Below are 107,437 nucleotides of genomic sequence, written 5' to 3' on the forward strand. Positions count from 1 at the left end.
GAAAATTAAAGAATATTTAGGCAGAGTAAGCCCGCCAGGTCGAACGCATGTTGCAATTGATCAGATAAGGAAGTGCGCGGAATTAGCACTATATCGGGCCGCGATTTTAACTGATCAACTCACACAAATGCAGGGCAGCGTAGAATGCCAAAAAAGAAAGCGCCAAACTACTAGATCATTTATTGCTTCGAATAATATTTTGACCGGAGCAGAATGGCAACGACGTACACCGCAAAATGAAGAAGTGGTCCAACGGGAAGACAACATGAGGGCAGCCGTAGAAGAAACACGTACTATCAGACGGTGTAGCCGTTGCAACCAGAGCGGACATACCTCACATACATGTAAAGGTAATGCAGAAAATGTTATATAACGTTAATATGGTTTGCTATAAGTATAAATAAAGCTGCTGTTGACTTTTGCGATCGGTTCGCTTGTCGATCACGTTAACGAGTGCAGCTTTCCATCTAGATAATATTCGAGGATATGATAGAACCTCATATATTGGATCAAGCACAACGCCGAACAGCGAATACAAATTCATTCAAAATTCCTGCTATACACTTATCGTATCGTACACCTTCTGTAATATCCTACAAATATGTTTTAAATTGAAATAACAAATGCTAACCCAAACTTCCTGCTTGCTTGAATTTTCTCTTTTCGTACCACAAGTCGCTCCGACTTGATCCCAGATTGATGATCTTGGGACACCCATCCCTGTCCTTTTCCAACCTCGTGCACGCGAAGCAGTAGAATGCGTCCGAGATACCTTGGCCGCCACAAATGATGCATTTTCCAGCGAAATTACCAAACGAGCATTCGTCGCATATGCGAACTAATGTCGTCGGCCGAACTATGGAAAAACAAACCGTCAGATCTCCGATCCAGCTGGGAGGGGGACAATAAAAACTTACCGTAGCTGTCACACACAGGACACTTGCCATCGCATTTGTCGCATAGCCGGCCAACGCTAATACCGGCCGTCTTTCGACACATTACGAGATCGGGATGATGGCGGGACATTGTCGATAAGTTGGAGTAATGACTGTCCTGTCGAATATTCAGACCCGAATAAAAACTTGTCAACTCTTTGGTCTACAGATTCTCGTCGAGCACTTCCTTTAAAACGAGTCCCTTCAAAGACAACTACTCAATAGTTGTACGTCGTGGCAAGGATTAGAGAACTCGGATGGTTGATGATGAATCAAAATATTTGACCTTGCCCTATCGGCGAAGCCAAATTTAGCTAATCATTAGGGTTTCAGCAAGCCCAGGAAACTTCTAGGTCTTTACCTCAGGTGCGATGAGCTTGTACGTATAAAATGGAACTCAAAATTAGGCGACATCGACTATCGAATGATGACTGAAGATACTCAACATATTATGCCAGACCGCACTCGCGTTTAATTACCGATACTGCAATGATCAGATCGTATGCGTGGAGAGGTGTACGGCTGTGGGGCCATGAAGCTAAATTCGGATTAACATTTCCTACGCTTAGCAGATTAGGCCAACCCGTCACAGTGTCCGTCAGGCAGTCAACATATCACAACATAAGATACCTACATACTCCTGGATGGTCTGTACGTCGTGGTCTATTTGCCACGTCACGGACACGAGTTTCACCGGTATTCTCAGCTTCTCGCGGAAATGTAAGGTCATACGCCGCTTACCGGTACTTCGAAGGCGCTCGACCGTTTGTGTCTACTGACCACCGAACACTGTTCAAGGGCGTTGCTGTCGTCGGCACTATAGGCGGTCTGTTTTATGTTACACACTTAGATATGTACTCCCGTCTACAGTTATTACTTCCTAATACCCCACGATGTTGACGGTCTATTATACAGGAGACACCTGTCAGCGGTCGAAGACGGTTCATGATCGTAAGCGAGAGTCTCGAGGAAAGGCTCGGCGGTTACCAGTATCTGCAACTACTCCGACAGTACCGGCATAGTATCTTGCCGGATAACCACCCTGCCGTGCTTCGGGTCCGGAGAGTGATGAAGCGAATAATACAAGTGTCGGGTCTGCCGGACGTCAACTGGGAGATCCACGTCGTGAATGATCCTCGGGAACCGCCCAACGCGTTTGTCCTTCCTGGTGGGAAAGTGTTTGTGTTTTCAAGCATACTGCCAATCTGCCAAGATGATGACGGCCTGGCAACCGTTCTCTCTCACGAGACGGCCCATCAGATTGCCCGTCACATCGGCGAGAAGCTGTCGCAAATGCCGTTTTATCTTTTCGGGTCACTGCTCTTGCAGCTTTTGCTTGGCTCCAGTATGGACTTCTCCTCGCTCGTAGCCTTACTGCTGGAGATGCCGGCGAGCAGGCAGATGGAAAGCGAGGCGGATTACATCGGACTGCTGATGATGAGCAAGGCGTGCTTTGATCCTCGCAAAGCCGTAGCTTTCTGGGGCAGAATGCAGAGGGTCGAGAGCGTCCAGCCTATGGAATTCTTGTCTACACATCCGTCGAGCTCGACTAGAATACAGCAAATCACCGAGTGGCTGCCAAAGGTAAGATAGATTTTGCTCTGACATTTGGGGATACCCTGGACTAACACGAACGGTCTAAGGCTATGGAAACTAGAGAAATGTCAGACTGCTATACGACGACAGGCAATTTTATGGACGCATTTAGTTTTATGCGATAGTTAGCTTGTATTGTCAGGCAACCATATTTAATCCAACTTGCGTTCCTCCCCAAGCAGTGAAAGCCATCTCTTACCGTGAAACCTAACAAAAAAAAACCCATACGTTATTGAATGCAGGCAAGCGTGGCTTATACTGGGTACAATCCTGCTGTAATTGTAAACCTAATTTTCACAACTAGGAAAGACAGAACAGACCCAAAATTAATATTGCCGGATTAGGGTAAAGCAGAGCGCGAAGAATGAAGCGGTGCATTCGCAATTAATTTCCCTCAAAACCCCATCGCACCGAGTCCATCACCCGCTTGCGTATCGCCACAGAACTAACGTCAGGAACGAGCCAGACAGTGCAGTGACGCTCTTTTTTTTTTTGTAGGCATGGCCTTTCACGATACGTTAGTTTATATCAACTCGACAGTCGAGTCGATTTCCGCTCAGTTCATCAGAATTCCGGGTTCCGCAATTGTCCTGCGCTATGTGCGCTCGTCTTACCAAAATGACCCTATGCGGTCGTTCCTCGAGTTGTGCTTGTTCTTGTTTGCTGTGCGATACTTTCTAGCATCGAAATATTCGTTCGCAAAGAAGGACTTTATTAAGCTTAGCACCAAGGTGAGCATAATACGACGGTGTTGTTACGCGTTTGGTTTTGGCGGCAGCTGACAACCAGATAGGAGGTTGACGATTTGGTTCACGAGTGGACGCCCGAACCTCTCGTTGCTCCGTTGGACGAGGCCGACCAGGCTGAAGTTGATAAGATCCCAGTTATTGTCGGGTAATAATTTATTCGTTGCGAGAATTTAAGCGTTTCTTTTTGCTGATTTTGTTTATCAGCATCTCTGGGCCGAAGGTCAAGTTGAGCACCGGCAAGTCGGTCATGAATCTGGCGTCGTTCAACATGTTGAATCTCCTTGGAAACGATCAGATTAGGGAGCGAGCTATCAAGACAGTTCGGGGGTATGGTGTCGGTGCTTGCGGTCCGTCTGGGTTTTACGGTACCCAGGACGTGCATATTCAGACCGAGAAGGATATCTCGAACTTCCTGCGCGTTCCTGCTTCTATCATCTATGCACAGGCCCTTAATACCATCACTTCGACGATTCCGGCATTCGCTAAGCGCGGAGATATCATAGTTGCGTAAGTAGAAGTGCATAGTCTGACGAAGGCCCCGCTTGGACTAACCGGCATAGTGACTCGGCTATTGGTCTCGCGATTCAGAAGGGCATTTTGATCTCACGGTCTACCATTCGCTGGTTTCAGCACAACGACATGGACGATCTCGAACGCGTCCTCCAGCAGGTTCATAATGATTTCAAGGGCCAGCCACTCACACGTCGCTTCATCGTAACCGAGGGCTTGTTTGAGAATTGCGGCGACATCGCCGATCTGCCCAAGATCATTGAACTTAAATACAAGTACAAGTATCGTCTCATCCTTGATGAGAGTTGCTCGATTGGTGTTCTTGGCAAGACGGGTCGCGGTCTGACAGAATACTATAACATTCCGGCGACCGAGGTCGACATGATTGTTGGTTCACTGGCCACCACCATGTGTGCCGGCGGCGGCTTCTGCGCCGGATCAGAGTACGTCGTCAGCCACCAGCGCATTTCGGGTAATGGATACGTCTTCTCTGCTGCGTTGCCTGGCTATCTCGCGGCGACCGCATCCGAATCCATCTCAATAATGCAATCAAGTCCGGAGATTTTCGCCCAGCTACTGGCAAATACTCGCGCGTTCCGTGCGATTATTGACAAAATGAACTACATGTACTCTCCGTCCGACCCCGACAGTCCGCTGATTCACCTGCAACTCAACCCTGAAGTGCTTGAGTCTCGCAAGATCGATGATGAGGATAAATTTTTACAAGATGTTGTCGACGAATGCATCGCCAACGGCGTCTTGATCAGTCGCAACAAGGTCGTCCCCAGTCAGGAAGTCTTCCCCGTCGAGAGCACATTGAAGATTATGATCACGACGGGCCTGACGAAGCGTGAGACAGAGAAGGCTGCGGCTGTTGTCAAGGCTGCGGTTTCCAAAGTCATGTCGAAGGTCCCGAAGGTCAAGCATTAGTTAACCGTGCATATGGGGTGGGGTTGCATATGGCGAGTGTAAATAGAATAATAGACATGCATATCCATGAGGGTTAGTAGTGCTGTGTACTATGTTAGCGTGCCTATCTTTTCTTTATTCGCCACCGAATTTGCAGAGGTATTTATGTATAGTATTGCACGGGATATATATTTACGTTGGTAGTTTTACTAACTTGTTTTTTTAATGGCAATGAATTTGGTACATTGGGAGTATTACAGGTTGAGATGTTGTTACTTTAGATAAATCCTCAATAATAGTTATAATTTAACAGTTTCAGAAAGTGATTTCCTGACTAGTGACCAATAAGCAACCCTTCCGTGCCACATGCAAAATTTATCAGTCGTTGTCAGGGAAATTGTCAATGCAGGTTCTGGTTAATTGAATTTTTATAATGCCGCTCAGCGGATATTTGTAAATTGTAAATTTACCAACAGTGGTTATATAAATCTTGACTATGGGCTGTAAACAATTGTTTGTTAGTTAAAGGCGGCTCGGATTTAGCCAAATCTCTATATGGGGTTAGGGCTATATTGTTGCAACAGTGAAGCAGGGCGGTCGGTCGTAACTCACAGAAACTGTCATGTACGGGGAGTGCAACCAACGGCTGGAACCAAGAGTTGCTAAGCATCTATTCTCGGGTCCACGCACTCGATTCCTGAGCCAATGGCTTCGGATTCTCGAAATGTCGCTGCCGACGACCAGCTGGCCACTCCGACGTCGTCTCGAACAGAGTCAATTGAGCTCCAGTCAATTGAACTTGAGCGTCATGACCGGACTTCGCCCGCGGCAGCTGCGATGGGCTACGTTGACGATACGAGCAGCAACCCATGGACGGATGGAAACGGCTATTCAAGGTATGTAATCGAGATTTTCCTTGACTGCTTTGATACTGATGCAAATCTGGCGTTCAGTAATACTCGGCAATCTGGGCTTCAGCGTAGCATTAGTGCGTCGACGTCAGTATTTTCCATCACCAAACGTGTTGCCAGTATCTTCTCTACGTCTTCGGAAAATACATCACTGCCAAGCGCTCCGGAGGTTGTAAACGAAGCAGCAGCATTGTCACGTAGTGGTGATTCGACGCCGTTCTCGCCTGAGAGGACAGGTAGATACAGTCTCGACAGCACTTCGACAACTGAAGGCTTGACAGACTGGACTGTACAGGGCAGTGGCAGACGCGTCGGCTACGAAGATTTATCTGCCATAGATTGGATTCATGAGTACCAAAAGGAGCGGCAGCGCGAACAGGTTTACCAACAGCAGCAAGGAGTTTGGGGAAAGCTCAAGTTGATTGGCGATTCGAGTCAGGTTTGGCTGATACTGATTGCTACCGGATTTGCTGTCGGCGTTATTGCAGCAGGTATCGATATTGTGTCTAATTGGCTGGGAGATATAAAGTTGGGTTATTGCAAGTCGTCATTCTATCTAAGTCAAGCGTTCTGCTGTTGGGGCGAGGATGGTATAAGCTCCTTTTTCCCGTCGTATGGACAACTTGCCGAGGCTAACTGAGAACAGAAAACGACGTTTGCGCCAATTGGGTCTCCTGGGGGGATGTATTACATGCTACGGGTGGTTGGAGTTACATCGTGTCATATCTATTTTACATTATCTTTGGTGTAAGTGACGGATTTTGATGCATTACATGGCGTTGTTCTTAACCCCCCGACTAGGTTCTTTTTGGAGGCTCTGCATCCCTCTTAGTTTTACAATATGCACCTTATGCCAGCCAGAGCGGTATCCCCGAAATAAAAACGGTTCTCAATGGTTTTATTATTCGAGGCTTCATGGGGTCTTGGACATTGTTGACAAAAACGTTGGGTCTGTGTCTCGCCTCGGGTTCTGGATTGTGGTTAGGAAAGGAGGGTCCTCTTGTTCATGTTGCTTGCTGTTGTGCAAATCTGGCAACGCGGTTGTCTTCAACGTTGAGGCACAACGAGGCGCGGAAGCGAGAAATCTTTTCTGCCGCGGCAGCTGCTGGAATCACAGTCGCGTTCGGAGCGCCGATTGGAGGAGTTGTATTCAGTTTGGAGGTTAGCACACGGTTGATTCAAAAATACGTCGACTAAACTAATCGCATGAGCTATAGCAAGTCTCTTATTACTTTCCTGACAAAACGATGTGGCAAAGCTTTGTTTGCGCTATGGTTGCGTCGGTATCCATCCAGCTACTGAATCCTTTTCGTACAGGAAAGCTAGTTTTGTTTCAGGTCATTTACAGCCGTCCATTCCACAAATTTGAGCTAGTGCCCTTTGTTCTCTTGGGGATCATGGGTGTAAGTGGTAGCTACAGGACCTTGGCGATAGACTTTGCTAACTGTCGAGAACAGGGAGTATTCGGCGGCTTATTTATTAAACTGAACATGCGAATAGCCCGGTGGCGAACGAGAAGTCGTATTCTTGGCTATCCTCTAATCGAGGTCGTGCTCCTGAGCGTCGCGACTTCCATTATCAACTTTCCAGACCCTTTCTCACGGCTTCAAAACAATATTCTAGTATTCCGACTATTTCAAGAATGTAATGGGAACCCCACAGTCCTATGCAATCCTGATTACTTTGGAAGTACTGTTCTGCTGTTGATGTTAGTGTGCATCATTGGATTCTTCTTTACGGCATATACTTTTGGAACGAGTATACCTTCGGGAATATTGATGCCGTGCATGGCTATCGGAGCTTGCTACGGCAGAATCGTTGGCATTGCTATGGAGGTTTGGCAGAAACACCATCCTGAGTTCTTCCTATTCGATACATGTCTACCAGATTTGCCGTGTATTACACCTGGAGTATATGCTATTGTCGGTGCTGCCTCCGCTCTTGGTGGTGCGACGCGTCTTACAGTCTCACTGGTAGTCATCATGTTTGAATTAACGGGCGCGCTAACGTATGTTTTGCCAATTATGATCGCGGTCATGGTGTCGAAGTGGGTCGGCGATGCGTTCGAAAGAAAGGGAATTTACGAGAGCTGGATTCAATTCCACGATTATCCCTATCTCGACAACAGAGAGGAGCCCATTGCCGATATTACCGTGGCAGAAATTATGACACGGCTAGACGAGCTCGTGGTGCTCACCGCGTCAGGACACATTGTCGATAGCCTTGAGCAGATATTAGCTACTCAAAACTTTAAGGGTTTTCCTGTCGTTGCAGATGGTCGCGAAGCTATCCTTATTGGATACATATCTCGATCAGAGCTACGATATGCATTGCAACAAGCGCGGGCAATTGGATTAGGCGGCGATACGCGGTGCTTTCTAGGTGGAAGTTTGCCATCTGGCGACGAAACGGCTCATTGTGTCGATTTGCGACAGTGGGTCGATCAGACCCCTATCACATTATCACATCGAAGTAGCCTTCAGTTGGCTGTTAGCATGTTCCAAAAATTAGTAAGTGCCGTGGGTATGCGTTATAGTGAAGTAGTTCTAAAAAATTTTTTGTCTAGGGTTTGAGATATGTGCTATTGACTATGCGCGGCCGACTTCAGGGTCTAATAACAAAGAAGGATATTTGCGCAAAGTATACGCTTCAATAGTCAGTCTAGTCATATTGATGTACATATTGAGTGGCAAATGTTGTCGCGATGTATATTATTGGGTCAATTGTTGTTTTTACGGACGATAGACTTTGGGTTCATTTCATGTTAGTGTCAGAGATACTACCCTTTGCTTTGATGATACATTCTATACAATATTTTAAATACAGAAGTAATGCTTGTATATACAAAGCGCACTGAGCGCAGGCCAATCTTTTACTGTTTACTTAGTGCATTAGCCATACTGGCCCAATATCTTCAAAAAATATTAGCTTGTTCGATATGATCAATTATGAACCGCGTTCTAGCTTACCCTTTGTGAACATAGTCTGGAATTTCATCTTTTGTCAGCCAAGCATAATCGATAATGCCAGATTCCTTCTGCGGGACAAAAGTGCCGGCAAATATTCTTGATTTAAGATAAAAGATCTATAGCCCCGCATTAGCGCCTGCCCAAGAGAGATAATATATCAAAACCACTTTACCTTTGCACCGTCATATGCCTCATTATCTTCAGGCTTATAGGGGTAATGATGATAGGCCGCAGGAGTGTTCGACACTAACCAAGTGTTCATGTTTGGGCCACCGGTATGGAGAAGTAGTCGCTTCGCTGCACCGGTTAATGATTCGCCGTTCAAAACCTCAGCCGCAGGAAATTTCCACTCGTTTGCCTGACGATCCTTCTTTACTAAAAGGTACAGTGTCCGATCCAATTTTCTCTCTAAACTGCGAAAGTCAATTGTTTTGTCCGCTTCAGTTATCCTCGACCGTGGCTCAATTTTAGCATAAATTTTTGCTGACTCTTCTGTTTCTCGCTCGACATCTCGCTCGGGAAACACTACTTCCTGCTTTGACCTCCTGTCACGATTGAAAACAATATCCGGCTTTTCAAACTCTGTCCGGTCGCTTCCATCCACCGTAGGCTGAACAGACGAGAATTGCCGCTCAGCCAATGTACCCTCGGGATAGTAGAACCACTTTGGAAATGTCCACATTAATCGCTTTTGTAATTCAGACTGATAGTTGTAATAGGCACTTTCAAATGGCGTCAGTTCCGGCGTAACAATCGGTTGTCGACACAGTATTAATCCAGACATAATCTTAAAGGCCACCGATGCTGGACTCTCGGCGACGGACGATGTGGTTGATGATAACAAACTTGACTCTGCCTCAGTCGTGATTTCTTTCGCTGCAGCAGTCCCTATTGACCGGCCGCCTTGTCTACGGGCCGGTCGCACGAATTGCTCTGCAAAACAATTAGTATCCATATCATTGCCAAAACCTTCAAGCAATTGAGCACCTACCGACCAGCCCAACAGTGTGCGGCCGCAGTGGTCCTGGCACATGCCGTAGAGTCATTTCTATCTCTTCAAGACTTAACAGCGAAAGCTTGAAGCGATAATTTTCGGTGGTGTGCGTTTCTTTTGGGAATATTGAAAAAAATTCGAGACTCAAAGCTCGGAAGAACGACGAACTGCAGGGTCACACTAAGATGAAACGGAGTGACTATTGGTGCCCATACCAAACCCTTAGATTACGGTAGAAATATGAAGCAATCTTTAAGTGGACACACAATTGCAGTATTGTATCCCGCAGTATTGCAATATCATCCACTGGAATCTTGTGAATCTCTGTGTTTGGGTGTATATTCTTGACTGGCGTTAGTATTTTAGTTATGTCTACCGACAATTTGGCCGCAATAGCGCTCAGACCGGGTTCAGCCTCTAACTGCAACTTCACAGCAGTGTCATTTTTAAACTGACAACCTGAGTATGACTATCATTATGTGAAGATCTGGGAGAGAGTCGGCTAAGTAGAGTAGCTAGGTCTATTCAGCCTCTTTCCATATTGGTGGTGTTTCCAGTTTTTTAGTGATACCATATGTTGGATCTCTCACTCCTCCACTAGCAGCTGATGAAACCCGGAGTAAATTTCCCACCCTATCTTCAGGGATCTATATAATCATCCTTGGACTCACAACTGGTTCATTTTTCTATCCGATGCAAAGAGGACCTTGATCTGGTACTTCTTATGACTGTTAGACACTACTGTGCCCTCTACGTATTTCTGCTTATGATGTCTTGAATATGGACAAACAGGATTGACTCGTACTACATCGATGACGTATGTGATATAAATGCTCGTTCATTGGCACAATCCTACTACTTGTTCCTGGTCTATTATCGTGCAAGCCCGCGTTTTTCTCAAATTCTTCTTTGCTCTTTGTATGCTGAATACTCGACTGTTCTATGTTTCTGACAATTCGTGAGATTTTCAGGAAAAAGGTACTTATTCTGGATTGTTTTGATGATGCTTATTCTGACACTTTTCGCTTAATTAGATCAAAGTTATCGACGGCGAAGAACGTTTTCCCCTTCTGTCATCATCTGCAAGCACGACCAAAGCAGATGTGGAAGATGATTTGTGTGTGTTGACTGTTGACGAGAGTCTCACTCTAGCACGCGCGTATCACCGCGTCCCACTTGCACTGGACCGTAAGACATGCAGAGCAAAGACAGAATTTGCGGGATCTTTTTCTTCTATACGTCCGCCTATTACCAAGCGTCTTAGGTACAGACTACTGCCACTGACCGGCCGCGCGGCGAAGAAGGCGTCTACGGTCTGCTCCACAACTGCATCGGCCGCGATGTCCAGCCGCAGCGTGTCAGACGCGAATTCGCAGGGGCCGTGGATTATTCGTGAATGTACTGTGATGACCTTTGAGTATCCTAACTCGCGCGCAACTTTTCGGGCATTTGATGCTGATCCTGGGTCGTCTAGGCCCGTTTACGTCGAGAAATCGGATGAACTCTACGTTGGCGGCGCAGATCTTGAGGCCCGCCTATGCTCACCGCCGCGAAGTCCATGGCATGAGATTGTCCGTCGTGAACTTGACAGGCCATACAAAGGCATTGACTCGCTGTCGATCAAAGAAAATCACTTGAACAAGATTGAGCAGATATTTGACGGTGCCGAAGAGCGCTGGCTGGTGCGGTATAATAGTCGGAAGGAGAGGGAGCGCAAGAATATACGCAGCTGGTGCTATGATCCTGTTTACGTTGAGTTCGTAAAGCCGTCGGATCGCGAGGAGTGGGAGCAGTTCAGAAGCTATATGCATGAGTATTGCGATGTGTGTGACTATTGCTATGAACAGAGTGCCATGTTGGCAGACTACGCCGAGGCCGACAATGCCAAGAGAGCGTACATTGAGTCGCATGTGGGATGTGCGATCGAACAAAGAGAGATTATAGAACACGAAGCAGAGCAAATATTTTACGCGATACTCGAGGAACGAGCAACAAAGCGACAACAAGGTCGAATCGAAGATTGCTTGAATGACTACGCGAAGAATAGACCTCCCTCTCCAGATCAATACCAGCTCTCGACCCTTACGCGCACGTGGAGTGAAGACCGCATTCAAAACCATTGGCAACAATACAAGAGGCGAAGGCAAAATCGCGTCGATAGGGCGATGCTAATGCAGCGTGTGTGTAATTTCATAGATAAAAACTTGTGGAAACGTAAAGTCAAATACTATCGGCAATGTTTTCGGCCCGGGTATTACGCTTGCGCGCTCTGCCGCGGATGACTAGTCTTGATACTGGCGCACGTACTTGCTCATGGGGGAGTAATTCTTGAATGATTATTAGGATTCAGAAGGCGTACAACGGCGTTGATGGTTGCTTTTATAACTGGCGATTACATGGACTTAATTCGGAAAAAGATCTATTCTTATATACAATCTGTCACAAGACATCTCTTGCCAAACAAAGTGTGGCATTAGTGCCACCAAAACCGGAACTGTTTGATAGTGCGTACTTCAAGTCATAATCTTGAGCCTCATTCGGTACGTAATTGCATGTAAACTCTGAGTTGGGTTCGAGGTTTTCGATATTGATCGTAGGTGGAAGCTTTCCATACTTCATTGCCAGTACGGTGAATATTGTTTCAACTGCACCGGCTGCACCCAACAAGTGACCAGTAGCGCCTTTTGTACTAGAAATGTTGATTTCATGTGCATAATTCTTCTTCAAACCATTCCACTCCGAGTCAACGCCACTGTCTACGCCATCAAGCATCAGCCTTTTGGCCGCTCTGTTCTCTGCTGCATCACCTTGCGGCGTGGAGGTTGCATGCGCATTGATATATCCGATATCTTTTGGTGAAATTCCAGCTTGGCGAATAGCACTCTTCATGGACAACAAAATACCGTCGCCAGAAGCAGGAGGAGCAGTAATATGATGAGCATCCCCTGACAAACCGTATCCTACAACCTCTGCGTAAATATTTGCGCCCCGTTTATAGGCATGATTCAACTCTTCCAGAACCACAGCGCCCGCTCCTTCACCCATCACAAAACCATTTCTATCTCTGTCGAAGGGACGACAGGCTGTCGCTGGATTGTCGTTAAAGTCAATAGCAAGACTCTTGGCGCGGGCAAATCCAGCGAGTGAGTATGGCGATATACAAGCCTCAGAACCACCGGCAACCATGACATCGGCGTCCCCAAATTTAATAAATCGAGTTGCGTCGCCGATAGAGTGTAGTCCTGTTGTGCATGCTGTTGTCACCGAGTGGTTGGGACCTTTGAATCCGTACTTCATGGAAACGAAGCCGACTGCCATGTTGAGGAGCATGCGGGGGACCATTAATGGTGAGACCTTTCGATATCCCTAAAGACTATAAGTATCTTCTAGTCTACAAAATGATCATCCATTACATTTGTCTCGAAAGTCAAAATACTCTCATATATATCATCGATATTCCCAATTCCGGTTCCGATACAAATACCCTTAGAATTATTTAGAACTGGAAAGTGTTTATATAATTATCATCTCAACATACTGTCCGCTCCTTCTGCAATTCTGTTTCCGCAATATATCCCGCGTCTTTCAGAGCCTGCGCGGCTACCGACATGGCGAATTGTGTATATCTACCCATCCGACGATCATCCTAGAAGTAATTAATCTTAGATGAGGTAATCGGTGAACGACACCATTTGGCAAAACATGCTTACTCCTGGCTCAATCCATTCGCTTGCAAGCCACTCCCCGTTTTTGTACCCGCCGGATCCTTCTGGAACGAAACCGGCAACTTTGCTTGGAATCGTGTTATACGCGTCATCGCCACGATTCAGAGTCGACACTATTCCAGATTTCCCCTGTAATAGCCTTTCCCAACTAGTTTTAACGCCTATAGCTCCAATGAGACACGACTCGTATTAATGACACACAATGTGCCTGTTCATCGCGTGAAGCAGACAGCTCCGTACTTACCAACACCCAGGGGGGTAATGAGCCCGAGACCAGTAATGACTACGCGTCTTGCCATCGAGAATGTTTGCGGGATCACCTCTCATTCACCCTCATACATACCATCAATCTATGTCGAGCCGTGATCTTTCACCAATGGATTTTTGAACACTTAATAATCCTGCAAGTATCTCGCCAGCCACATGGTCAGAATTACGGGTTGATGAATAAACCCCACAATTCGTAAGCGTCAGAATTGAGGGAGCATCTATCATTATTAAGTTTTGGGCATGTAATCCAGAGCTTAAATCGAAGCGTCAAGTTGACGTCTCAGTTTGTGGTCTCAAAAAGCTCTAGAAGTCGGTTTTACGTGGCAGCATTTGTTATCCGATTTCCGAAGTCATATTGTTATATCCTTTACATATATCAGCGTAATATACAGGAAACAGTTCGTAATCCACGAATTTGTTGAACAGCCCTTGAAAGTTTAAATAATAATACGCTCCGCGGCTCCTGACGACGTCATCCTTTTATGTAAGAGACACTACGGAGGAAGATTTGCGTATCTAATACATAGAGTAATTACTGCAAATTGGAAGACATTACAGAGATACTGAGGCAGCTAGACAAGTGTGGATGCAGATCTAATGGTGGTTAGTCGAGCCACAGCCTAGCCACAGCCGCGCCACAACACCATCGCGATGCTTTTGGAACCTTCGCGCGTCTTCTCGAACGCAATAAGTTTTCTAAGTCCGCCGTGCAGCCACGCGTCGTGATCGCGCTGACAAACGATGTGTCCCATTCACCACTCAACGCAGACAATTTAGCTCCTGATCGGCTCCGTGCTTACGTGTCATTTGTACCCGACCTCTAGAACAGACTAGAATAGTCGATGAGTGTTCGGAGTCATGTTTCCCCGGTCCCGCGACGTGGCCCAGGACGTCCTCCTCGCGTCTATAAAAACAGGTGCTGGTCCCCTCATCGTCCATTCCATCAACGCACTTTTCACATATCAGCTTCCCATTACTAGTTGACTACTTTCATTAACAAACGGAATTTATCATTTCATCGACTTAATTGATCAACAACATGCCAGCAATCATCGAGTATCCTCCATTCTTCGACGTTCTCCAGTCTCTCGGTGAAGAGCTATCTCGAAATTATGGTCCAACTACTTGTGGTCCCAGTAATTGTCCTGCATTTCGCCCGGCTTCGGATGCCTCCCGCTCGAAGAAGGACGTGATCTTTGCCCCCTCCGTTGATGTCTTCGACACCGACCGCGCCTTTGTCGTCCACGCGTCTCTACCTGGGGCATCTTCCAATGCAATATCGGTCGACTTCGAGCCTAAGACCAACGAGCTTATCTTGACCGGTGAGATCAAGAGGCCCGGGTCGTTCGCTGACGATACGTCTATCAAGTCGCTCCGTATTAGCGAGAGGCGTGTCGGCAAATTCGAGCGGCGACTACGACTATCACCTACGACGAAGATCGTCCACGACAACATCACCGCTAGGTTTGTCAATGGTGTGCTGGAGGTCGTCGTTCCAAAGGTTGAGGAGCAGCCAAAGCGAAAGATCACTATAGAGACTGTCGGTAATCCGGCAGACGACTGGGTCGATGCGGCTAGTTACAATGAACAAAATTCAGGTTCGGACACCATTGGTACGGAGAAGCTGGATTGAGTAGTTACTTTTTTTGTAGTGGTTTTGTAATTGGTCGTCGTATGCTTGGAGTACTGGGTACTTCATGGTTCATGGCGCTATGGTTGTATTTGAAATCCGCTTTGGAAATCTTTTAGCGAGTTTGCTTGTAATTTGTTTGTTTTCTTGTTAACGTCACTATTCTTGGTTTTTATTTCTTAATTAATAACGTATAACATAATGCATTAATTACATCCGCTCCTGGTACCATATTAGAAATAAGCTATTCAATAGCTCGGGTCAGATAATTAGAATATTGGTACAATACCCCTTAAAATTGCAAGCAAGCCTGTTGCTCAACGCCATTGAAAAATGATTCATGATCGCGAACGCGAGACTGATGTCGCATGCTTTTTTGCAATAACTATGTCTAGATATACATACTTGGTCACTGGTGCTAACCGCGGAATTGGTATTTGGTGCCCTGGCGTGCTTACTTATAGTTATTGACGTCATATATTAATGCTCCTAGTACAGGCTTCGAGATCGCACGACAGTTGTTAGCCGAAGGAAATTATGACGTTATAGCCGTTGTTCGATCAATTGCAACAGCCGGTCCGATAAAGGCACTTGTGGATGAGAACAAGAACTCGAAAATTGTAGAGTTTGACGTTACCGACAGGCTCTCGATCAAGGGGTAAATCATGTTTCCTTAATTCATTTCCCTGCCATACTAATCGTCCTCTAATATAGTGCGGTGAAAGCTCTCAAAGCAAAAGGTGTTTCCAAGGTTGACATTCTTATTAACAATGCTGGTGTCATGCATGAGCAGCTACCTATGGAAGCACTTGAGGATAGTGAATTTGAGCGTCTCCTGAGAACCAATGTCGTCGGCTCAAGCGCTGTGATATCGGAATTTTTACCATTGCTGCAGCAGGGCACGCGCAAAGTTGTCGTGAATATATCAAGTGAATTGGGCAGCATTTCTATGAATTCAGGCTATCCTTCTGGAGGTAAGAGTTAGGTCCATGCGAACACACTGAATATCTTCTGACATCTGTTAGGATACAATGTTAGCAAGGCTGCACTGAACATGCTTACAAAACAATATGCCGTGGAGAAGGCAAGCAGCGGATTCACGTTCATTGCTTTGGATCCCGGTTGGGTCCAGACCGGTAAGATTCGTTGACATATTAACGTTATATATGAATGCGACTGACGGTGACACCTGCGCAGATATGGGTGGAAAGGGAGCACCGTTGTTAGTGAATGAGAGTGTCAGTGCGATTGTGGCGACATTATCAAAGTTAACTACGAAAGACAATGGTAAATATATGAACGTAAGTTCTCGTCCGTTTTGTGCCGTTGCTACATGCTTATTTACATATTTATAGCGGTTCGGTGAAACTCTCCCCTTCTAGTCAGATATATTATACTTGTGTGTCGCTAAATAAAGATTTTGGAAACTGTTCAGTCAGATGACAATCTAAGACGCCTTTGCCAAAATAAACATTGACCCCAAGCACATGAATATGACACAAGAATAAAATACATCATTTCCGGTTATGCAAACGCCCTTTCATAAAATAGTAACAAATAAGCAATAAGCTGATACAAAGTTCATGTCAGAAGTATAAGGCCAATTGTGCATAATATAAATAGTCGGAGGTGAATGATCTAATTGAAATGATATATGTTGTTGAAAGGATTACTGGGTCCTCTCACTTGTCTAATTTTTCTCATAGAAAATGAATCAAAAGACACTGACTTCCTGATAGCTTTCCCGCTTTGACGCGGTATCGAATGCATGTGAATCCTGAACCGGACGCGCCGGAGCATCCTTCTCCGGAACAGGTGGTGGGCTAACGAAGCTCTCGCTAGACATCCTTGCTCCTGGATTATAGTCTGCAGTAAAAATCTGGCTTGAGTAAGTAATCATAGTCCGCAGCATCGTCTGTATTGATCCTAAATCAGATGACATGGAGAAGGGATTGGTGCCGGGTAGAAGACTCATAGAGAACACAATTGCAAGATTAACGGCATGCATCTTGTTAATACTGCCGTGGCTTGAAATTCTACAAAGTCGATTAGCACGAGATTAGAATGTTGACGCTTTATAACTCGACATACTTAGCAAGGTGCTCAATAATTCTTTTAAGCAAATAGTAGTTGTAAGGTGGCAGACTTTCAACGACACGGGCGAACTGCGAAATCTGATTACTTTCGTCTGCCAGCTCTGAAAATAACATCAGCTATAACTCTCGGACTTGAGTAATTAGGGAAACATACTCGCTATCTGCGTAAATTCTGGGAACAGCTCGTCAGTCAACAATGGCTCCGGTAGCTCTCTCAAATAGAGTTTCAGGCACCCGGCAACAGTATTGATGTCGAACCAGCGCTCATCATCCATGTTTACTGCAGAGCCTGAATCGAAAGCTTTCTTCAATTCGTTCACGTTCGCCAACGATCCAGGAACTCGATAAATCCCAACCTCCTCCACTCCTGTATGGTACTTTAGAATTATGCTAATGACTAAACTAAAATAATAAGTATACCTCTAGCTTCAATCTCTGTCAATAACAGTTGGACTACTGTGGGGATTGATTGATTTTCTCGCTTACAGACCGCCTCTATGGGAACTCCAAAGACTAAGCGCAGTCGTTAGTTGAGAGCACTGTAGGGTACAGCACTTCACGAAGCATACCCTTGAATGATATATCCACCGGTTCCAGCACGTCCTTTGTCACTCGAGACTTCTCGATAGCTGAAGCTCGAACCGCTGAGCAATGTTTGACCCATTCGTCGAGATCGTTGTCGTTGGTCGCCTGGAACAGGAAATCCGCACCATCATCACAGACAACTTTGAAAACGCCCATCCCTAGCATGTCCGATGGTATAATCGTGATGGCCGAAGCCAGATTTATTGAAACGGTAGGCTTATTTCGAGATTCAATTGAGGAGATTTCAGGCAAGTCCAGTGGGGACACCGAGCGATCCGGCAACGGCGGTGACCAATTATTGGAGAATGCCATTGACAGAGGGCGAACTGCCCTGAGTAGTCCACCAAACCTAGAAGACTTCGAAAATTTTTTATCCGCAATTTGCATTGCTCCGCGACTTCTATTGTACGGAGTTTTCATCTGGTCCCGCAGTTGCCGATCCAGAACCTCTTTCTGTCTAGCATCACGACGAAGCTTCTCTTGCTCTTGCGCGACGAGACCTCCAAAAGCTCTAATTGTTTTGCTCCCCTTATGGCTCAACTCCCTCATCTCTCGTGCAGCTGCCTCCTTCACTTGACGTTTGTCGTATCTATTGGTCATATCTAATTTGAAGAGCATCGCCGCTGGTTCTTCGGAGTCAGATACAATGCTCCTTCTCAATGGCTTGGTATCCAGGACATTGCTGAGATAGTTGTAAATATAGCGTTGTTTGTCGAAATTTACCATCAGTGGATTCGCGACGGCCATATTCGGAACGTAGCACACAATCTCGAGGATACGCTCGAAGATCCATCCCATACACGGTGTCAAGGGCTCCCACATTTCAGTCTGCTCTATTGCATTATCGTCGCTCTCATATTGCGGAATAATATCCTCTAATAAATTCACCTGCTGAACATCTCTGCCAACATCCCTGGCAGCCTCAGCCCAGGCGACTGCATATTGGCGACTTTCAGGCCGAACAATTGCTGACGCAATGGCACTCTCAACCAGCGAGGGAATTTTCATCTGCACGTCGTCCTCCATCGGCTTCTGATCGGTAGAGTTGAGTTGAGATCCGAACTCGATAACGCTCATTCGTTTGCGGCATATCCCGATGGCGTGTAACAAAACCACCATACGCTTCACTCTGGTTGACTTCTTAAGAGACGGATCTGCGATATGCATGGCCACCCACAATACCAAATTCATCCGGAAAGCATACAATTTCTTAATAGCCTTGGGAAAGAGGGAAACCATAAGCTCATCAGACTTAAAACAATGAAGCGACGCACAGAATCCGAAAACATCCTGGATAACAAGGTCATCATCAGTATTCACGTTGGGATTTCTGTTGCTGAACAGCTTGTGTGGATCCACAGTTTGCATTTCGAAAAGCTCATAAACAGCAAGCCAATCTTTCATCTTAATTTGCCTGAAAATAATGGCAACGATCCTGTCAAGAGAGTCGCAGAATTTCTCAATACTCTCGATATTGAACTCCGGAAACTTCAAAGGCATTGACGGTGGTGATGGAACCACTGGCCACGGCGAAAGATCAATAGGCCTGTAGGATTTTCGTGCAAATGATTTTCGCAGTTTTCTTGATTGAGTCTCAATAGTGTCCGCGAATGCGGTTAAATTCTCGTCTGCAATCTTTCTCTCCTTCCATATGCCTGCCTCCTTATCAATAATGTGCAAAAATTCTAGAAAGGACTCGCGCAACTGAAGCTCATTCAAGAGGTCGGAGTAATGTTCTGAGACCCATAGATTGCATGCTTCTAATATACCAATATGAACCTTGGCGACGAAAACCCAATCTATGCCACTTTCAGTCTCATCAATATAGCCATTCCAATCCGGAAATTCTCGGGATGCTTCGTTCGTTGCATGGAGGGAAGTAGCCGCAGCTCGCGCACAGAGGAATCGTCTCCGCAGCGCCTCTAATAGGCAACTAGGAGAGACGAAATTCCGATACGTAGCCAAAAAAGTTGAAGTGAAAACGTCCATATTCATACGAAATGATGCCTGGCCGAATTTTTGCAAATAGAAAATATCTTCACTGTTAACCCATGAACTGAAATCCTCAACACCAATCACCAGGACATCAACAAGTCGATCAAACGTTCCTGCCTTGGCAACAACAGTAACACTCTGAGGTTGGGATGATCGATAGTCCGCAATCTGAGATTCAACAGCGGCTGGTTGAAATTGTGCGGACAATCTCCTTGAACCATTACTCATTCGTTTAGAGGGATTCTCAAAGATCACACTCGACAATCTGGATGCTCTCGCGCCGTCGTCTTTAAACGATTTCAACACAAGCTCATTTCTGACATGATATAAGTTCACGCCCATGTTCAACACATCACGCACACTCTTGACCAAAAAGTGCCTGTTTGGAAATCCAGCAACTCTATTGCGGCTCGTTGTATCCAACTCAGAATATCCAGTTATAGTAATATTAGCCCTTGATGGCGGAAATGAACTTGCCCGTCGCAACTGCTTGGATCCAATATCCAATCGTCGATTCCCTTGAGGAACAATGGGATCCGCAGACGTTTTGGATTTCAATGACGAACTAGACTTTTTGTATAGCAGTCCCCCAGCTTCCAGTAAATCTCTCTGCGCAAAAAGTTTGTATGAAGGCAGAATCTCAGTAAACAATATCGCAGAGTAAGATCCTGTCGATAGCGGTGATCGCTGGGAGGTATAATATTGTGCATACTGACCCGTGACTGGCGGCTCGTAGACAAGAGACATCTCCATAATGGCTAAAGGAGAAATCGGTGTTGCAGATATGTGAGTCTCATAAAGCGAGTATAGGCATTCTTGGAGAGTAGAAACAGGTGCCTCTAAGGTCGGCAAATTGTCTGCATTCTCAACTGACGTTATATAAATAGTCCATCTTTCCAGCGCCTTGTGAATGCGCTCTAATTCATTCCGAGAAGAAGTAACGTCAATTGTGGCCTGTAACAAATTAGATTTCTGTACTATTTCAGTCCGAATGCTATGTACCTTATTTATTTCTGACATTCTCTCAAACAGATGAATGCTGATGTCGCCAAAATATGGCACAACCCAGTCTTTGCTGTATGTCATTCCAATTCCATCCGGCGCAAGAATATGAGAACTTTCCCGCCTAGTTGAAAGCTCACTAAGAATAATCCGTCTATCCACATCGAATATGACAGGAGCCCAGTCTCGGTTGACAATGTCAATAATATCTGCAGAAACCAGAACCCAAATCTCTTTTAATCGACAGATTGCGGGAGAACACACAATGCTTGCAATGGCCAGCCAGCCAACCATGTCGCCTCTCTGTTTCAAAATATTTCCGAGCAATATCCACCTAGATAACAATTTGCCCATCAGTGTCTGTGAATTTTGACCCGCGCTTCCAGTGATGAACAATTGCCTGATCATAGTGGTACCAAGAAAATGCGGCAACATAATCGTTGACACCAATGGGTTCTTCCTTGCGAACTTATACTTCAGTCCGTAAAGCAACGAGAAGTCAGCGACAGGATTCCACGTACGAAATATCCGTAGGTCGAAGATGTGAATCTGCGCTGCGAAAATTTCAATGTCAATATCGAGAAAAGTGTCGACGGAGAGATCTTTAACGTCGCTGTAAAGTTTAGTGTATTTTACGTCTACGTCTAAAGTCAGAAGGTCGTCGTATGCAAACCGCTTGAAGGGAATTAACATACCGGTGCTTGATGCTGTATAATTCAGCAAGGCCAGGAGCTGAGATTTCTTGTCTGCCATTCGACGTTCGATGGAGATTCTGTCATTCATCGCTAACTGACCGCTGAGTGACTTAAGAACACCATACACAGCATCATCCAAAAGTGCAGCGCTCATCCGATCGACGATTGTGTTCAGGATGAAAGTAATCCTTTCAGTGGCATCACCTAAAATCGACAATTTCGCAACCGTCTCCATGGCATTGACAAAGTCCGTCCAAACAGGAAGTAGCAAAATTGTATCATAAGCAAAGGCCTGATCCTTGCCATACAACAGTTCATGACATATAGCCTCAATTGAACCGGAAACAATATTGCCGTCTTCGTCCACTATCAAACTAGGATGACGCGTTAATGACTGGTGCGAAATCTCGGCAGCAACTAAACATGTTAGGAATAATCATTTGCACCACAGAAAGACATTCATACCTGAATCAGAGATGCTTAGCTTGTTGAACGAAGAGGAGAAATCGAAGTACTTCACTCCCATATCTGACGGCGGCTTATACAGATAGAGAAAGTTATCCTTCAAGACCGCCCTCTGCAACTTCCAAACTGGCAGTCGGTTGGCCTTCTTGGGATCAATTTCAGAGCGATTAAGCCAGCCTTGTTTATATCCTGGAATGTCCGAGGGATGCCTCGGCCTCTTGGTTTCCGCAATGGGGCCAATTCCACCAAAACTAGAATACCCAGGAGTCTGCCTCCAATCCTCTCTGCCACTGTAGTCGTATTCTCCTTGAAGCTCCCTTGTTGATGGAGAAGAGCCCGCAAAAGCTTCAATGTCGTTCATCGATCTCGACATACTCATATGCTGGACAAAATTGTCATCTTTCGATCTATGTGCATGAAACATCGGAGATGGTGGATTTGTCGGTGATGGAGGAATCGAAGTCACCACACTAAGATTCTGGTGGTCGTCGGATTCGCTGTCCTTTCGGTGTTTGAACAGACGAAGAGGGCGTCCAGGTCGGGCCGCATTTTCATCCTCTCCCCTCGAGTGAGAATTACGGGTCACCGTCAGAGGCAAGTAAGAGGATGATGCAAGCAGATAATTCTGAGAAGTTGTTGCACCATGATGACTTGCAATCTCACCATACGGACGCGTCTGCCCGCTCGAAGATGGTGTCTGCTGCTTTGAGGAGCCGCCCCACTTCATGACTCTATAGGACTAGGACCAAGGCTACAGAGTGCAATAACTAAAAGGTGAATGATCTGCTAGAGCTGGATCTCACTGTCAAATATCATGGCACTACCAGCATGTATGGCGTCAGTCTATTGTCTTCGAAATTGCTTTGTGCACGATTTGGGGTCCCCGTTACAGAGACGCGCCAGGGGCTAGTTATTTTAGCCTTACCTAAATTGCTGCTTTGGAACTGACAATAATGCAATCCAGATTCTACTAGAGAATCCTGGTCGTCGCTTTTCTCGATATCTCACGCAGAGTAAGTTGAAATCAAGGTAAAAGACGAAAAGAACGTAGTTGTGAGGCGATGGGCTGTGCGAACGACCGCGTATTATTATGATTCTCCTGAATTCCCGATAAATTATTATGGACGTTGGTGCCTGGTTTCCTCGTGGCGCGTTTCAAACTTTATTATTATATCAACCAATTCAGGGTTTCAGGGTCGAAGAAATGCTGGCAGTACTATTGGGTATAAGAATTTCCAACTTCATTCGTAGATACATATCCTATCAATATCCCATATCCCATTACGGTTTAGACCATGAAAGATAGCCTGTAAAATGGCCTCTGCGCTATAACTTCCAAACCATCGGGTTGATTTAAAACCAACGGCTTAGATCAAATTATGACCTTAAGAACCTCTTTATAGACTACAGCGAGGATATTTAGCTAATGCCAACAGTTCCGGTTATCAACTTAGGGGATCCAAATTGTAGCTTGCAAATGATACGGCCATCAACACATATTGTTTATACAATCCATACTCCAAACCCAGTGGTAATATACATAATATTCAGACAAACCGACATCACATGAATAAGATTTGTCCGCTATTCCAATAAATTGTGATGCATGGCCTTGGGCCTTTAAAATCCATATTTAGCTCCCGATTCTCGTTTATTTCGCCTGCCACTTGCAAAAGCTTCTTCAAGGCCTTCTCGTTGCTGTGTCGCAGCTATAAGGAAAATAATGTTAGGGAACGCTTGCAAGATGCCAAAAGAATCAGACGTACAGCTTATCAGTCCACGCAGCTGATGCTTTCCAGATCCAATTGATCGCAACGGTTGCACCTAAGATACATTTGTTAATGGTTACGCTGACGAATTTCGAATGTCTACTAACTGTTTGTGCAGCTCCGGACGCTATCAACGACTGGTTGTAGCTGTATTGTTCATCAACACTATAATCCACGATTCGAATAGGCTGATCTGATTTCCTGTGTCGTCCCTCCAGTATCTGTAACTACAGGAACATGTAAGCAAAACTATACGCATATATGTCATGTCAACAAGATGTCAAGAGAAGCTAAAGCTTACATTGGAATCACTCAAGCCGATTTCTTTTGCTATAGTCTTTAAATTTTGTGCGGGGTCATTGGATGCAATTTCCACTGGCCAACTGCTAGTATCCGCGACCTGACCATTAAATGCCTGCTCAGCTTCTATGACAGTTTCTGCGTCGAGTTCCGAGAGATCCGGAAGCATGAGAGGTTTATAAGGACCGCTGAAGTTCGCAACTGATGACTTGTCTGGCTTCGAGTCGCTTTCATCCACTAAACCAAGGTCTTTTCTGTGTTAGTACAACAGCGCATAATTATCGCATTTATGACGGTGTGAATCCTCACCTAACGACATTCCTGCTAACCGTGATTTGCGCTTCTTCATTGGGATCGTATCTGCTGGGTCATTTTCAGTGGCGTCGTCTGTGTTGCTTCGCTTCTCCCAGCGTTTTAAATCGGTATTCGCATCAATTAAAAGTGATTTATCCTTTGAATGAGATGTACTTGGCTCATTTTGGTTTCTGCTATCGCTATCGGATATCCGGCCTGACTTACTTGCGGTCTTCGCTCTCTGCTTAACGGCGAAAAAAGGCTGGATCGCAGTACGTTTGACGGTGCCGTTACTGGATATTGGCTTATCAGGCTTAACTGGCGAGGACATTGACAAAGAAGTTATCAATCTGCCACTATATATTCGTGATATCCAATGGCACAGGGGCAAAGTATGATACGAGTAGAATCTGGCATTTAGAGATCTGGTCCAGTCATGCGGCGTTGAAAGCTTCAGGTTTGGGCATCTTACTTCGGAATCGACAGCGAGTACAAACTTCGCCTACATTTCATCATAATGACTCATAAAAACTAGTAAATTAGATTATCTAAGTGCTCGTATGGAATCCAGCGGTTGGGTCATGCGAATACGGTATCTCCCGCAACTAAAAATATATGAAACTATCCAATTCATTGACACTTAGAGTGATATTACAATTCCATAACTGATACGACATGAAATTTATATACAGTCAATCCCAAAAAATAATTGCAGCACCTACGATTCCAACGTGGTCTCCCACCGCAGTACTAAGCAGGCCCAAAGAAGCTTAACTGATGTTGATCGGACGGGGAACTGTGTTTTCTTCTTGGTATGGCCGCAACTGTTCCGAATTGCACTGGGGTCTCCTATCTAGCATGAGCAGCAAAAGTTCGATTGTATTTTATATAAATATATCTTTGCTTTGCTTACAATAATTTAGTATCTTGTATAATAAGTAGTAAACCATGCATGTAATGATCTGATGCATACAAAAATTCCAATACCGTGTATATATTCTCGACCGCACCAAAATTGCAGCTTGCATATCGCACCTGCCCAAGCAGTAAGCCTTTAAAAAATCTTTAACATTGCTTAATTGGACAATTAATTAAGGCGGCCAACGGAAACGTGAAGGATTAGCCAGCTATCCGCAGTGCTTGACCTGGAAACATTGATTAATAACAATCACAGCGAAGAACGAGAAATGAAATCAATAAAATAACTTATCCATAATCTAATCACACGTCAAAGCTAGCAAATTTACACAGTCAAGCATGTTGCTAACTCATATTAAGTAGCTGAATCGATGACTTAAAATTTAAGGAAGAAAAAGCTATGCCGGTCATATATACCGCTGCCATCATTAACGGCGGATTACGGACGTCGGAACGAACAACCGGGGTCCCCACAATAGCTGCATTTTAAGATGTAAATACAGCATATATACAATATACACACGTCGCCGCAACATTATCATAGAGTAAAAAGTGAACTCCAACTTGGCCAATGTTACAGCACCAAACGCGCGAGTAATTGCGCATAAATTCTAAACCAAAGCAAAATTACAACCAGTACTAAAACTCCGACAATGGAAACATAAACCATTGATGCGAATGCCAACTTAATAATCAGTACTCCGAACTCCGTGCCCGTTCAAGTTCTAGTCGAACATTTGTCGTCGCAATATCCACCCAACGATCTTTCATAGTCTCCACAACTGAGCATGTCTCATTGGAATGAATCTCTCGGATTGCCAGATCATACAGAACATGGCTGACTTTTTTATTGATGTCAGTATATTGGTCCTTAGATATCTCACCGGACCTATAGAGCGGACGAAGCACGTCCCGAACTATTTCTTGAATCTGAGTTTTCTCTTCTAAACTCAACAGCAATTTCTGCGGTGAACTTGAAGCAGTCGAAGTTGGCGACAATGTCTGAGGACGAACAGGAGACATCGATGACAGAATTGGAGACATAGGATCACCAGTCGGGGACGGTAAAGACCTTGGCGATGGCATCAGTACAGGCGATCCAGAAGGCGATCGAAAAAAGGCATGGGACGGTGCTGGACTAGCCACAAGTGGTGGTGACATAGGCGTCGGTGTTGGTAGGGGGATACCAATTCCATGTGAATGTAGATCTGTTGAAGGTGAAGACGGTCGTCTAATATCTTGAAGAAGAGATTTCATTAAGGACGGCCCCTCGGATGCTGACTTTGTGCCATTCTCAGCCGGGCTATTGCTAATAGATTGACGCCTGTGTGACTTCGGTCTTTTTAGCTTTCGTGACGATTCAGGGCTTAACTCAGACTCGGCAGACACCGAGTTTGGCCTCTTGGAATGCCAATCAGCAAAGCAGTGTGACGGCTTTGGGCGAGAACTTCCGCTTTCTGAAGTAGAACTTGCACCTTCCTCTATCTCAAGAGCTTGCTCTAGCATATTCCACGAATCCACCATTTCCGGAGTCTCCCCAGGTTGCCGTTGTGGATTCAGGAACAAAGATGCCGTGCTTCTAAAAAAGGATGACCCGCCTGTGGCCTCTGCCACTCTTAAACGCATGCGCCATACACGCCTTTCGTCAGCATCCCTCTGTCTAGCAGAATCGTCCCTCCTTGTGCTCTCATACTGACTGTTGCCGTCGTCCTCGCTAACATTATCCAAGTCATCGTTCAACCTATCCCAAACAGCTTGCCACGCACGATCCCACAGGCGAGTTTGCCTCCGCCTCGACCGAGTCGTACGACGTGGCGGCCTCGTCCTAGTACCTCTAGCACGGGCATTCGCAACGCGCATGATCGATTCCGTAACCATGTGGTTGTCCACACACGACGGACAATACCACGCCTCGACGGGCACACCATCCATACCCAAGCAACTGGCATGATAAGGCGCGTCGCAAGAATCACATAATAGGAGCTCATCCTCTCTGTTTCCGAGATCACATACGAGGCAAGTGCAGACATCCTCCTCCTCATCGAATTGGTCCAGATCAAGTAGATTTTCGTCCAACTCTGCTACCTGGACCTTTGTCTCCACATTGTATGATGATACGGGATCCCCTAAGCACGATGCCCATGTTAGTAGTCTCTCTCATGGCTGATATGCTCAGAATACAATACCTTTCACAGTATGCAGGATATCCACAGTATTGAAGTTGGTTCGACAAGTAGGACAACCTGTAACACAATCATGTTATTAACTGTATAACAATTCAAGCCCCTGTTACAAGTTAAATAGAACTTAACCTACTTGTTGCTTGTTCTATCCACATTTGAATACAACTATTGTGCAGCTTGTGCCCACAAGGTACCAAACGCGCGATCTTGTTGGTACCATCATATACGTCTGAAGCACCTGCGTCCTCTGAGACCTCCGCTGCAACTAAATTTCTTTGCAGGACATTATTAGCGTCACCCTTCTGACTCTCCGAATGGTCCGGAGCCTCCAAAGGGCCAATCGTGGGGAGACCTTGGAGACATATGATGCATGGGTACTCCTCCATCAATATAACTAATACTACTTCGAACGGTGACAATCAGACTCTGAATCGGGAATACGCCACCAGCGCACTCTCTGGCATTACCACCAGACAGAATAAAGTATCCTAGGTATACTTGGTATAATACCAAGGTATTCTTGATAGAAATATTTATTGAAGTGTTGCGAATAGTGCATGTTGGTAGGGAGGGCCGGAGCTGGTGCGTGGTCATCATCTTTTATAGGGTCGCGCCGTTGTTCCTGGGAATTTATGCACTAAGCGTCTTATCTCATCGTTCTGGCAACGTTGGACCGCAACTCGATCTCCATAATTATTTTCGGAACTCTACGTTAACCCTTCGTCTCAGCAGTCTCAGATGTAAACCGCAGTATTCGGTATGCCAGCATCCACGAAAGTATTTAAGATTCTAGGAGACGATAGCAATCTAGTGATATAACGCCTCCTTACTGCGCCAGCTAATTATTGCACAAGGTTGCATCTGCTGTAATTCATGAATTTGTGATGATACATTGTATTACCCTTTCGCAGCCCCACCATTTTTACTATATAACACAAAACAACCGAGTCCAAGTTATGAAAACATATTCTATTTATGCTTCAGCCAACTCTCTCAGACGGCGTATAGTAGATCGGACGGTCGCGGCGTTAGTAGTACTTTTAGAATAATATTAGCCATGTTGCTATCCACCAATATTACATAACTGAAACCGTAACATACGAGAGAGTGTAGGCACCACCAGCGACGGTCTTAGCGCATGATCGGCACTTCCAGATGCCGGTTGCAGTTCTCTTGACCGAGTTCTTGCCGCAGAAAGAGCAAAGGTAGCGAGCGTGTTGCTGGATCTCAAGCTTCTTCGATTGTCTTCGGAGAGACGAACCCTGATTATGTCGGTTATTATCACATCTACCATATATTGAAGAATATTTCCCAACGGTAACTTACGTATCTGACACCGTACTTTCCTGTGATTCCGACCTTTTTCGTGCGTTTCGTCCTGGAATCAATCAGCATCTTCGACCACTTAACGACATCAAGAAATAATATTCAATTCCAAATTCCACGAACATTTTGTATATCTATTTAAGTCTATGTTAGAAAACTGCATGATATTACCGACCACACGTAGTGACTAATTGTAGCTTACCCTTTTTCCTGGTGATGAATTTGGATAAGAGAATAAACAATCAAAGGCTCAATCAACAACGAGTCATGCTCTTTGGGATAAACCAAGCATAGAATTGCAGGGCAGCGTCAACGTGAACGTGAACGTGAACGTGACTGTCGTTTGGTCCATGAGAGCAAAGGAGCCATCCATGCAGGGTTAAGCCCTATACAATTGGTGCGGCGCACAATGCGATCACAATACCTTCGGAAAGCGCAAGTTGTCACGTGCACCCGCGAAGGGCATCAAATCTCAATAAGAGACTGTTGGTTGTGAATGACCTAGATATTCCGGAAATTGACAGCAAATACTATGACTAGTTTCACACCTGAAACTTTACTTGAAAGTTCTCAGGCAAGGACCGCACTCAATGATGACTATGAAATCCGTTCGTGTGGAAGTACGCCCACGATTCGGGGTCACAACGAGCCAAATAACTCATGCGTTAATGAGCATGCGACAGCCGGTGAAGCGAATGATCCCCCGCTATTAGTTACCCCACTGCGATACGGGACTGTTCAGCCGAAGCTTTATAGAGGACTGTATCCACGAAAGATTAATCTTCCGTTTCTGCGACGACTGAAGCTCAATACGATTCTCTCGCTTACACCCGAACCATTAGAGGATGACATACAGAAATTCTGTATTGACGAAGGTATCAAAATGACACACATAAAAACATCAAAGTCGGGAAAGAAGGGGCTTCCGATAACTTACAAGGAAGTTACACAGGCAATTGAGGTAAAGTTGATCGCGTTATGCCATGACGGCTTTATTCTGATTAAATTGCGTTTAGATCATAATTAGCCAGCAGCATGCTCCGTTATACGTTCATTGCTTAAATGGTAGTCAAGCAACGAGCTTGGTTATTGCCTGTCTGCGAAAACTGTCTTTTTGGCGTACGTCATCCATATTCTCGGAGTTCATGTATTATTCGGAGGTGTCGGCAGCAGATCACAAATTTGTCGAAGAGTATAAAGCCGAAATTCAACTCCCGCAGGAAACCGTCCCATGGATATGGATGGGTTTGTCGAGGAAAGGTATTGTCGAGAATCATCCTACCGTGAAGATCAAAAACGCCGACAATTCCACAGCGAGAGACGAAATAGCTGAGGACGAGTGAATGTGAAGGATGTATGTACTATGCCGAAATTCAATCGACTCTATTTTGAACTGGTGTGGGAGAGGCGGTTAAGTGGTGGCGTTATGGCAATTGGGCATTTGGGTATTAGGTGTTATTTGTGGGGGGCTAGGCTAGGCGCGGGAATGGATATGCATCCAATGACTTATTCGTCTTAGACTTTAGCAATAAAAATGTACAGTACCAATTAGAATAAAACTACATATACAATACAATGGAGAAATTTGAGACAGGTCATAAAATGATCCAAAAATCCTTTTTCTATTCATATCCAAATTGTCGAGTAGCGCTAACTACTTCCGATGCAATGTTTTCATCTCTCCAAACCGTCCACGTCCCTGGCTTGTATCATAAGCCCGGATAATACGTGACTGACCCTCGTCAGCTTGAGAAAACGCAAACCCACGCTGTTTCCGCATCCGCTGCACTTGCCGCACTTTGCGAATGGCTTTCTGGAATTGCTCCATCCTAGAACGAATTAGTATAGTTTTTAGCGGCAACAGAATACATCAAACTTACCGTGGCCGATAGTCCGCAATATTGTACTTCTGAATTTCCTGAACATGATGGTATGATTTCGGAAAGTACATGCGCTTTGCATATTTCCATGTAAAATCGCGAATCAAACAAAGCATGGGAAGAATAACGCACATAGCCCAAAAGGGCAGCTCCGAATACAAATGCGGCATTATGCCATAGTATTCCTCAGAGACGCCTACCATTGGTGCGACGGTACCATAAACGGGGAAGAAAATGAGCCAAAATAAGAAAGATCCGGGAATGGATATAACCGCGTACTTTGTCCACAGATTCGTAATCAGGGCCGCTTTCCCAAGAACCGTAAGAATGCAAGCAGTGTACAGAGCGGTACCCCACACCCAATGCCCGGCAATGAGACCATCTGTCTCCTTTAAACTGTTTCGATAGGTAAATTCAGCACCCACGTAAAGGATAATAGAATGATAAAATCCATTTAAAATCCATGCCCAGAAGCTTCGAACATTGAACTATGCTGCGTAAATATTCATCTCAATAAGAAAACATAGGCTTACTTACAAAAGTGCCTTTTTGTCCCAGCTGATATAACTGCGGATATCTATCCAGCAGGCGAGCGTTGATAAATTGATCAAACACGCCGAGAACGAACGGGGGTGCGACAGTAAAGAAAACGTTATAGAACGTGATACTCCATGATTCATAGATCACCTGTCCAGAGAATGCATTTTGAAAGACATACTAGAAGACGATTAGTGACAGCCGTAAGCACAATACGTAATTGCAACAAACCCAGAATTGTGTCATATAGAGGGTGATATTTTTGTAGAACGAATAGAGGATCACTTTACTTAGTCGCTGATAGCTCCACGCTCCATGAACTAGCAACAGCTTTCGCAAGTACTTAAACTGGCCAATAGAGACATCCGCACTTCGAGCAGCTTGCATGCCCTCCATGCCGCTTATACCGACACCAACATGAGCAGCCTGTATCATACTAACGTCATTTGCACCATCACCGATTGCCAATAAGATAGCATTCAGATGCCTCTTCACAAGCTTAACCACTAATGCTTTCTGAAGTGGAGAAACCCGGCAACAAATGACTGCCTTGCACATAATAGCGAGATCCAAAAAGTCTTTCTCCAAATCCTTCTCCAGTGCAAACCCAAGAGATTTTCCATCAATAACCAGAGCGAGAGTCTGGAAAAAGTGTCAGCTATATTTCCTCCGTGATTGACACCGTTTGGTACACTTACATCAAGTAATTGCGTCTCAGCACTTTGACCCTTAATAGCAGATAACTTGCTTTTGATATTACTTTGCGCATCTTCTTTTGATTCCTCGTTGACAACCAACAAACTCATATCCTCACTAAGTAACTTACAAGACATTCCAATATTAATGGCAGTTTCCTGGCGGTCACCAGTCAAGACCCTATATATGTTAGCTAAGGTCGTCGAATGCGAACGATAAAGGACTAACCATATTTTTATCCCCGCTGTCTGGAGAGTATGAATCGTATCCGGTACACCATCTTGCAGTTTGTCTTCAATAGCAGTCGCACCGAGAAGGAACATGTCCTTCTCTATCAGGTCAGCAGCTTTGTCAAGTTCTTCTGATCTATTCGTTAATGTAGTAGCCGCCCGATCGAATATTGCGCTCCATTCTGCATATTCTGCATCGGAAATGGCACGCATTGCAAGGCAAAGAGTACGGAGACCATCAGCGGCGTATTCCTCAAGGTGCTGCATCGTAGCCTCCACATATGGATTGCCAGGAGAGAGCCGCTCTAGAATGACAGTATCTGCACCCTTGCAGTACAAGCGAATTCGGCCATCAGGACACCTGAAAATTGCAGACATTCTCTTTCTGGTTGAATTGAATTCGCAAATATTAAGAAGCTCGTACTCGGCGTTCGTGCCCAGTTCGTTAATAGTGACAGATTTCGGTCGTCTGGTCGTGAAACGATATCCAAGCTTAGCCGCTCCTTCAACTAATGCTCCTTCATCTGGCGACGCCGCCTGATACTTGATCTGATCATCGTCAGGCTTTCGTTCTGGTATGACAGTGTGACAGGTGGCAATCAACGTGAGGAACTCATGGATGACTTCCTTCGTAGGGTGCGAATCCAGGTTATCATTCAACGTTTTAAAATCGAAAATGCCGACCATCTGGCCATCGATTTCAGTTGCACGTTTATCTTCCGGAATCTCGTCACCGTAGCAGATACCGGCAATGGAACACTGTTTAAACTCCATAACGTTGCGGGTCAATGTCCCAGTTTTATCGGAAAAGATGTACTCAATCTGACCAAGCTCCTCGACTAAGCTAGAAGTGCGGCAAATAGTTGGTGTGTCTGTGTGCTTGTAGTACATGTCAAGATCTGATGAAATCAAAAAAGCCTGGTAATACTTGACGATCTCGACAGTAACGAACAAACTAATGGGGACTAAATTTGAAAAAAGAACCCAATTTGTAAGAAGGTCGGAGAAGAAGAGGCCAAACTTGTTTGTGCCCGCCAGATACAAATATGACAACGTCGGACCTGCCACCGCTGTTTTGATAACATTGCCTGCGGCCGAAATAACGGAAAGGATTATAAGAATCGCAAACAAAAAGATAATCTGCAGATTAACCATATGTTCGACTGCAGTTCGCTTGATTGGAGCAGCTGTTGCATTTCTCATTAGCTTTGTCTCGTGGCCGGTGAAAACGACGACGCCATGAACCCAAGGAGTGTTTCTAAGAGTGGCGCCACGCAAAAGAAGCTGGTCAGGATTCAACGGAACCTCCTTTTCGTTGCCAAATGTCTCCATCATGATAGTCGCCTCATAAGTGTACAGGCTGCTGTTAGGCTGTTCGGATTTGATCCTGCCTTTTAATCGACTCAGCTCCGTGGGACTAACAAGGGTCGCAGTCTCGTCCAAAGCCTGCTTGATCTTCAAATTTGTCTCGCCATCAAGATTAGCGGTCTCAATATAGCAAAGGCCTTCTGGTTCTGACGAAGCCAACAGGACCATGTCCGCCGGAATAGACTCTTCAGATTCCACACGGACAATGTCGCCAACAGACACGTTAACCCATTTCCTCGTCTCAAAAATTCCATTATTCAGCACCAAAATGGGCGCGTTGTTCAAATCTTTGTCAGCATTGCGTCGTTTGAAATCCTCAATCAGTTCTTTTACGGCCGATACCAGCAATACGATACCAAGAGTGATAATAGTTGTCCATCTGTTCGTTGGCGAGACATTCGGAACTTGCTGAATAATGCATGTGAAAAGGAAGAACAAGTTGGAATATTTGGAGAATTGCTCGAAAAGGAACTTTGGCAAGAAAGTCGCGATGTTGTACTTCGTGGTACTGATGTGGTTGTCGAGATAGCCATTACGACCGTTACTCGCCGAGTCGTTCAGATGTATGATACGAGGACCCAGTGTAGATGGATCAACAGGCTTTCGTCGCAATATCTTGTTGAAGATCTGGCGAATATCAAATTCCGTAGACGGCTCTGTATCGAGGTAGGAGTCATCTTGATAGGTGGCACCAACACCAAGGCCATCGATTGTACCCAATGGCGCTTGCGCCCGTGCGTCTGTCAATGGAAGATCCATTTCCGAGTATTTAGGACCGACCCCCAGTCTCTGCTTCATCCTGCCGTAGAATCTGCCAACTCCGGATTGTGGGGGCAGCTTTGACCGGCGACGACCGGTGCCTGATAGATCAGCCATATCGTAAGTTGTGTCGTCCGTAAACGGCCCATCGCTTGATGGATCGTAGTATGGCTGATAATTATCAAGACCGGTAGTCGAAGTACTATAAGCCTTGTAAGTGGACAATCCTGTGCTATCCGAATTGGTGTTCGGCTGCACTGAAGCAATATTCGTGGCGTTAGGCGAGGAAATGGCGTAAGGATCTGAATCCGGAGCCGAACTCGAGTATGCACTTATACTGGCATTATCTTCTGTTGCTGCATAGGGAGAGGAGATAAACGGATCATCGTTGGCGTCGATCGCATCTAACTGATCCAGGAATGGATTCCTACGACCCAAGGGAGGGCCAGAGCCATATTTGGAGGTGCCGTAACTGTTGAAATCGTCCATGATCTGCGGCAATACAGTTTAAAGGGGCAGCCAAAATGCTGCAATGCTGTATCTGCTCCCAATAGAATTTAAGGAATATAATGAAGATAGGGCCAGATCTAAAACTGTACAGCAGCAAATTGTCGACGGTGGGGTTGGGTTGGCTGTGCAAAAGTTGAAGATTGACGCGTATCCCCGGAGGAACCTTAACATTATTACCAGAATATAGCAAACGTAACGGCCACCATTCCAGCCACACGCTAAACAAAAGAAGACTAGTTACTTCGCCAGCAAATCAATGTTCAGAGTTCCATTTGTATTTCTGGCAAACGCATAGTTAGTGGCTAGTTTTACTCCCGTTCATATGTAAATTATCAGTCCGATTTTTTTCAACTCTACGCAAAGACAATTAGGCCGAGTTCGCATCACGAGCGGTGCCTTTTTTTTTTCCAGCGGCTGTGTCTCAGCGACAGCGACCTAGTAGTCTGCTGTTCGAGATTAGTGTAGCTGGGGATTCTGGACAAATGCATTGAGTTCAATATGTATAAGCGGTATATTACTGATTTATGTACCGAACAACAGTTCAACGATGACATGACATATCATTATAATATATATGGTTAGACGCCCAAGATATACCAATGCAAAAATACCGAACCAAAAGTTACTAAAGCGCCTTACTCCAGACCTTGGATGTCCGCAAAACACATCAAATTCCAAACAAACCTCTATAGTCCGATAATAAACCCAACCCAATTAACTAATCAATGTTCCCATTATCTAGGATCTATAATGTTGCGCAATCGTCCAACCAGCGAAAATCACGATTTCTGGATCTCGTTGAAATAAAATAATCTTTTCAGACTGCCTTCCTTTGGTTGGGCATCAGGTTGCCGGTTCAAATCGGTTTTCTTTTCGACCACCAAAGGCATGACATACGAATGTTCCATTAAGCTGCTAGGAGAATATTGGGTTCTCCCCAGATCTGAAGCTGGCGGTGATCGCACGAGTGGTGACACAAGGTCAATCGAGCGTGGGGACGACGAATATACGCTGTTCGGATGTCGTTGACGAGATCCCTTGGCAATCATCATCGCAGATGCTGATGAATACGAAGCCGGTAGGTCAATATTAGATCCGTTATTTCGTAATGGAGGTGTCGACGGTAGTGCAGTCGTCGACAAAGAATGTACGGAAATGTCGTCAGAGTACTGAGACACGCCAGAAGAAGCCTGCAAGCTTGGACTAGACGGATATGATCCTGTGGATGCGAGAGTTGTTGACGACCAGGAAGGAGTAGTGCTGAATCCTCCTGAGCTCACATTGCGCGCAGCGCGAGCATCTTTCCGGCGACACCTGATGCAGAAGTTCGTTAGCAAAGTATACACTGTCTTAACGATGACCAAGAGCCACTTACTTTTCCGAGCAGTACAAAATGTTATTGTTTGGTGCTGACAACTGCTTGTCGCAGACAGTACTGGATCAAAGAAGTTAGCAAACTCTTTTTTCTTTCTTATCGGTGGCCGTAGCCGAATCCATTATCAAAATGTGCATTGAAAGTTGGTCGGATGACTCACCAATAGGGAAGGAAGGACATAGAAAGGGCCGACGATTCGCAAAAACAGATAGATGTATCAGCCTAGAAACTACTTATGGTTCTGCCAAACAGGTATTCAATAAGAAGTTGCTGTAAGCCGAGAAAACAAAATGACAGCTCAAGAGTTGGGCGGCCCTTAAAAGGATTCCGGGTCTGATTTGCAGCCGTGGGTGGATAGAGAGCGTGACTCTCCTCTCCTGACATGGCCAAAATAATCGTCGGGAAGTTGAATGACACGAGCGCGCCGCTGTGGCTGTGTATATGGCTGTGGCTGTAGCTGCGGCTGTGGAGGCTCGTGCCACCATTTGCGTACCAACAGAATGTTTCCCAGCTCATCATAAATCTAAGAGTGAAGGCACACAGATAACTGCATCATTGCCAACAATATATCCGCCATAACCTGCCGTCTTCTATTATCTTTGCTAATTATTTTGCCCTAGCCATCCGAAGCTCTTATTTTGGTTCATAGCTTCCACTTTTACCTGCGACCGCTTTTAAAAGTTGCAAATCAATTTTTCCAGCAGACTGTCCATAATGCGCGGCTGTCACTGATCTGGCCATATACGTCAACAATCTTGAGTACAAAGCGAACAAATTCCTGATGTTCCATGACGCTTCAACGTCTCATATGCCAATCCGATTAGAACTTGGAGTGAGTTTGCCTGGTTTTTTGTGCTTGTGCAGGAACGGCAAAAATTTACACCACTTCGATCTCGCCGACGACCTTTTTTGCTTTCATCCTGCTCTAATGGTCTCAGTTCACGGATCTGTGTTTATATGGCACTCTTCTATTCAGTGTCTCACAGTGTTCTTGAACATAAGAGCGCGTTTCTGCTCCATACCTTCCGCCCATATCGAAACACTTAAACTAACTAGAATTTAAATAGCGCAGAATAGTGCGTAATATCCTGTAGCAATTACATCGTTAGGAACTCTGAACAAACCATTATGACAAATCGGTTCGACTTCAGTTTTATTATTAGTCCATATAACATAACGCGAAGCAATGTTAGATGCGGCGAACAAAATGGAATATGACGCGTCCGCGCGACTGAATGCACGTGAAAGTGGTTAGGGTTACTTGTCTAAGGATCCCACACTGAAAGTTAAGAATAGGCGGCCATATGCAAAAACGCGTTTAGTTCCTGAGGATTGTTTCTGGCTACAACCAATTCAAGGACGACGAAATACGGTCACACTCGTTCTAAAAAATAATCAGGTAAGTGTTATTCTTCTCTAAGCATGGAAGAAGACGACGGTGAATTTCTTGTCGCGAAGGGCCGCGAAATCAAAATTGGGCTGTCACAAGTTTGTTTTTGTCGCTCGGCGAAGTCGCAGCTACCCCTTTTTGGGCGTCCCCCCCTTGTCCGTCCTCTTCGCGACGCCAATGAGAGACTTCTTGTCTCTGCCACAATTATCTGCAATTATCAATTCGTCATCTTTCTCAGATCTATTTTCATCTGTGCCTGCTTGTAATCTGACTTCATATGCCCACTTCAGCTCCGTCTTCGGATCAGGCGCAACAGCCATCCAACTCAAACCTGTCGTCCCTCTCATCTGCGCCCTCCACCTCGCCCGCTACTCAACCTTCGATCGTCCCAATTAGCTCCATCAGCATGGCAACCCCATCTGAATCTTCCGACTCGCCCAGTAATCAAATGCCTGAATCAAGAGACGCGTCTATTCTCATCGACACTGTGGATGTTCTCCAGAATGGGAGTGGGACGAACGTCGTACGGCGGAAGCTCACAGGCTTTGTCGGCTTCTCGAACTTGCCTATCCAGTGGCACCGCAAAAGTATCCAAAATGGATTCAACTTCAACGTTATGGTTGTGGGTATGTCATCCTGGTATTATGTTCGCATGGTGGGCAGTGAAAGTTAACAATCGCGTTTCTCTTGTGGCAGGTGAAAGTGGTCTCGGCAAGTCAACGCTAGTCAGCACTCTTTTCAATATGCCACTGTATCCACCACGGTCAGAAAAGCGGCCGTCGGCTGAGATTCCCAAGACAGTTGCCATTCAATCTATTTCTGCGGATCTGGAAGAACGCGGCGTGAAGTTGCGGTTGACTGTTGTGGACACGCCTGGCTTTGGCGACTTCGTCAACAACGAGGACGCGTGGCGTCCCATAGTAGAGAACATCGAACAGCGCTTTGATGCGTTCCTTGAGGCTGAGAATAAAGCCAATCGCGCCAATATTGTTGATAATCGTATTCATGCTGTTATCTACTTCATTGCGCCTACCGGGCATTCATTGAAGCCCCTGGATATCGAAGTTATGACGAAGCTACACAATAAAGTCAATTTGATTCCAGTAATCGCTAAGTCAGACATCCTCACGGATGAAGAGATTGTTGCTTTTAAGGCTAGGGTAAGATAAGTGGAAGTCTTTGGCAGAAGCATGCTAACCAACATCCTAAACTTAGATACGGGCTGACCTCGATTACCACAAGATCAACCTTTTCGAAACTCCTCGATATGAGGTCGACAGCGACGATACAATGGAGGAGAAAACTGCTATTGTGTCAAAGATTCCATTTGCCATTGTGGGCGCTACGTCTGAAGTCACTACTTCTGACGGACGCGTTGTTAGGGGCAGAAAGTACCCATGGGGCGTGGTTGAAGTTGACAATGAGGACCACTGTGACTTCCTCAAGCTTCGCGCTATGCTCGTTAAAAACTATATGGAGGAACTTAAGGAGTACACTAATGAGGTTTTGTACGAGAATTATCGATCTGCCAAGCTCATGGCGATGGGTGTTTCACAGGACCAGTCCGTTTTTAAGGAAGTTAATCCAGTTGTAAAGCAGGAGGAAGAGCGTGCACTACACCAAGCTAAACTCCTCAAGATGGAGGCCGAGATGAGGATGGTCTTTCAACAGAAGGTCGCTGAAAAGGAACAGAGACTAAAACAGTCAGAGGATGAGCTCTTTGCCCGTCATCGAGAGATGAAGGAATCTCTGGACAAGCAACGACGTGATCTGGAAGCCAAGAAGGCTCAGATTGAATCTGGCAGAATTTATATGTCTACAGAAGAGAAGAGTAGGAAGAAAGGATTTTCCTTGCGATCTTAGGATCCTTTCCGTGAATACAGTTGATATGTCCCCGAAAAACAGCGTGGGTCGGAAAGAGGATAGAAAGTGTGATAATAAATATTTTTACATTTTTTTTGTGGTCGCGTTGTTAGTGTAGACTGTGATTTGCTTTGGTATTGTTAATCTGGCGCAAATTATTGCATGATGACATGATGATGGATGATGGAGAGATGAGCTTGATGAAAATAATTCTCTTGCAAATAATCAGCAATGGCGTAGGACAGGGACGAGTTATATGTGCACCTTGTATTGCGGCCTTGTAAAACGGTTGCCAGCTTTCTGATATGTTCAGTATGTCTTACATCTTTGTACTCCTGTATTATTTGATGGTCACTCGTTTAGTCATACAACTTCCAGTCGCTCTAGTCGTCGTCATCGTCAAAATGAAGTCATACCCACCAAAATTTATGATTATTCATTCCCAGATGGTCCCATATACTGTACAAGTGAGTGTATCAGGTATATATTAACAGAGAATTCCAAAATCGACCGGACCGTTACCTAATCAAGCTGCTTGATCCCCGCTCCCACACTTTGACCGGCAACATTCCACCATCGAGGCAAGCATGAATACCCATCATCGTCAAAGTGGTCTCTTCGTGAACAAAAGCATCTGCCTGATCGGTGAGACTCCACATCCTGTGGACAACGTGAATATGGCGGATGTCTATACCCTATGTCGCCAAAATGATGTATCTTGGTCTTTGGAAGGAACAGCCCAACGGCAAGAGAATGAATCGGCGCATCTCCCCATCGCTGCGTAGTTGGTTAGCGTACCAATTTTTTAACCACGGCCATTGTCACGGACCACAAATGTCGTACCTCATAGAAAAATCCTCCTACGGAATCCAGATGACTGAAGTAATCTTGATAAGCCTGTGACCGCCAAAAATCCAAACTGGCAATTTCAAAATTACTCCAAAAGTGGCATAGATTGTAATCTCCAGTAATTTCTTTTTCACCAGATCTGGTAGGAGGATGGTTGTCAACAAAGAAATCTAATGAATTGTCACTGGCGAGATATTGAGGATGCTTCCTTATAAATTCCTTGGTGGAGTTCCAAAGAGTCTCGATGGTGACAAGGTATTCGTACATTGCCATGACAAACCCGTACACTTTGTCGTGTACACGCATGTACTCGAAAACGTCACTATCGCAGGTTAAAGAAAACGACATGCTAGTTTATGGCGCGGACCAGTACTCACTAGTCAATATCGCAGAAGTATTCAACGCCTGGCTCGACCCTCCAGTACCACTGAAAATTGGCCAAGAGCGGGTGCCGATAAAAGAAGCCAGAGTTGTATCGACACATGTGACGATAGCTCATACTACCAGCATAGATAACATTTTTGGCTACCATAGTCTCCATATTTGCCTTAACTTTGTTATGATCGATATGATGAGGTATACTCCATTGATCTTTCTTAATTAAGCCATAGTATGTTCTTCCTGAGGCCATTCCGGTCGTGTAATTGATGAACTGAGACTTGTTAGGACGAGTTGGACAGATACCGTGCGAGGCTTACATCTTGGGTAAATGGCTCATCATTCAAAAACGTCCACGGATATCGGAATTTGCGATTGAATCTGTCTTCCATAGCTCTCATTGACTTGAGAGCATCATTTATCTCGCGATTCCTAAATCAATTGATCCGGTCAGGATATTTCGTACATTCCGAATCATCACGGCGTACCTAACGAGCATTATCAGTGTGGCCTTTTCTTTGCCAATCTGCTCCGGAGCTGGAACAAGTTTGGACAGATCATCTTGTGAAATGCCATATGCATTCATAAAATCCTTCGCTGTATATATCTTACTGCTATCGTATGCGCCATTTTTCAAGACCTTCTTTGTTGTCTTTGGTGTGTCGGCGCCGAACCCGCTGAATCCATAAATGAAGCAGATAACGAACGCTACTACCAGAACGAGCTGCAATATCCGTGACCACCTTGGATGTCTGCGATACTGCCAATACAAAGTGTTCGTGGTAGGATTCATCCGTGGCAGGGTCTTATCCTTATAAGAGGATGCCATGGCCCAAGGATACTGGAGCCGAACGCTGCCGATTGCGAGTGGAAAGGCCTCCCGATTGCTCTCGCTGTCACACTGCGCTTTGCGTTTAAACCAGTTATTTACCAGTTATGCTTCTAGTGAAGTTGCATAAGCTAAAAAAAAAAAAAAAAAAAAAATCCGAAGGCCCGCTCAAGATGATAACCCAATAGACTTAGGACCCGGGGGTGATGTGCTTCGGAGGCACATGCAGTCTACGTCACCGTTCTCGACAATTGGCGCCAACCGTCCGTTGTCGTGACAACGGACAGTCAGCAAAAAGCATGCCCGCTGATCGGGCTCCAATGTCGCACAGTTTTCGTCAATATGTCTGTGCCTATAAAGGCCCGGCAATTGCCATTCAGAGTTTAATGGGTTAGGGCAAGATGTGAACGCCATCGAGGCCCAAGCTTGCGTCAGTTCACAAACTCACAAACTTCATCAGCCAAAAACTCCCAACTCACAGCCTCCGATCACGGGGGCATGTAAAAAAAAAATCTTAAAAGTCAAAACTCTGAGGTTCTCGAACGCGTTATTTCCTGCCATCGTTTCCCTTTCCGCTCTTTGATCTATCTCATTCCGCCCCACCACGCTCCTTTTTGTCGACAGCATCGTGATACTTCGCTCCTAATTATCCTAGCTTTACTATTATACTTGCGTAAGCAATGAAGCGCTCCGAGTACTTCACCGTCTTGTTGCCGGCTCTCGGGGTTCTCCACGTTTTGCTCCTCCTTCCCCTCTTACTACCGAAGCATGGCGCGACTGTCACATTTGTCGACGTTCTAGAATCGGTCGCTCTAGGTCTGACAGGATTCGGCGTCTTACTAGTACTGCGACTGTTCCTTTCATTATTCCCCCTTAGCAGTGTGTACACCACGTCTCTACTTCTTTTTCTTGTCGGCGTGATTGAAGAGGTTGTTCACTACATTCTCCTTCGGCCAGTTCCCAAGGATACATGGCATTTGTCATATGTCCTTGGCTTTGCGTGGTCAGTAGCCGAATGCGCTGTTTCCCTTTACCAGCTTGTACCTCCTCGGCAGTACAGATATTCTCGGCTCAATGGCGAAGATGACTCGGACGAGGAGTCGACCGTGCCTGCTCTGAGTGCGAACATCGATCACCCTCGGGACAACGTTTCCGAAATCGACATGTCATTGGATCCCGAAGAGAATGACCTGCTGTCGCCTGAGGAACACGGAGATCATCCACATCCGGCTGCTACGTTCTCCGCTGCGGCTGCCATCAGCCAGCGTCAGCGAGAGGATCCAATCGCACCACTCATCGGTACTTCGTTGCTCGATCTACCCACGTACTTCCCATTCCTTTGGCGGACATCTGCTCTGTTGCATCATCTCGGCTTCTCTCTTCTTCTTAGTCTCCAGGACGTTGGAAAGGCTGGCATTATTACCGCGGTAGTTGTTGTTTGCTTGTACCGAGGTATCTTAAGATCCATCTGGGGTATCGGCATCATGAGGTATGTAGTAAGCTGTGTGCTGATATATATTATTTTTGATACTAACTTTTGCAGGTTTGGTGTCGTTACGGTTACATTCCTAACACTAGTCGGTGGATTGTTAAGTTTGGTCGTGGGTCTGTCGTTGTGGGGAGCAATTTAAAGCGCCCGCGTCTAAATTTTCTTGGTTAAATGGGATTTTTATTCGTTGTGTAGATAGGGGTCATTTGTCACTATGTAATTGGCTAATATGGAGGTACTTAAAAGTTGTTTGATTGGCTTACGCCACAGTTTCTTTGGTCAACGGGAATAATGCAAAAAGTTTATAGCTCTGGAAGGCCAGCTCTATTATTGATGAATAAATTATAAATGGATAAGTTAGTCGTTAGCCATAATTACTTAATACCCCTTAAACTAACTCAGGGGTTATACTCGATATGTCTCGCCTCGGCCTAGTCGAAGAGGTTAGACATTATTTACGTGCTGAAGAACAGTGCAGTGCCAAAAATTAATCATAAATCGTACTGTTTCCATACAGCGCTCCTACCTTAAAGATTGATCAAGCCTTTAAGATGGGTCATTGTAATGCTCATGTCAGGATCGTCGCTGGCCCCGCCTGGCTTTTCGGTTGCGGCCTCCGCCAACCATATTGAGCTGTGGAAAGTAGCTATATCCAGCGCAGTAAGAAGCATTCGTAGCATACACGAAACCCAGCTTGTCAAGATGTAGATATGAATTTCTAGGATATACAAATTGCGGTCGACAATGGGCTAGGGTAATGATCTCTGACGTGGCAGGGTTGGCGATGCTCTCCAAAGTCCCAAGTCCCAACTGCGCTTTTGTAACAATAAATAATTTTCAAAGCAAAAATTCGTGGCCCGTGTGAGAGCTCATCTATCAGCAAGCATATACGATTCAATGTGCACAAATTTAGGGTCTTCCTGCTGATTTCCTTCAGTTGTAGTGGGAGTCTATAATACTGGGCAATCACCTCCCTGCAACTATACGAAAGGTGTGGGCCAGGTCTTCGGGGTGGCATACGACAAATGATTCTTCGACGGCGGGCGCCGCCGCTACGCATGCTAGTCAGATCATTCCGGTGTTCTGGGACCAACGTCAATGAATTACTCGGTTCGGCATCCAGGCGACTGTCGTCGTTACACTCGTTAGAAAGATTTACGAGTGTTAAGACTGCTAAGACAACGTCAGAGACAAAGTGGCTAGGAAACCCATCTGGAGTGCGGTGGATTAATTCTACAATTGGGCCCCAAGTAGAGGAGTCCTGGCTCGCTCAATCAGACCAAGAGCAGTTGCAGAGAACGCGAGAAGGACAGCATTGGGAGCAACACCGATTGACAGAATTGAATACGGCAGAGCAGAGGAATAGTAGTCTACCTTCTAACTCTGACAGCCGTGAGAAAGAGGAATTTTTTAATGTGAATGAGGACGTCCAGATGAGCGACAGTACCGATGACATTATTATTATTGACCAAGGAAAATTCATTAAAAAGCGTACCCTTGTCACACCGACAGTGCAGTTAATAGAACCTGAAATTATTGACTCGAGCGCTATGCAATTGCTGGTACAGGAAGCGCCAGGCTCAGAAACGTTGGTTGAGTCGATTAATGAGTTGCAGCCCAAGGCCAAAGATATGTCTGAAGAGCGGTATGTGCAGACAAAGCAGATACTGAATGGGGCATTCAATCGTGAACAGCTTGTCAAATACGCACGGTTGCATGGTGGTCGGACATCGTCAAAGGCAGCGGCTATCAAATTCATTATGAATAATGTGTGGCAGCTGCAGATCTCTGGAACTGTTCGACGCGATCTCTTGACTGAACGTGTGCACTACTTTACGGAGCGGCGAGAACTTGTTTTGCTACTTTCAAGGGATGCGAAATTACCACGAGAGTGGTCGAAGCTTGGAGCCGAAGTGGTCATTAATCCGAGCAACCTCACTCTTGTTGTCCGTGCAACCGAGGAAATTGCCCACATAATTATAAGCAAACTTGAGCACGTCTTGAAGAACATCATTGATGTTAGGATTGACCTTTCATGTTTGTCGCATGCGCCGAGTGCTACTATCGACGATATTCGGCTTGGGATGATTTCGCGATTGACAAGCAGTGCGGTAGATGTGATTGACCGAACAACACTTCGAATCTCATCATTGACGATGTCGCGGATTGACGTCGCGAGACGGCTTGTCATTTTGTCACTGAACCTGTACGGACATGAGAGGCAAACTCTTCTTTATCATGCTGGATCTCTGGTTTTAGGCGACACCACGTTCTACCGGGTACATGAGGACGAAAGTTTGCCTTGGCAGTTTAGGAGTAGTCAATGGACGCGATGGCGCTCTGTGAAACGCCGTCCATATATTGATAATTCAGCTACGGTCTCGGAGTTCATGTTGGAGTATCCGATGATTATTTCGAGAGAAAATGCGAAGATGATGTATGACGCTTATAAGCTTATCGATCCGAAAGAGGACCGCAGTTATGCCCAGCAGCTGATTGGTTTCGATCCAACAAAAAATGCGGACAAGGTGGTCAGCGACACAGTCCGCTCGCTGATCAGAGGAATTGCTGAAGAGGAGGAAGGGCGGAGTCGACAAGCGGACGCTGATAATGCGGTAGTGGAGTCAGAGCAAAAGGAATTGTCCGACGATGAACTTTACTTTTCTGGCGTTTTCAGTAAATTGAACGAGTTAACGAAGGACGATGTGTTGCCAAATCGTGATGGTTATCTCCTCGATAGACCGGAATACACTGCTACGTGCGTAATCATTTGTTTTCTCCGAGTTGTCTTTGCTAATTGCAAATATCAGATTCGGTTACGCGCTCCACGAGGAATCCAAAATTGGACACGCCGCGGACGCAATACGAAAATCCAAATTACACGGTGGAGAAAAATACACATTTTTGGAGAATTCCCCGATATTTACCCGCTTCATTGACAAGTTCGCTACTGCAAATACTTTAATTCAAGAACAATCCGGTTCGGTCCGCGAATCTGTTGATGGGGGTCCGCTGGACTTGTTAGAGCTTATGCCCCATAGTGGCCGGTCCACAATCAATACCTATGTCCTTCTCAGGTTCGTGCCGTCGCCTTATGCGCACCCATCTGATTTTACAGATTACCCGCCTATTGAGATGACGATTCCTACGACACATAAGTGGATTATAGAAAACAACAGGGCTTCTGTGCTGGCGCATGAGAGTGATGCGGTTACAGACTTGTGCTTGCAGGAGCAAGAATTGGACGTGCGATTCCGGCGACGGGTGGCGGGGCATGTATCCACCGATCAGGCGGGTATTAAGAACTTTTTGGACAAACTGGACATCGATCTTTTGGACCGGAAAGTCGTCAAGATTCCACCGACCGTAGACATTGTAGTCCACAGTGACCGGAGTTGGACACAGTCGGAAACTTTGTCGGAGGATGTAATGATGAATGAGTCGAAGCCGCCAGACGGGATGATTCGGTACTTATTCAAGTCATTTGAGCAGCGGACAGAGTTGAAGTATCGCCACAAGAGTTATACTCTGAAGTATTGCATTGTGGAAGGTGGTGTCCTTGACGGTCGGCGAATCGAAACAAGACTAGAGTTCGATCCAGAGATGCAAATTGAGCATACTGAGACGGAACTCCAGAGGTTTGCGACAACGGCCGTTGATTTAGCTGTCGGCGCCACGATGTTGAGCAGGAGGTAATTTGTACTATAGAACGTATGACTTAGAGAATGTAAAATAAGTGAATTCATTACACGCATCTAGTGACACAAACAACTCCAATGGCAGCACTCATCAAAACTCCTAATGGCTGTAAATGTTTTTACAAGACTATGTGCTTTATCTAAACTCAGCTCAAGGCTGTCCCTCGACACGAACCCATGCAGGTCAATAAATCCCTGGCAGGCAGCACAACGGCCGCGTTGCCATGGTCGCCGACTCCCAGACTCATAATCACATTCTCGTTGAGGTACCCTTCGTACCGGTTCATATTCTTCTCCCATGCAACGCTGACTGTGTACAGAAACTTACCTTCGACGTTAAATTTTTGTTCCCACTCGTCTTCGTTGTCGAATCGGATATGTTTGGACCCGAAACCAATCATTTCGAAAGGGGCGGTTGCTTTCCAGACGGCGACGTAGCGCTTGTACTGCACCTTGAATGTCTCGGGCATTTCTTTCTTGTGTAGAAATGCGAGAAACACTGTATTTTCTGGTTCAGGTTCGCAGTCGCCGTAGTCGCACATGACAATCTTGATGGCATTTGTGGCCTGGTGCCAGGTTGCGTCTTCGTTGATGCACGTACCCTCCAACGGGCTCGTCATGTTTGACGTAGTCAGGCCGTTTCCTACTAGTCGCGCAAAATGTCGGGAACCGTGTCTGAGCTCGTATTGCACGTAGCCGGAGCCGGTGTCGGCGTCGTAGAACATGAGGTAATTTTTCTCGATGGGGTTGCGGCCGTCAATTCGGGTTAACTCCATGACGGTAGGATACTGGTTCAGCAAGCCGCGAGTGACTCTGTAACGTAGAGATGGATAAACTGAGCGCAAATCAATTATCCAAAGACCGAAACAGCCGTAGCGAGATTGCTGGTTGAACATCATCAACGGCGCTCCGGTATTTGACCAGAATATACGTGGATCATGAAAGCCGGGGACATCGGACATGTAGTCAATACCGGTGCAGTCGCGAGCAGGTGTCTGGGGAACTGTGAGAACACGAGGATTTGTGGCGCAGGCAATTATCCTGTTCATGACTTCGAATCCGTACGCGTTCAGGAACGGCTCATCGATGTACTTTCCCTCGCATATCAATGACTCTTGGAAAAACCCACCACCACGGACGCGTGCCACTATTAGAAACGGATAGTGCGAGGACGGGGGGAGCGCGATAATTGAAGGATTGTACGTCATTGGATAGCGTTCTGACTCGACCCTGACTTCGAAAATCCTGTGCTTCAACGAGAGAAATGTGTCGAAAACCTCAGCCGCAGGAGGCTCGCCAGTTCGGCATCTCCATAGAAAATCTGTGTATTTATCTTCTGGATATCTTGAAGACAGTAGTGACTTTGACACCAGCTTGCCTGACTTTTTGACCTTCTGGGATTGGCGTGATCCATGTTCGGCCTCAGGATTCTTGTCAAATAGAGCTAGAGACTCGGCATGGTCGATGCCGGCATCTTCTGCAGATTGCAAATAAGGCGGTAGTTGAAACTTGGTGTGTCTCCCCAGATCTGGAAGTGTTAATATCGTTGTTGTAAGACGTTTTGGCTGGACGAGACGCTTGAGAATGTAGAGCGAATAAAGCAGAGCAACAAAGATAATAAACTGCGCCCTGCGCTGTTGCAAGCGTGCCATATATCTTAAAGTGCGTGGAAGAACGGCAATAGGAAGTGTTGTGTTAGACGCGTCGGTGAGAACTTGCGATGTCGACGACTGAGCTGGCCCCGTCCACTCTCACAAGTCAAATATACAGTCAAAAATTTGTACAGAGTATCCGACGCATTAACCGCAAAGAATATGCAAACCGGCTGCTTTATTTGCGAGATGGTGGTAGTTGGAGAGTCGGCGAGGGACAAGGGCGACAGTGTAGGAAGTAGCAAGTAAGTCCCAGCTATGCGTCGAAACCTTTAGTATCTCCAAGTTGGGTCGAACGACAACGCGAAATCCCAGTCGAAGAACAGCGCACGACTTAATTATGCTATGGCCCACATATATAGTAATAATACACAGAATAATAGAATACTACATCTGACGTATTTATATTTTAATCGCTCGTACTGCGGATTTCTACTATATTTCGAAACCCTAAACGATGTTGTGACATTGCTGCCCCCTGGAAGTTTAAATTTGTTAATTTGCAGCACTTGCTGAGCCGCTGAAGATATGGCAGCATCTGCGACCAGATTTACAATACATAATAAAGAAAGTAGTTCAAAGTACAATTGCCAGATGAATACATTTTGATCATGTGATGGCCCGGGCCCCGTGTTTTTGAGCTGACTGTGCCCTTGTCAAATGTGTAAAGCACAAGGTTTTTACAGCCTTTAAGATAGGGCTAGGGCTGCTTCTTCGTAAGTTGAGTAGAGTCGTCTCGTCGTCTTGCAACTCTTCTTTAAACTGCCCAGTCTACAGCCCGAATCATCAAATACATGTACGGAGAGGACGAAGACGCGCCGCTTCTCGACCAATACGGCGGTCCGATTTCGAGTCCGTCCGGATCTGCTGCCGGATCACGACCGCCGACCGCGAATTTCACCAGCACGGCCGTCCAGTCCGGATCGGAACCAAGACGGACTTCCTTCGCAGACCGCAGACCTCCCACAGTTATTCCTCCTAGTCTCGGGCCGCCCAAGCAAGGACCACAGAGGACATCGAAGATAGTTCAAAAACTGAAATTGCTGCCAGAAGATCCAGCGCCCCACGCGGATCAGGCGCATTCAGAGAGACCACTTTTTCAAGGCCCCGATGACTTTTACCGCGATCCAGAGCGCCTTGGCAAGGTAGATCGGAGGACGCTCCCACGAGTTACAGCATACTGCACCGCCTCATCTTATAGGCTGAAAGAGTTTGCACGGTATCTTCAAAATAGAAACGCCAATAAGGCTGTGCCGAAAATATTTGACGAGTGTCTCTATTCAGTCTACTCTTACCGACACGACGAGCCCCTTCCAGCAGTCGCAAAATCGCCTGACGATGGAGATAGCAGTTCAGACGAATCACCCACAGACGGCCTGCAAAGGAAGCCTGAGGAACAGGACCTAGTACGGTTAGACTCAGAAGGCGCCGAGATTCGAATTGGGATTGCACAGTTTTCTGAGATCTTTGTGTTTGAATACGGAGTCGTTGTTTTGTGGGGATTCACAGTGCAGGAGGAGCAAAGATTTTTGCGCGAGATCCCTCGATTTGAGCTGGAAAAGCTAGCCCCACAGGACGTGCAGATTGAGGAGTTCAACTACTACATAACAAAGTCGTATCAGCCGAGGGTATGTAATATGTAGTACACCTTAACAATGATGACATATCTGACAGAGATAGATTTATAACGATTTTATTGCTCTGCGGGACGCATCTAATTACATGACAAAGCTCTCAATTTCGCATGCAATCGCGCAGTCGGTCAAGATCTCGTTGTTCGAAGAGCTTGTTGATCATACGATCAAGACTACACAAGACATACCGATAGGCATCGCGAGAACGGGCAAGGTTCAGATGTCTCGCAAGAAGATCATGATGCAGATTGGAGATTTGTTTATTCTGCGGATCAACATTAACCTCCACGGTTCGATTATCGATTCGCCGGAGCTGATGTGGTCGGAGCCGCAACTAGAGCCGTTGTACCAGGCGACGAAGAGCTATCTCGAGATTAACCAGCGCGTATCTGTTCTGAACCAGCGGCTAGAGGTCATTTCAGACTTGCTACAGATGCTAAAGGAGCAGCTCGGACACACGCATGAGGAGTATTTGGAGTTTGTGGTTATTATTTTGATTGCGGCGGAGATTATGGTGGCGATGATAAATATTGCTGTGGACATGGTTGCGGAGGCGAGATGACGTAGTCTAGCATTGCTTAATTTACCGGCGTAATTATTGTGCGGCGTCTAGTATGGCATGATTTGTCTTGTACATATACTGGTAATCGATATTAAATTATTAATGACAACTTGACAAGAGCTGTATAATGATTGGGCTTTTGCTCGACAAGTAGACTTGGACTTGCTTCCGTGTCGATAAAGCATGTTGACTTCCTTGATGCTGCCAATCGTCGACGCATCTGCAACGAGGCAGGTGGCGCAGATGGCCAACACATGGCGCAGGCAAAATTTGAGAAATAGAACATATTCCTGTTCTTCTATTAATCTTCTAGTAATAGTAATAATATAATAAAGTAATGTAGCATGGCAGCGGAAACCCAACCGCCTAAATCAGCTGAGGTGTGACTTAACGAGTTAAGTTGTAGTTAACTAGTTAATTACCAATAATAATTAATATTGTGTGGCTCTACGGCACGAAGGCACTATCGCCGTTCGCTGGTCAGCACTCCACAATCGCAACTTTTCTTTCACATCCTCCCCCCCCGCTCCCTTTTTTCTCCTTCTCCGCCATCTCACACTCAACAACTAAACAATACATGCCTTCTATCTGCTAATCCACAGTCTCAATGTCCGCAATGCACGGCTCCGGCCGGCTGTCGTCGTCCTCAGCCACAGCCTCGCGGCCGGTCCCCGTCCCGGTTTCTCTACCTAATCACTCCCCAGCTTCCCACTCGGCCGCCTTTCCTGAGCCACCGACTCCTGCACCTTCGCCCGGCCCGTTTGGCGGCGGATTTTTGTATGCGCAACCATCACAGTCTCCCGCGCCGGTCGAAGACCCATATTCCACTTCACTCGCCTATCTCGCACGCGATTTCTGCGCCCTCGCAAGTTCCCAGCGTGAAGCACTGCTGTCAGCCCTGCTCGACGCCTGCGACACGTCGACGCTCTCCTTTGTACTTGCGTATGTTTCGCCTCTCCTCAAAAAGGACCCCTTCAAGATCCTTCCGAACGAGATCTGTCTACGCATCCTCTCACACGTCGATGACGCCAGGACTCTTGCACGTGCCGCCCAGGTCTCAAGACGCTGGGCCTCTGTCGTCTCTGACGACATAATTTGGAAAGGCCTTTGCGGTATGCTTTCATTCTGTGCTTCTGTGATTACTGGCATTAATGACTATCAGAGAGACTGCACTACAAGCGGCCGCTGTCAGATCGAGAGTATCTCTCGACGCCGTTTGTACACACTCCTGCATATGGCGACCCAGCTGCGTTTTCGCTCCCACAAAATTTCCCGAGCCTTACCACTATGATATCCGTTTCGTCTCCGCCAACTTCTAACACGCCCCTGACTGCCATCCCCATCTCGGTCACTTCGACCACTACACATAATGGCGAGCTCTCCATGATGGAATCGACCTACCTCCCGGTCGCCGCCAGTAACATCCCACCATGGTCCTATCAAACTCTGTTTAAACAGAGGTACATGGTCGACTCTGCTTGGCTCAATGGAGGTGTGGTCACAGCGCGTCACGTCACAACCGACCAGGGGGTCGTGACCTGCCTCCATTTGACAAAAAAGTATGTCGTGGTTGCACTGGACAACTCAAGGATCCATGTCTTTACGTCCGAGGGCCGGCTAATACACACACTCACCGGCCATGTCATGGGTGTTTGGGCGATCATGCCGTGGGATGACACCCTCGTGTCCGGTGGCTGCGATCGCGATGTGAGGGTATGGGATCTCAAGACAGGCCGATGCAAGATGGTTTTACACGGCCACACGTCCACCGTACGATGCGTTAAGATGAGCGACAGTCGCACCGCGATTTCCGGGTCTCGCGATGCAAGCTTGCGAGTGTGGGACATTGAGACAGGCACGTGCAAGCATGTGCTGCTCGGCCATCAAGCCAGTGTCCGCTGTCTCGAGGTCTTTGGCGACATTTGTGTTAGCGGCAGCTATGATACTACAGCAAAGGTCTGGAGTATCTCGCGCGGTGTCCTTTTGCACACTCTTGCTGGCCACTTCTCGCAGATTTATGCGTTGGCCTTTGATGGAGTCAAAATCGCGACTGGTTCTCTCGACACATCTGTCCGCATCTGGAGCGCAGAGTCTGGCCAATGCTTTGCTGTTCTCCAGGGACACACGTCGCTTGTTGGACAATTACAGATGCTAGGCGACACTCTGGTTACCGGAAGCTCAGACGGGTCGACGCGAGTGTGGGACTTGAAGGGTATGACGTGCATCCACAGACTCGCAGCTCACGACAATTCGGTCACGACGCTCCAGTTTGACGAGCAACGAATTGTTACTGGAGGCAGTGATGGCCGCGTTAAGGTCTGGGACATCAAGACCGGTCATCATATCCGAGATCTTCCATGCACTTACGAAGCCGTCTGGAGAATCGCGTTTGAGGACGAGAAAGTCGTCGTTCTTGCGTCCCGCCATAATAGGACGCATATGGAGGTCATCAGCTTTGCTCCGCAGGTTCAAGGTTGCGAACTTTAATCAAAAAATAATTTGCTTGGCATTTGTGTCGATCTTATAAGTACGGTTTGGTATCAAAACTTTTGGGTGTGCGCTGCTATGATTTGTTATGTATTAATGGTGGGGGTGGAAAGATTGTCTGCTTTTGACCGGCGTACTCTGCAATGATCACTGTTGGGGATTTTCGTTATATTAAATCATATTATGCTAGATTGCGAGTTTGGGTTTCTGAAATTTTGGGATTTTGCTTCTGTACATTTAGAATGAACCGATTTGAGAACTTTTCTCACCATAATGTGCTTCTCATGGGAAAGCATTGCTAATTACTAATCGGACATATCAGATAAGACCGAGAACTTCACCGATTAGCACGTAGCTTCTGATCAGCGGCATGCTGTTTACTTGTTCTCAAGAGGTCCAATACTCCGAGTTAGAGTGTAACTACTCACTGAGACGCTACTTATTTGCGAATAGAGATCAGTGGGCCTGATTACATCTGCAGTTCGACGAGAGTCGACAATAATTTGTAGGTTCTCTGTCTGTTAAGACATCTGGATCGCATTCTAGACGGCGACGTGGTCGCGGGCCAACCGATTGTAAAGCATTATGGGCCATATGGGGGCTCTCGATGACGTTATTCGCCGCAGGTCAGGGGTGCCCCGATGGTTCTTCCTCGCAATAGCATCGAATTTCGCTCTAAAAATTAATCTATTGCTCCACAGGCAAGCGACAAATTTTATGATAAATACTGTGCTTCAACAAAAAACGTAGGACATGGCTGCGACAATAGATCTTGATGAAATCAGAGACTTCCTGGTCGAACTGGCCAAGCAAGCCGGCGAGCTCATTCTGTCAAAGACTGGCAAGACAGCGTATGACGATAAGGCCAATTGTATGTGTACGACACACCTCCCATTATGGCCGGAAGCTAATTAGTGGATCGCAGCCGTCGACTTGGTCACGGAGACCGATGCTGCGGTCGAGAATCTGGTAGCAACGAAATGCGCGGAGAAGTACCCTGATTTCGAGTTCATGGGTGAGGAGAGCTACGTCCCTGGTGTTACAAAATTGTCAGAGAAGCCGACATTTATTGTCGGTAAGTACTATCCGAAAACTGGTTCCAACAGAAACTGACAAGAACAGATCCAATTGATGGTAAATACCAACTTGGGTTCTACTGCAGTTACGTCTCTCCAAACTGACCTATACAGGTACGACAAACTTCATCCATTCTTTCCCATTCAGTTGCACGTCCCTCGGTTTCGCCATCAATCGTGACCCAGTCGTCGGCGTCGTGTACAGCCCGTTCCTGAATCTCATGTACACTGGCATCAAAGGCCAGGGCTCATTCCTGAACGTCACGCAGAAGCTCCCGCTAAGACAGCCGCCCGTAGGAAGCACACTCACTCTCCAAAACGCGTTGATCGGAATCGAGTGGGGCACCCAGCGTTCAGGCGTGAACTACAAAGTCAAGACTGACACTTTTCAGAAGTTGGCAGCCGAGGATGGGAGGATGGTTCATGGATTCAGATCTCTGGGTAGCGCCGCTATGAATATGTGTGCCGTAGCCGCTGGACAGTTGGATGCTTATTGGGTGAGCACAAAACTTAATACTATTGACGATGACAGTACTAATCTTTGTAGGAAGGTGGATGCTACGCGTGGGATGTCTGTGCCGGCTGGGTTATCCTCACCGAGGCAGGTGGTCGAGTGGTGGGCGGTAACCCTGGTATTTGGGAGCCTGCTGTCGATCAGCGAATCTATCTTGCTGTTCGTGGCGGCGATGGCTGCGAGCAGTTTATTAAGGATTTCTGGGATTCAATAGAAGGTCAACTAGAATATTAAGCTCAATTTCCGTGTCTTAGCGATTGTGTAGGTTATTTATACAGAAAATATATACACTCATTTCAACATCCGTTGTGCAATATAACGCCATGCTCCTAAAATATTATTTATCTGACTGAAGCTGAATTCATACAAATCATATCGAATTGCGACGCTGGATTATTCGTCGAGACGTGCCGTCGAAATGTGAGATGCCAGCAATCTTTGGGAATTTTCCTTCGCGCTGCATGTTATTGAGGAATTCTTTCGCAAAGTCATATCCGACCTGTTCCAATTAGCTTCATGATAGTCTGTATACACAGAACAAGCTTACTCGGTAGATTTCCTCAAACTTTCCAAAGTCGAGCGTAGCATAATGGTCAATTGGCGGCCGCAAGTAAATACACCCCGAAATGGACTTTACCTTCTCCAGCGCGCCAACAGACGACACGTACGCTAATCTTGCCTGAATTTCAGCCATGCTGGGCACATTTGGATGACGCGAAAATATATTCCATCGGTTGAACAATACCCAGAATCCGGACAGAGAGTCGCCCCACGTCATCGGTGTGGTGTCATCGATGCTTCCTACGTCCACGGCGAAAACGACCTCTGTACCAAGCGACTTCATGTGCGATACCGGTAAGTTGTCAACGTATCCTACCATACAGTTAATAAATGCCATACAAATTACTATCATAAGTACATACCTCCATCCAACAACATACTGCCATTATCAGTAATCGGGGGAAGGAGACCAGCCAATGACATCGAGGCCCGGATGTATCTCCAAGCATACCCAGCAGAATGAATTTCCATTCGAGAATGCGTAATATTCGTCGTATTATTATAGTATTGCAACCAGAAGTCCTCAATCCGAGCATCACCAAAGGCTTTCCATATACCACGGTTGAACTCATGGCCAGTCGTGTAGCTGGTGGCCGGGTACGTCAGATCAAAAAACATTCTCCACAGACTTCCAATTCTACCAGAGAATTTTTTCAGCCGACCAAAAATCGGGACAATGTCCGCATCACGAGCGTATAGCCCGCCAACAAATGATCCAATCGATGTGCCACCGACGATATCAATCGGAATGCCAGCCTCTTCAAGAGCTCGGATAACACCGAGATGGGATAAACCTCGTGCGCCACCCCCACCTAGAACGAGGCCGACAGCCTTTCCTGATAGTAACCGCGCCAGTCTCGCAAAATCATTCTTGTGTGTCTGGTTACTGGTATACACAGGCGACGCTGGAGAAAGGCGGGCAGTGTGCCTGTATTTCTGCAATTCCGTTTGCAGCGTTGTCTGCACCTTGTTCTTCAAATCTCTGATCCTTGAACCAAAGTACGCAGTCGTCGTGCGAGGAACTGTATTCCGGAAAGGCATTTGCACGTGATGATGCGAATGAATCCATATACGGCTCTTAAGCCATGATTGCGTCTGGCCCGCCGGAACATACCGGTCGGGATGCAACAGTACTAATTCTTTCCTAGCTGTTGTCTTCATCCCAATGAGCATTCTCTCGTATTCACCAATAGAGGGATCTGCATTAGCATTTGCCAGAAGTAATATGCAGTCCGCCTGTGAAATGCATGTAACTGTCCACGGTGAACTAATGCCTGTATCAGCAACATATAAAACCATCTGATAACGCTCCTCTAGATCAGTCAGATATCCACTAAGTTTAAGTTTTCCAAATTTGTTAAACGAGTGACGTCCAAGATGTTTCAAGATTGCGGCCTGGTCTAGCGTTACGTTGGTCTGCCCAATTAAGGTGAAGGCTTTGGCTAGTCTCTCTCCGAACTCCTTGACAGGAAGGCCAGATGTGACGGGAACAACCGCGACCGTGCGAAAGTTGCCCGACTTTGGAGTAGTCGACGGTACTTCTAACGGATTCATGACTTCTTTATTGACAAGGCAGTTCACACGCGACGCAATTATACGAGATATTTGAATTGTGATGGCGGGATGTCGCATAGACAGGCTTTCGAATAGCATGCGGGGAAACCGCACTACTTCGGTGTCACGAACGGCGTGAAGTGTAGATGGTCGTTTGGATGATGCTTTAGTAAAATGTTAGATGATTGTGGAGATGTTACCCAAAAAGAATGAACATACTAAGAACTTCTAGTTCACCCACACTCTCGCCCTGGCCATATTCACCGACGAGTACCAATTCGCCTTTGCTCTCCTTAATAGCACGCATTCGACCGTTGAGAACGATATATATTGAATCTGCTTCATCGCCCTGTCTGTATAATACCTCTCCAGCTTCGACCTGAACCCATTCCAATGCAAAATCTAGATATAGGATTAACCGAGAGAGAATGCTGATAAGGCGCTTTGCCATTGTCAATAAAATTACAGGCTGGCGGTCTACTAGACGCTCCATGGCTTCTTTGGCGAGAAAGCCAATATAAACGTCGGTAGTCGCAAGGATATCCACAAACGAGCTGTACCCGGAAATCGAGCCCAGATATCCGCCAATACCTCCAGGCTTAATCGTATATATTGTTTTGTACTCTCCTGGTCGATCTTGAGTGCGTACATCCAGAAAGCCATCAATGACGTAGTAAAGACCAAGATTGGGCTCTCCTTGCTTCACAATCCGAGAGCCGGCAGTGAAATGCAAAATTTCAATGTCCTTAAGCAGCTCCTTTTTTATTGAAGAATAGCTTTGCATAGATCCACCTTGTTGTGCAAAACTAGACGTGACCGATTCGTCATCAACAAAACCAGCGTTAATGCCATCGAAAGCCAGGGGCCCGAGATTCCCCAGACCGGTTGCACGAACGCTAAAATTAGATCTTTGTTGCGCTCGGCGGTTTTCATATACCGATAGCCGAGGACTTGTGTCGGCAGACGTTGAAATTGGTGATTTTCCTTCCACAGACTCTGAAGAAACGCCGAGGGCCTTGAATATACATTCCAATATTGCTTGTTTAAGATTATCAATATCCTCTTCGTCGTCCTCCGTCACAGCATCAACCTTATCTCGTTCCTGCGGCTCACTGAAATCTGAAAACTGTAGCCCTCCATGCGACCGTAGAGAGGTAGTGGAAATCTGCGTATGAATCGCGGGCCTCGCAGGCGGACTTGCGGACGTCAAACGAGGTGAAGTTAATAGTACAGAAGACGGAGGAGATGTACTCCCACGCCACGAAAAAGATGTGTTCGATACCAAATCACCAGGCAAGACCCTATTAAAATCGGCGCCACGTTCCAATCGCCTAGCCCTGTCATTTCGATTCTGGAGAGAGCTTGCCACATACGCTGAGCCTCGCCTCCGACTTGGGTTCTTGGAGACTTTCAGTTCGCCAATATTCCGCGTGCGTTCAACTTTGCTATCACTCTCCACTGCGGCTTCGTCGTCTTGTTCAGAAGACAGCCGACGAGCTTCGACTTGAGCTTTGATCCTTGCGACAGCATCCTCACCCAGATAATTTGGCAGTTCGTACCTCGATAGATCATTAAATGCAACCTCTGTCTTGAGAATTTCAGACGTGAGGCCGAGATAATTGTGGCCGGTTTGAAAGGTAACTCGCTGGAATCTGGCAAGGATCACCTGAACAATATGTGCCGCTGATTTTGGATACTTGCGCGTCAAGCGACGGAATGCTTCCGCGGGAATGATTGCAATGGTAGAGTCCACAGATGCACGCGCAATAATTCCGGGTGCGGTAGAATGTGTTGTTCGAGTACCTTCTTGGCGCACAGACGAATTCGCGTTAGACTCTTCTGGCCCAACGGTACTAGTCACTTTCTCGGACAATGGGGGAATGTTTGGTATAGGTAATAATTTTGGCGATCCCACGTTTGAGATCAAAGGATCGCTTGGAATAGGCAATGTCTCCTCAGATAATGAATCATGGGTGGCGGCAGGTGTCTGCGACCGTGTGGTGTTGACCTTGATGTCCTCGGTGAAGAGGGATAAAATAGTGAAAAGAGAAGACATTGGTGCGCCATTCTTCACCTCAGTTAGTAACTGATATCCTCCTTCTGCATCGCGGTCCACGTCATCGTAATGGGTGTTGTCCGCATCATGAGTCCGTGCATATATCTGAACATCGCCATCGACAACCTAAGGCCAGTCAATACTAAACTCGGATTAACCTCCGCGCCAACAACGAACGATAACTTACAATGCAAAACCCTTTTTCTTCTTCAAGAAGCATTGTATCTCCTGCAATCAGCTTCTTCGTCTGGACATGCCTGGTGAGTTCATTGAACACCGGCTTCTCCAAGTAGCCAAACACCTTGATACCAGTGAAAAACTCGTCCAAGTAGCTCGCGAAGCCTGGCTTTTCATACTGGCGCTGCAGTGCGTTCGGATAGAACATCATGTCTAGCTTAGGCTCCTGTCTATGAGGCTCGGTGGGAAGGCGAGAATATACGTTGAGATACTTGTATCGCACGACGGCCCACACCACCGCCCCGAAGGCGGCCATTATGAGCAGCAGAGAAGAGAAGGACAGTGTAATACTGAAGGAGGTTCCCAGTAGGGCGAGCACTTGGGCCGGTACATAGTAGGCGCAGACGGTTAAAAGTCGGAGGAAGATCCGAGGGCCGAGCCAAATCAGCTTGCTAAGAATGCCAGTAGAAGCCGGTGGATCAGTAACTCCTGCCGAATGCATGTTGGCATTAGTAGGAAGAACGAGGTCGCCAGAAGAATTAGATGAGATCGCTTGAGACACTGTCTGCTCGACGAGAAAGCTGAGGAACGGCAAGGGGCCAGCTGGCATAGTGGGCAGAGGATCTTAGAGCAGGGCTGGTTGACAATGCTCTACGAGGCCGGGCAGCGGCTGATCCAAGAGACCAAGCCTTGTACTGATGAGGCGTCGGCAATTTACTGTTCGCACTTGCTGTCAAACTAACAGACTTAGAAAGGTCAAAGGTGCAGGTGCCAGATGGCGAGCACGACTAGCTACGCGGCGGGGCGATGGGCGTGGTCAAACAAGACGTCGAGAAGTCCCAACGCGACAACGTGCTTGCGTAATGAAAGTTGGCCGGCGAAGGTCAGTAGGCACAACTAATAATTCAACGATTGTACTCTCACAATAACAGCGAGCTATCAGATGTATTTTATTTCTATATTAGAAGTAAACACGGGTCAGACGCGTCTGCGTGTCGCACTATAAGAGCCGAGTTGGTGATTGTGTGCTGCGAGCAAAGTGTGCCCTAACCTCATAAATCCAGGGGTAGTATGGTTTAGGGTTATTCGCGGATTTTCCTCAATTTCCATCTTCATTTCTTGGGCTCATTTGCAACAGACACGCACTCTTCAATCGCTTGCGGATCAAGCTAGCAGTCTCATTCTCATTCAATATCGGTTCATATCACGATTTTGCAACAGTTTGGTATATTATATTTGTTTCTTTATTTTGCCGATACCGCATTCTAAGCATTACATCCGGCCCGAAGGACCAGAATCTACTTGCTTATCGCATCTGACAACTTCTATTGTACATTTACAGTAGCGAAGATCCAGCATCCTCGTTGATCATTTAGTGCCGTTATAAGTGTTCTGAAAGGCACGAAATTGAGCCAAATTACTGAGTAAAAATTAGCATAGCATTTGTCAGCCGGTCCATGTTCAGTAATTTCATGCATAAAAATGAGTGAACCAGACCATGTGGATACCAGCACCAGCGACACTATGCCGACCGTAGTAGTTCCATCTACGGTCGTCAAACCAGAAGCCACACTTCCCTCGAAGCGAGAGCGCTCTGAATCGCGGACGCCGTCGCCTTCGCGCTCGATATCAGGGCCACTGGTGGATGACGGTTCTGCGGTGCTCGTGCAGCCAAAACGAATTCGACGAAATCCGTCGCTAGCCGCAGCAGAAGAAAAAGGCCGAAATAAACGCATGTTTGGAATACTTCTCACGTCGCTTGGAAAGTTTCAGGAAGAAACGAGTCGTTCGCGTGTCACCAGCAAGCGCGAGGAAGTGGAGAGAAGGGTGCGCGAGTCGCAGAGGAAAGAGTCGCTCGATATGGAACGACAGATACGCGAAGAGCGGCTTCAACGGAGTCGACTGGCCGAATATCGGAGGACTCACAGTGCATTGAGCAGTAAAACCGCGATGATGCGCGAGCATGCCCCACTGCTGAAGACTGCAACAGTCCCAGTTGTATACTACAAACCGAAGATACTAAGAAAAGAAGAAGAGGAGACCATAGCAAAACAAATGGAAGAGATGGAGTATAAGATTAAGCAGGAATGGGATGACTTTTTTGTCAGGTTCCCAAAAGAAGAGTTTGGTGAACCTGTCCTTCATAGGGCCGAGCTGTCAGAACCGGTTCAGACAGATGGAAGGCCTGCCAATGCTAATGGAAGTGAAAGGGGGTACAAGTCCGACGAGGCAGAGGATGACGACAGTAGCGGTGTTGCGCTTGCTGCGTGACATATGTCCTCACGATCTGTTCTTAGATGCAACTGTAGAGTTTGAGGATAACATACTGTAGGATAGCGTTGAATGGAGTGAATTCAAGTTTCATGTAAACTTCTGTATTATTAGCCTTCGTAAATTAATAAGCAAACTTTTAAATTACCGATGCAAAACTATGATACAACCTACTCATACAAAATATACAATCTATCGATCATTTTCCGCTCTTGCTTCTACCAATAGATTACCCACATTCCGTCTAGCTTCGTCTTCCTTCAGTCTTTTGTTTATGAGCTTGGTTACTTTCTCGGCCACCATAATGGCAGCTTCCGAGCATGACAGCAGCTTACCAACGTCGACAGCCACGTCTCCGCCCTTCTGAATCTGACAGATCTCGCGATTAGTATTTGCCGTTACACTCATATATCCGTGGCGTAGGAGTTCCTCCTGCAATGTAGCATCCACAAGCACAGCCGTAGATGAATCATTCTCCTCCTCGACATCGTCATCGCCCTCCGCCTTCGTGTTGTCCTTGCCTGGCAGGCCAGCAATAGCGGAGGATGCTTTTCGCACATCAAAGAATGAAAACGTGACACAAATAGGTACATGCAGCACTGCCAATGGTACCGGTACTCGCTCCGTTATCGGATGCACAATAATCTCTCTCCGACTGCCAACCCCTACAATCGTGATGTCTGGCCTCCGAAAGTGCAACAATCCAGCACTTACAGCAATACAAGCCGCATCCATTAACCCGCCGTCGTGATCCAAGAAATGCACATCCGCTCTGACAGCCCAGCATTTTTCACCAGAAATAATACACAAGGCTTCAGTGTCAAGAGCGCCAGATCTGCGGATTGATTTTTCGATAATTCGAGATATCACGAGTTCATCTTCGGATTTGCGACCAGCTTCGAAAGTCGGAGCCGCCATGGGACTGATTTCCGTAGATATTATAAACAAGCCATCATATGGCCTGTCTGCATATGGTTGTGTTATTTCGGCTGATATGCGTGCGATGACGCGTGTTCGACCAAGTTTGACGTCCACGACGCCATAATCAGTTGAGCTGAATGAAATGTCAAGATCCCTGAGCTGATTAAACGACCGGTTGTCGAGTCGAATGCGTTCGGTTAGGGCCTTAAGAACAAACGTGTTCTCTATTGTAGACGGTGTTAAATCCCGTGGCATTTTGTGCTGTCCGGAGATCAATACTTATGATTGACGTCGTGGTCGCCGAAATTTTTGGCTGTCGTGTGAATTAACTGGAAAAGGCTGTTTGGGACATTTGCCAAAACTCAAATAGAAACCAATCATCAAGGTTGAATCCATCATCACATCGTCTCCAGATACAGAGATATCTTGGTTTCACAGTATCATATTTTTATTCACATCGCATACATTGAATAATACAATACAGATATAATACAATGACTACAGCACACAGGCCGACGTTCGATCCTGCACGTGGCAAGGACTCGCAGGCGCCAACCCGTATTTATCACAGCCGTATGCTCCCGGCACATACACAGCTGAAATATCGTAAACGAGGGCAGGGTGGTGTGGCAGACCGTGCAGACTTGACTACTCCTGCTACGTCCGAGGAGCGGTTGTGGGAAAGGGAAGCTATGAAACGGGAGCTGCTTTCTAAAGAGGCGGAGAATGATGAGAAGAAGGGGCGTAAGAGTGCAAGTTCTGCGTCTCAGTTGTTGCTTGAAGCTGGCAATATCGCTGAAGAAGACGAAGAAGACGAAGACGAACGGAAATTGAAAAGGCGGAAGATGATTCTGGAGGAGGTTGAAAAGGCTGAACGGGGTTCTGAGGGTGATGAAGGTGACGGCGAGAATTCCGATTCGGACTCTGGAAGTGAGGAAAACTCGGAAAGTGAAAGTGAACCCGAAGACGAAGAGGATGAAGAGGACGAGACAGCGGAATTAATGCGCGAATTGGAACGGATCAAGCAGGAACGTGCGGCAGAGAAGGAGAGGCAGGACCGGGAACGGCAGACTGCAGAGGCCGCTGAGCGCGAGCAGCAAGCTATTAGAGGAAATCCATTGTTAGCTTTTAACGACGGATTTGTGAGTTCGAGTAAATCGACGAAGAGATGGGACGAGGACGTGGTTTTTAAAAATCAGGCCAAAGGCGTTGATGATAAGCCGAAAGGCGGGTTTATTAACGATATGCTAAGGTCAGATTTCCACAGGAAGTTTATGAACAAGTATGTAAAGTAGTCATAGAACAGATGTATTACTTATATTATACCAAAACAAACTCATTCATACAATGCGCACGGTAATTATGACGTAATGATATTCCGTAACAATGATCCAAAGGAATCAAACAATAATATCTCTTTGTACTAACTAACTAGCAACATAATATACACCCATACCTTGAGTAACGGTCTACTGTGACCCAATCCCTTAAAACCAAGTATCCATGTTATCGTCTCCAAATCTGCAATATTCAATAAACCGTTTTTTATGCAATACTCCCCAAAACTTTCCGTCCTCAACCACGCATACCATGCGAAGACCTAGTCGGACAAACATTAAGTAGACCATGGCCAGTGGGGAGTTGATGTCCAGGCTTATTGGCGCTCGATCCACAAAAGGTGTGAGATCCGTCGCGGCTGTGAAGACACTAGCGCCGGTTCCATTATTTTGCGAGAATTGATGATGTCGAGACGACCTGTCAAAGTAATATCTCTGAATCTCTTGGTCGTCTGCAGATATATGGCACATGATCTCATTATTATCAGCGACGTCGGCCAAGTCGTCGTACTGTATGCCGGACGCAGTTGCGTCCTTTTCCTTTATTTTATCAAGCGCATATTCCAGTTCCGGTGCCGGGAGAAGTCCCACCAGGACCTGGTTGCGAAGAATTGGCAAGGAGCCATCAAGCTCTCCTGATGTTTGTAGGATTTGCAGCTTTCTCCTCAACGCCGCAGCAGAGAGGTATGGGGAGTCGCTGGTATCAATGACTGGACCGGTGGCTGATATGGTTGCCTTTGGCACGATATCGTGTAAAGTAACTGAAAAACCTGGCGTTCGCTGATTGTCAAGGAACGGAAAGTTGTTATTGTGCATGATGACGTCGTATATGGAATTTGGCTCCAGTGCCTGAGCTACCCATTTACTGATGAGAATCGCGACAGATATCGGCAGGACGTGGTCGAGACTACCTGTGAGCTCGAAAAGAATAACAGCCAGCGTTACTGTCATTCTTGTGACGCCAGCCATTACTGCCCCTGCACCTACAATAGCGTAGACACCTGGGATGGTGCAAGCTCGAGGGTCATTTCCTGCTGGGCACGAGGAGAAGAGGAAGAGGTGGGGGGCTTGATATTGTAGCCATTGCACTGAGAGACCGACAATTCTTCCAAGTAGAGCTCCGCTGACCATTGACGGAACATAGATGCCGGCAGGAATCTTGAGACCGACTGTCACAGCAGTCAAGACAAACTTGATTACAAACGCCGCCGATAGCGATCTGATCGAAGAAGCGTACATAGCCATCGACGTTGGGCACAGGGCATCATCGTCCTCATAATCAAGAGTGTCAAAGGGCGAGGCGGTTCTGTAGGTGCAAGTACGAGCCAGGTCGTAGAGAAGTTCGCTGGCCGATTTTTGAGTGTATACGTTAAAGTAAGAGATAGCGGCGGTGACGGTCGCCATGAGAACAACATCAGTGACCGGATGCTTGCTGATGAAGCTGCTTCTCCTCCAGATACGCGTCCACCTAACAACGTCAGTGCTACGTCCTGACGAAATTGCAATCCACTTACCAAACATTTAGGCGACCAAAAGCAGCTCCAATAACACCGCCACACGCGCCTATGAAAATAAAGATCAAAAACTCAAACGCATGCCAGTCATGATCATAGGAAACTTCAAAGATGACAATTTTGCCTGTACCGTATGGATTCAAAAGTTTCAGAACTAAGGCGGAGATAACAGCGCAGAGAAATGATCGGATAAGCGTCTTTGGAGGGAAGTAGTAAGATACTTCCTCAAGTGAGAAAAGCACGCCACCGAGTGGAGAGCCAAAGGCCACTGCGACACCAGCCGATGCGGCGGCGGAGAGGATCTCACGGCGCTTTCCATCATTGTTGTTGAACTTGGAGAAGAAGCGACAAGTAATGTTGCCAACACAGGATGCCATGTGGACGTATGGACCCTCCTTGCCGACATTCAGCCCGGACGAGATCGAGAGCACGAGGGCAATCGATTTGACAAATAAGGTGTAGGAGCCTAGGAACCGCTTGATGACAAATCCAGAAAGGATGGTTTTGACCTATTTCTTGTCAGAATGACGAATTTTTAACAATTAATTGGAACCTACTTCAGCCACTCCACCGCCAGCAGCTGTATATATAATTGATCTCGGAACAGCGGCAGGCGGGCCCTTGTGAGTCTCGCCATTGACAGTAACAGGAGCACCAGGCGCAAGATTGGCATTGGTCCCTAAAGGAGTCTCGCGCTGGCTGTCAACAACCGTGACAGGTGGCTTTGGGAAAGGAGTGGTGGAAGCAGTCGTGAGCGTCAGGAGGACAGCGATAAGGGCAAGAGTGACTGAAAGTGCAATATAGAGTGCGTACTCTGCGAACGCCGAGCCTCTCAGTGCAAACTTCCATTCTAGCCAGGCGGGACAAGTGTCGCCACTCTCCACGCAGCAGTCGTGTTTTGGTAGGAACCAGTTTGTGGCGCAATAGCCGGATCTCCAGTCGAAGACACGTTGTTCGGCACCGTCGATAAGATACGCGATACAGGCGACAGTGGAGCCGATGACAGAGATTAGAATCCAGCCCTGAGATGCATCCCGAGCGCGGATAAGTCGACCACGGAGACCAGGTAGGTCGCGTAGTCGCTTGACTCGAAAGGACTCTTTAATGAATTCGTGAACCCAGTCAATTGTAGTGAAATCGTCGTACCAGAGTCGCTTGCTGGCGTCGGCGGGGACGGTGGCAGTGGACTCAACTGTCGCTGATATATTGTTGGAGACAGTAGTCAGTTCATGTGCGGGAGCAATGTCTGAGAAGGGAATGGAGGTCTGGTCGGAGACTTCATTGGCTCTATTGACGGGGAGCGGCCGCGGAGGAACGAAGATGTCAGGAAGCGACAGGCCCCGGTGGCTGGAATGGGGTCCGCTCTGAGCATGTGCATGAAGTGCGCGTGGAGTAATGCCGGGCGAGTGCAGGTCGAAGCGGATGGTCGGCGGTAAGACTAAACCAGCGGACGCAGACGGGTGGTCGAAGGTCAGCGCAGGCGAGTGTGCACGTGTATCGGGGTCTCCCGTGGCCGCTGTCGAGACTGTGGTCGAGGCCTTGGTCGCCGTGGACGCAACAGATGGCGCGCGCGGGAGTAGAGGAACGTACTCAGGTTGCATGCACGAGTGGTGTAGTTTATTGTGGTAGGATATTTTGCGACAGATAAGACCACCGAGAAATGGACGAGAGCCGAGTTTAGCAAAGGGAGGTTCGAAGTGTTCGTATCGATAATAATAATCAGGGCTCGGTTGGGATAAACGAACTTTACCGAACTGCTCAATGACAGGGTCTCGAACCGCTCGTCCCTGTGCACCGCCCAGGCACCGAAAACAAACCATGCACAGCCACAGCACATGCCACCGCCCGTTGCAATTTTCACAGGATCACAAGTGTCACGTGCTAGATCACTGATCACTTCTCCACATGAACAATATGCCGGTCCTCTTGATCCTGCAAAATGTACAAGTTACGAATGCTTGATCCTCAAATATCGCTGCATATACTGTGAAATGGACCTGACTACGCTCCTCGCCAGCCTTCAGTTTCCTGCGCCAGATGCCGGCCCAGAGTTCGCCGTGTCCCTGCTTCAAGTCGCCGTCAACATCGTTCCCGACTTGCAATATGCCCGCGACGTCGCTGCGGTCTCGCGAATGTTGCTGCTCTCCCCAGCCATATGGTCCAATTCTTTTCTCACGCTCTCGTCCGGACCCCGACCAGCCGGCGCTATTGTGGCCGATGCTTTTAGAGCCATGGTGCAAGCCCGACTAAAACGATCGCTACACAATGCCGAACCTAAGTTGAAAGACAACGACATCGCACTGTTCATCCTCGCTCTACTCGGCGGCATCACGTCGTGCCAGCAAGTGCCATCTCACCAATTGTGTGCCATATCTGGCATACTGACATACCCACCACTCGCCGTTATTACGGAAGTTGAAAGCGCCTTTGTGGATAGTCTCAATGCGATTGCAGACGGCGGTCGTTGTCACGATGACGTTGCACTGGCTATCTGCGCAACTGTGGGCTATGACCATATATCGCCTCGCTACCGTAGTCGCATACATGCTACACCATTGCTTACAACAGTTCTGGTTCGGACTCTGTTCGCTACTCCCAGACTTCCTGACGTGTCTGTCGTCGCGGGACCCTTGTCGCGGTTCACTGGCCAGATTTTCAGGTGCGGGGCGGCATCGATTGGCGCACAGCCATTTCATGAACCGCTATCCATTATCGCGGCCTATACTTCCCGGGCCAGGGGACTACCTGATGTAAGGGAGTCTACATTTGCAGCTGTCGCTGTCCTATGCGGGCTTGTCGACGGTGTCCAGTTACGGTCGCGGCGGCCGCTAGGCTCGCGGGCCGACCCGGCGGAAGCGGCCGCTGCAAAGGCTATCATACTCATCCTTCGAGATCTGTCAACTACAATCTATGACATTTCTCTTGTAGGCTTTGCCGCAGAGTCATATTTGCACTCTGCTGCTGTTGGCATCTTGATCGCATGCGACGGGTGCGACAAAGTCGACGATCTGATTGACGCCATGCAAGATCTTGGTCAGCAGCAAGAATATCTATTTGCTCTCAACACGGCGGAGAAAATTCTACTATCGTCTCCCGCATCATCGCCATTTCCATTTCCTCTTCTCACAAAATTATTACGACCTGCACACTCAGTTATTGCGCGCCCAACGGCTGTAGATCGTACATTGATTGGCAAAGCCATACATGAAGCTGCTCATGCTGTCTTCTTGGCGTCATTACTTGCACCAACGCTCGCGACCGAGAATGCGCAATTTGTCAAGGACACGTATCTTCCGCATCTAATCGATTTGTATGACAAAGACGGGATCACCGACGCCCAGTTCGCTGCCGCAATACGCGCTCTCGCTAATGCGTTGGCCCCTGGAAGTGGTGTACTATCGTCAGTTGCGCCTACCATAGCTGAAGATGTATTATTGCCATCTTTAAGGAGCTTGTTACGTGGCCACAAGAAGAGCACTGTAACAGGCGCGCTTGTAGATGCAATATTGAGCTGCGCTCCGGTTGACCGGATTCCGTTTTGGCTAGGTACTCTAGACGGCGATAGAGATGTCATAGCGGAGCGTATCCGGAAAGGGGATGTGCCTTCAGTTTGTGCAGAAGGCATTGTTAGATGGTGGTTTGATCCATATGTAGCAACCTCTAATACCAGAAGTCGATTGTAAAGTAATAATTATATATGAGCATCTTGCCACGAAGTTTAAGTAGTGTTGCTCTTTCCGTAAATTAGCTACAGGACAGATCACTTCCCGTTAGGCTCTCGTAATAAACAAGCAACATTACTAATTATAATTTGGAATAAGTTAACTTAGTCACCAACGATAGCAATGCCAGCCCTAAACGCAATCGGTGCGGCTTTCTCGCTGACAAGGCGGACGTGGAATATTTGGACGTCCTTCTCGATAGTTATGTGGAGATCTGCGAGAATTGGTGACGACATGATTCTCACGAACCTAACCCTTGACCCATTGCGATACTAACATATTCGGCTTACTCCGGTAAGGCTCAATTCCATAACGAAACTCATATTGTGGAAACAATCCATAACTTCGAGGGCATATGATCCATGCGGATCTGCTTTGCTGTAGGAGCATCTTCAGAGCCTCTGGGATCAGCGGACTAGAGACGACGGTCAGATACTCGTGAAGGCCTACGTCTGACGGTCCTTCATACGCGCTCACGGTTTCCAGTCGGGCAGCACGTGCATATAATATCAGCATAATTAGTGCACATTAACTGGCAAATTCAGCTACCAAGCGATTCTAACCGAATCGGAGCTGAGGATCAATATGGTATCCAATTCACCTATAAGACCATCCGCAAGGACCCCAACTCCTACCATTATGCCTGCGCCAGTGTCGCGTTCGTCGACATCTCAGTCAAGCGCGACTTCTTCACAAAGCGCATCCGGCCAAATGCCTGGCGAGTCCGGAGACATGAGTCGACGAGATTCCATGGAATTGGAGCAGATGATGCCTCGCAAACGCGTCGCAATAGAAATTGCAGACGAAGATACTGAGGTTGCTGATCCGGTGATTGCATCGACCACGGCTGCTCGTACTCTCCAAGTGAGCATTCAAACGAAGCCAGTGCCTGAAGCAGACGCGATGAATGTTGCAGAGTTCAGTGACGGTGAGCGGTCACCTCGAGGAGCGGGATACGATTCTGCTGCAAGCCCGGAGATATCTGTCCCCGAGATTATTGAAGATTCAGAGCCATTGACGACCATAGAGCGGCTCATATTGACCATGAGTAATGCGGGTAATGACGAGGAACCTTTAAGTATTGAAGCTTGCATATTTGAGGCCAGACGGACACTGCAGACTGGTGATCCACGAGACTGGCTGATTGCCTTGAATGAGTACCTACAGAAGTTTGTCAGCCTCGATGAGCCTGATAAGGACGAACTTTGGGCTTCTGGGGCTGCTTTCTTTGCACAGCTTCCTCAGATAGTGAGCGATTTCTGGACTCGGACGTGAGTGGCACATATCGGATCTTTTTTTGGGCCGATGCTGATAAATCATAGACTACCATTGTCGTACAGATTCTGGAACGAGGGCGGTGAGCAGTTGATAATATCGCTATTTAAGCGGTTTAACCAAGTTGCGGTCTACACCTTCCGAAAAGATCTGGTACGGATTAAGAATGGATGTGGGACAGTGGATGCACTATTGTCTTTGCCATATGCTCACGCTCTTATCCGAGTGTTCAGCCTCCCACGGGACGGCTTGCTATCAGTTCTCGAAACACAGAGAGAGGAGGCACTTTCATTTGCTGTTGTTCTTCCTCACTTTGTAAGTGAGCGCGGCATCGATGCGATAGCAGCACTGTGGGCCGAAGTTACAAAGCCTGATGTGCGGATCAACGCCGGACTACTGACTGGTATTGTTCCTCATGTTGAGATTGCCGTCATGATGTCATGGACGCTGTATCAGCACAGCCAGACACTAGACATAGAATGGCCTGCAGAAGAAGATTCATCCCATTCGTCCGAATCATTATCCACAGACTCTGCCAGTGACTCGGCGGACAACAATGTCAGTCTCAAATTCCCACTTCGACAATTATCTCAATGTTTTGCCTTGATTGAGAGCACTCTTGTTCGAATAGCCGATTCAGCTGATGCACCGGATCGTACTATTATCTGCGCGATTGTCGACAAGCTATCCGTCTTCTTCTACGTGCTCATTCAAATACCCGAATGCACCATTCTCAGCACTCATCCTGCAACTCATCCTATCGTCAAGCTTGCAGACTCCGTGCCAGTTGATGAGCTGAGAAAATTCGGACACATTATCCGAAAACTGTATTGGTGGATCAAATTCTTCCAATCACCTCGCGCCGAATACAAACTTCACGGTATTAAGAAACTGACACAGGATCTGAATGCCATATACAATGATGCTCATCCGGAATACTCTAACCATATTATGACTTCATGTGCCGCCGTTATGTTAACGGCAGGATTTACGGAGTATCTCGTCAGCTCTGAAGCCAACAACGTCTACATTATCCAGTTCGCTCCCACAATATACGCTGTTCTAACGGTGTTCCACGTGATTTCCGAAAAAGACTTGAATTGTCTTTGGAATGAAATGATATCCGGCAATAGTGTCGCCCTATTTAATTCCATTTGCATCGTTTTGATCCACCTGACACATTTTATGACAGTGGAATGGCTTCATTGGCTAACCGACAAGCTCTTGGGAATGCCTATGATTGGGCTTGAGCCCATCATACTGAAACTGGTTGATTCAATTACGAGCTCATACCATTCATGCTGTCAAAAGCCACCGAACGGAGAACCTATTGAAGTGCTCCCGATGAACCCATATTTCATATTACTACAGTTGATCAAACGAGTGAGCAATGTATCCATTGAAGATGAGCAATCCATGAAAGTGAAACCAGCCGACCTGTTGAATAATTTGATCCAAAATTTGTGTGAACTGATGACACTCGGACCTAGTGTAGCAGCAAGGCTGTCTTTGCTGGAGAGCTCGGTGCAGTCATTGAAGGTCTTCGGTCCCGATTCATTGAAAGAATTTGCGTATATCAAATCTGCGTTTCGTATGTTATCCTTGCCATAATTCCGATGGTGTCCTACGAGCGAACTAACAGTTGTATTTTTCAGACTCATTGGACCACGCCAATCTTGATCAGGTAGGTGCAATCCTGGATCGCAATGCATATCACGACATTGTGGTTCAGAATATCAATGAATGGGCGTCACATTGCAGGCAGCATCCGCAATCGCTAGAATTATACGAGCTGAATGCTACAATACGGCAGGATTCTCTTGCTGAGATTCTTAAGATTGCGCCTGGCTGTATATCTGTGGTATCAGACCTGGATATACTATGGAATGCACTGGGCGTCGATGAGTTTAACAATCCACGTATATTAGACAATTTATGGTTGAAAGTTGAGTGTCTCGCCGATACCGTGCAAACTGTGCGCTTCTATATTTGCGAGTAGCTCGTTTGTTCACTACTAATGGCAGTGTAGGAGTGCCCATTTATAGAACATTGCTTCCGGAAGATAAAGGAGCTTCCAGCGCCACTGCTTTCTGCACACTGTCTTAAATTTATTGTCAGTCACATTGAATATGTGTTCCGCCAGACCGAAGTAAGTGTGGAAACTGCTGCTTGACATCATAGCTGCAACAGTCTGTTAATTACTGTTTGTACAGGAGGGCGAGTGGCTACGTGAGGACAACGATTATATTATTCCCGGATTTAACACGTTCTGGTATTTTTATTTAAATACCCTTGATGAAAAGAGTCTCTCTGCGTGTTGTGAAGTCATAGTTTCTAGTTTCACAGAGGTTCGTGCCAGAATTCCCCTAAATCTATGAGTAATGAACCTAATCGTCTGAATAGTCTAGTCATATCAAGGATCAGCCGCAAGACATCATTGACAAATGTCAGCGGTCGCTAGTACGGCATAGTGTTCGAGCCATAAATGAGGCTGGGAGTGGTAAGATTGGAAAATAGTTTCCGGACGTAACCTGCAACTAATCGCATATAGTTATCTCGAAATCTACAGGCTCTGTTGAGCCGGCAGCTACAATATGCTTCAAACGGAGTGTCCAGTTTCTAGACACCTTTCTGGACACATATCGACAACACGCGATACCTACGCTTGACAAACCGCAAGCGGCTGGCGTATCACAGTTTGAGATCAAAGGGAAGCCGGTTACTATTAAAGTACAATGGCACGCGTACAAGTTTTCATCCGCGATCGAAAGCCTCACGTTAGGCGACGAGAACTCAACCTTTGATTTGTACTCACTGATTTCCAGCATTGTCAGCGGCACAAGCTTTAGAATGTTCGTCATGGGGAGTGAAGTCCGTCCAAAAGATTTCCCAAAAAAGCTTAAAGATGCAGGCTTTCGAGAAGTTACGGCAGTAATGGTTGTCAGGCGCCCACAAGCAATAGATGACGAAGCTCCTTCGGAATTGGGAAGGGCGGAGGCTGTGAAGCCTCTTGTTGCGCAAGAAACTGAATTCAAAACGATAGAACCTCGTAGTCCTTCAGAATCATTAGCAAAAAACTTGCGGCCCGCTGAGAGCGAACTTATGGATTCCTTTGATGCAATTTACGCGCTTTTACAGTTGCCTGAAGATTATGCTTCCTGGAGTTGGAATTTTGTCCGAAAACTTGGCCCGGCACCCAAGCTATTGGATATTTTCCTAAATCCAGAACAAGTGAACGCAGGCTGGGATGAATTATTTCCGCTGCAGCAACCGTTCCGAGCGCTGTATTCGGACTATATTCTTCAGTGCGTATATTCTCTTTATCGACAGGTACGTTCTTTCTAGCCTTCAGGATCGAAATGTCTGACGGAGGTAGAATAAACTGGACCGACGATGGATTCAAAGCTGTTTTGAGTTCATCATGCCCCAGCTCCTGAAGCTCGCCGTTAACCCCACGCTTGCGTCATCTTCCTCAGCAAATGTTCGCAATATTGTCCGTTGCACGCTCTTAAATCGAGCAGTTATTCTACTCCGCGAAGACGTCTCCAGCGCACTCACGCACTGTAACTTTCCGATTGAAGAAGATATAGACGAACTTGTGTCAAGCCTAGCTAGCCTAGCTGACGACACTTCAAAAGATTTATCCGAACGTGTTTTGGATGTCTTGCTTGTATCGTCGATGTGCGATGAGCGAATATGGAAAACGGTGGAGAGGAGTGACAAGTGGAGGACGGTGTTTAAGCAGTGCTTGCTGTACACTCGCGAAGAGTCAGTGCGCTCGTATTTCAATTCAGCGATCTCGGACTATATCAAAAGTTTGTTAGCTAAACAAGATACTAATACGGAAAACAATGCACTGCTGTATTTCTGGAGGATAGTTGAGGCTATTTTACCGCAAGCGAATGACGAAATCGGGAGGCAGGCTTCGACATTATTTATGCTGGCGGAGTTCCTCTTGAAATCAGTCCTCGCAGACTCTGTGCTCGAAATCAACGAGGGCACGCTGCTTATGAAGTGGTATAGGCCGTTGAAGGAGCATCATCCTGTTGAGGTCTGTTTACCTTTTAAAGCAATGTGAGTTGAAAGCTTACCGATTTAGTCACTATTCGATCAAAAGTCGGATCATATCATAAATGGATATGCTAAACTAATGATATGCACCATCGAACGTCGTCGGGACGTGTCACAGCAGCTTAATCTTAGGTATGTGATATTGCGGGCACATGTCGCATGTCTGGGATTTACTGATGTCTTGCAGCCAAGTTTCGGTTTCAACATTTATGAATCTTCTCTTCCCAAATATAGAACATGGAGATACTGGCATCAAATCTGGTCCTGATGTGGAGCCCTCATCAAACGAATCTGTGGGATGCGTTGTTGCTGAGACCAGAGTGTCGCTTTACAAACTGATACTCCTTTTAATTGATAATGGTTGGGACTTGACTAAAGTCGTCTCACATTTGCTCAAGCTTTTCCCGGAGGGTATGATTAATATTACTCGTTTTTATTTGCAAACACTGACGTGGAATAGACGGCTTGTTGCATGACTCATGGAACACTGACCGCGCGCGTTGGCTTCGTGCCGAGTCAGGTTTCGTCGGATTGCAAAATCTCGCTAACACGTGCTACGTTAACTCATTCGTCAACCAACTCTACATGAATGAGGAATTCCGGAGTTATATCTTTGGGCTGTCGCAATTCGATGTTACGCGCTCTCCCACTCAGCGAGCGTTATTAGAGAATATGGTTCAGCTGTTTGCCTATCTGCGATTTGGCTGGCAGAAAATGCTTGACACACGACAGTTTATCCAATCCATTGTGGATTTCGAAAACAAACCAATAGACATATCCGTGCAAATGGACGTGGACGAATTCTATAACCTGTTGCTCGACAGAATTGATGGCCAGATTTCAGATGCGACGAAGAAAGCGGAGATTAGAAACTGTTACGGTGGGTCGTTGCTGACTCAGATCAAGTCAAAGGAATGTATTCACGTGTCTGAGCGTACCGAGCCATTTTCAGCGATCCAATGCGACATCAAGGGACGACGTAATCTGATTGAAAGTTTGAACTCCTACGTTGATGGCGAAACTATGGAAGGGGGTAGGTGTGGTTTTTATTGTGGACTTTGCAAATTGTCTAACAAAGTAGATAATAAATATTGGTGTTCACAATGCTCGACGCATGTGGAGGCTGAGAAAAGGTAGAGTAGCTGGTGATTACTAGGTATCGTGTCTAATGTAGGTAGAATCTGCCTGAAAACTGTTCCAAATCACCTTATATTCCACCTGAAGCGCTTCGACTTTGATCTCCAGACGATGCAAAGAAGTAAGATCAATGAACATTTCGAATTCCCCATGGAGATTGATATTGAGCCGTTCACGGTCAGCCATTTCTTGCAGAATCCTGGTGTGGCCGGGTCTGAGAGCGAGAGCGATAAGTTTAGATTGGTAGGCATTTTAGTTCACAGTGGAACTGCGGAATCTGGGCATTATTACTCATATATTCTGAACAAATCCGCGACAAATGATAAGTATCGGTGGATCGAGTTCAATGATGCCGAGGTCTCTCAATTTGATCCAAATATGATTGCAAACACCTGCTTTGGAGGCACAACTTCGGAGGCTCCTGGTGATATGATGGAAAAGCCGTTTTCTGCCTACATGCTGTTTTACGATCGTATCTCGCCACGACAAATGAGGGCACTGGGAATGGAGGAGGATCCTAGCGCTGAAGTGCTTATGGAGACTAATGAGCGTACTGAGTGTGAAAAGTTCTACAGATGTCCAGATTCGCTTCATGCGCAGATATGTCGGGAGAATGAACTCTTGGCGATGAAATGGACTGTCTTCGGCACAGAGCATTTGCAGTTTGTACTGGCCTGCTATCGGCGACTGTGCCAAGCCAAGGCCGATGAGGAGGTCGATCTATTGAATTTGCAACGCCCCTGTGACGACTATCATCTTTTGTTGTTCAAGACTTTTTATCAAATTGTTTCACGAATTAAAGATGCCAAGGAAGTGGATCAGTTCGTTTCCATCATGCAACGGTCTTTCACCTCGCAGCCGCGTCATTGCGTCGCATTTCTCTCGTGGCTTGCAAAATCAGATACGGAGCTCAGAAGTTTAGTCATTCGATGTCCCAATGCTCAAGTCAGACACGGTGTGTCTCGGTTGATACGGCTATGCTTAATGACGGTCCGCGAGTATGCGCCGGAGGTGTACGGATCTCTGCAAATATGGCTGCAGTGCTTACTGAACCCGGACGAGGATGGGTCTGGTAATCTGGTGTACCGATTCTTTACCATCTTGGGTGATATTATTCCCAATATCTCCATTATGTCGCGAGCATGGGACGAATACTATGGGCTGATGTCGGACATCGCCGGCAGTGGGTCGCAGGAATGTGCATTTTACATTTACTCGGGATATTTGCAGAAGGCGCTGATTGCGTTTTATGACGACCGACATCTGGCATCGAAACCGGGACCTGCGTGGCTCGAACTGCGACTGAATGAAAAACGGAAGCCGTCATATACGGGGATTTTGAATTTTTTGTCGCACATGCTGCATCGCGTTGACCTTGATCAAGAGTACTCGGACTCGATATTTGATCGGTGTCCGGCAGATTTGAGCGATGAAGAAGCGGTCAATACAGTACCGCTGACGATCGGTGAGGTTGAGCTTCTTTCGCGTGGAGCCAAGAAGAATTGCCTGATGTTCCTGTATCGGCAGATTGAGTCCGATTGCCCATTGGACCTGTTGATGGAATTTATTGAGTTGTTTCAACGACTGGATGGCCGCCAGACGACGCGGTTGATATTCAATACGGTATCGGTCGGTCTTGAAGCAGATAATGCGGAGAATGTCCGACCATTTTTACTGTGTATGTTGCGATTGGCTGGTGCGTTTCAACTTACTCAGCGGGATTGTGACCAGTTGACGGATCGAATATTCAGAAATCTGGAGAACACGTGTGACTTTTCAGGAGAAGCCTTTCTGGATTTTATTTCGCGTGCAATTGTACAGCCAGATGTGCCAGAGTCGATGAAGAAGTCGATGCTATCTCAGATTCATGTCTGGGCCCCGCCATTACTTGTGCATTGGAATAAAAATGTGAGAGACTTGACGGAGAAAAATATTGAGAGTATCTTGTTTAGTAAGATATTGGCGCTTGAAGAGCAACTCCCATTACTTGAAAGCGCGCTGGCCGCAGATATCGAGCGGGGATCAAGAAGAGTTCAGGATACGAGAGACGAGGAGGCGGAAGTTATTGATTCGCCGCCACCATCTGCACATGCGGATGCTCCCCCGTTACCGGAACGATCTTTTAGCGGACGTGTGAATGAAGCCGAGAAAGCGGCGGTGAGTGAGACTGCTGTAGAATACGATCGGACTAAACGTCGGAGAGCGATGTTGTTGCAGGTTACGAGGTGTCTGGTATCGGGAATCTTTGGACTTGTGGAGCGGAAGTACCGCAACCCGAACGTTCGATTGAACACGGAGGAACTGAATTTCGATAACCTGAGTGAAGTGCTGCAGATATGTGCGCGTGTGCTAGACGACGAGGATATGACTGTGCGAATAGAGGAGTTGCGACATGACCTGGAGGCTCTGCACGTGCAGAGCGAAGAGGTCAATTCTGGTACGTGTGGTTTTGAGCGGTCAGGAAATCGCGGATGGACCGATAGACTAATTACGGGTAGTAGTTGACTGGACATCGGATGGCGAAGGAGGTAGTGACATTGACGAACGATATCTTATGGAGTTGGAGGACACAGTTGGAATGGGATAGACGACGACCGCATTGTATGTAATTGCTTTAAATGGGTATACATGGGTATAGGATATTGTTGGTGTTATTACTGTATGGTGATGTACATATATTTCAGTGCTATGTGGTAAAATATACCATACCATGAAGTTTTATTTGCGTGAGCTGAAGGGTCTGCGGGCAAGGGCTGCTGCGAACCTTTGGTCTTGTGATTAGCTGGTTCTGCGATTTGCGAGATGCGGCTGTTTTGTGCTTGTGTTGCTCGGGAAGGGCCCCCTGACAAAAAAATCTAAGAACGTCACATCATCCCGCTTACAATACGAATATCGACAATGAGGCTCGCCAGACAATTCGCCCGTCCCTTGTTCTTGGTTTTTGTTCGCCCACTGCAATCGCGTGCGCTCTGCTGTTACCTGTTTGTTCTCGCTGCTCTGATCTGCTCTGCTCTCCGCTGGACGTAATGTTATCTTTCATTTCTCGTCTGCCTACCTCTCGTCTGCCGTACATCCTGCTCCAGAGAAGATCGTAATGACAATTCCAGGCAGTCCTCCGTCGCGTCACAACGGCTTACAGCCACCTTCCACCCACGGGCGGGCTCTCGTAGGCGTGCCCTGCGCCATGTGCGACGAGCCTCTCGAGCACTCTTTCCAGGGGGAGCGTGTCATCGAGTTTGGATGCGGTCACGTCGGCCACGAAGCCTGCTTTAAAGAGGTATTCAGAGAAGTTGTCGAAGAGATGGCCGTGTCATCAAATGCTCTGGCGAACGGACACAAGAACGATAAACGCCAGATTCCTCAGATCAGATGTCCGATATGCGATTCCGTTATTCAGATCGACCCTCTCCGACACGGGAACCTCCTTAGCTCCGCAAGTTAGTGTTCGGTCCGACTTTGCTTGCATCCAATCGAGTGCTAATTGCGGTTAGAAAAATCAATCGGTGTCGCACGTGAAGAGCCTGGCCTCCATGGCAGTCTCAATCTCACGAAGGCGAACAGCAATCCGCTGTGCCCCTCGTCGGCCCGCGGCGCGAATGCCAACACGCGTCGTCAAATGCCTTTGCAACCAGTCGTCGCCAAAGTGCCATTGAGCTCGAATGAAAGCAACACTCTCAGCGAATTTTCTCTCACAAAGCCTCTGCAGCTTCGCCAGACGTCTAGTCTCAACAACCTGAAACAACAGGCCGAGTTTTCGTCATTCACTGCTGCATGGGCAACGCGAGAAGGTCCGTGTGAACCACTAAAGGTTGTCCCATTATCGCCGGCCACTCTCGCTGCGGAGAATCAAAATCTGCGCAATGCAATTCTATCGTCTGCTCCAGCAGCAGCACTGCCTGCTAAACAGTCTGGCACATCTGTGACGCCGAAACAAGCTGTTTCCGACGCGCCACCGTTGTTTTCGCCTCTAATGCCTCCTCCTGCACCGCCGCCACTGCCTCCACCAAAGACTCGCATTCCCGACCCAAAGATATATATGACTCCTGCCACTCCTGCTGTCATAAGATCGACTGAAGAGCAATGTCTTAGCTGCCTCGTTCACGTGGAAATCCCTAAATGCATCGCTCCCGGTACCTCACCTTTCTCCGTAGAGTCACCTAAAGGCAGGGCAATGATGTTGCCTAAGTCGAGAAGGGAGGATTTCACCTCCGCGGAAGATGTTCTTCACTACTTGAAATCACGTTTGGAGAAAGTGGAGAAATACAAGTCCTTGGATCTCTCTTCGTATGTAGCGCTCAATTTTCATTCAAACAACAATCGTTAGTTCTGAATCCTTCTAATTTTGTCGAAGATTTGGAAAAGTCAGATTATGGGGCCTGTTATGCGTGAGCTACATGGACTCGTGGCAGGTTCTGGACTGTTATCTCTTTCGTGACTATCTTATTTGCGTAAAGGAAAAAATCGAAGATTTCCCGGACACGAATGTGTCTCCAGGCAGCCAACCTTGCCGCGATCGTTTGAGTATTAAAAGCTTCGTGTGCCTCCGGAAACACTTGGTCAGTGTCTCTGTGAACAATGACAATAGCAACTACAATCTGGCGTTGAATCTCTCAGTTAAGGAGCTATCACAATTGATGTTGACATTCAGAGATGACGCAGAGAGAGAGCGATGGCGACTCGCGCTAATAAGTCTGGACGACGGCGTTGTATCGTCGGCAAGAGATGTCATGATAAGCGGAGCATCCATGCAATCACCAGAACTTCCTCTCGGCATACCGCATCATCAGATGAACGGACGCGGCTCCGAGTCGTCAGTATTAACGTCCAGCACAACGTTGGTGCATGCCCTAACGCCGACTACACCTTATACTCCCGTCGAATCCGACGCCTCTCCCCGGACTCCAAGGATGTTGTCATTCAGAGCCCACATTCCGGTCGACTTAGTCATCGCCGTCCCTGTGTCAGACTCTATGGGAACTAGCAAATTGGCGCCAATTCAGGACGCATTGACGTTTATAATCGAATCCATTGGTAGCAAAGACAGGGTCGGAATAGTGACTTACACATCGCGTGGTGCATCTAACGTGACTGTCTCAGGTCTTAAGAATAAGTCATGGGATGGATGGGACACAACCATTTCGCAGCTATCGACGCTCAAGAAGACAGGCTCACGAGCGAATCCGTTGAACGGCGCTAGGCAGGCCCTGGAGCTTCTCAGATCGCGAACATCACAAAATCCTATATCGACCATTTTCCTTATTAGTGATTCGCCAACCCGCCAAACATCCCTATCGGCACTTGAGCAAGCAGCGCATCGATCTTCTGTCAAAGAGTTTTGTCTGAATGCAAACTCATCTTCCGTTCTGGTACACTGCTTTGGTATTGGCATGCGTCATGATCCCGAAGATTTAATTGAGATAAGCAGCAACTCGCGCGGGACATACACTTACATCAAGGAATGGAATCTAATTCCTGAATGCCTTGCAGGATGTCTTGGTCTGACTTTTGGGATGTCCCATCGAGATGTGAAGGTGCTGTTGAAAATTCCCGAGGAGAGCCACGGCCGGATACTTAAAGTCGAAGGCGGCTTGTCATATCTTCTCAAGAACGGAGATAGAGAAGCCGAAGTTTTGCTCGGTGATGCGGCATTTGGTGAATCGAAAGGTTTTCTTGCTGTGGTCGTGATTGATAGCCGCAAAACTAACCCGGGTTTAGATATCATCGTACAGCTGGCGATCCCACCGTGTCATAAGCCTTGCTCTTACAAACCGCTGGACAACTGGGATATGATGATGTCGGATCTGAAGGCCATTGGCGACGATGAAGTTGAAGAATGGGGGTCGTCAACTGATGATATGGCTGTAGTTCGGCGTCGCAACGGATCGCTCGGCTGCCCTAGTAGAGAGCGGCATGAAAGTGTGGAAGAACTTCCTGTGTTGAAGGCGGAAGTTTCGTTTTCTCAGTTCAGCGTTTCGGCAAATGTACGGAGGCACAGAATCAAGCCGGCGGCGCTTCTCGTCATTCTGATGCTGCAAGCAACTCAACAACAGCTACAGCAGCAGCAGCAACGGAAGCCTTCTGTAGCGAGCCTCAGCGCGCCGACGACGACTGCGAATCCGCGACTGGGGCAACGGAGGGTCGAGATTCTGACGGCGGAGTGCCTGAAGCGTGCAGTCATACTGGTGCAGAACGGCAAGTCTGACAAGGCCGTCGAGTTGATCAAAAAAAGCCTGAAAATCACCCAAGGATTGTCCCTCGGCGCGTTACCTCTTCCACCAGAAACATCACTACGGTCAGAGACGTCGTCCAAAGGGAGTGTAGACGAAGGCAGTACACCACCAATGCCGCCATCCCGGCGAGGTACAGTTGGTGGAGTTGATCCGGCAATTATTGATGCTTTAAGTGCAGAAATGCAGTGGGCACTCAATGCGATAGCGGACACAGACATGTTCCTGCACGATGCGCGTAAACGGATCATGCAAGTCGTAGGAGTGATCGTGACACAGAGAGCTTTCACGCCACGGTCGGCGCTGGAATCGTATTTTGCAAGTAGAGTTGAGAATGTGCGGAAACTTTTGAATTGGGCGCAAGAATGGCGTGACAAGCAGGCGGAGAGTCCGACTAATTCTGTTACTGATGTGTATGATATTTTGATGTAAAGAATTGTGATGTACAATACAGATAATTTTCATTTCCTTATCAAGCCACGCAAGGACAAATCGTAGATGACCTCTTCAACTTTCTTGACGTCATATTTGATGGAGTCAACTCGACTTCGCAATGCGTCGTTTTTAAGGTTGAGCATTAAAAAGCCTGCTTGGAGCTGCTTGATGAAGTGATTGATGCGGGCCGGCGTGGAGTAGTTGGAGTTCTCGGTCATGATGACTGAGTTTAGTGCCAAACGCGACTGAAAAAGTCAGAGTCATCCACGAGAAATACAACCAGAAGTTGCCACATACGAGTTCATTTATCAGAGATATCGTTGCTTGAAGATACTCTTCTAATGTCAGATGAAATGTGTTTTCGTCGTCCAGGCCAGGTTTGACTGCAATTCGATCATTACTACACATAGACATGATTAAATTAAGCCAACAACAAAATACTCACCACCCAAGGTTTCGCAGACACGATCGAGACCGGTCAATTGACCGACCTCTGATCTTACGTCATCATTCTCTTTGCTTGTCTCGGTAGGCTCGTCTCTTTCTTCATGCTTGCTGCTTCCGCCGTAATTAGCAATATAAGCGTTTCCCTCGTTAACGAGCCAGTCCCTGAAGAGAACTGCAAACGCAGCATTCTGAAGTGTTCGACTCCAGAGGGCATTGTACTTGTAAAACGGATGTTGCGAGGCTAAGGAAGCTAGATTCTGGATCGCTTCTTTCTGAAACTGGAACAATTTGGTGGTACGAGCTGCAAAAGTTGGGACTGGTGTGGATTAGTAGATTAGACAACCACCACAGAGGCAGGAATACTTTCATGAGGATGACGACGAGGAGTGTGCCGTAGAAAGGATTGAGAGGATCGAGCGCATGTGCTGGTCGATGACTTTCGTGAGGTTACGAATATTCTGAGGTAAATTGCGGTCAGTATTACGAGGAGGAGAGAACATTATTATGAAAGTTACCTCGCGGATCTCGGAACTAAGCACGAATAATGTCAGTACGGGACTCTACAGACCGATCTAACAGATGATTAATACTACGTACTCGCGATCTATGCTGTCCTGGCACTTGTTGAATATCTCTAGGTCCATCGCGCTTGCCATATCAACCAAGGATGTACGAGATGATGAAATGAAATCATGACAATAGAGTTGGAGTAGCATCAGCAGCGGGTCTTGTGTCGCCGTCTCCCCCATACCTCATATTCGACCTGCCTCATAACACGGCGATCAAGAAGTCACCATCTCAATCACTGTCTCTCCATTCGTCTCTGCGTCTGCATTCTCTCAATCGGCTTGTTATTTGGCGTCCATGAGCAGCAAGGTAAGTCACTAGCATTGATCTCCATCGTGGCTTCTGGCTGATTAACTCCTCTAGAAACCTTCAAGAGGCGGACTCGCCGCACCGCCGTCGATTCCTCAGTCGGAAGGTGTGTATTGCATGCAGTTGAGCGGAATGTGGCTAACTCCTACCTGCAGAAGTCAAGTATCGCCAGAAATGCAAAGACCTGAAGAAGCGGATCCGCGAGATCGAGGAACAGAACGACGTTCTCACTCTCCGGCTCGCTCGATCAAAGCGCGCTGTTCAGCGGATGCGCCTAGAGCGCGCCCTTTTGCTTGAGAAACTCGAGGAGCGTACGTTCCTCAAAGTCGACGATTCCGAGGGAAGTCCTTCACCTCCGCCATCAGTATGTGTATCTAATACTCTCAGACGATTGCTTACCACGATCTAGCCGCCTCGAATTCACTCGCGACATCGACGACGAGAGTCTGACGGATCGCTGTCACCTGTCGGAGAATCAACTACCGGAGGATTCACGGCATTCACCAACAACGGAACTACCTCTAAAGCGAATCACTCGCAATCCGCAAACTCATCCTCTAATGCAGCAGCTACAGGCCATCATCACGCAAAGAAGAAACATCACACACAGCGCGATCCAAACGCTCCCAAACGACCCCAGAATGCGTACATCATTTTTTGTGATCATGAAAAGGAACGAGTGCGCGCGCAATTAGAGCAGTCTCAGCCTGGGGAGACGTTCGATCTTACCAAGGCAATGGCTGAGGCATGGCGCGATTTAGGCGATGAAGGGCGGAAACCTTTTTATGAACTTTACGATGCTGAGAAGGCTCGGTATAATCGAGAAATGGAGGCGTACGTTCCTCCCGGTAGTGTTCTGCCGATCGGATCGTCGTCTGCCACTGTCGCGAACAACAATGCAATACCACCAGTCTCCTCGCCGGCACCTACTGCTGATGACACCGTTATGGCCGTTCCAACATCTCAACTACACGAAGACGCGGTAGTCGACGAAGAAGACGAAGATATGGAAGATATTTCTTTTGGAGGCGGTTTCACAGCAGTTAATAGACGGTGACGAAGTCATAATACTGCTAAAGTCGATAAGCGGTGTGGTATTGGTTCTGGTTTTGTTGTTTATTGCAAAAGCTCTTTTGGTGGTTGTTTCGGCACTTCTTGTAAGTACCACAAGACGAGCGTCAGTTGGTAAATATTGATTGTTAAGGTGTCATCGTTCAGGGCTTGTAGATTACTTACATTTTTGTGCTTGTTAATATATGTATAACTATATGTAGTTTTCTATTATTATATTAATGCACAAAATTAGATGTATTTTTAAAATTTCATGCACATGTATAGAACAATGATAAACATATACTACATAAAATAACAAAATATCCCTCTCAGCCCGTTTAATTTACATCCTAATCAGAAACGATAATAATATAGCATAGTGATGATTCACTTCTAAAGCAGACCCAGGTTCCAAATCTCTCGGGCCCCATGCTCCGCAAAGTCCTCACGTGAGATGTAGGCACCGTCGATGCTTGCAATACCAGGTGTAAAAATCTGCTTAGCCGCAATTTGACTGCCCAAAAATGGGGCATCTTCCCACGTATGGCCCTTCCACCCGATAAAGTATTCTGCCATTTTCGCAATCTTAATCGTCGTAGGCACCTGTCCGTGACCGAGAGTCTGACCGTACACCGCGGGTGTGGCAGGTGGCGTCCCATACACCGGAGTATTCAGTCCTGATGGTAATTCAGAGTAGGTCGTTCCTCGCGTTATTAGGAAATGTTCCTGGAGAGATAACAACATGGCATCCACGAATCCCTTTATGACCGTCGGTCCACCAACAACAATTATGTTTTCCCAACAATCTCCTCGTCTCGCAATATCATCCAACTTTCCAATCACATTTCCAATCTCGTGTGAAAGTCGTTCAATCATATCTTCTGCACCCTTGAACCTCTCAGTTCCGACCTCCACCTTCTGCCCCTTTGAGTCAATAAATGAATTTCGCGGCATATCTGAATTTTTTAGATCAACCTGCTTAGAACTTTTCTTTTGTTCACGCTGCGCCAAAATCTCTCTCGCATTGCCATTCGCAACAATTGCTGCCACATCGACAATTCCCTCATCTTCTACGGACGACGTCGCCGGCGCACTCGGTTCTCCAAAAAAGCTCATCGACTTGTCATTCAAAATCTCGTATATCTGTGATCTTTTCAACTCCTCGATCTGGTACGGCTTTAACGTCGGCAATAGCGATTGTAGGGCCCTATTTATGTCCTTCCCACCAATCTCAACCACCGTCTGAGCACTTTCCACAATATTGAAGTCAATAATTGGCGTAATTTCGGTTTTCTCCTCTCCAACGTTAACAACACATGCAATTTGCAACGCGTACGCATAGAGCGCTGCAAGTGACTCTGGAATTATTGTGACAGCAGGAACGTGCACCTTTTTGAACATATGCGTTATTATCTCCTCAATCTGTTTCGGCTGCCATTCAGAATTGCACGTCAGCAGGATCGGGGCAAATGGCGAATCCGTATCAGTTTTTGTTGTCATCCGATAAAGCGACTCTCTGGTTTATTGTAAGTCCGCAATGCAGCATATTGTCACCAACAATTCTCTTACATTAAATAGAGTAATGAGCCCATATCTTGTATTATGCCCTTCCGTATCGGATATATCGCGTCGCTTTCCGCTCCTTCTAACGAAAAAGATGCTTTTCCATCGTCATTAACTACCTTATACACTCGTGTGGGAACAGTCCTCTGCGCTGGAGTTAATGATTCTGGTAGACCGTACTGGACTCTAGTGGTCTGCGATCCCGTAGTTATAACCTGCAGATAAGAGTCATTAGCTTCCAACTAACAATGAACGCATCAGCACTACATTATAGTATTAATCCGTTCCATAGATCAATAAAGACACCTACAAAAACCACTTCGTCGCGAAAAGGAGGCATTTTAATGATGTAGCAATTCGACCCTGATTTGAAGGAGCCTAATCGCGTTAGCCGTTCTGCTCAGCTTCACAATGCCGACTTTTCGTACAAATATGCACTGAGTACAAGTATCTTAGAACTTCTGCTTGATGCGTGAGATCAGAGAAAACGATGATGCTTTACAGACACCACTCTGTGCTTTTGTCTCAGCCGGCCAGCTGGGCGATGAGTTCAAAATTAAGCAGCCCTAACCTTAGTAACTTTGCCTATGGTGCAAGGCAAGGGTCCCACACATTTTCACATCCACACTTCCAAGACCATCATAACACGCAATCCTGTCGATATACACTTAGAAATCACATCAGTCATTAATTATTAAAAACTATTTTGGTAAATGACATGGTTGGGACATTTACTCGATTGTGTGTGAGGGCACTCAATCGAACAGAGAAACTTTGGACTTATCACGTGATGCATAAATGATGTACAGTCCGGGTTTATGCCATAATGTTTTAGGTTTGGTACTGAAATCTCTCTCGAGCGTTGCCGTGTGGAGCGGTCTCCACAACAATAAATTCAGCTTTCAGAGTTTTCTGGGGGGAGGCCAAATGCGACTTTTGCTCTTCCGTTCTCTACAGCAACGGATACTGAAAATTTTGGGCAGTCATGCTCGGAAGGCATGGCGGTCCATACAGTGTTACTCTCGTGGTTTTGAGGGCCAATGCGCAGCTTTCTTTGTCAAAAAAATATAAATCACATCGAAGACTACTCGAGTCGCGGGAAGTCCCGTGAGTTTGTACAATAATAGCTTTAGTTGTATAATAGCACTGTCTCTATCTAATCTCGATGTTGGAACGATTTAAAAATCGTACAATGCTTCGTATACTGGTATAATGTGTATGGGATTTAAGTAAGCGCTAGGTGTTCGCTTCTTGCTGTCCCGCACCACACCCTAATATCTGTCCCATCTGGTGTCTAATACAATGACACTTGGGTGTTTTAATCTCCTGCAAATTATAAGTTCCTTGGTATAGACGCTTTAATTTTCTATATTACTTTGCATTCAAAAATTTATTTCAAAATTAGAACACGCTCATTAGTACCAGTTATTCTTAGTCGATTAGCAATGGGCCCCCATACAGCCGAAGAAAATGGTGGCAAGATAGATTTCATGACACCAACATTTGTAGGTGGTGGTAGAGGTTCTACTGCGTCAGCTACATCGGCCATCGGTCGGTCAACATCAAGCACAGATACTTCTTGTGGGATCTGCTCGATTTCAAACTTTTCCCATGCACTAACAGTCTGATCAGTATTCCAGTCGTCCCCGCTATCAACTTGATAACTACTACCAGGAACGTCCCAGTTCTGTTCATCTATCTGTAACGATTCCTCCAACCAATTGATTCCTCGTACAGATCTCGGTCGCGAGAAGCTCATAAGTATTTCATCCATCTCCATTTGCTCAACCTGACTGGACTCATGGCGTTTGCGACGGGAGATATTCGCATCGCCGTTATAAATCATGCTCACATCATCGTCGAATTCCGTTCTGATCTGTTCATCTCCTTCCTCGCTGTCATATGAACTGTACTGTGTGGGCAAGGAGCGTTCGACATCCAAATAAAAGTGCTGCCCTCCCTGCTTTAGAAATAATTTGGCTGTTTCACAAGCATCCCAGCCTGCCTCGTGCTCATACTCTCTATTGTCATATTTCGTAAATTCTGGATGAGTCTCTAATTACCGGTCAGAAGTGAAGCAAAACACAACAGGACACCATACTATATATAGGGTAAACTACTGATCGCAGGTCATCTAACATATCCTTCATGCTTGAGTGATGCGCATCGCTATCCTAGGATTGTTATCTTAGATGTTCCTGTTGAGAGGATCAGCGGAATCCAACTTACGTCGACATCACACATTGTCCCGAAATATTTAGTGTCTATGATCCTTAGCAATTCTGTTAGTTCGAAATTTGTGGCTCTCTCAAGGTAGGATACGCACATAGGAAACAGTGAGCTCATTTGATGCGCAAATTCCTCGATTGAGCTTGGCAATGAGCTCACGAATTTCGCGTATATATTGATCAAATCCACGAATACATTATGCCCAACAATGGGTATTTTGATATGCGATAGGTGGTCAAAGATATGTCGAATTCCGGCATACTGGTTAACTTCAAGCATCAGCTTATTATATTTCTCGATGCTCTTTACTGACTCGATCGAGTCGTTTTTATTCTTTCGACGTATTTGGATAAAATTCCGACGGCCGAGTCCATACAGTTGCGGATAAGATTTTCGAATTGTTTGATGAACGATGCGTTTCTGATAAGAATTGGATACGGCAATGTTGAACCACGATGTCTCTGGCTGGTATCATATTAGGTGATAGTCCTAAAAATTGCACACAAATGGAATTCACACATACATTAGGATCATTAGCCCAAGCATCCAAGCCTGGTCTGTAATTGCGGGGTCAGCATAGTCAGATTGTCGGGCCTCAGAAGGACTCACAATGCACTGTCCAGGAACTGCTGCCCGCTGTGATCTACGTGGATGTCCTCAAACTCTTGTGTGATGAACCGCAATGCTCTAGCTTCGATTTGTGTCTGTTCATCTCTGTTCAAATACGGAACGCCGTTTGCAAGCCATTTGTTGAAATCAAATCTATTTCGTAGATGAAAAGCGGCTGCTGACATTTGGAACAAAAATCGCCTGTCGATACCAAACTTCAATGGCAGAATCGGTGACACGTAAAAGTTATATGGGCTGTTTGTTAGAATTCTGTGATGATCTTTTCAGCGCAGCTGTCAGATAGGACATACAGCATTACATATTCGCCTAAATAATAGTCCACTCTTAGCCATCCATAGATATAATCGAATCGCAACTGAGCGTACCCGTATCTTGATTTGCCTGTACAATGCATAATCCAAGCTGTATAATCTGAAATGCCTCGGCAGCCACCCTGTAATCGGAGTAACGGGACTGGATAGTTGCCAATTGATCAACCGACGCGGCCCCCGTAGCAGTGGCATTTCCATTCTCGTCATGGATTTCGTCGCCTTCACCGGCAGCGTCAGATGGTCCATTCAGATGTCCGTCAGGCGAAGCCGCCTTGTCAGCAAGTCGCAGTCCTGTAAATTCGCAATCTATCGAGACGAAGCTAGCTTCTGACAGCTGAGTATATATTACATTTAGCACTTCATTATAGTTTGCCCAGAGTATATCCATTTTTCTCTGGACCTGATGTCTAGTGGTTGTTTGACCACGACAAGATGCCGCGTTACCTTCCCAGCTGTTTTTACAACTGCCGCATTTGCGCAAGCTGATCTTGAGCCGCGCTATTCGGACGCCGCACTAACCTCCGCGGAATCATATGCTACTTTACAAAGCCTTGCGACAAATATCCCGACCAAAACAACCACATAATATTGCAACAAAATATAACAGCGGTAACTATGAGCGCAGACGTAGCGCCGTCGTACGGTCCGTCTCTCCATTATGACCATGCTAGGCTTATGGATGGCATACAAAGCGGCACTGTGTCACTCGCTTCATCCGTTACTTCAGCATCCTCGTCCATGTCGACTGTCACTCCTACCACGCATGTCCGCCATATATACAAGAAGGCTAGGTATTTTTTTATTAACCGACAATTTCCCGACGCTTATACGACGATTCTACCGTTGATCTCGCCATCATCTTTGCATGACCATATGGACAATAACATGCGTGATCATATATGGAAACTATACCTCGCATTGCTGGATGGTATTATGCATCTTCCATCGGATAGACTGAAGGATGGGTTTAGTAGGACAGAGATTTCACAATTTGAAAAGCTGGTCCAAGAAGGTGCGATTTGGGATCGGATCGCAGAGGCATATCAAACATCGTCCAACTTGGCTCCCGATATGGTCCTTACGTTGTAAGTAGCACATAAATTTAATCGTTAAGACGCTCTAATGTGTGTGGTGCAGATCGTTGCTTTGTACTAGACATACGACACACCCAGACATTGTTCGCGTCAAAGTTGAAAATTACATTCAGAAATTCCAGGGAGGCTCAGAAACTGCCTATTCGCGCGTTCTGGAATTCTACGCCATGGTCATTCTTCCAGCTTGTGAGAAGTGGGATGATACAAGGAAATTTGTGCTTTCAAATGATCTTTTTTCTGCTGATAAACGGCGGGATATGCTTAGTGCACTGGACCGCCTAAAGTCGAAATCAAGCGAAGCTAGAGCTGAAAGAGAAGCTAAAGCGCAGCGACGCAACGCCCGTCGTAAGAAACAGCCTGAAACAGAAAAGGAGCACCAAAAGGAAGTGCGTAGGGAGGAACCGCAATTCGGATCTTTGTCTTCTAGCTCTAGCAAGAGCGAGAACTATGGGGACGAACGTCGCAGCGCCACGGACTCCTGTAATGCGACGTCGATGCAAAAAGAGTTAATTGCACATTCAACTCGTTTGTTGGGCTTTCTGGCTCGCTCTTGCAGGCGACCGGGTGTTATTTGGAGGCTACTAGAGATTCTTTTGACTATAGTGGCGTTGCTAGTGTTGGCTGTGCCGGAGAGTCGTACTCGGTTGGCGCTTATGATGACTGTTTTATGGAAACGACTTAGGAAAACCATAACTATGGGCGTGCGTGTTAACTATTTGTAAGGTACCAGGACAAGATCTATTTGGTATGCTTTATGTCATAGCGCCGTGTCCATGATGCTCTCTTGTTTGAAAATGTAAAGGTACCCTATGGCTTTCGTACATTTGCGCAATAAAGTGTGCACACAAAGTAGACTCTATTTAAACCCTTGAAGAAAGACGATAGTTGTTTATATGAGTGGTGCGCCTCACATATTTGTAGTTGCTATAAAATTTACAGAACTGATCAACCGCCGCATAGTCAGTTTCAGGGGCCCTGGCCGAAATGATGAGAAAAACCACCAAAAGAACTCGAGTGACCTTCATCAATAATATCTGATAGCAGACATGGATATAAAATCAGAAAATCCTCCAGAACCCGACTTGGTCAATCTCTTTGTTGAGTTTTTAAGGCATGTTCCCTCATTTGATATTTCGAGCGACGATACTCTTGATACTCCACATTCGTTGACACCTTACCTTTCGCCATCATTTCTATCTCAATTGAATCCCCTTTTGCGTGCACGTCTTACGTTTAACATTCAAGCGTTCCAATTCGGTAATCTGGATAATTCCACAAAGAATTTTGATACCGATAGGGTCCTGGAAAATGTCCGCCACCAATGGGCAGAGCTTTTGTCATGGCCCAGTCCCGCATCAGAGTCTATGCCTGAATTAGGCCCAATACTGGCCAGGAAACTATACGACTCTCGAGATTTGCTTCTTGATGAGACACAAATCCAGAGTACTGAGAATGAGAGCGACAATAAGGTGAATATCAAGGGATTTGCCAGGCCCGACATTGAAACGTTTTTGGCATCCGCTTGGCTGCCTGCAACTGGAATTGAGATTGTGTGGAACTGGGAAAATGCGGAACGAGCATGGAGGGTAAATGAAGTCAAAATGTCACTAATGGATAGTAGTGCGGATGGATTTGGTGACTTGGATTTTCTGCAGGAGAGGCAATCAAAGTCATGGGCAATTGATATGACTGAAGCTATCACAGGAGTGCATGGATTGAAAGTGAAAGAGCAAGGCGAGGAGATCGATGACGATGATGACGACTCTTATTGGGGAGAATACGACAAAGACGTTGAGCCTCAAGGCGAAGATGAAAAACCAGTGCCATCACAAGAATCTCAGGCAGCGGACGTGGAAGATTATGATTATTACAGTCGGTATGACAGGGTCACGACGGCGCTGTCCAGTGAATCGACACAACAGCAAAAGACAGCAGATGTATCACCTGTGCACATTCATATACAAAACTCTCTGCGAAGCTTGCGTGACTTGGCTCGTGATTCAGGGATGTCTCAAGACGAATTTATGGATTTGATAAGAGAGGGAGTTCGCGGGTAAATAAGAGTTGGATCGATAGCGCAGCTATCTCGCATAGCACGGAGGAGTAAATACATATTAAAGAGAAAGGCTTAATCAGCACAACGCCATAGTAGTTATCAGGCGTTTTTGACCAAAAATCCCGACATTGGACTATGAAAGTTCGTACTGGATTCTGTAGCTCTTGGTGTCCCATGATCTTTGTAGCAAACTCAAACTGCGAAAGGATGATGTCCAATTCCTGTGACCTCGCGCTGAAGCAAAGTCTTCTCGCTGGAGAAACAGGATCTTGGAACTGAGGTTAAAGGTGGCCAGTACGAGTTGGTGACGAACTGGCCGTTGCACATAATCTTCTGGTGATAAAGGTGGCGCCAGTTATCTGCATTGGCGGTATAGTGATATATTTAGCAAGTTGATGCGCATCTCTCCATTGTCCCATCGCCATAAGCACAGTGTGTATGCCATGTGGGGGTGGGCACGAGTCCGATACAAAGTCCATTGAAGGATCGCCAGCAGATGTATATATAGATGGTATATGTGGAAACGGACACTTGCGGGCTGATGCCATCGCCAACTAACACTTGGCGGGCCTAGAAAACAAGCGTCTTGTGTTCTTTGACTACCTACAATAACCAGTAATTTACGAGTACCACTGTTCCTGCCGGATGAAAGGACAAAATCGTCCTCAGGGAGTGGGCTTTTTGCTGCGCTGCTAGCAAGACTCTGGGTCTATTCACTGTCGCTGTCGTCGTCAAATTAACCATATCATATCATAAATTTACTGCTACCTAAATACATCCAGACTTAACACCGTACGCAATAACAAGGCTGTGAGCTATCGATCAGTCGCGGGGGGGCTACAAGCCACTCCTGTCTCTTCCAATTGCCGAACAAGCCATTCCGGTGAACTATCGTCCTTACCGTAGTACATTCCTTCTCCAAAGGCAGAGTTCCAAGGCATTGCGCCTGACAAAACTCTCCGTATGACCTTAAATGACTCAAGGCTTGAGTAACAGACACCGGTAACAGGATCTCTGAAATGCACAGCCTTGCCGGTAATTGGACATAAGTGACGTTTCGCTCTTGCCGGTGTACGCCCGGACGACGCCTGTGGTCCCAAGAGCACTGACCGCACCGTGGAAGCGTCCAGTTTCTGGTCGGAAGGAAAATCAATCAACGAAACCAACTCTGTTGAGCAAGATACCAACTCCACTGGCAACAGGGTAGACTCTGGCTTCGTCTCTTCTGTCGGCAATATCCCGTCCAACGCTGTATACGCATTTTGAGGCTCAGTCGCTTCAGAGTCGTTCTTGTCGTCGCCGATGACCGATTTCGTAGCAGACACATCCTCAGGTACTGTCATCTTCTCCAATTCATCCAAGTCGCCGTCTTTCGTATTGACTGTCGTGGGAGCTCGACTGTCATAATCATCCTCCACTTTCCAAATAGAATGTGGCTCATTCGCCTGGTCATCTTGACCATCCACGACCCTCGACTTGGCACCAGACAAAGCTCCATCAGGTGATTTACTGTCTCCTTCCGTATTAGATGTAGACTTTAATGGCGACAATTCCGGAGCTTTCATATGAGGAGACATTGGCTCAACAGGCCCGCAGTCTTGAATGTCAATCTGCTGACCATCTTCCCGACTGGCCCGACCATCAGCCACGACGGGTGCGATCATATCTGGATCATTCGTTTCAATTGCTGGCAAGATCGGAAATGTTTGAGTTGGTGGGAGTTCTGCTGCAATGTCGTGCAAGGCTTCCGTGGTCGCGCTTAGCGGCGCACCAATCGCGTTCTCATTGCTACCGGGGTTGGCGCTCGAAGCGGCGCCTGCATTAGAATCTAACTTGGCTTTCTTGACGTATTTCCTCTTTTCTGGCTTCTCTTCATCGTTTTCCCCAAGATGTCTCCTCCAAGACCTCTTCCGACCATCAGGCCTTTCGCTCTGTTCAATTTCTTCGACAATCAGTCGCCTTTGGTCGACCGGTAGGTCAACTTGAACACTCCGCCACCGAATGAAAGGACCTAGTAGTATGAGTCGCTGTGCGAACATTGCAGCCCGTTGCGTTTTCTTGCGAATGACTTCTTGCTCAAAAAATTGATTGAGAGACGCCACATTATGCTCTTCGATAAGTTTGGCACGCTGGATACGTTCTTCCTGAGTCAGCACCTCCTTGTCCTTGGGCTGGTGATGGACGGGATTGCTCGCCTGGAGTCATTTGTTAGCCTAATAAAGGGCATGAAAATTGATACAACCTACCTTTCGCTTCTCTTGCTCCCGTAATCTTTGTAGAACATACTTTTTGTTTTTAACAGTGTGAGCACGTGTGCTAGACCGCACAACATCAGGCGCTTGAAACGCACTGATTTTGGCCCTCTTCTGCCTATTCTGATTTGATTCATCCTTTAAACTTTCAGCTTTTCTTGTTGGCTTCCTCTTGGTGATAAACACACCCATACGCTGGGCTTGTCGTTTTCGTTGTAGTTTCCTCTCCAGTTGCTCATGGCGTATCAATTCCCTCTCGCCGACATCTGATTCACCATCAGCACTTCCGGGACCCTCGTCTGAAGAGAGTGCCGAGTCACTAAACATATCGTCATCCTTCGCAGTTTCAGGATGCTTTCTCTTTTTGCTGGTAGACTTCTCCGGTTGGTCCCCATAAGTCTTGTCTACCTCGCCAGCATCTTCACCACCATCTAAGGCGGCTTCAATCACCACTTCATACTCTCCTAGTTTAACTTTTTCGTCCTTCTCCTCGTCATCGATTTCTTCTCCTTCTTCTCCTTCTTCTCCTTTTCCTCCTCGTTCTACTTCTTCTTCTTCTTCTTCTTCTTCTTCTTCTTCTTCTTCACTACTGCTCGCGAAATCCTCGTCATCGTCCGTCTCTGCAAATATTCCATCTACATCATCTTCTTCAGCGAGGCTTTCTTCAATGTCCAACAATCCTCTCAAGCGATTTCCAGCCGTAGTCCGCTTCTCGCGACCGGTCACCAGAAGCTCAACTGGTTCTGGAGATTCAGACACATCTGAATCCTCCTGTTCCAAATCGGAATAAGTCGGTGACCGTGACCGTGACCGTGATTGATCGCTAACAGACATTGGCGAGCAAGATGCACGAGATTTGCCGCGTTGTCCTTAGTGCGGAGTACTACAACCGTAGTTTATTGTATAGCAGCTGACTATCGTCCTAAATGTAGCAAACAGACGAGAAAAATCGAGAACCTTATTTCCGTGTTATCATCAGAATGAATATGGAACGCTGGGTGGTTAAGGTAGATACAACTGAAACCGCTACGCGTTGAGCGGCTTGATTGCCACCCAATTCAAAATATTCGGCAAGCATCCTAAGAACCCTTTATAATGTACCTCTCGGCTTAGAAACCACTAACAAAGATATAATTAATTTACGCATTTTAGATAATACGCCTGCAATTGCTTTAGCGGGTTATGATTCATCGCGAGTAATACTACGTCATAATTAATCAGCTATAACTCAAACGCCGGTGCCCGATAATCACAACGCCAAAAATTCAAATGCCAATTATAATATTACATATAATCGTCGAAACCTCAATCCATATTTTCTTATCGCCGCTGCGGTGTCAGCTTTTGATTCTCCTTCACTTGAGCTGGCGTTGCCTCAACCAGTGCAAACTCGTCGAAGCTAAACGCGGAAATAATCCTCGTTCTATCAAGAGCAGGAAAATCTCTGTCGGGTTCACCATCTTCTTCAACAATTCTGAGCGTCCACAAGTTAACATCACACTTGTCCTCAGTCAATGTGGGTTTTCTCTTTTCTTCCCAATACCTATAGAGAGAGTACCCGATGGTATCAGCGACCGTGACATATGGCTTCACCACTACTTCGAATGGCAAGTTTGGCGTTAAACACGTAGGACAATATAACTTCAAGCGTAATGGCTTGAGCTCCCCAACACCGGAAGCTGATGTATATATCTCGAAAGGATTTTTCTCTGCTGCTTGAGAGAGCTTGATGAGGGCTGACAAGTTGGATACATGCCCCACGGTAACTGAAATACGTGCAAGGTCCCTAGACGACACTGACTCTGGCAGGTCTTCGCTAGAAGTGGTTCGTCCTAGCAGGTGGTCTTCCCAAAGATAAGCCGGAACCGACTGCGAAAGCACCGGAGTAGACACACCACTTACTGCGCCAGCGTCGCTGACGCGGTCTTCTTGTAATACATTCTCATCCATTGAAATATCGCCCCAAACATTATTATACCGATTGTCGAAAGCGACGGCACCCCGAAACGATGAAGACTGCAAAAACTTCATTCCTTTGCTCTCTGAATTCCCTGCAAGGCCGATGTCTGCCACCTGAGCTTCTTCCCCTTTCCAGTTAGCTTCGGCGTCTGACATCGCTCCGCTTTGCCGCCCAGTGTGATGTTGCTTGCGATTATTTGTCTGAATATAAGTTGACAGCATTTGGTCAACATCAGGGATGAGATCTTTGGCGCGAGCCGGCATCTTCGAAAATTTGATCTGCCTGGCTGCCCTCTGTAACTCTTCAATTTCCATCTCATCGTTCTCGTTCTCGTTCTCGTCATCGTTGATCTGGCTAGATCTGTCAACCCGATATGGGTGATAGTCGGTCGACTCGTATCGAACGCCGTCATTGTCCTCGTCCTCGCCTTGATCCACGAGTTGCTCGTCGTCTGTTTCAAATTCGCTGTCGTGATAGTCAAAGTCCGAATCTGAGCTTTCGTCAGGCAGAGTGCGTATTTTCTGTTTCTTCTTGCGCCGTCCTCGTCGCACACCATTGATGGCGTCGGCCAATTCTCCAACGGCTAAGGCGGTACCTCGGGCATGAAGGGCCGGCGTGTCTGGCGTCGATGTGGAATGCACGCGGTCCGATTCGACAAAATTCGGGATAGGCGGTGAGTACTGATACTCTGGATTGAACTGAGGAGGCGGATCGGCAATAGCGGGACCTGCGTGTGAAGCAGCGTCAACGGCCCATGCTTTGGAATAGAGGTCTTTGTCAATGTGTATGACACGCTCGCCCACACCGTCCTGGATGCGGTCTAGATAGGACGTGCGGAGGCTGTAGAGAATAAAGCAGCGGTCGTGCAGCAGGGACATCGAGACCAAAATCTGAGACGAGCAATATTTGCTGTAGAGGATTGCGGATGAACTATTCTAGTGGTACGTCATAGCTTCATCTGTGCAGTCGGGGACTAGATAGAATGAGTGATATATTTTATCATCATTGTGTATATTACTATTGTCGGAGTCTGGACAAAGCCACAGTTCCTATGTGGCTGGGGAAGTAGTAACGAGTTGGGCAGTGCATATTATAATTGGTCCAGGGTACGTTAGGGCTTCTGCAATTTCCGGGCTAGGGCTCACCCGTCAGAAGCTTTGACTATAAATTGTGGGCCCCGTCCATCCATCTTTGAATTTTCTTCTCTTTTTTTTCTTCATACTTACCTGAAAGCGTTACCGGAGCTCATGAATTCTCGGTAACTGGTTGCGGAGTCTGCATTGCACAGCGCGGATTGTCTGCGGCTGCCAACTATCTTCGGGTAGTCTGGGCTTTGTAATTTTTGCTTTCGTCCTCTTTGAGGACTTACGTTTTGTGCGTTGTGATTAATGACTGACTATCTGAGTGTGGATAGTTTATTGTTGTAAAACTAGCTTAGAAATTCTAATAGTATTTTCTGTGATCATTTCTTCATTCATTTACTTATTTCTGCGTAGTGTATTTTTTTCATTTGAATCCCTTTTCCTTGAGATGGTGTGTTGGTTGTAATAAAAGTAGATGAGGAATTAACGTTGCGTTGGTTTAGTAGTGAAAGCAAATTAATCGCGTACCACCGTTCCCACGTCTACTCTAGACTACACTTTTGGTGTTGTTCCACGCTTCACCGCAAACAACTCCTCGTCACTTCCGCCCATCGACACATCGACACCGCATCATCTTAACTTCCATTCAATTGCTAAATTATTGCGTGCTCTGTTAGAAATACACGCTCAGCGCTGTGCTTCGCTTGGCGACCCGCACTCCTCAACATAATCTCATTCATTATATCCATTCACGCTTTTACCGGGTGTCGCGTCACAGTTAAGCTCCATCGGACGCTTCCCTCGGCTTGCCAAAGTACTCGCCAGTATTCGTCTGCACCGCGTGTGTGAGAGTGTGTTATATTGCCAGTTCATCGTGTGACTGATTCGTGCTCGTTTCTCAGGCTGCCGCGTGCCCCACAAAGTGCTGCCGGCATCCATCCTTGTCAGTCGTTCGTTGTCAGCGGCTCCCCGCTCGACGCTCGCCAGTCCTCATCTCCGTTGGCTCCTCTCGTAGGATTTATCGATGGCGAACCTCTCCTCTCGGTCGTCTCCGTCTGTGGCTGCTCTAGAACGTCCGCAACAGCAGCCAGCTGATGCTCTCAGTAGCGACTCTAGTCGTGCACAGTCTTTAAGAGTAAGCGCCGCGTCGCCGTCGGCTTTCGATCCAAGGTATATTTCAAAACGGTACGCACATCTTCTTTTGCGGTTGCTCCCTGGCCTGCGTTTCTTTCTTTTTCTGTTACCGCTTCTATTTATAGCAGTCGTCTGCTGTCAAACTAACATTCCATCCAGTGCGCGCGAACTTCAGGTCCAGGATATGTCTTTCTGGCCACAATTAGGCGCTAACTCACCTCTGGTGTCACCCAAGAGAGAACGCGAGTCCATCTTCGACAATTCCCCGGCCACATCTGGTTCGATTCATTCGGTGGATTTTCCAGGAGGCATTGGGCTTGGTTCCGACCTTGTCGGAACTACTTCGTCTTCATCATCCTCGCCGTCAACATTTAGCCCGGCTTTCCGTCAACGTGCTCGTGCCGGAACGCTGCCTTCCCGTCTGACGTCATCGTCTGTCACTGGCGGTCCAATCCTCAATCCTCTCGGCAACGGCGTTCTATCACAATCGGCTTTATCTACCACAGCTCCGTCTCCCTCGCTCTTCAGCAATCATCAAGACCAGCTAGACCGTCATATGTCTCCGTCAATAACTCTGTCTTCATCTCCCAGTGTCCTTCATCAGTCAAGCGTGCAGTCGCGCTACCGGTCTGGGTCCCTCAATCTTCCCACACATCGACCCATGTATGGTGCCTTCGGTTCTTCTGTATTTTCTTCAAACTCATGGAACGGCACTTCCGAAAGTATGACCTCTGACCGTGAACAGCCTGCGCTCAGCACGCTAGATTATCTAGGTCTTGAAAACACTCCTCATCCTGTCAGTAGGCAGCCGCAAGAGAATTCGGAATCAAGCACGCGCCGTTTAACCGTGTCAAACGGTCCATCGCCATCCTCAGCATCTGCAAGCTCGTCGTTCCTTACCGACATGACGCGACTCCGTACGGATGTCAATAGATTACGGTCTTACTCCGTCAATAATTCTGAAAGGTATGACGAAAGAAACGGCGTTGCACTCGAGGGATTGGTGGAAGAAATGGACGAACATCACGATCTGGATCAACTTGGGCAGTTAGGCGGCCACCACAATGCCAGCTCCCGTCCTCGATCGCGAACCACTGCCGGACCAGATCTACAGTCAAGAATTAAATCTTTTGTACAAGTGCCATCAAGACGTGACTACACAGCGAACACCAGCAACTCTGCAGGCATTCTGAATGGTGATATTGTCACAGCTGAGGAGTCATCTATAATAAACTCCTTGGATGACATGTCCATTGGACCGACACGCGCACTTTGGCTTGGAAGCATCCCACCAACTGCGACAGTCGCATCGCTGACCAGTATATTTAGTCAGTATGGAACTGTCGAATCGGCGAGAATCCTGTCAGATAAATGCTCCGGTTTTATCAATTATTCTAATACCGATGCTGCAATTCAAGCCAAAGCTGCGTTAAACGGTACGGAGATTGCACCCGGTACAGGGCCACTGAAAATCGGATTCGCTAAAGTCGTCCAACCATCTTCTCTGTCGATCAGCAGTTTACCGCAAAATGACCCGAAAACTACGTCAACCGACATTTCATATACTGTTAAGGATACTACCAAGCTAGAAAAGGTTATCTCAATCCCGACTCGCACACTCTGCGACATGGAACTTGACATGATCGAAATTGTGAGGGAGTATGGTGCAGATGACGATGAGATTTCAAAGATTAGAAGCAATCTGTCGAATGCTATTTCGTTCACCTCGTTTATTGAAGAATTGCCTACGCTCCCGGATCCTAATCCAAATCGTGTTTATGATGCTCCTAAGCTGCGCGATATTCGAAAGCGTATTGACAATGGCTCGTGTTCAGTTTCGGAAATTGAAGCAGCCGCAGTCGACATGCTTGATGAAATCGCTGAGCTTGCTAGCGACTATTTGGGTAACACTGTTGTGCAAAAACTTTTTGACAACTGCTCAGAGGAAGTGAAAACCAGGATGCTTCGAAGACTTGCCCCTTATCTTGCGCAATTGGGTATACACAAGAATGGTACTTGGGCGGCCCAAAAAGTTATCGACGTGGCCAACACAACGGGGCAGATGGAGATTATCGCCAATAGTTTGCGACCTTACACAGTCCACTTGTTTCTTGATCAGTTTGGAAACTATGTTTTGCAGTGTTGCTTGCGATTTGGGTCGCCATACAACGATTTCATATTTGAGACGATGTTAAGCAGATTCTGGGACATCGCTCAAGGAAGGTTTGGTGCTCGGGCCATGCGCGCCTGTCTCGAGAGTCACTACGTAAACAAGGAGCAGCAGCGCGTTCTCGCTGCTGCGATTACTTTACATGCTGTCCAGTTGGCAACAAATGCGAACGGCGCACTATTATTAACATGGTTTTTGGATACGTGCACGCTTCCTAATCGGCACCGTATTCTTGCGCCTCGACTCATTCCTCATCTTGTTGCTCTTTGTACACACAAGCTTGCATCGCTGACGGTATTGAAAGTCGTCAACTATCGTGCTGAGCCTGAGGCGCGTCGCGCCATTTTTGAGGCACTTATTCTTAACGCAGATGAGCCTGCGTTGGAGGAGATTCTGAGAGACAGTGCACAAGGACCAATAGTCATCTACAAGATTCTCACGACACCTTTTCTTGAGCCCGACATTCGACAGAGATCAATTGCTGCAGTCCGGAACGTTCTATTGAGATTGAAGGTCCATCCGTCTCAGGGATACCGTCGCTTGATGGATGAGGTGGGACTGTCGTCACGTAGTAACGGTTCCGCAACAGTTGCTGGAGGTATGGACGGAGCACAGCAACACTCGACTGTGCAGTCAAACAGGTCATCTAGCCACCACCAACATCATCACCATAACCATAACCATCATCATAACGGACGCGTCTTTAGTGATGTACACCAGAGGGAATTTGGCGAAGAGCATGCACAACCGACCGGTCAACTACAACAATTATCATATTACGGATCCTCTATATACGATCCGGCATCTCTTGATTATATATCCGCACGGCCGGATCCTGCCGCTATGGACTATCTTGCAATGCAGATGGAACAGATGGGACTCGCAGCAGCTGGTCGTCCTGAACAACAATATGCAGCAGCTTCGTCTCAAATGGTCAATCCTTCTATTTATCAACAGTCCTTACTCCAGCAGCAACTTCGCACCGGTCAATCACAGTTGCCATACGTCAACGTACAGAACTCTCCTCCTCCGCCACCTGCTGTATATGCCGACCAATTTCGTGGTCTGTCATCGCCAAGACAGACTCAGGCGGTTTCTTACCCAGCTGAGCAATTCAGAGGATTGCCACTGGTTGGCGGACCAGGAGGTAATTCACAGCAGTTACAAGCACCCAGTCCTGTGTTGAATGGCACACATCTAATGTACTCAACTTATATTGGAGGGATGACTCCAGTATATACTGATTATCCTCATCAACAAGCTCAGAATGTAAGACAGAGAGTGAGTTGAATGTTTGTGGAATGGTTTTAGAGATTTGAGTCTAACTATATGTGTAGTTTAAATAGCATAGACTCCTTTCATATCATATTTTATCTAATAATTTGCTTTTGCGGGAGCGTAAAAAGTACTTGGAAGGTAGGGTATCAAAAGCTTGGTTTTGAATTTTCCATGACATATTGTAGCTTGTTGGTAGTATATATATATATATATTGGATATTACAGACGGTTGCGTGTTATACTTTGGTTGCATTTTAATTTTGTTTACATATATATTGTAATATTTTGGGAATATCAAGTTAGCAAATATTGGACGGTCAATGTAAGTTGTTTTCTCTATTGCTATATAGTACTGACCACTTATGCAATGTGCTACAGTAATATATAGTAGCGTATGCTGAAAACTGATAATATCCTCTGCACAAGATACAACTTTCAAATATTAGTGACCAACGGTTAAACAAAAATATCAGGACAGTGGCCATCTTCTTGGCTGATAAAATGACATCAATTAAGGTTTGTTACAGGTTTAGCAAATGATATGTAACCCAAGTGCTGCGAATTCATATGTATTATATATAATATGGTCTTAAACAACTTCTTCCTAATGGTACTCGGTCCAGTGACAGCCAAGCAAGGTGCCTCATTAGAGAGATTTAGCAACTTTCTACTTTGGACATCATAACGCTCTTACAAAGTCGAACTTACAAATTCATCACTTACGAAGAGTATCACAACCGCCATAAGAAGACGAATAGTCGCATACATACACTCTTTCGATATGCCGAACGTTGGCACCAGGCAGTCTTTCGGGGCCATAGTCAGGTATTTTGCGGATTTAAGTGACGGGCACGGAAGCTGACGCTAAACGTGTAGGCAGGCGTTGAATGAGCAAGGCCAGAAGGGAAATTGTTGCATGTATGCTAACCCTACCTGAGACCCAAGGGTTCTCTAACAATTTGTGGGAAGTTAACACAACACAATTTTTGGGATTGGCATACCGTGTACTAAACCTCATTAGGACCTGGTTTGATGCTTATTACGATATACGTAAAAGGGGCTGAGATTCATGGGAACTTCACTGCACAATTCGTCTTTGTACACGCTTAATATAGCTTCATCCATTTTGTGCAGGGCCATAATTAAATTAGGGGATAATATCAAAAATGCCACTGAAAAGTGTGGTAATATCAAAAAATGCCATGGGGCCACGTACCACTCGTACCTGCCAATTTTGCGCGCCCAACGACTAGATATTTACACTACGTAGTTTTTCATTTTGAGTTAGCGCTAAACCCAAGTTACCAGCAGCATTTTTCCCTCCCTTATCCATCAAATAGGCACACGTAACTGCTAATTCTAATTCCACACTAACACCAACTGACCAACACCGCGTGGCTACAAGTTTTGAAATCTTAATAGACCTAATGTATGCTGGAAGGTTTGCCATGCTATCAACATCTGAGCTGTTGATCTTCTCCATAGCTATGTCCTTGGCTCTTGCTGCTATAACGTAGTCGATGTTCAGTTTATGAGATGAACATCTTATATATTCTTCTAGGCCAGTTTCTCCGGTTGTCACTTCCTGACAATAAGAATCCTGCACCAATGGCTTCTCGTATGCTGGCAGTTAATAACAGCCCTGTTCTTCATGTCGCTACGGTGTAGACTCCGTATACTGCGCCAGAGAGTTCGCTAACGCGCACGCGATTCATCCGCACCAGAAAGTTCATTTTGACAAAAGGAAATGCAGATGACAACGGCCTTGTTCGCCAGAAGAAGCCCACAGCATGCAAATGCGGCTGTCCGTGGCAGGTGTGCCTTTAAAACTATTACTCAATACATGGGTCGTTACACACTTAGTTGATACCATGAAAATCACCGACTGCGAGGTATAAATCCGCCGCATACCGAGAGAGCCGATCCTTGCAGACTACTCTGCTGCCAGAGAAACAATTCTCAAACTCGTTCGACACTCGAATCATATTTCAATATTCATCAGTTCTGAAAGGCTGTCTCTATTAGGCAGGAACATTTACAAGTAACTATTCACGCAAACTAGAGACGTCAACTGCATTATTTCATAGAGCCTTAGCCGGAACAACCCTTTAGCTATCGTGTCAAAGTGATCATCGATAGCATCATCGAGGCATTATACTTTTGTAAGCCCGAAGATGTCCAGCGCGCGCATCTTCATTGGCACATGGTCATAGCGAACATTGAACGAACACTGCGTATAAACCAAACAGATTTCTTAGTCAATATGGTGATCGATTTGCGTACACATGAGGCATTTCAGCAGAATTGGCGAGTTTGAGAGCTTCACGGCACAGCGCGACAGATGTAGTAATCAGGATGTAGCATTGAAGCTGTTGAGGGAGAATTTTCCGATACAGGTTGTTTACTATTTTATGGACCAGTGGTGCGTAGATGGAGTGTGTTAACGATGGGCGGAAATCCATATTCGGAAGTACGCGTAATTCGGATAAGCACCAGTTCACGAGTTGAAAGTAGTCACGGTGCAATGAAGAAATGAAGACCGCATTGAGATCCGGAACAGGGGACTATGGACCTGTACATGTACATGTACAATCAATCTTCGTTATCTTTGCCGCGCCAGCATCTGATTCTGCCTGGGTTACCAATTGATATTTGATTGGAGTACAGGTGTCGACCTCGCTCCTATCGATGTCCCTTGGCAGCGTATCGATCCTGGCGCTCTCTCTGTTACCAAAGACCCATTAATGGCCGGGAAGCTCTCGCCAGAAAGGAACGCGCAGACTCCCGACATCGACTGAGACCACTCAAAGCTTCCGATATAATAGAGGCAGTAGGAGGATGTGGATCTTGTAACGGAGTCGGTCACAATCGGCGGACATGTCCAAGAGGAGAGACGAAATGCAGGAACCTCAGAATGCTAATAACGTGGACGATGACAAAGTGACAGCAGAGGACGATGAAGAAGGAATTTGAGATGATATGAACGGACTGTCTGTCACTAATAATGCATATGTTGGAAATCACAGAAATTCTTCTGCGGCAGTCTGCGGCAGTACACAATGTACAAAGTTCTATTTTAACCTTGTCCTCCAAAAGGGAAGAGACATAGAGCATTGAAGCTCCGTGAATCCCCTTAAAATATTGCTCCAGATTCGATGTTGCTTCTCACACTTCGGCTTCGGTTTACTAACCGTATCCCGTAGCGACAAGACAAGCCGCAAAGCAAGTAATATTTTTTAGAGGCGCCGCAACTACTTGTCGTCCTTCGGTGGCTGCAGCAGCACTAGACAAGCTGAGTCATTTAACCTTCGACCTTAAGGGTGGAACAAATTCTCGGCGTTAGCGAGAACCACGCAGAAGCAGCCGGACTCGAAGGCAGAATTTTTTGAGAGAAACGACACAGTATTGCCTTAGTGGTTGAGACGATATAGCTTACAATTGATCCAGTATCCCGGATTCCAGCAAATAATTGGCTAGCGGGGCTCTAATGATTATCAGAGTCTTTACTGTCTCCTTTTATTAATTCTCAATCCACGACTGGGCAAGCCCAGCTACATACGGGGCACGGTCGCACGTACGCGATATCGCCACGTTTGTCTTCATCAGTATTTACTACATCTTCCACCTTGTGCTAACAACATCCCTACTGCTTCATCAAGACACCTAGTATTGTGATATTCATTGAAGAGCATGACACGTAAAGAGATATGAGTGAAGGGTACTCGAAATAATAAGACTTGTTAAGTAATCAATTGTGTGATTTGGTAAACTCGGGATCTTGTCGTATACATATCTTAGACCAGTAGCTGTCATTTTTTAAGGTTGGAGATATGTGTACGCTGTGTAAAGTGGTTGGCTACATGGCGATTTGGAACGTCCTGTGACGGGAGAGGTGAGAACAGTGCGACATATGTACAAATAAAGATGCAAAGAGAATTCGGATGATACGCATAACGCACCGCACCACCTAATGAGCCACCTGATCACTACTACCTGACTACGATCCTCGCAAAATTAGCCATAACACTATCAAATTAATTCAATTACTCAGAAACCTCTTTCTCACACTCTCTTATCACTAATTCACAAGTACGCGAGTTATGGCCTGGCTGGCCGCATGTGCCACATCGCCGTTCCTTCGGCGCACTCCTCCTCTGCTGACTTGTATGTTCCTGTATTTCTTGCTCTCCCAGCAGCCCATCGTCCCTGTGGCTCTGTAGCTGATGTCCTTGTTGTAGAGAGAGGCTTTCTCCTTCACGGAGTCGGGTTTTTCTAGCCCTTCGGCGTTTGCTTAACATTTTCATTCGCCGCTCGATCAAGATTTCAGGAATTCAACGCTGCCTATAATACTCGCACCGGAATGGTAGCTTTGGCCCAACGAGTGGGGAGGGCCTTCGCCCAAAGCGAAATGTCCCCGCTCTTCAAGTTAAAAATGGTGGTCCATCGTTTATGGGCGCGGCGCCCATGGAACAAGCTTTACAATAGCCGTTTAGGACGTCAGCGAAACCCTGAGGTCAAAAAGTCTGATGGCAATGGCGATTCCATGAATTATAAGAGTGTTGAGTCGAGCGGAAAGCGGAATTAATTTGTTAGTCTGCGGAGACGGCCACCTACAGCGGAATTGCCCACGGAACAACGAGTAGACAAAGTCAAGGCTAAGCTTCATATCCAACAACAACGGGTAGTTCGACCCAATCAAGGCTCCTCAGATGACGAGACGTCGGGAAACGAGTAGGGGTCGCCCTTGGCCCGGAGGACGAACCCCCGATCCGATCCGAATCGGGGGGTCCACATTTACAAACTACGGGATTTATACGCAAATGCGGCAATGAATATCAGATACAGGTTGATCTGGACACTGGAGCAGAAGTCAGTTGCGTCTCTTACGAATGGGCTCAGACACACCGGCTCAAACCTTATAAGCATAATTACCCGAAGACTTTAGGCGTGGTAGGTAATGTGAACATTGCCCCTAAAGGAGCTTACTGGGTGCGTTTTTCACTTAAGGACTCAGGCGGGAAAATTCGTGAATTTCATCGACCTTTCTTGGCGATAGATCGAGCACGGGCATTTACTTATCAATAACGCCGAACTCCAGCAGATGAGTATTCAAATCTGTCTCTTACCTGATCAACAGAGTCAATGGCATTTTTACTTTAAACAGCAATAAGCCTTTTGTGAAGGAGGAATGCGCTAGTCGGTTCCGCAAGCGGCTACTTAAAAACCCTAAGGTCTACGCGATCGTGAATCTAGGTCGAGAATATACTGAACAATAGTAGATCCTTCCAGATCCATGAGTTTTCGCGAATTGGCTACAGTGTCGCGTCGCGACTGTTGACCGCGTTGCCGTCGAGTGAGGGTTGCACGACTAACGGAGTATATCCGAGCAGCCTCCCGAATGCTTAGCTTAGAATTTTGTTCCATAGCCTGAAGGGCTAGAAT

General features: G+C 46.6%; 42 protein-coding genes across 42 annotated transcripts; 23 read left to right on the plus strand and 19 right to left on the minus strand.

Moving 5' to 3' along the window:
• V1513DRAFT_384698 (uncharacterized protein) lies at positions 1 to 373 on the plus strand (the record flags this gene model as incomplete). The annotated part of the gene is made up of 1 exon (XM_066895179.1): positions 1 to 373. A coding segment is annotated over one exon (373 nt), but the record flags the coding sequence as incomplete, so codon positions are not given.
• Positions 370 to 1,190, minus strand: V1513DRAFT_452066 (PHF5-like protein). The gene is made up of 2 exons (XM_066899063.1): positions 918 to 1,190; positions 370 to 856 (listed from the first exon to the last, which is right to left on the minus strand). Exons 1-2 carry the CDS (start codon positions 1,024 to 1,026, stop codon positions 627 to 629), a joined length of 339 nt encoding a protein of 112 aa, XP_066751248.1. The 5' UTR covers positions 1,027 to 1,190; the 3' UTR covers positions 370 to 626.
• A 690-nt stretch (positions 1,191 to 1,880) lies between these two features.
• V1513DRAFT_460526 (peptidase family M48-domain-containing protein) lies at positions 1,881 to 2,656 on the plus strand (the record flags this gene model as incomplete). The annotated part of the gene is made up of 2 exons (XM_066899839.1): positions 1,881 to 2,519; positions 2,579 to 2,656. 2 exons carry the CDS (start codon positions 1,881 to 1,883, stop codon positions 2,654 to 2,656), a joined length of 717 nt encoding a protein of 238 aa, XP_066751249.1.
• A 284-nt stretch (positions 2,657 to 2,940) lies between these two features.
• Positions 2,941 to 5,021, plus strand: V1513DRAFT_452072 (pyridoxal phosphate-dependent transferase). Its single transcript, XM_066899064.1, has 4 exons — positions 2,941 to 3,262; positions 3,325 to 3,425; positions 3,485 to 3,787; positions 3,841 to 5,021. Exons 1-4 carry the CDS (start codon positions 3,032 to 3,034, stop codon positions 4,718 to 4,720), a joined length of 1,515 nt encoding a protein of 504 aa, XP_066751250.1. The 5' UTR covers positions 2,941 to 3,031; the 3' UTR covers positions 4,721 to 5,021.
• Positions 5,022 to 5,327: 306 nt separating this feature from the next.
• On the plus strand, positions 5,328 to 8,567 carry V1513DRAFT_452074 (chloride channel). Its single transcript, XM_066899065.1, has 7 exons — positions 5,328 to 5,595; positions 5,653 to 6,200; positions 6,257 to 6,357; positions 6,412 to 6,771; positions 6,828 to 7,013; positions 7,068 to 8,120; positions 8,177 to 8,567. Exons 1-7 carry the CDS (start codon positions 5,405 to 5,407, stop codon positions 8,264 to 8,266), a joined length of 2,529 nt encoding a protein of 842 aa, XP_066751251.1. The 5' UTR covers positions 5,328 to 5,404; the 3' UTR covers positions 8,267 to 8,567.
• V1513DRAFT_452078 (mitochondrial 54S ribosomal protein mL46) lies at positions 8,364 to 9,746 on the minus strand. Its single transcript, XM_066899066.1, has 4 exons — positions 9,571 to 9,746; positions 8,752 to 9,512; positions 8,580 to 8,695; positions 8,364 to 8,522 (listed from the first exon to the last, which is right to left on the minus strand). Exons 1-4 carry the CDS (start codon positions 9,623 to 9,625, stop codon positions 8,483 to 8,485), a joined length of 972 nt encoding a protein of 323 aa, XP_066751252.1. The 5' UTR covers positions 9,626 to 9,746; the 3' UTR covers positions 8,364 to 8,482.
• A 372-nt stretch (positions 9,747 to 10,118) lies between these two features.
• Positions 10,119 to 11,934, plus strand: V1513DRAFT_235352 (uncharacterized protein). Its single transcript, XM_066894431.1, has 2 exons — positions 10,119 to 10,551; positions 10,608 to 11,934. Exons 1-2 carry the CDS (start codon positions 10,516 to 10,518, stop codon positions 11,853 to 11,855), a joined length of 1,284 nt encoding a protein of 427 aa, XP_066751253.1. The 5' UTR covers positions 10,119 to 10,515; the 3' UTR covers positions 11,856 to 11,934.
• Positions 11,926 to 13,798, minus strand: V1513DRAFT_452085 (thiolase-like protein). Its single transcript, XM_066899067.1, has 5 exons — positions 13,543 to 13,798; positions 13,284 to 13,459; positions 13,112 to 13,219; positions 12,987 to 13,058; positions 11,926 to 12,939 (listed from the first exon to the last, which is right to left on the minus strand). Exons 1-5 carry the CDS (start codon positions 13,595 to 13,597, stop codon positions 12,013 to 12,015), a joined length of 1,338 nt encoding a protein of 445 aa, XP_066751254.1. The 5' UTR covers positions 13,598 to 13,798; the 3' UTR covers positions 11,926 to 12,012.
• Positions 13,799 to 14,201: 403 nt separating this feature from the next.
• V1513DRAFT_235355 (HSP20-like chaperone) lies at positions 14,202 to 15,441 on the plus strand. The gene has a single exon (XM_066894432.1). It carries the CDS (start codon positions 14,608 to 14,610, stop codon positions 15,199 to 15,201), a length of 594 nt encoding a protein of 197 aa, XP_066751255.1. The 5' UTR covers positions 14,202 to 14,607; the 3' UTR covers positions 15,202 to 15,441.
• Positions 15,442 to 15,544: 103 nt separating this feature from the next.
• Positions 15,545 to 16,671, plus strand: V1513DRAFT_452089 (uncharacterized protein). Its single transcript, XM_066899068.1, has 6 exons — positions 15,545 to 15,631; positions 15,697 to 15,856; positions 15,913 to 16,172; positions 16,224 to 16,334; positions 16,396 to 16,499; positions 16,554 to 16,671. The coding sequence occupies exons 1-6, from the start codon at positions 15,586 to 15,588 to the stop codon at positions 16,578 to 16,580; spliced, it is 708 nt and encodes a 235-aa protein (XP_066751256.1). The 5' UTR covers positions 15,545 to 15,585; the 3' UTR covers positions 16,581 to 16,671.
• Positions 16,521 to 23,136, minus strand: V1513DRAFT_420021 (uncharacterized protein). Its single transcript, XM_066895928.1, has 9 exons — positions 22,962 to 23,136; positions 22,037 to 22,856; positions 21,572 to 21,988; positions 20,877 to 21,514; positions 17,864 to 20,828; positions 17,715 to 17,807; positions 17,449 to 17,661; positions 17,290 to 17,395; positions 16,521 to 17,234 (listed from the first exon to the last, which is right to left on the minus strand). The coding sequence occupies exons 2-9, from the start codon at positions 22,761 to 22,763 to the stop codon at positions 16,913 to 16,915; spliced, it is 5,481 nt and encodes a 1,826-aa protein (XP_066751257.1). The 5' UTR covers positions 22,764 to 22,856; positions 22,962 to 23,136; the 3' UTR covers positions 16,521 to 16,912.
• A 95-nt stretch (positions 23,137 to 23,231) lies between these two features.
• On the minus strand, positions 23,232 to 25,214 carry V1513DRAFT_452099 (mitotic checkpoint regulator, MAD2B-interacting-domain-containing protein). The gene is made up of 5 exons (XM_066899069.1): positions 24,415 to 25,214; positions 24,107 to 24,354; positions 23,913 to 24,032; positions 23,803 to 23,860; positions 23,232 to 23,745 (listed from the first exon to the last, which is right to left on the minus strand). Exons 1-5 carry the CDS (start codon positions 24,728 to 24,730, stop codon positions 23,657 to 23,659), a joined length of 831 nt encoding a protein of 276 aa, XP_066751258.1. The 5' UTR covers positions 24,731 to 25,214; the 3' UTR covers positions 23,232 to 23,656.
• A 796-nt stretch (positions 25,215 to 26,010) lies between these two features.
• Positions 26,011 to 27,886, minus strand: V1513DRAFT_384637 (uncharacterized protein; the record flags this gene model as incomplete). The annotated part of the gene is made up of 3 exons (XM_066895178.1): positions 26,011 to 27,443; positions 27,504 to 27,560; positions 27,634 to 27,886. The coding sequence occupies 3 exons, from the start codon at positions 27,884 to 27,886 to the stop codon at positions 26,011 to 26,013; spliced, it is 1,743 nt and encodes a 580-aa protein (XP_066751259.1).
• Positions 27,887 to 28,261: 375 nt separating this feature from the next.
• Positions 28,262 to 29,124, minus strand: V1513DRAFT_452109 (60S ribosomal protein eL43). Its single transcript, XM_066899070.1, has 5 exons — positions 29,029 to 29,124; positions 28,950 to 28,960; positions 28,827 to 28,878; positions 28,602 to 28,762; positions 28,262 to 28,537 (listed from the first exon to the last, which is right to left on the minus strand). Coding segments are annotated over exons 2-5 (279 nt in total). The 5' UTR covers positions 28,952 to 28,960; positions 29,029 to 29,124; the 3' UTR covers positions 28,262 to 28,473.
• Positions 29,125 to 29,226: 102 nt separating this feature from the next.
• On the plus strand, positions 29,227 to 30,421 carry V1513DRAFT_452113 (tyrosine phosphatase family-domain-containing protein). Its single transcript, XM_066899071.1, has 2 exons — positions 29,227 to 29,787; positions 29,843 to 30,421. The coding sequence occupies exons 1-2, from the start codon at positions 29,359 to 29,361 to the stop codon at positions 30,167 to 30,169; spliced, it is 756 nt and encodes a 251-aa protein (XP_066751261.1). The 5' UTR covers positions 29,227 to 29,358; the 3' UTR covers positions 30,170 to 30,421.
• On the minus strand, positions 30,336 to 34,952 carry V1513DRAFT_420030 (uncharacterized protein). Its single transcript, XM_066895929.1, has 6 exons — positions 32,168 to 34,952; positions 31,942 to 32,119; positions 31,475 to 31,885; positions 31,244 to 31,423; positions 30,707 to 31,194; positions 30,336 to 30,655 (listed from the first exon to the last, which is right to left on the minus strand). The coding sequence occupies exons 1-6, from the start codon at positions 34,783 to 34,785 to the stop codon at positions 30,481 to 30,483; spliced, it is 4,050 nt and encodes a 1,349-aa protein (XP_066751262.1). The 5' UTR covers positions 34,786 to 34,952; the 3' UTR covers positions 30,336 to 30,480.
• A 520-nt stretch (positions 34,953 to 35,472) lies between these two features.
• Positions 35,473 to 36,661, minus strand: V1513DRAFT_235880 (uncharacterized protein). The gene is made up of 3 exons (XM_066894433.1): positions 36,342 to 36,661; positions 36,182 to 36,241; positions 35,473 to 36,120 (listed from the first exon to the last, which is right to left on the minus strand). Exons 1-3 carry the CDS (start codon positions 36,359 to 36,361, stop codon positions 35,586 to 35,588), a joined length of 615 nt encoding a protein of 204 aa, XP_066751263.1. The 5' UTR covers positions 36,362 to 36,661; the 3' UTR covers positions 35,473 to 35,585.
• An 828-nt stretch (positions 36,662 to 37,489) lies between these two features.
• On the plus strand, positions 37,490 to 39,899 carry V1513DRAFT_452123 (Septin-domain-containing protein). The gene is made up of 4 exons (XM_066899072.1): positions 37,490 to 37,580; positions 37,862 to 38,197; positions 38,268 to 38,731; positions 38,787 to 39,899. Exons 2-4 carry the CDS (start codon positions 37,978 to 37,980, stop codon positions 39,432 to 39,434), a joined length of 1,332 nt encoding a protein of 443 aa, XP_066751264.1. The 5' UTR covers positions 37,490 to 37,580; positions 37,862 to 37,977; the 3' UTR covers positions 39,435 to 39,899.
• V1513DRAFT_420039 (nucleotide-diphospho-sugar transferase) lies at positions 39,750 to 41,813 on the minus strand. Its single transcript, XM_066895930.1, has 5 exons — positions 41,150 to 41,813; positions 40,982 to 41,093; positions 40,661 to 40,935; positions 40,278 to 40,605; positions 39,750 to 40,211 (listed from the first exon to the last, which is right to left on the minus strand). Exons 1-5 carry the CDS (start codon positions 41,488 to 41,490, stop codon positions 39,957 to 39,959), a joined length of 1,311 nt encoding a protein of 436 aa, XP_066751265.1. The 5' UTR covers positions 41,491 to 41,813; the 3' UTR covers positions 39,750 to 39,956.
• Positions 41,814 to 42,064: 251 nt separating this feature from the next.
• Positions 42,065 to 43,330, plus strand: V1513DRAFT_481191 (uncharacterized protein). Its single transcript, XM_066900352.1, has 2 exons — positions 42,065 to 42,979; positions 43,034 to 43,330. Exons 1-2 carry the CDS (start codon positions 42,171 to 42,173, stop codon positions 43,119 to 43,121), a joined length of 897 nt encoding a protein of 298 aa, XP_066751266.1. The 5' UTR covers positions 42,065 to 42,170; the 3' UTR covers positions 43,122 to 43,330.
• Positions 43,331 to 43,820: 490 nt separating this feature from the next.
• Positions 43,821 to 46,742, plus strand: V1513DRAFT_452134 (mitochondrial inner-membrane-bound regulator-domain-containing protein). The gene is made up of 2 exons (XM_066899073.1): positions 43,821 to 45,737; positions 45,790 to 46,742. Exons 1-2 carry the CDS (start codon positions 44,005 to 44,007, stop codon positions 46,673 to 46,675), a joined length of 2,619 nt encoding a protein of 872 aa, XP_066751267.1. The 5' UTR covers positions 43,821 to 44,004; the 3' UTR covers positions 46,676 to 46,742.
• On the minus strand, positions 46,540 to 48,501 carry V1513DRAFT_236300 (uncharacterized protein). Its single transcript, XM_066894434.1, has one exon. The coding sequence runs from the start codon at positions 48,327 to 48,329 to the stop codon at positions 46,824 to 46,826; it is 1,506 nt and encodes a 501-aa protein (XP_066751268.1). The 5' UTR covers positions 48,330 to 48,501; the 3' UTR covers positions 46,540 to 46,823.
• A 383-nt stretch (positions 48,502 to 48,884) lies between these two features.
• V1513DRAFT_452136 (uncharacterized protein) lies at positions 48,885 to 50,634 on the plus strand. The gene is made up of 2 exons (XM_066899074.1): positions 48,885 to 49,957; positions 50,010 to 50,634. Exons 1-2 carry the CDS (start codon positions 49,124 to 49,126, stop codon positions 50,523 to 50,525), a joined length of 1,350 nt encoding a protein of 449 aa, XP_066751269.1. The 5' UTR covers positions 48,885 to 49,123; the 3' UTR covers positions 50,526 to 50,634.
• A 369-nt stretch (positions 50,635 to 51,003) lies between these two features.
• On the plus strand, positions 51,004 to 53,301 carry V1513DRAFT_452140 (WD40-repeat-containing domain protein). The gene is made up of 2 exons (XM_066899075.1): positions 51,004 to 51,637; positions 51,688 to 53,301. Exons 1-2 carry the CDS (start codon positions 51,133 to 51,135, stop codon positions 53,010 to 53,012), a joined length of 1,830 nt encoding a protein of 609 aa, XP_066751270.1. The 5' UTR covers positions 51,004 to 51,132; the 3' UTR covers positions 53,013 to 53,301.
• Positions 53,302 to 53,648: 347 nt separating this feature from the next.
• V1513DRAFT_452143 (inositol monophosphatase) lies at positions 53,649 to 54,902 on the plus strand. The gene is made up of 5 exons (XM_066899076.1): positions 53,649 to 53,883; positions 53,938 to 54,087; positions 54,135 to 54,146; positions 54,203 to 54,585; positions 54,636 to 54,902. The coding sequence occupies exons 1-5, from the start codon at positions 53,766 to 53,768 to the stop codon at positions 54,834 to 54,836; spliced, it is 864 nt and encodes a 287-aa protein (XP_066751271.1). The 5' UTR covers positions 53,649 to 53,765; the 3' UTR covers positions 54,837 to 54,902.
• V1513DRAFT_452147 (uncharacterized protein) lies at positions 54,838 to 59,928 on the minus strand. Its single transcript, XM_066899077.1, has 5 exons — positions 58,961 to 59,928; positions 56,937 to 58,899; positions 55,526 to 56,881; positions 55,150 to 55,475; positions 54,838 to 55,101 (listed from the first exon to the last, which is right to left on the minus strand). Exons 1-5 carry the CDS (start codon positions 59,558 to 59,560, stop codon positions 54,973 to 54,975), a joined length of 4,374 nt encoding a protein of 1,457 aa, XP_066751272.1. The 5' UTR covers positions 59,561 to 59,928; the 3' UTR covers positions 54,838 to 54,972.
• Positions 59,929 to 59,964: 36 nt separating this feature from the next.
• On the plus strand, positions 59,965 to 61,317 carry V1513DRAFT_236420 (pinin/SDK/memA/ protein conserved region-domain-containing protein). The gene is made up of 2 exons (XM_066894435.1): positions 59,965 to 60,175; positions 60,240 to 61,317. Exon 2 carries the CDS (start codon positions 60,433 to 60,435, stop codon positions 61,219 to 61,221), a length of 789 nt encoding a protein of 262 aa, XP_066751273.1. The 5' UTR covers positions 59,965 to 60,175; positions 60,240 to 60,432; the 3' UTR covers positions 61,222 to 61,317.
• On the minus strand, positions 61,316 to 62,511 carry V1513DRAFT_452149 (ribosomal protein S5 domain 2-type protein). The gene has a single exon (XM_066899078.1). It carries the CDS (start codon positions 62,395 to 62,397, stop codon positions 61,414 to 61,416), a length of 984 nt encoding a protein of 327 aa, XP_066751274.1. The 5' UTR covers positions 62,398 to 62,511; the 3' UTR covers positions 61,316 to 61,413.
• Positions 62,511 to 63,478, plus strand: V1513DRAFT_452150 (Pre-mRNA-splicing factor Cwf15/Cwc15). The gene has a single exon (XM_066899079.1). It carries the CDS (start codon positions 62,637 to 62,639, stop codon positions 63,435 to 63,437), a length of 801 nt encoding a protein of 266 aa, XP_066751275.1. The 5' UTR covers positions 62,511 to 62,636; the 3' UTR covers positions 63,438 to 63,478.
• Positions 63,438 to 66,711, minus strand: V1513DRAFT_420063 (chloride channel). Its single transcript, XM_066895931.1, has 3 exons — positions 65,551 to 66,711; positions 64,994 to 65,502; positions 63,438 to 64,947 (listed from the first exon to the last, which is right to left on the minus strand). Exons 1-3 carry the CDS (start codon positions 66,592 to 66,594, stop codon positions 63,630 to 63,632), a joined length of 2,871 nt encoding a protein of 956 aa, XP_066751276.1. The 5' UTR covers positions 66,595 to 66,711; the 3' UTR covers positions 63,438 to 63,629.
• A 91-nt stretch (positions 66,712 to 66,802) lies between these two features.
• On the plus strand, positions 66,803 to 68,767 carry V1513DRAFT_452152 (uncharacterized protein). The gene has a single exon (XM_066899080.1). It carries the CDS (start codon positions 66,829 to 66,831, stop codon positions 68,674 to 68,676), a length of 1,848 nt encoding a protein of 615 aa, XP_066751277.1. The 5' UTR covers positions 66,803 to 66,828; the 3' UTR covers positions 68,677 to 68,767.
• A 178-nt stretch (positions 68,768 to 68,945) lies between these two features.
• Positions 68,946 to 77,923, plus strand: V1513DRAFT_466607 (uncharacterized protein). Its single transcript, XM_066900078.1, has 14 exons — positions 68,946 to 69,986; positions 70,038 to 71,581; positions 71,646 to 71,965; positions 72,020 to 72,139; positions 72,204 to 72,338; positions 72,394 to 72,490; positions 72,542 to 73,320; positions 73,367 to 74,041; positions 74,090 to 74,193; positions 74,249 to 74,472; positions 74,522 to 75,094; positions 75,143 to 75,194; positions 75,240 to 77,635; positions 77,697 to 77,923. Exons 1-14 carry the CDS (start codon positions 69,301 to 69,303, stop codon positions 77,783 to 77,785), a joined length of 7,794 nt encoding a protein of 2,597 aa, XP_066751278.1. The 5' UTR covers positions 68,946 to 69,300; the 3' UTR covers positions 77,786 to 77,923.
• Positions 77,924 to 78,047: 124 nt separating this feature from the next.
• Positions 78,048 to 81,879, plus strand: V1513DRAFT_452163 (uncharacterized protein). Its single transcript, XM_066899081.1, has 4 exons — positions 78,048 to 78,635; positions 78,690 to 79,482; positions 79,550 to 80,862; positions 80,914 to 81,879. Exons 1-4 carry the CDS (start codon positions 78,293 to 78,295, stop codon positions 81,855 to 81,857), a joined length of 3,393 nt encoding a protein of 1,130 aa, XP_066751279.1. The 5' UTR covers positions 78,048 to 78,292; the 3' UTR covers positions 81,858 to 81,879.
• Positions 81,872 to 82,951, minus strand: V1513DRAFT_473898 (Translin; the record flags this gene model as incomplete). The annotated part of the gene is made up of 6 exons (XM_066900181.1): positions 81,872 to 82,105; positions 82,158 to 82,243; positions 82,306 to 82,623; positions 82,671 to 82,743; positions 82,823 to 82,838; positions 82,905 to 82,951. 6 exons carry the CDS (start codon positions 82,949 to 82,951, stop codon positions 81,887 to 81,889), a joined length of 759 nt encoding a protein of 252 aa, XP_066751280.1. The 3' UTR covers positions 81,872 to 81,886.
• Positions 82,841 to 84,547, plus strand: V1513DRAFT_481205 (uncharacterized protein). Its single transcript, XM_066900353.1, has 4 exons — positions 82,841 to 83,183; positions 83,238 to 83,289; positions 83,339 to 83,547; positions 83,593 to 84,547. Exons 1-4 carry the CDS (start codon positions 83,172 to 83,174, stop codon positions 84,238 to 84,240), a joined length of 921 nt encoding a protein of 306 aa, XP_066751281.1. The 5' UTR covers positions 82,841 to 83,171; the 3' UTR covers positions 84,241 to 84,547.
• Positions 84,437 to 86,310, minus strand: V1513DRAFT_452173 (actin-domain-containing protein). Its single transcript, XM_066899082.1, has 3 exons — positions 86,110 to 86,310; positions 85,806 to 86,014; positions 84,437 to 85,752 (listed from the first exon to the last, which is right to left on the minus strand). Exons 1-3 carry the CDS (start codon positions 86,137 to 86,139, stop codon positions 84,630 to 84,632), a joined length of 1,362 nt encoding a protein of 453 aa, XP_066751282.1. The 5' UTR covers positions 86,140 to 86,310; the 3' UTR covers positions 84,437 to 84,629.
• An 832-nt stretch (positions 86,311 to 87,142) lies between these two features.
• On the minus strand, positions 87,143 to 89,402 carry V1513DRAFT_452184 (ribonuclease H-like domain-containing protein; the record flags this gene model as incomplete). The annotated part of the gene is made up of 8 exons (XM_066899083.1): positions 89,024 to 89,402; positions 88,949 to 88,964; positions 88,638 to 88,892; positions 88,552 to 88,585; positions 88,126 to 88,493; positions 88,029 to 88,071; positions 87,901 to 87,973; positions 87,143 to 87,854 (listed from the first exon to the last, which is right to left on the minus strand). Coding segments are annotated over exons 1-8 (1,783 nt in total), but the record flags the coding sequence as incomplete, so codon positions are not given.
• A 27-nt stretch (positions 89,403 to 89,429) lies between these two features.
• V1513DRAFT_452187 (uncharacterized protein) lies at positions 89,430 to 90,948 on the plus strand. Its single transcript, XM_066899084.1, has 2 exons — positions 89,430 to 90,054; positions 90,107 to 90,948. The coding sequence occupies exons 1-2, from the start codon at positions 89,585 to 89,587 to the stop codon at positions 90,783 to 90,785; spliced, it is 1,149 nt and encodes a 382-aa protein (XP_066751284.1). The 5' UTR covers positions 89,430 to 89,584; the 3' UTR covers positions 90,786 to 90,948.
• Positions 90,949 to 90,997: 49 nt separating this feature from the next.
• On the plus strand, positions 90,998 to 92,241 carry V1513DRAFT_452189 (uncharacterized protein). The gene has a single exon (XM_066899085.1). The coding sequence runs from the start codon at positions 91,110 to 91,112 to the stop codon at positions 92,118 to 92,120; it is 1,011 nt and encodes a 336-aa protein (XP_066751285.1). The 5' UTR covers positions 90,998 to 91,109; the 3' UTR covers positions 92,121 to 92,241.
• A 609-nt stretch (positions 92,242 to 92,850) lies between these two features.
• V1513DRAFT_452190 (YL1 nuclear protein-domain-containing protein) lies at positions 92,851 to 95,394 on the minus strand. The gene is made up of 2 exons (XM_066899086.1): positions 94,366 to 95,394; positions 92,851 to 94,314 (listed from the first exon to the last, which is right to left on the minus strand). Exons 1-2 carry the CDS (start codon positions 95,203 to 95,205, stop codon positions 92,935 to 92,937), a joined length of 2,220 nt encoding a protein of 739 aa, XP_066751286.1. The 5' UTR covers positions 95,206 to 95,394; the 3' UTR covers positions 92,851 to 92,934.
• A 78-nt stretch (positions 95,395 to 95,472) lies between these two features.
• Positions 95,473 to 97,383, minus strand: V1513DRAFT_452191 (stress-activated map kinase interacting protein 1-domain-containing protein). Its single transcript, XM_066899087.1, has one exon. It carries the CDS (start codon positions 97,207 to 97,209, stop codon positions 95,692 to 95,694), a length of 1,518 nt encoding a protein of 505 aa, XP_066751287.1. The 5' UTR covers positions 97,210 to 97,383; the 3' UTR covers positions 95,473 to 95,691.
• A 1,054-nt stretch (positions 97,384 to 98,437) lies between these two features.
• On the plus strand, positions 98,438 to 102,063 carry V1513DRAFT_427535 (uncharacterized protein; the record flags this gene model as incomplete). Its single annotated transcript, XM_066896223.1, has 3 exons — positions 98,438 to 98,583; positions 98,707 to 101,998; positions 102,055 to 102,063. The coding sequence occupies 3 exons, from the start codon at positions 98,438 to 98,440 to the stop codon at positions 102,061 to 102,063; spliced, it is 3,447 nt and encodes a 1,148-aa protein (XP_066751288.1).
• Positions 102,064 to 107,437: the final 5,374 nt, after the last annotated feature.

The sequence above is a fragment of the Lipomyces chichibuensis genome (assembly GCF_038497645.1).
Source record: "Lipomyces chichibuensis strain CBS 12929 unplaced genomic scaffold V1513scaffold_45, whole genome shotgun sequence".
Taxonomy (NCBI): Eukaryota; Fungi; Ascomycota; class Lipomycetes; order Lipomycetales; family Lipomycetaceae; genus Lipomyces; species Lipomyces chichibuensis.

Excerpts from the sequence above, each read along its gene's own strand:
- V1513DRAFT_452099 (XM_066899069.1), bottom strand. The coding sequence starts at position 24,730 with ATGTCCTCGCCAGTTAAGCCTGATAAGCCAATATCCAGTAACGGCACC. Across the intron at positions 23,861-23,912 it reads CGTCCGGAGCTGCACAAACA|GTGCAACCGTTGCGATCAAT; the intron begins GTTAGTAGACAT and ends AATGTATCTTAG. Across the intron at positions 23,746-23,802 it reads GCTGCGTGGACTGATAAGCT|CTGCGACACAGCAACGAGAA; the intron begins GTACGTCTGATT and ends TTTTCCTTATAG.
- V1513DRAFT_420021 (XM_066895928.1), bottom strand. The coding sequence starts at position 22,763 with ATGAAGTGGGGCGGCTCCTCAAAGCAGCAGACACCATCTTCGAGCGGG. Across the intron at positions 17,808-17,863 it reads GGTGGATATATCATTCAAGG|TCTTTGGAGTTCCCATAGAG; the intron begins GTATGCTTCGTG and ends GACTGCGCTTAG. Across the intron at positions 17,662-17,714 it reads GACAGAGATTGAAGCTAGAG|GAGTGGAGGAGGTTGGGATT; the intron begins GTATACTTATTA and ends AGTACCATACAG.
- V1513DRAFT_481205 (XM_066900353.1), top strand. Across the intron at positions 83,290-83,338 it reads GTCGATTCCTCAGTCGGAAG|AAGTCAAGTATCGCCAGAAA; the intron begins GTGTGTATTGCA and ends TCCTACCTGCAG. Across the intron at positions 83,548-83,592 it reads GTCCTTCACCTCCGCCATCA|CCGCCTCGAATTCACTCGCG; the intron begins GTATGTGTATCT and ends ACCACGATCTAG.
- V1513DRAFT_452163 (XM_066899081.1), top strand. The coding sequence starts at position 78,293 with ATGACAATTCCAGGCAGTCCTCCGTCGCGTCACAACGGCTTACAGCCA. Across the intron at positions 79,483-79,549 it reads AAGTCCTTGGATCTCTCTTC|ATTTGGAAAAGTCAGATTAT; the intron begins GTATGTAGCGCT and ends ATTTTGTCGAAG. Across the intron at positions 80,863-80,913 it reads GGCATTTGGTGAATCGAAAG|ATATCATCGTACAGCTGGCG; the intron begins GTTTTCTTGCTG and ends ACCCGGGTTTAG.
- V1513DRAFT_235880 (XM_066894433.1), bottom strand. The coding sequence starts at position 36,361 with ATGTCCTTCCTTCCCTATTG. Across the intron at positions 36,242-36,341 it reads ATGTCCTTCCTTCCCTATTG|TACTGTCTGCGACAAGCAGT; the intron begins GTGAGTCATCCG and ends TCTTTGATCCAG. Across the intron at positions 36,121-36,181 it reads ATTTTGTACTGCTCGGAAAA|GTGTCGCCGGAAAGATGCTC; the intron begins GTAAGTGGCTCT and ends CTTCTGCATCAG.
- V1513DRAFT_452191 (XM_066899087.1), bottom strand. The coding sequence starts at position 97,209 with ATGTCCCTGCTGCACGACCGCTGCTTTATTCTCTACAGCCTCCGCACG.
- V1513DRAFT_452190 (XM_066899086.1), bottom strand. The coding sequence starts at position 95,205 with ATGTCTGTTAGCGATCAATCACGGTCACGGTCACGGTCACCGACTTAT. Across the intron at positions 94,315-94,365 it reads GGGAGCAAGAGAAGCGAAAG|GCGAGCAATCCCGTCCATCA; the intron begins GTAGGTTGTATC and ends AAATGACTCCAG.
- V1513DRAFT_452189 (XM_066899085.1), top strand. The coding sequence starts at position 91,110 with ATGGATATAAAATCAGAAAATCCTCCAGAACCCGACTTGGTCAATCTC.
- V1513DRAFT_420063 (XM_066895931.1), bottom strand. The coding sequence starts at position 66,594 with ATGCAACCTGAGTACGTTCCTCTACTCCCGCGCGCGCCATCTGTTGCG. Across the intron at positions 65,503-65,550 it reads CTGGCGGTGGAGTGGCTGAA|GTCAAAACCATCCTTTCTGG; the intron begins GTAGGTTCCAAT and ends GACAAGAAATAG. Across the intron at positions 64,948-64,993 it reads TTTGGTCGCCTAAATGTTTG|GTGGACGCGTATCTGGAGGA; the intron begins GTAAGTGGATTG and ends TGACGTTGTTAG.
- V1513DRAFT_236420 (XM_066894435.1), top strand. The coding sequence starts at position 60,433 with ATGAGTGAACCAGACCATGTGGATACCAGCACCAGCGACACTATGCCG.
- V1513DRAFT_452072 (XM_066899064.1), top strand. The coding sequence starts at position 3,032 with ATGGCCTTTCACGATACGTTAGTTTATATCAACTCGACAGTCGAGTCG. Across the intron at positions 3,263-3,324 it reads TTATTAAGCTTAGCACCAAG|GAGGTTGACGATTTGGTTCA; the intron begins GTGAGCATAATA and ends ACAACCAGATAG. Across the intron at positions 3,426-3,484 it reads AAGATCCCAGTTATTGTCGG|CATCTCTGGGCCGAAGGTCA; the intron begins GTAATAATTTAT and ends TTTGTTTATCAG.
- V1513DRAFT_452140 (XM_066899075.1), top strand. The coding sequence starts at position 51,133 with ATGTCCGCAATGCACGGCTCCGGCCGGCTGTCGTCGTCCTCAGCCACA. Across the intron at positions 51,638-51,687 it reads AATTTGGAAAGGCCTTTGCG|AGAGACTGCACTACAAGCGG; the intron begins GTATGCTTTCAT and ends AATGACTATCAG.
- V1513DRAFT_452113 (XM_066899071.1), top strand. The coding sequence starts at position 29,359 with ATGACTAGTTTCACACCTGAAACTTTACTTGAAAGTTCTCAGGCAAGG. Across the intron at positions 29,788-29,842 it reads AAGTTACACAGGCAATTGAG|ATCATAATTAGCCAGCAGCA; the intron begins GTAAAGTTGATC and ends AATTGCGTTTAG.
- V1513DRAFT_235352 (XM_066894431.1), top strand. The coding sequence starts at position 10,516 with ATGTTTCTGACAATTCGTGAGATTTTCAGGAAAAAG. Across the intron at positions 10,552-10,607 it reads GTGAGATTTTCAGGAAAAAG|ATCAAAGTTATCGACGGCGA; the intron begins GTACTTATTCTG and ends TCGCTTAATTAG.
- V1513DRAFT_236300 (XM_066894434.1), bottom strand. The coding sequence starts at position 48,329 with ATGGCACGCTTGCAACAGCGCAGGGCGCAGTTTATTATCTTTGTTGCT.
- V1513DRAFT_452089 (XM_066899068.1), top strand. The coding sequence starts at position 15,586 with ATGTCTAGATATACATACTTGGTCACTGGTGCTAACCGCGGAATTG. Across the intron at positions 16,335-16,395 it reads TCCCGGTTGGGTCCAGACCG|ATATGGGTGGAAAGGGAGCA; the intron begins GTAAGATTCGTT and ends ACACCTGCGCAG. Across the intron at positions 16,500-16,553 it reads ACAATGGTAAATATATGAAC|CGGTTCGGTGAAACTCTCCC; the intron begins GTAAGTTCTCGT and ends ACATATTTATAG.
- V1513DRAFT_452152 (XM_066899080.1), top strand. The coding sequence starts at position 66,829 with ATGCCACCGCCCGTTGCAATTTTCACAGGATCACAAGTGTCACGTGCT.
- V1513DRAFT_452143 (XM_066899076.1), top strand. The coding sequence starts at position 53,766 with ATGGCTGCGACAATAGATCTTGATGAAATCAGAGACTTCCTGGTCGAA. Across the intron at positions 53,884-53,937 it reads GTATGACGATAAGGCCAATT|CCGTCGACTTGGTCACGGAG; the intron begins GTATGTGTACGA and ends AGTGGATCGCAG. Across the intron at positions 54,586-54,635 it reads GACAGTTGGATGCTTATTGG|GAAGGTGGATGCTACGCGTG; the intron begins GTGAGCACAAAA and ends TAATCTTTGTAG.
- V1513DRAFT_452109 (XM_066899070.1), bottom strand. Across the intron at positions 28,763-28,826 it reads GAAAGTACGGTGTCAGATAC|GGTTCGTCTCTCCGAAGACA; the intron begins GTAAGTTACCGT and ends CGACATAATCAG. Across the intron at positions 28,538-28,601 it reads GGTGGTGCCTACACTCTCTC|TACTACTAACGCCGCGACCG; the intron begins GTATGTTACGGT and ends TTATTCTAAAAG.
- V1513DRAFT_481191 (XM_066900352.1), top strand. The coding sequence starts at position 42,171 with ATGAAGCGCTCCGAGTACTTCACCGTCTTGTTGCCGGCTCTCGGGGTT. Across the intron at positions 42,980-43,033 it reads TGGGGTATCGGCATCATGAG|GTTTGGTGTCGTTACGGTTA; the intron begins GTATGTAGTAAG and ends TAACTTTTGCAG.
- V1513DRAFT_235355 (XM_066894432.1), top strand. The coding sequence starts at position 14,608 with ATGCCAGCAATCATCGAGTATCCTCCATTCTTCGACGTTCTCCAGTCT.
- V1513DRAFT_452187 (XM_066899084.1), top strand. The coding sequence starts at position 89,585 with ATGAGCGCAGACGTAGCGCCGTCGTACGGTCCGTCTCTCCATTATGAC. Across the intron at positions 90,055-90,106 it reads CCCGATATGGTCCTTACGTT|ATCGTTGCTTTGTACTAGAC; the intron begins GTAAGTAGCACA and ends TGTGTGGTGCAG.
- V1513DRAFT_452149 (XM_066899078.1), bottom strand. The coding sequence starts at position 62,397 with ATGCCACGGGATTTAACACCGTCTACAATAGAGAACACGTTTGTTCTT.
- V1513DRAFT_452150 (XM_066899079.1), top strand. The coding sequence starts at position 62,637 with ATGACTACAGCACACAGGCCGACGTTCGATCCTGCACGTGGCAAGGAC.
- V1513DRAFT_452147 (XM_066899077.1), bottom strand. The coding sequence starts at position 59,560 with ATGCCAGCTGGCCCCTTGCCGTTCCTCAGCTTTCTCGTCGAGCAGACA. Across the intron at positions 58,900-58,960 it reads AAGAAAAAGGGTTTTGCATT|GTTGTCGATGGCGATGTTCA; the intron begins GTAAGTTATCGT and ends GACTGGCCTTAG. Across the intron at positions 55,102-55,149 it reads AGTTTGAGGAAATCTACCGA|GTCGGATATGACTTTGCGAA; the intron begins GTAAGCTTGTTC and ends TAATTGGAACAG.
- V1513DRAFT_452134 (XM_066899073.1), top strand. The coding sequence starts at position 44,005 with ATGATTCTTCGACGGCGGGCGCCGCCGCTACGCATGCTAGTCAGATCA. Across the intron at positions 45,738-45,789 it reads AGACCGGAATACACTGCTAC|ATTCGGTTACGCGCTCCACG; the intron begins GTGCGTAATCAT and ends TGCAAATATCAG.
- V1513DRAFT_452074 (XM_066899065.1), top strand. The coding sequence starts at position 5,405 with ATGGCTTCGGATTCTCGAAATGTCGCTGCCGACGACCAGCTGGCCACT. Across the intron at positions 6,201-6,256 it reads CTGCTGTTGGGGCGAGGATG|AAAACGACGTTTGCGCCAAT; the intron begins GTATAAGCTCCT and ends AACTGAGAACAG. Across the intron at positions 6,358-6,411 it reads TATTTTACATTATCTTTGGT|GTTCTTTTTGGAGGCTCTGC; the intron begins GTAAGTGACGGA and ends CCCCCCGACTAG.
- V1513DRAFT_452123 (XM_066899072.1), top strand. The coding sequence starts at position 37,978 with ATGGCAACCCCATCTGAATCTTCCGACTCGCCCAGTAATCAAATGCCT. Across the intron at positions 38,198-38,267 it reads CTTCAACGTTATGGTTGTGG|GTGAAAGTGGTCTCGGCAAG; the intron begins GTATGTCATCCT and ends CTCTTGTGGCAG. Across the intron at positions 38,732-38,786 it reads TTGTTGCTTTTAAGGCTAGG|ATACGGGCTGACCTCGATTA; the intron begins GTAAGATAAGTG and ends TCCTAAACTTAG.
- V1513DRAFT_452173 (XM_066899082.1), bottom strand. The coding sequence starts at position 86,139 with ATGCCTCCTTTTCGCGACGAAGTGGTTTTT. Across the intron at positions 86,015-86,109 it reads TTCGCGACGAAGTGGTTTTT|GTTATAACTACGGGATCGCA; the intron begins GTAGGTGTCTTT and ends TCTTATCTGCAG. Across the intron at positions 85,753-85,805 it reads GGCTCATTACTCTATTTAAT|AGAGTCGCTTTATCGGATGA; the intron begins GTAAGAGAATTG and ends ACAATAAACCAG.
- V1513DRAFT_420039 (XM_066895930.1), bottom strand. The coding sequence starts at position 41,490 with ATGGCATCCTCTTATAAGGATAAGACCCTGCCACGGATGAATCCTACC. Across the intron at positions 40,606-40,660 it reads TACTTCTGCGATATTGACTA|TGACGTTTTCGAGTACATGC; the intron begins GTGAGTACTGGT and ends AACCTGCGATAG. Across the intron at positions 40,212-40,277 it reads TAGGAGGATTTTTCTATGAG|CGATGGGGAGATGCGCCGAT; the intron begins GTACGACATTTG and ends CCAACTACGCAG.
- V1513DRAFT_452136 (XM_066899074.1), top strand. The coding sequence starts at position 49,124 with ATGTACGGAGAGGACGAAGACGCGCCGCTTCTCGACCAATACGGCGGT. Across the intron at positions 49,958-50,009 it reads CAAAGTCGTATCAGCCGAGG|ATTTATAACGATTTTATTGC; the intron begins GTATGTAATATG and ends TGACAGAGATAG.
- V1513DRAFT_452066 (XM_066899063.1), bottom strand. The coding sequence starts at position 1,026 with ATGTCCCGCCATCATCCCGATCTCGTAATGTGTCGAAAGACGGCCGGT. Across the intron at positions 857-917 it reads TCCTGTGTGTGACAGCTACG|TTCGGCCGACGACATTAGTT; the intron begins GTAAGTTTTTAT and ends GTTTTTCCATAG.
- V1513DRAFT_452078 (XM_066899066.1), bottom strand. The coding sequence starts at position 9,625 with ATGACTCTACGGCATGTGCCAGGACCACTGCGGCCGCACACTGTTGGG. Across the intron at positions 8,696-8,751 it reads AGGCATATGACGGTGCAAAG|ATCTTTTATCTTAAATCAAG; the intron begins GTAAAGTGGTTT and ends GCGGGGCTATAG. Across the intron at positions 8,523-8,579 it reads CCAGACTATGTTCACAAAGG|ATATTGGGCCAGTATGGCTA; the intron begins GTAAGCTAGAAC and ends TATTTTTTGAAG.
- V1513DRAFT_466607 (XM_066900078.1), top strand. The coding sequence starts at position 69,301 with ATGGTATCCAATTCACCTATAAGACCATCCGCAAGGACCCCAACTCCT. Across the intron at positions 71,582-71,645 it reads GTATATCAAATCTGCGTTTC|ACTCATTGGACCACGCCAAT; the intron begins GTATGTTATCCT and ends TGTATTTTTCAG. Across the intron at positions 74,194-74,248 it reads TCACAGCAGCTTAATCTTAG|CCAAGTTTCGGTTTCAACAT; the intron begins GTATGTGATATT and ends GATGTCTTGCAG.
- V1513DRAFT_452085 (XM_066899067.1), bottom strand. The coding sequence starts at position 13,597 with ATGGCAAGACGCGTAGTCATTACTGGTCTCGGGCTCATTACCCCCCTG. Across the intron at positions 13,220-13,283 it reads GCGAATGGATTGAGCCAGGA|GATGATCGTCGGATGGGTAG; the intron begins GTAAGCATGTTT and ends AATTACTTCTAG. Across the intron at positions 13,059-13,111 it reads AATTGCAGAAGGAGCGGACA|GGTATTTGTATCGGAACCGG; the intron begins GTATGTTGAGAT and ends AATAATTCTAAG.
- V1513DRAFT_420030 (XM_066895929.1), bottom strand. The coding sequence starts at position 34,785 with ATGGACGATTTCAACAGTTACGGCACCTCCAAATATGGCTCTGGCCCT. Across the intron at positions 32,120-32,167 it reads ACAGCGGGGATAAAAATATG|GGTCTTGACTGGTGACCGCC; the intron begins GTTAGTCCTTTA and ends TAACATATATAG. Across the intron at positions 31,195-31,243 it reads TGGGACAAAAAGGCACTTTT|TTCAATGTTCGAAGCTTCTG; the intron begins GTAAGTAAGCCT and ends TACGCAGCATAG.